Source organism: Mustelus asterias, chromosome 20 (assembly GCF_964213995.1).
Source record: "Mustelus asterias chromosome 20, sMusAst1.hap1.1, whole genome shotgun sequence".
NCBI lineage: Eukaryota > Metazoa > Chordata > Chondrichthyes > Carcharhiniformes > Triakidae > Mustelus > Mustelus asterias.
In genome coordinates, this window is record NC_135820.1 from 66799966 (window position 1) to 66944144 (window position 144179).

Here is a 144179-nt window from a genome sequence, read left to right on the forward strand (position 1 = left end):
AAAGGGAAGGCATATGATTGGATGGAAGGCAGGAGACATTAAATGTCCAACTGTTCCTCAAGCTTATGTCGAGCTTCATTAGAAGTGTTGAAGGTCAAGACCAATAAGGTCAGAGTGGGAAGGGAGCAGAGAATTAAAGTGCCAGGCAACTGGAAGTTCAGGGCTTTGCTCGCACAGTATCTCCTTTCAGGGACTCGGGTTTGATTCCAGACTTGGGTGACTGATATTCTCCTCGTGTCTGCATGGGTTTTCTCTGGGTGCTCTGGTTTCCTCCCACAGTCCAAAGATGTGTAGGTTAGATGGATTAGCCATGGTAAATATGGGGTTACAAGGATAGGCTGGGGGAAGACAGCCTGGGTAAGATACTCAGTGGGCTAAATGGCCTCTTCTGCACTGCAGGGGTTCTGTGATTCTATATGTCAACCTTGTTCAAACCCACCAAAATGATCTGATAGCTGTCTCTTCCTTGAATAGAAGCCCAACCGGTCTCCACCACCCTCCTCAGTTTGGCTAAATTTATTCTCACGTTGAACAACTTCACCTTTAATTCCACTCACTTCCTTCAAAGAAAAAGAGCATATGGTAATGCTTGCCTTTTTTCAGATCAGGGAACATTCTTTGATGCTCCGTCCTACACCTCTTTGTAGGCCCTGTGTCCTACTCTCACCCTGAACTGGAAAATTTCATCAAGTTGCTTTCAATTTCACACACCCCCACCCCGCCCCACCCTTGCCTTCAAAAGGTCCATCTCGGACTTCTTCCCGTCCGTTCCTGGACTTCGCTGCCTCTATAAGTTCTCTCTGATCTCCATACCTACCTTGACTTTACTTCTTTAAACCTAATTTCCTTAAGCTCCCTATTTAATTCTCCCAGTTCAGTTTCTCCATCTTCAAGTCATTTGTTCTGATGAAGAACCTTCTATAATTTTCCAATATGTCTTTCTTTTACCTCAACTAAGGATTCCACATTTCTCCCCAACCCCCCACCCTCCCCTCTCCCCCCACCTTGTGGGGGCTCCATCCTATCTGTTCCATTATCCTCACTTCTCCCTGCCCCTGAACTACGATAGGGTTTCCATTGTTCTCTCCTTTCACTCCAACAAACCACCGCTCCCCCCCCATATTCAACTTATTGTCCTCTGTCATTTCTATCACCTCCAGCATGATGCCACTACCAAACATACCTTCCTCTCCCTGCCCCTTTCAGCATTCTGAAGGGACTACTCTCTCTGCTATGCTCTAGTACACTCCTCTATGACCTGAGCACCACTTCCCCTTCCCACAGTACCTTTGCCTACAAGCACAGAAGATGCAACACCCACCTTCTTGCCTCCTCTCTTTCTGCCCAAAGCCCCAAAACGCTCCATCCAGGTGAAACAGTGGTTTACTTATACTTTCTTCAATTCCATATATTCCTATCGCTGCTCTCGACACAGTCTCCTCCACATTTTGGGGACCAAATGCAAATTGAATGACCACTTTGTAGAACTCCCAATTTCATGTGAAATCATGACCCTGAGCTTCCAGTCCTGTTATTTTAATTCTACACCCATTCCTACTGACATCTCTATCCTTGACCTCCTGCACCACTTTAAGATGGCTTGCTGTTTCTCAAGCTTCAGTTGAGTTTCATTGAAGCTCAACTGAAGCTTGAGAAACAGCAAGCCATCTTAAAGTGGTGCACCTCCACAGACTCAACATCAAATTCAATAATTTCAAATGGTAACCTCTGCACCCGTTATGTTTTTTCTTGTTTTTGGATAACAAGCCTGGCAGCTGTTGATTCTTCCTTTGCCATTTGCAGCTCCTCTAGTCATTATTTTTTAAAATTGTCTCACTAACCTGTTTGGTTTGCACCATCATCCCTTTACTCATCTAATCTATCTTCCACCCTATCATGCCTTCCTTTTTGTTTTTGCCCCCTCTCCCAGCCTCTATACTTGCTTTAAACCTCTTGCTACTTTAATATTTCAAAGTTTCTGGAAAATGTTGACTGTTTCTCTCTCTCCAAAGATGATGCATGGTTTGTGAGTATTTTGCTAAACTAGTTTTGCGGCATATTTCACCATGTAAGAAGTAAGCTTCTATTAATATTTTTGTACGGAGAAAAGGTAAGGAACATATATATTATTTCATGTATTAAGCAGAGTGCCAAGGACGCTGGTTCAATTCTGGCCTTGGGTGACTATCTGTGTGGAGTTTATACATTCTCCCCATGTCTGTGTGGGTTTCCTCCGGGTGCTCTGGTTTCCTCCCACAGTCCAAAGATGTGCAGGTTAGGTGGATTGACTATGCTAAATTGCCGTTTAGTGTGCAGGGATTGGGTGGATTGGCCATGGTAAATGTGCGGGGTATTGGGATTGTTGGGGGCGGGGGGTGGTGGTGGTGTTTGCTGGGGTGAGATGCTCTTTCGGAGGGTCGGAGTAGACTGCAGAGATTCTATAATCGCAAAGTTTATTATTTATATTGTTTGTTGTTCATTTACCTTATGTACATTTAAAAAAACACCTGCTGGTTTAGAGGCCGAGCCTCAGATAGAGTATATACCAAATCAATTTTTCAAGAAGACAATTGTGTAGCAGCATATGATATATTACAGTAGCTGATAGAGTAGAAGGGTTCTTTGTTACAATCATTGGGCCTTGCTTTTTGTTATTTAGGTATTGGGCAGGAAAAGATAAAGACTAATCATAGGTTGACTTACAGGAGTCATTAGTAATATTGTCTAACAGTAATTAAAAATATGTATAATACATAGGCAAAAATAAATTGTGCATAATGAAAGAATAAGAATTTTCAGGCAAAATTACCCATTACTGCATGTTGTGTAATGCTTCTTTGTGATGCTGTAATCATCATTGTTAGTAATTTCTTGTTTATTATCCATGTTAATTGTGACATAATTAGAATTTAGAATGACAGCTGGGGATGGGTTAAAGGTGTTTCAAGAAAGTGAATAACTGATAAGGAACAGTATTATTGCTAAAATAATCCACTAAATTATTCTGGTAAGTACATAACCCATGTATCTATTTGAGCTCCATTTAGTTGCCTGCATAATTTGGCAAGTAAAGTTAATGTCATGTATCTATGACTCAATGTTCATGAGGTGGCCTTAATTTCGCTAATTTGGTCACAAAGTAATTAACCCTTGTATTAATTGTTTAGAATCATACATTACTGACTCCCTGCTTTCCTATTTACCAATGAAATCAACATAATTTTAAATAACAAACAGAAAATGCTGGAAAATCTCAGCAGATCTGACAGCATATGTGAAGAGAGAATACAGTCAACATTTTGAGTCAGGATGACCCTTCATCAAAGCTCAATAATTTAAAATAAATTTTATAGTATCACTTAAGATTGTTTCCTCTAAGTGTTCAAGTCTCCCCTTTTAACTATTGTCTCTCTCTTCTAATATCAGCCTGGTAGGAGGTCTCACAGTAAGTGACATTGCCTCTGAACCAGAAGCTCTGGGTTCACGTCTCACTCCAGGACCTGACGGTTGTGGAAGGTGCATTCTTCATCTGGCCAAACAGGTTGATCATCAAGCTGAAAATCCTTACATTAACAGGAGAGTCTTGTGTTCAGCCAGAACCATTTGGCAGCTACAGCACAACAGCCTCCCCACGTTAAAAGACTCCACATGCAGGTTCTCATCACGTGTCTTCCTTGCTTCGAAGGGCTACCAGATCTTCACCTTAGTAATTCAATGCTGTATATTTGCCATGGCTTTAATGTCTTTTCCATGATGAGGTCCCAAAACTGTGCACAGTATTCTATGGCCTTGGGCAAATTTATTACAGTGCTTCATTTTTTTGGACCTGGTGATCAAACTCAAAATATTATTGGTCTTGTTGTGATTCTAATTGATCTATACTCATACTTACTGAGAATTCTGTATTTGAACTTACTGCTCATCCATATCCTTCTGAGTTTCTTTCCCTCATTCCTGGTTTCTCCCCAGAATGTGTAACTTCATATTTCTCCACATTGTTAAATTTACAATTACATCTGCCATTTGATACCCTTTCCACTAATTTGCCTATGCCCTGTTTCATATAGTGCCTACTAATATCCAAATCCCCTTCATTACACCATCAGCCAGTATCAATATTGTATTCCCAACGCCAAATCATCCATTTAGGCGGAGAACAAAGGTAGGCCACCTCTAACTCTTATTCAAATCAAGCAACATGCATTATCCTATCAATCAGCTTTTTATTCATGTTGCTTCATTTCCTCATTGCCTGAATTTTGGTAAAAGTCTGAGTTAAATTGGCAAATGCTTTCTGAAAATCCATGTTTTATCTATCAATTATGTCACCGTTGCAAAAATGCTATTAACTGTGCCAAATTCATTGCCTTTAATAAATCTATTCTGACACTCCTCCATTAATGCATGAACAAATGCTCACTCATTTTAGCTTTAATTATTGATTCTAAAAGTTTGCACACAACTGATGTTAGATTAACTCGAGTGCAAGTATCTTGCTTCTCTTTCCTGATATTAGCCATCTGCATATTTTTCTTTCATCTAAAATTCTGTTCAGCAGTGTTGTTTGTGTATTTTAGTTTAATGTCTTGCTTTACGAGTTTCATATCATTTCAGTGCACATCCATCTTTCAGTTATTTTCCAGTAAACAATTTTAGAGCAAATTCTTACAAGTTTTCAAATTGAATATTTTATCAAGAATATAATCATTCAATTAGAGTTTCATGACATGAATTTTCATGTTGCAAAAACAGATGGGAATAAAATTATATTGCCCCCAAGAGCTCTAAAGTGCAGCTTAAACATGGTAAGTGATGAGAAATAAATCAATTCTTGGTTCAGATTGATCTGAACTTCTTGAACTAACTGCTTCCTTCTCCAATTTTTTGCAAATGATTTCCAAACGTTTTAGTTATTTTATATTTTCATATATTAAAAAAAGAGGTGATGAATAGCTTGGCCAAAGAAATGGGTTTTAAAGGCATGTTAAAAGCAGAAGATTGAGAAATGGATGAAGGTGGTTAAAAGCACAGCTACAAATTGTGAAATAAAGTAAGGAGGATTGCACAAGAGGTCAGAATTGGAGGAACATAGAATTTTTGGTGGGTTGTAGGGTCAGAGAAGGTTACAGAGATGGGGATGTATGAAGCCACAATGGGATTGGAACAACAGGGTGAGAACACAGGGATGATGAGTGAGCAGGACTCAACAGGTTAGGATACAAGCAAGAGTTTTAGGGAGAGTCGAATGCTGTGTAGCGAGGGAGAAGGGACGCCAGCCAGGAAATCATTGGAATATTCTGGTCTGGCAGCAACAAAAGCATGGATGAGGGTTATGCCAGATGGATTTTTAAATGAATGACTAGTGGCTGCACTCAGTAAAGTAAAATTAAAGTTTATTAGTCATAAGGCTAACATTAACATTGCAATGAAGTTACTGTGAAATTTCCCCAGTCGCCACAGTGCGGTGCCTGTTTGGGTCAATGTACCTAACCAACACGTCTTTCAGATTGTGGGAGGAAACTGGAACACCCGGAGGAAACCCACACAGACACGGGGAGAACGTGCAAACTCCACACAGACAGTGACCCAAGCCGGGAATGGAAACCGGGTCCTTGGCACTGTGAGGCAGTAGTGCTAACCACTGTACTACTGTGCCGCCCTTTGAGTCTGAAGGTTTTAAAATGAAGACCCATTTTAGGACTTCAACATATAATTCAGGGTGATATTTCAGTAGATGGACTACTGAATTATTGGGGGTTCCAAATGTAATGGTAAACTGAGGTGCTCTCTTCACATTCAGATGCAAATGAAAGATCCTATGGCTTTATTTTGAAGGAGTGCTACAATCAATGGTTTATCTATCTCATTTGATCTTTCTGGAATCTTGTAGCGAGCACATTTCTATGGACAAATGAAACAACCAAATTGGTTACGCTACAAAAAAGTGATTCACTAGCTGTAAAACAGTTGGGTAGACTGGGAGATGCTTATTAATTCACATTTTAAAAACAAGTTAGACTTGTATACCTAAAAGAATAGTGCTGGTGTGTAAAAGTTCACATGACATTTTGACTGCACTCATGAAAGATTACAGTAAACTCCATTGAACAAAATGTAGGGACAGAAGCACATGGGAAGCAAAAGTTGCTATTAATAGATTTTTTTTGGGGGGGAATTTGAGGAATATGGTGGTAGTCTGCCTCACCAGTGTTGGAAGTTTTTGTTTTTCATTCCTATAAATGATAAGCAATGGTATTGCATTACTAAGCCATAGCAAATTGCATAAAAATGTGGAAAATTGATTAGTGAAGTGGAACCTAGGCAGCAAGTCTAGTGCATTGAGAAAACAAACACACACCGGAGATATTAACTGGCAAGATTCTAAACTGTGGATGAAAAAAAGTGTTAATTACCACTAGTTTGGATAGCCCTTTATCACCAGAGGCGCAAGTTAATAAATCCCATCTGCCAAAACAGATTAATCTTGCAGTATTTAATATTACATTCCAAGACCTTGTGGGTAAGTGCATCGCGATGAGATATTAAATACAGTTCCAAAGGTTACAGGCTTGATTCCTTTTTGTATGAATGAACTCATCCCATAAAAGGACAGCAGTTGGAATACTGCAATTTATCTTCAATGTCTTACTATTAAACTAGAGGTCCCATCCTACATCCAGTCTCTATGCTGCGATTTCCCCTGGAAACAACATGTGGTGGTCATGCCCAGACTCTGGCATTGTGCCTCCAGTAATCAGACAACTCTCATTAAAAGTTTGTACAGTGGATGTCAGTCAGAGTGAGAAAAATCATCAAGACCGAAATCGGTTATTACATGCCCATAATAAAAGGAAATGTATCAGTTTGTGCTCCACTATTACATAATGCTGTATTATAAATGCAAGACGGATGTGCTGCTATAGATAGCAACCCAGTATTCAGTGTTGAGTGCTCTTTGCAATTAATCAGTTGCAAAAGCCTTTTATTGATTTATAAAATTCAGTAGCATTTGATATTTTATATACCAACATGTCAAAACATCCAAAGTGAATTATTTTTGAAGAACATGATATTAACATGGACAAAGATCAGTATTGTGTTTATATACATGAAGATTCCAGGAATCACCAATGAGGTCCATGATCAGTTGGTTGCAGCTGAAGGTGGAAGGTTGCCATGACAGAATGCCTTGTTCTTTTGCAATCACGTCATGGACATTTCATGTGTGCCTGAATGACAAACAGACAGATGGGACCCCAGTTTAATAGTGTCATGCATGGACAGCATCATTTCAAGCATCAGTTTCAATTGTGCACCTTGGACTCGTTTTGGCATTCAGATCCACAGCCTTCTAACCCAAAGAATACCAGCAGTTGAACCAAACTAACAAAATAGCGTTTGGTGATATGTTTATGAAAGTGTATCCAGCAAACTCACTTGCAAACAAAAATGTGAGCTGTAGCATACAAATGATCCTTTGATTGCATCCCACAGATCTTTTTATTTCTGACGGCTTGTTTGTATCACTGCTTCACAGTTGCCTTGCACAACAATTTCTGGGATGCAAGCATTGTATGAGTACCCGGGACCCAGGCTAGATTCCTCAGCTTGGGCCATTGTCTGTACATTCTTCCTGTGTCCGTACTCCATAGGACAAAAGACATGCTGGTTAGATGCATTAGCTATGCTAAATTCTCCCTCAGTGTACCCAAGCAGATGTTGGCTACTAGAGGATTTTCACAGTAACTTCATTGCAGTGTTAATATGACAATAAATAAACTTTAAAGTAGCTTAAACAGTGTTGCAACAAGTCCCCTTACTTTTAAAAGCTTATTTAAAGTCTTAGACATTAGAATGATTAATGAATAAGTATGCGACTAAGGCACATTTCAAACTACATATCTTTAGTACTCCTTATGGTGCAGTGAGATTATTTTGGGTAATCTGTCAGTTCTGATTTGTGTTGGAACATTTTCTAATCAACTAAATTAGAGTAGGAAGATTAAATTAAGTTGAGATGGGGATTCTCAATTTAAGAGGAAGTTATTTTGTAACAATTAAAGCTCTGCACATCCACAAAGAGAATTTGGAATTTATCATGCGTTTTGTTCTGGAGCCATGCCATCTTGCCTTTTTGGTTGCATGATTGCCATTTTATTTAATGGAGATTTAATAATGGAATGAGAATGAAATAACTCAGTGCAGTTGCACATCTTTAGATGAGCTACAAATCATTGATTTTATAACCATTTAGATGGCATTTGGTTCTCTATTTCACTAGTTCTAGTGAAGTCTAGATTGGTGACTGAGATAGCATGTCATATTCCAAAAAGGTCCATCATACAGCCAACTTTTTGAAGTCAGTTGGATACAGCTTAAACATTATAGGTCCAGTCAAAGCAAAGTCTAAATCTATTAGTTTGAGTTTGGAACTGCTGCTGTTTTGTGATCACATGTTGAATATTTAGGATATAATCTAAAATCCAGATGTTTATTTAATGTACAATTTATGCAAGTAAAAGCATTTGCCAATAGGCATGGAGCAACAGACAAGGTCAAAAAAAAACAGCTCTCCAGGTCTATAGGCAAATCCCAGACAAGAATACAAATGAAATGCCAGAAAAACACAAGATCTGGTAGTATCTGTGGAGAGAGAGAGAGAGAGAAAGGATTATCATTGAGTCTACGATTCTTCCATTAAAGGAATAAGACACCTAATTGAGGTATACAAGAGCATTAGAGCAGACATTTCTCCTTAGACATTCTAGAACAAGAGGCCTTAGTTTTAGACTAAGGGGTGGTAGATTTAAAACAGAAGTGAGGAATTACTTCACTCAAGGAGATTTCTGAAAACCCATTTAACCTTGTGGTTTATATAGCAAGGTTTTCCAACAGCTCAAGAACAAAGTGACAGTATGTTACTATAGTCTGTACTTCCTTTTTATGCCAACTATATTCTTGAATTACATGGAGGAAAATTTCCCACTTCATTGCCTTAAAATGTAGCATGAATTTGAATATTTCATTCGTGTTCTGTATTAGGCAGCCTGATTAAATCTGCATTATCCATGTTGGGCAGAACCTCATTGAACTTTTTCCACAATTAAAATTTTAAAACCTCAAGATTCTATATTTGCTCTTCAAATTATTCACCTACAAGCACTTGACTTAGCAGGAAAAGGGCAGTCAACCCTTATTTTGGGCAGCACGGTGGTAAGCACTGCTGCTCCAGTGCCAAGGATCTGCTTAGATTCCCAACTTGAGTCACTGTCTGTGTGGAGTTTGCATGTTCTTCATGTCTGTGTGCGTTTCCTCCCACATTCCAAAAGATGTGCTGGTTAGGTGCATTGGCCATGCTAAATTCTCCCCCAGTGTACCCAAACAGGTGTGGTGACGTGGGGATTTTCACAGTAACTTCATTTCAATGTTGAGCCTACTTGTGACATAATAAATAAATTTCAGAAATCAACCCCAAAGTACTTTCTAACAATCCTTTTCCAGAAGGAGATCACTCAATTTACAATAACTTGCCAGTAAATTTTACAACTGGCAAGTTTTCTACACAAAAATTCTGAATATTTTTTACAAAAAGATTTTGCTCTCTTGGTGAAAGACCCCAGCTTTAAACTTTGAATAGCTTACCTGGTTTTCTTGATTCCTTTCACAGGGCAATAAACTCACGGATAATGTTTGGTTACAGTTTTGAGGATAAGACTAATTGAGAAGTCGGAAAAGGTTTACAAAACTGTAGAGCTCATTGTGCACAAACCAGGAGGTATCATGTATAGTTGATTGATGGCATTGCAGGTGTTATGAATTGAAGATGCACACAGCAGAATGACAGTGGTTACTTTTATTTTGCAGCAGCTAAGGAATTTCAAATTAACTGGCCAAAATAGCAAATAAAATGTGTCATGGTAACCTTTGGATTGTCAAAAACAAACCCAACCAAAAACCAGTAGCATTGGTTCCCATTTATCCAGGTTGTGAAGGGTTAGCAGCAGCAAGGGAGTGATCTACTAGCATCGTCATGACCTATGGTTCAAGGTGGCAGTTCACCACCACATTCAAGGCAATAAAAGTCCACATTCCATGAATGAATAAAGAAACTAGCTCATCACAATGCTAGTTAATCACTCCTTTGTACCAACCACTTGTGGGAATGTCCATGTAACATGGGAAAAAAGCAGCAAGAGAAAGAACAGATCAAAACCCACCTGCTTCTCCATTATAATTTAAGGAATGGAAATCTAGCCAGTCTGGCCTACATGCAATTCCAGACCCACAACAGCTGTATTCAAGGTGGCAACTCGGTCACCCAAGTTGGGCAAGACCATAAACACCCTGTGAATGAATAACCTCTTACACCTGATGTTGATCAAGCCCCAGTGAACTATAATACATATATGGAAACTTCGCATTTGCAGTGCAAATGTGGGAAATATGTATCTTAATTTCATACTCCCTGACTCATGACTGGATGTGATTTTGTGTTATCTGGTTTTCATGCAACATCACATACCACGTGTAATGCACTAACTATATTCTGATTTTTCACTGAACAGGGTCTACTGATGTCAATATTTTCTCCAAACATTAGCAGCTTTTCACATTTGCCACTATTATTGTGACAATGACTTGGGAGATCCTGTCCAAAGCATCGAGGGGCACCTGTATGGTTGTAAACATCAAGGTAAATTACAACAATTTCCCTTGCTGGATCTTTTGGCCAGTTTTAAGCTGTTTTGCTGGATTAAAACCAAGAGACTGAAATTTCAAGCAACTTGCCAAAAAATCCATGTGCAGTTGTGGGCATGCAAATAAAATCCATTGCATTTCATGTTAGGTTCTGGTCAGCATTGTTTCACAAAAAGGGGTGCACATCCATTTCACTGCCTTGCAGCACCACCACAAGCTCCTTTTTTCTACTTTAATGGCACAATATTCTTGCATTATTTCCACAATGTATTCAACTGCTTAAAATATACTTGACAATAGGAAAATGCATACAGAAAACAGCAACTTTTCACTCAAATTTTCCTTTGGAGCTTTGCTCTTCAATTTGTAAACCATCAATTCTTGGTGTACCTCTTTGTGCACCAACCAATTAAACAATCAAATTAACTTGGGGACAAATCATAAAGGGCAGCTCCCTAAAAGGAGGGGGACCCGTTCAAAACAAAAGACAAAGTAGAAAGGAAACTTAAAACATTAAATCAAAGTTAACTTAATTTCACTTGAACCAATGTTCCCTATTTGCATTTTCTTTATAAGCAAAGTTTTGCAAGTTTTATTTTTTATAGAAAGAAACAAATCTGGAATTCTTGAAGTATTAACACTGAAATGTAGTAAATCATCATTTCGCACAAACATTTTAAACAGGTAGAGGATAGTCAGAAATTAACAATTGCATTCTGCAAGTCTAGCCTATTGTACAAATGAAACCTGTTTAAAAAGGAAAACAAGAATGGGCAGCGTACTGGGTTAGTCACAGCTGGAATCAGATCCAGCCCCAAGCTCCTGGACATCCTAAATAGGCCAATTTGTGGGGAGCAATTCTGAATCATATCAATAACATGAAAATGAATAAGGAAACTTTAGCTAGCCACATTTGATCAAGGGACTGTTTGACACCAAGGAGGGTAGGGGGGCTGTTTGACATTGGAAGGCAAGAGTAGAAATAATGGGCACGTGACCTAATTGGCAGAATGTAACTCGTGGTGTTCCCCAGAAATCTGGGCTGGGTCCTCAACTTTTCAATATATTTATCAATGACTTGGATATATGGATCCTAGTTCATCCAAGTGGTGCATATGAGAAGTGAAAGGGGCATCAATTCAAAGAGTTTGGTTAGACTGCATTTGGAATATGGACTTTAAATTCTGAAAAGCACATAGCAGGTGTTGCAGTACAGTTGCTTAAACCAAGTTTACATTCAGAGTAAAGATTAATAATTCCTGATTACCACCCTTTACAATCCAGGAACAAGAAACCATATTTTCTGGTAGATGGCCAAAGGGTGATAAATCAGAAGCAAGAGAATTCTGAAAATTAAAACAAATAAATGTTAAGAATTTGTCATTAAAGTTAAATGTATGGCAAGTCATGCCACTATAATCTTGCCACTTTTTAAAAACTACACAGGATATACAAATTCAGTGAGCAAAGTTTGGACAGTCATGGAAGGAAGCAATGAAAGTTACTATGGTGAGTAATCTTACTTTCCTCTTTTGGAAGTGTGAAAAAAGTGAACGTGCATTCCACACTTCCCAGGAGACAAATTGTTACACCAATGTTGTGTCAAGCTTTTTGGACAAACACCCTTTACTGCTCATTCAGTTCAATGTTGTTTAGGTCAGTGGTTGCTACATTTGACTACACTGGAGATATTCTACTGGATGATCAATAACAGAAGTTTAACATTAGTATTAACAGCCAAATAAAATCCATTGAGGATGCCTTGTTCTATCCAAGCACATTCAATTATGTAGAACTGTACTAAGCGTTTTTTCAAGCTAGATTTAAGATTATAATAAAGATTAAGGATATCAGTCATCTAAAAAAATGCAATTTCTCTTCTATACTAGCCATCTGCATTAAGCAAAGATTGGGTATAGCACAGCAAAAAATTCCTCTGGCACAATTGGCAAGTTCAAAAAAACTAGGCCAGAATAATTCCATGCAGCCTTAAATTGTATGTGGGATCAGAAATGTTATTTGTTGCACATGGCAAAAATGTTTTAAGAATCTTGCTTTACATTACAGCAAGTTAGTGTATTAAACCACTATGAACAATTTAGAAATATTTGCTCATCTTGAGCATCATAGTGCTAGTGGTTAGCACTGCTGCCTCAGCGCCAGGGACCCGGGTTCAATTCCAGCCTCGGGTCACTGTGTGGAGTTTACACATTCTCCCCATTTCTGGGTGGGTTTCCTCCAGGTGCTCTGGTTTCTTCCCACAGTCCAAATATGTGCGGGTTAGGTTGATTGGCCATGCTAAATTGACCAAGTGTCAGGGGATTAGCAGGGTGAATGTGGGGTTATGGGAACAGGGCCCCAAGTGGGATTGTAGTCAGTGCAGACTTGATGGGCGAATGGCCTTCTTCTGCACTGTAGGGATTCTATGGATTGAGCTGCAATATCAGGAGACAAGAGCCACAAAACATTCAGATTGGGTAAATTGTTCAGCAAACCTCCTAGAGAGAGGGAGAGAGATTAGTTTGTGGCATCCCCAGTTAAAGCATGCAAATTTTAAGTACTTGAATTCATATGGAATGATTAGTTAAGTGAAAGACGAGGAACCCTCCTGAATATAACAGATTAAAGGGATCAAAACAAATGTGTTACAGGATACTAGTATATTTTCCTGCTACTGTAAGTATGATGTGCAGTGGTATTATCTGCAGTACTTGTTATGTTGATCCTTCCCATATCTTACTCTACAAAGAAGAGTTTCTGTTTCCAGAGACATACCAAGTATTGTGGTAACAGAAAAGCTTGGTCAAGGTACTTAAATGACTCCGGTCAAGCTACTCAACCCATCTCAAATAGCCTACCATTTGTTTTTTTTTTAAAGAAAATACAACATTTTAAATAGCATACTACTTTCAAATCTCAAAGTATAATCAACATGGAATACAGGAGATTATAAACAGGACCCATGCACCTCTTGCTTCTGCCCATTAAGGCTTCTCAGACTAAATTTACTGGTACAAATACAGTGAATTTAAAATGGAACAAGAGAATAAAAGGATTGTTTATCTTAGGCTGTTGATTGTTGAGAGGCTGAGTTTAAAGTAGAATTTAAATAATTATAAATCAGATTAAGATCATTTGCACCAAGTAGTTTTATTATGGAATGCATAAACACTTGGATTCAACAACTTTGAAAGTTACACGCATCTGGTGCTCAAAACTCAGGATAAACAGGTTTTAAAAGAAAGCACTAGGTAAAATTAAACATACACTGGACTGATCAGAATGTCAATTAATTTAAAACACAAAATGAACACAGGTACATTTAACACATCAGTTTACTTTTCTATCTTTTCATATTTGCTCAAAGAGGCACATGTAATGCAAAAATAGCTTGAAAAGTTGAAGATAGTGGGAATGTTCCAAGATAATACTTATTTTGGTTTTAAAAACTAACTAGCTAATACAGGCTATAGTGCTCTGCACAAAAACTAGTCAGCAATCATTGAACAGGTTCATAGAAGCAATCAAACTGACATGTAAATAAAAGCAAACTACTGCAGGTGTTGGAGATCCGAAAATAAAAAATGCTAGAAAAACCCTCAGCACAACTGACAGCATCTGTGGAGAAATAACTTGACTTATTTGGAACTGCTTTGTGTCATGGAACAAAAGGCAGAGTGGGAATGATAGCTGTAAAGAAACAAAGTACAGGTCCAGAGCAGATGTTATAGCAGAAGTCAAGAGCTGTCTGAATGCAAAACATGACGAGATACTAGGGAGGAAAAAAAAAAGTGAAACGGAAAACTGTAAATGGTCTGAAGAAGTTTAACTCAATGTAGAATCCAGAAGACTGTATAGTGCCTAACCAGAAAATGAGGTGCTATTCCTCCAGCTTGCACAGGACTTCACTGGAACATTGTAGCAGCAAAGGACAAATGTGAGCATCAGAGCAAGGTGGCGAATTGAAGTGGTGACTGGGAAATCAAGGTTATTGCTGTGCTCTGCAAAGCAGTCACCCAATCTATGAATAGTCTCCCCAGTTTAAAAGGGGACCAAATTGCAAACATTGAACACAGACCCTGTCTACATCAATGGGGGTGAAGTAGAAATGGTCGAGCGCTTCAAGTTTCTAGGTGTCCAGATCACCAACAGCCTGTCCTGGTGGCCATTAAGGACGGTCACCTCAGCACCTCACTGTACCGCAAACCCACGGATAACCTCATGATGCTCCACTTCTCCAGCTTCCACCCTAAACACGTAAAAGAAGCCATCCCCTACGGACAAGCCCTCCGAATACACAGGATCTGCTCGGATGAGGAGGATCACAACAGACACCTCCAGACGCTGAAAGATGCCCTCATAAGAACAGGATATGGTGCTCGACTCATCGATCAACAGTTCCGACGCGCCACAGCAAAAAACCGCACTGACCTCCTCAGAAGACAAACACGGGACACGGTGGACAGAGTACCCTTCGTTGTCCAGTACTTCCCCGGAGCGGAGAAGCTACGGCATCTCCTCCAGGGCCTTCAACATGTCATTGATGAAGACGAACATCTCGCCAAGGCCATCCCCACACCCCCACTTCTTGCCTTCAAACAACCACGCAACCTCAAACAGACCATTGTCCGCAGCAAACTACCCAGCCTTCAGGAGAACAGTGACCATGACACGACACAACCCTGCCACAGCAACCTCTGCAAGACGTGCCGGATCATCGACACGGATGCCATCATCTCACGTGAGAACACCATCTATCAGGTACACGGTACATACTCTTGCAACTCGGCCAACGTTGTCTACCTGATACGCTGCAGGAAATGATGTCCCGAGGCATGGTACATTGGGGAAACCATGCAGACGCTACGACAACGGATGAATGAACACCGCTCGACAATCACCAGGCAAGACTGTTCTCTTCCTGTGGGGGAGCACTTCAGCAGTCACGGGCATTCAGCCTTGGATCTTCAGGTAAGCGTTCTCCAAGGCGGCATTCACAACACACGACAGCGCAGAGTCGCTGAGCAGAAACTGATAGCCAAGTTCCGCACACATGAGGACGGCCTAAACCAGGATGTTGGATTTATGTCACATTATCAGTAACCCCCACAGCTTGCCTCCTGATCTTGCAGAATCTTACTAGCCGTTCTGTCTGGAGACAATACACATCTCTTTAACCTGTGTTTAATGTTCCCTCCACCCACTTTATCTTTAAGACCTGGCTGGCTGTAGAGATTTGCATTCTAATTAGTATTCTGTAACTTGATGTTGTGTCTCTGTGCACTGTTGGAGAACAGATTTTCACTCCATCTGACAAAGGGGCAGCGCTCTGAAAGCTTATGGTATTTGCTACCAAATAAACCTGTTGGACTTTAACCTGGTGTTGTGAGACTTCTTGCTGTGCTTACCCCAGTCCAACGCCGGCATCTCCACATCATGACTGGTCCCTCCATGCCAATGCTATAGTTAAGAAAGTAAGAAGTTTAACAACACCAGGTTAAAGTCCAACAGGTTTATTTGGTAGCAAAAGCCACACAAGCTTTCGAGGCTCTGAGCCCCTTCTTCAGGTGAGTGGGAATTCTGTTCACAAACAGAACTTATAAGACACAGACTCAATTTACATGAATAATGGTTGGAATGCGAATACTTACAACTAATCCAGTCTTTAAGAAACAAAACAATGGGAGTGGAGAGAGCATCAAGACAGGCTAAAAAGATGTGTATTGTCTCCAGACAAGACAGCCAGTGAAACTCTGCAGGTCCACGCAACTGTGGGAGTTACAAATAGTGTGACATAAATTCTGATTCTAGGATCGCATGATAAAGACTCAGGAGGAAAAAAGCAGAAATATTTATGTGAAATAGTGTGACATAAACCCAATATCCCGGTTGAGGCCGTCCTTGTGTGTGCGGAACCTGGCTATCAGTTTCTGCTCAGCGACTCTGCGCTGTCGTGTGTCGCGAAGGCCGCCTTGGAGAACGCTTACCCGAATATCAGAGGCCGAATGCCCGTGACCGCTGAAGTGCTCCCCAACAGGAAGAGAACAGTCTTGCCTGGTGATTGTCGAGCGGTGTTCATTCATCCGTTGTCGCAGCGTCTGCATAGTTTCCCCAATGTACCATGCCTCGGGACATCCTTTCTTGCAGCGTATCAGGTAGACAACGTTGGCCGAGTTGCAAGAGTATGTACCGTGTACCTGGTGGATGGTGTTCTCACGTGAGATGATGGCATCTGTGTCGATGATCCGGCACGTCTTGCAGAGGTTGCTGTGGCAGGGTTGTGTGGTGTCTTGGTCACTGTTCACACTATTTGTAACTCCCACAGTTGCGTGGACCTGCAGAGTTTCACTGGCTGTCTTGTCTGGAGACAATACACATCTTTTTAGCCTGTCTTGATGCTCTCTCCACTCCCATTGTTTTGTTTCTTAAAGACTGGATTAGTTGTAAGTATTCGCATTCCAACCATTATTCATGTAAATTGAGTCTGTGTCTTATAAGTTCTGTTTGTGAACAGAATTCCCACTCACCTGAAGAAGGGGCTCAGAGCCTCGAAAGCTTGTGTGGCTTTTGCTACCAAATAAACCTGTTGGACTTTAACCTGGTGTTGTTAAACTTCTTACTGTGTTTACCCCAGTCCAACGCCGGCATCTCCACATCATAGTTAAGAAACCCCACCAATGCCTCTACTTTCTCAGGAGGCTAAGGAAATTTGGCATGTCTGCTACAACTCTCACCAACTTCTACAGATGTATCATAGTAAGCATTCTTTCTGGTTATATCATAGCTTGGCATGGCTCTGGCTCTGTCCAAGACCGCAATAAACTACAAAGGGTTGTGAATGAAGCCTAGTCCATCACTCAAACCAGCCTCCCATCCATTGACACTGTCTATGCTTCCCGCTGCCTTGGAAAAGCAGGCAGCATAATCAAGGACCCCACGCACCCCAGATATATATCAGCTTCCATCAGGAAAAAAATGGAAAAGTCTGAAGATACGTACCAACCTACTCAAACAGCTTCCTTGCTGCCAGACTTTGAATGGACCTACCTCACATCAAGTTGACCTTTCTCTACACCTTAGCTATGACAGTAAACACTACATTTGGCACTCTCCTTCCCTTCCCTATGTATGGTATGCGCAGTCTGTATAGCACACAAGAAACAATACTTTTCACCGTATACCAATACATGTGAATAATAAATCACATCAAACCAGACCAAGTTGAAAGAATTGTAAGTAACCACTGCTTGAGCATTTGAGGTCAAGAGTCATATTGGACTTGAACATTAACTGTTGCTCTGCAGACCAGCTGGGTTTTTTCCGCACTCATCTAAAAGGCCTGCCATGCATTAGTATTAATTCCGCAACACGGTTAAAGACACACAAATGCATGTAAAGTTAAAATGTATTACAGATCTTCACCTAAAATAATCCTGCAGACTGCACTTCCTCGACAGATTTTATAAAGTACACAAGTACAACATCACAATCACTTGCTACAAAATGTGAAATGTATTTAATACAGAAGTATGGTATCAAATTTTTATGTTCCACTTCCTTTGTGAAAATGATACTTAGCAAGATTATTAAATAAATTGATGCTTTGTAATTTCGAAAAATCCATTAAAATGAATTTTTGATGCCAAGCACAGAATACCAGCCATCCTAATAGTTTCCCAACCAAATGCAATATTTAAATTACAACTGACAATAAAAGCTTAAAAATGATTCAACCCTTTGAAAAAACTTGACCAAAACCACCATTACAGCACTGAAAGTTGTGAAAAGTGATACAAAGCAGTGGGGTGTCAGACAGTGCTTCCAACAACTGAACAGAGCAACTGAATACCAACTTGCTGCACCTGTCAGAGGCCTCAGCCTTCTCTTTTCAAGAGCAAGCTGGTAAAGGTTATTTGACAAGGTTGTAAAGATTACATATACATAACACAAGTTGCCCTCTGACCCAATTTGTGTAATTTAAGGATTGGTAGTACATAAATCAATAACAGAACTCCAACTAATAATCAATGGTAGATATTAAGTTTGCAACTAACTCAGTCCTTGGATACATTCCAATTAGCAGCATTTTCCAACAACTTCTGTAATAATCCAAAGTTACTGCTTGTAAAGCAAAATGAAAAGCCACGGTAGCAATGCTCAATTTAAAAGCACAAGAAACTTTCAGAATTTGGTGTAGAAAAGGATCAGTATTTTAATATTCAATAAGACCATGTGGATAGTCTCAAGATTTCAAAAGAAATTTACAGGATCATCTTAATCCTATATCTAAATAGTGCACATGGATCGCTTTCAGTCTAAATTCATATCCAACATCGTGAACATAGCCCAGTTCATCACACAAACCAGGGTCCCATCCAGTGACTGTCTACACTTCCCACTGCCTCAGAAAAAGCAGCCAGCATAATCAAGGACCACACACACCCCAGACACTCTTCCACCTGCTTCCATCAGGAAAAAGATACAAAAGCCTGAGATCACTTACCAAACGACTCAGCTTTTTCCCTGCTGCCATCAGACTTTTGAATGGTCCTCCCATATATTAACCTGATCTTTCTCTACATCCTAGCTATGATTATTATATTCTGTACCCTCTCCCCTATGTACTGTTTTGTCTGTATAGCACACAAGAAACAATACTTTTCACTATATCCCAATACACGTGACAACAGCAAATCAAAAATGCATCTATGGAGTAACCAGCATCAATTCAACAAATTGGTTAGCTGACCAAGAAGAAAATGATCAGCTTTAAGATTAATTGTTAATTATGCAACAAAACATAACACCTCAAAGCAACTGAAACAATTATCTGGTTTAACTTTAGCTCATTTATGAACTAGGGAGAGAAATATGTCCATTTGAAAATAAAATAAATTGAGTAGGCTGTTCAGTTGTCTCCTCCACCATTGAACACAATAATGGCTCAGTATTTACCTCAGTCTCGATTCCCAAATGCCTTAATGTTTGGTCATTCCCATTAATATATTCAGCTGGAACAGCCATAGACTTCTGATGCAGAGAACGCCAAAGATTCACAACCCTTGAGGGAGGGCATCCTTATCTCAGTCCAAATGGCTCTTATTCAGAGGGTACAACTCTAGTCCCAGACCCAGTCAAGCCACTTCATTCTGAAAAGTATAGGTCTAGTCTACTCAATCACCCCCAGCAGGCCAATCCACTCAACTCTGAAGTTATAGCCCAAGCATTGATCCTAGTCGTACCCAACTTGAAAACACTTGATTTATTGCTAACCCATCTTCAACTTGCACAAACCTATTGCACCCAATCCCATAAACCCCGACCTCAATCCAATTCCAAAGCAAAACAAATGCTAGAAATACTGATATGGCAGCACAATCGGAGAAAAGTTTCATGTCCCTAGCCTTCAGCCGTGACTACTTTCAGTATTGTGTGTAAACACCATCAATACAACAGTTCAAATGCTTTCTGAAAAGTGCACTTCCTTTACTGGTTCCCTTACACACATCTTCAAAAACAACCTTCTCTTCAAAATCCTTACACGTTCTATTTCTCAAAGCTTAAAGCAGAATGATCAACTTTAGACTCCAATCATAACATAACTAAGTTGTTTGGAAGAATAGTTTAAACTAGATAATTGAAAGGATACTGAGTAAATACCCACTCATCCTTTATACACAGATCTAATTCTGTGAAATACTACAGCATTCCTAAGTCTTAGGATACTACTTTTACACTTACTAGATATTCAAAATTTAGTAGAATAGTAAGCATTAACAAATAAAGTTACTTATCTTTCAAGCATATGGCATCTTCAAACACCTGCAACAGTTATTAGCTAAACTGTTTACTTTTACTGAAAAAAGTATTTACAGAAGTACCTATACTTGTACTTATTTACACGAAATCCAAAATAGGATACGGAGTATCTATGCTTGTATGTTAAAAAGGGAGGGAGAGAATTTCTCAAGTACTGTTTACACAAAATCCATATAGGATACGGAAGAGTACCTATGTTTGTATATTTGAGGGGGGAGTGGGGCGGAAAGAGAGGGGAGAAACTTCTCAAGCACTTATACTTTTATATATTCTTGTAGCAACCCTGAACATTGTGCAAGAACATCCAATCTCAAATCGAAATCGAGCAAGTTATACAACATCCCAATAGCATATAAACTTGCTGTCTCACGCAACAACAAAAAAATCAACTTCAAAGCTACACTGAGTTCAGTTGGAACAACAACACTCGAATGTGGTGCCAACTAGTTCCCCACTCCAGGCTGCGTACGTACATACATATCCCCGCAAAGAGTTAGTAGGTTTAACATGTCCGCTGAGATGAAGCTCTCTGAGGATGTGAGACAAGTTGCTGCTGTTTCCACACATCACCACCAGGTGTGGCGCCCTTTAGCATCCGAAGCCAGGGAGCCATCTTGCGCGCAATCGTGTACAAAGATAAATTCGGAAAATCCACAGAAAACGGTCGCTTTTGAGGCGAGTCGGGTCGGGGGCGTCGAGACGGTCGGAGGAGCGGGGCGGCCGGGCGGAATCGGTGCGGGTTAAAGGGAGGGGGCTGGCTTCGTGTTTGTTCCCTCGCCGTCGCCTCTCGAGCCCGCTCGGCGCCCCCCATATTCCACAGCCCAATAAGGCGGCCCGTCATTGGCCGGCGCTTTAAACCGGGAGCCGGCCAATGGCGGCGGCCCACTGCTGACGTCACCCCCAACAACACGGCTCGGTGCGCGTGCGCGGTCCCAGTCAAACAAGAGTTCTGCCTTAAGATGGCGGCGGGGGCTCCAGATCTGCTGGACGATGTGTTCTTCTCAGACGTGGACGAGAAAGTGGTGAGCGACCTAGTCGGCTCCCTGGAGTCCCAGCTGGCGGCGGCGGGCCACAACGCGGCGGAGCCGGGCGCAATACGGGCGCCGGCGGTGAACAATCACGTGGAAAACACACCCGGGATGGTGAGCAATAATGTTGAGCTGCAAGCGGCAGAGAACAAAATGGGACTGGCAGGGGCTGAGGTCTCCACCGCAGCCAAAATCAAAGTGGAGGAGAGCTCCGAGGGCAAAAACGCACAGATCAATTCGCAGAACGCATTCGGCGGCGGGGTCCTGCCCTGCACGACCACGGCGGGGAGTGGGGCACAGCAAAGTGTTGTTATCAATAATGCAAGGTCCCAGGCTCCAGGAGTGGAACAGGAGCAGAGTACAGCGGCGGCGGCAGCAGTGACAGGATCGTCGGAAACATCAGCTGCAGGCAGCATCGGTCAAGGGAAGTCGGTGGTAATAAGTGCAATGGCAACCCCAGTGTCCAACCATGTGAAAACTGTCACCTCCAACATACAAACTCTTAATGGGAATAATGGGATGGCGATAAACTCTCACAATGCAGGAAATGCCACCACTTTCACTTGTTCAGCAGCTGCAACTACCTTGCCAGCTGTTACGGTGGTCAATAATGGACCTGGATCTGTTGTCAAAAACACAATTAATACAGGGTTGCCAGCCGTGTCTTTGCCAGCCTCTAGTTCTGCCTACACTGTTATTCAGACGTCTTTTGTCAGTACGCAGAATGTTCCTTCAACTGTTGTTTCTTCACAGGCAGCAGGACCCACAGTGACATTAGTGAGACCACCACCTCACAGTGGCCCAGCTCTGTCAGTTGCATCAACGCCGAATGGTAGTAGTACTATATTGAACTCAACAGTTAGTGTAACTAACTTGCCAGCTCCTGGTGGCACCGGGGCTCCCCATCAGACTTCACTTCTGACTTTAAACAGTCAGCCTTCTAGTTTGTCAAGTAACGTTTCTTTGTCTGCTGGTGGACAGGTTATCAAATCCGATTTACAGCCCAAAACAATTATACAGACACCACAACAGACTCTCAGTGCAGGAATATTGACATCAACAACTGGTAGTGCGGTGACCAGTGTAAACAATCAATCAAATACAAGTACTATGGTAATAGGTCAGACGATACAAAGTGGGCTTCAGAATGTGGCATCCAATCCTGGTGGAATTTCCACTCAGTCAATTGGTACAGCAGCAGGAATGGGCAAAGGAACCATAAACACAGTTGCCCAAACTCTGGCAAGGACAGCAGCAGTGAACACTGGGCCAAGGACAACTATAACACCACAAGTTATAGCTCCCCGTCTCCCTCAACCCTCACAGCATCAGCCAAACATTCAAAATATTCAGATTCCCCCAGGTGAGAACCAGATCATATTGTTCGGTGGCATGTATTTTCTTGTATTGTTAAGACTTTTGAAACATTGCTTATTTTCTTATACAGCTCAGTGCCAGAGATGTAATTTAGGTTTCGTTGGAGGCAATTAAACCAAAGTGAAAATAGTTAATGTGCGATGGATTGTCAATAATCCAAACATAGATTATACTGACAGAAAAATTGGCAGTAAAAAAAATTCTGGTCATATTTTCCAAATGTTAATATAATAGAATTTGATTACTTAAATTAACAGTTCTGACTTGCAAATTATAAAAGGCTATTGTCACATAAAAGGTAATTTAGCGTAAAACTACTAAACTTGTGTATATATGTTTGTATATTAATATTTATATATTAATGCCATTACGTTTAATAGTTATAATATTGCTCAGTACCATGTGATCTGAGTGAAACCACTTGCAGATCCAGTCCTTCTTTCACTTTTCACTTATGACAGGCTTGGATAGAAAGGATAGTCAGTCTTTTTCCCAGGGTCGAAAGGTCAATTACTCGGGGGCATAGGTTGAGAGTGAGAGGGGGAAAGTTTAAAAGAGATGTAAGGGGCAAGTTTTTCACAGAGTGTGGTGAATGCCTGGAACATGCTGCCCGAGGAGGTGGTGGAAGCAGATTCTATAACAGCGTTCAAGAGGCATCTGGATGGATGTATGAATAGGCCGGGAATAGAGGGATATGGACCATGTAGAGGCAGGAAAATATTAGATTAAAGAGGCATCTGTGTTGGCAGAGACTTGATGGACCGAAGGGCCTGTTCCTGTGCTGTACTGTTCTTTGTAAACCATTGATTGTGCTAGTGATTGTACAGAATGGCTGTAGTAGAAACTTGTATTCTATCTCATACAATTGTGTAGCTTTGTCGATGGATGTGACTAAGTAATCTATTAAAACAATTGGTAAAGTTAGAATTTTAAAAAAGTCAGGAGAGTTCTGCACAACTTCTAATTATTGTAACTTTAATATAATTCAATATATATGTATTCACCAGCAACCTTTGTGCCCCCCCAGAAATTAAACAAAACCATGAAAAACAATTTTTCAAATCCATTCAAAGTAATAAATGCTGCTTATTGAAAGAGAACTTATCAGCTGATTCATTGTCTGTTTATTATCAAATTTTTGCAATGAAATCAGCTGAGTACAACATTGATTAGAGCCAATGCTGCTTCTGTCGTATTCGTTCTTCTGCTTCTTTCATTATTTCTCCTCTTTCCCAAACTAAATTTACCAGACAAGGAATCATCTAAACGTAATATTATTTAGCACTTTAGCGTTTTCTTCAGAAATCAAAAAAAATTTATCAACATCATACGAAGTATAGGATCAAGCATATGCTGAATGATGCATGCATCAAATTTTGTACTTTGTTCAGAAATAGTTTTTTTTGCAACAAATGATCAACATTTAAAATTGCAAAATTTCCTTTTTTTTTAAACCAAAAATGATCAAGAACGTGTGTTCATGCTTAAAACCTAACATTGCGGAATTGTGATTAATGTCTACAAAATTGTAGCTTGTAATTGTGCTTGCTACTGCATTGCCTAACTGCAATCAATGTCAAGCTATTCACACATGATTATTACCATTCTGGTTTTAATAAACTGGAATGATGGGTGCATGAAATTTTCTTACCATATCCACTTGAACTGAGAGCTGCCAGCAAGAGAATTAGAAAGGAAGTTTAAATTTTGCTTTTCCAAAGTTTTGAGTTGCATCTGGACTATTTTGAGCCACTATAGTGAAGTTTAGTTTGCTGCAGGAAATCTGTTGGGAACAATTTGAAATTATGAATTACATTGCACAAAATCATATTAACATAATATTAGAGGCTGTTGCCTTAAAGGGAAAGGAAAATCTGGTTGAGTACTTTCTTCAAAGTACTCCTTGAGTTTGTGAGGGAAAATAATTAAGAAAAGTCAAAATAAACTTTTGCTTCAACAACAGCAACTTGTATTTATATAGCACTTGTAATGTATAAGACGTCCCAGGGCACTTCTCAGAAGCATTATAAGAAAAAAATGGACAGAGCCACACAAAAGGACACATCAGAGCAGATAACCATAAGCTTGCTCAAAGAGATGAGATTTAATGACCATCTTAAAGGAGAATAGAGGGTTGGGGAGGGAATTCCAGAGTTTAAGTCTTAACAGGTGTAAAAGCACTGTCACCAGTGGTGAAGCGAATAAAATAGGAGATGTTCAAGAGACCAGATCTAACAGAGTACAAATATCTTGGAGAGGCTGGAGATACAGATGTATGTAGGGGCAAGACCACGGAGTGATTTGAAAATGAGGATGAGAATTTTGGAATGGAGGTGCTGCTTAACTAGGGGCCACTCTAGGTCCAGAAGCATAGGAGTAAAACAGGTGAACGGGATCTGGATGCAGAAACAAATCATTTCTTTAAAATATAAAATTTTATTCCAGCGTCGGAATTCTTTAGTCAAATCTTCTTGCTAAACCATCCTGGTGTCATCGCCAATGGTGAACATCCTCGTGCAGCTTAGAAAAAAGTGGAGGTCAGAACTTCAAACAGGCCATTTCTATAAAATGGGAGTAGTGATTTGATCTAAAGATATTCCTAGAATTTCTTCCCCTTTTATGTGCAGTGAAGCATACACTAGAAGCCCAGTGAGATCACTGAATAGGTACTTTGATTTAATCCACTGCCAATTTTGCTTTTGCATAAATGGAAAGATAGAAGCATCCATCAATCCAATGTGTCCCTCATACTATATCTTTAAGAGGTGGCACATTAATAAATGTGGTGAAGACGTTGTTTAATATTAGACCAACAATTCCAGAAAATCCAACACATAGGGGGAAAAAAAACTATAGAATAAAGGGAAGGATGACACTTAACCACAAAATCTCAGTTTAGAATGCATAACATCCAACACTTTTTCACTCTGCTTTGTTATTTTCAGAGATTTTTTTTGGGTTGCATTCGATGAAGTTGTGTCCCAACAATATTTCCTAATATTTAAGCTGAACAGTTGGAAACCAAAGAAAATGTTCAGTTTTTGAGGAGATTGCTAAGTCTACTATCGCAATATGATTGTTATGGTTTCATAAGTGTGAATGTGTAAGTTTTTTGAATGTCAATCATCTTAAATTTTGTGTTAATATTTGACATGCTGTCAAATAAACAAACAATCTACACAGAAAACTCCTAGATTCAAACTTCATCTTTTCAGTATTTGGTGCAGACTAAAGTTGATAAGAAAAGCCTTTCAATTACTCCAACTTTACTTATATTCTTCATCCCTTGAGGGACGTAAGATTGCACGCCAACTTTAAGACTTATTTTTATTTAGAAAATAGAAGTTATGAAATTGAGAAGTATATTGAGAATGTTCCATGCATGAAAGCAGTTTACATACTAACAGTTTTTATTCAGTACTGTTACGCAGATGCTAATTTTCTGTTCTTATGCAGATCCTTGTACATTGCTTTATGATCTAACTTGAGTTAAACTAGCTGAGAAGTTGAAGAATTTGCTAGGAATCTGACAATGTAAAATCGAGTGAAGAATTAGAGACAAAACTTAAATGTTATAGTCAAAGTCAGGACTGAAAAGTAGAATAATAACATATGTCAAAATGTTATGGCCAGCTTGGGTTAGTTGGATGCAAAGTGAATTTAAAGAGTATGTGCTCTTTGATCACAGTTAATTTGTTAACTTTCTGTTGTTGTGTCCTTAGCAATTCTGAATTTGTAGGGGGAAGAGAAGGGAAATCTGGTCCTGAATCTGGTTGCTAGTCCTGATCACTTTTCAGTAACTACTGTTTAGATGCACATACATGTGTCAGGATGGCAAGGTCAAACTCAGTTGTGACAGTCCTGTGGGTGAATTAAGTGTTGGCATTCACTACCAAGCCCACACATTAAGAATTTTAGCCACCTTGGACCAGATATTGGAATGTGACCAGTGGAGCTGTCCCATGCAGGATATAAACACCATTTGGGAGATAAATTAAGTAAGTTGACAAGCAAATGAAACATGCATTTAGCTTCAGTTTGAGACAAGTCAGTCAGAGGCCACAGGAGGAAAACAAGGGTAAAATTATTCCATGTTCTCTTATTGTCCCAGTTGAAGTGAGATATTTGAACCAGACAAACATATTCATAGAAAGAAATCATAGAAACCCTACAGTACAGAAAGAGGCCATTCGGCCCATCGAGTCTGCACCGACCACAATCCCACCCAGGCCCTACCCCCATATCCCTACATATTTTACCCACTAATTCCTCTAACCTACGCATCTCAGGGCACTAAGGGGCAATTTTAGCATGGCCAATCAACCTAACCCGCACATCTTTGGACTGTGGGAGGAAACCGGATGCACCCGGAGGAAACCCACACAGACACGAGGAGAATGTGCAAACTCCACACAGACAGTGACCCAAGCCGGGAATCGAACCCAGGTCCCTGGAGCTATGAAGCAGCAGTGCTAACCACTGTGCTACCGTGCCGCCCGGTGAAGTGAATGTACAGGAGAACATTCATGCTTATCACTTTGGCTTTTCATGGAATAAACAATACATTGAAATTAAGTCATGATAAATCCAATTGCATAACTGAGTCTCCCAATCTTGCACAACAATCTGTTGTGTTTGGATGTGCACCGTTATGTTTTTGTATGCTAAATTTCACTACAGAAATTATATTATCTTTTGTACAAGTTAGATTCTGCATTTGCCCCCAAAATAACATGAGTAAATCAGAAGTAATATAATGCTGGAAAACCCAGCACGTCAGGCAGCATCTACAAAGAGAGAAGTTAAGTTAACATTTTTCCCTTTGATGCACTTTCATCAAAAAAGTAAATAACTGTTTTGGACTTCCCAATGATGAGGAAGGTGCTTATATCAAGGAAAGTTGTTTTTGAGAAAATAAACAACTTGTAGTACTGTAGTTAAAATTTATATTTTTAGATAAAGGATTTTATCCAATAATTGAATTGAAATTTAGTTCAGTCATTAATCTGTTTTGCATATCTGTGACCACAATGTGGAACAGTGAGCTGAAAATTCCCTATATTTTAATAAGTTTAATGAAAATCAAAATACTAGTCTTTGTAGAAAAACAGCTTTGCATTTATATAGTACTTTTCATGATTACCGGGCATTTCGTTATGCTTTGCAGCCAATTAAGTACTTGTGAAGTGTAGTTAATGTTTTAATGTCGGAAACGCAGCACTCAGTTTGTGCACATAAAGCTCCCACCAGCAATGTGACAGTAATCAGATAATCCTGTTTTTGTGATGTTGATTGAGCGATGGACATTGACCAGGATAATGGGTATAACTCCCCTGCTCATCTTCAAAATAGTGCCATGGGACCTTTTACATCCACTTGAACAGACAGGTGTGGCCTTGGTTTAACATCTCATCCAAAAGACAGCACCTCCGACAGCTCAGCACTCCCACTGGAGTGCATAATTTTAGCGGAAGAAAATATATAATCCATAATTGTGTGTGAAAGTAAACTGGCAAAGTCTTTTTAAAAATTATAACTAAATGCCAAATAAATGTCACCCTGCCAGCTCCGGATATCCTACCTTAGAAGTCTTGATTTGAAAGTTAGTTTGACTTCTCTGAAAATCAGTATTCTAATTGTCAATGACCAGGGTTCAACTATCAGTATTCTAATTGTTGGAATTCAGGGTTCAACTTTGGCAATAAAGTAGCTTCCAAATTTCACTTGTTAACAAAATTATTAATTAACTTGATGTCACTAATATATTTGGTTATACAATAAAACATGCAGCATTTATATAATTTATCTGTAAATACCATTCTACAATTATATTTAAAATAAGCATTTTAAAGATGAACAACTGTAGTAAAGTCAATTTAAGAAAAGTAACACCTGCTTGCCAAAATAATTAAGTTGCTTGGAAGTATTTGGACAATTCCTCTGAAACTCAGACCTCATTACTGAATTGCAGAATGCTATTAATCTAGCTAGTGCAGAGAGTAAACCTCAGTTTTTAAGTGAAAACAACCAGTTTAGATCTTACGGTGTCCTTATAATTTTTCTCCAGATTCAAAAATTATGCTGTGACCAAAACTAATTTGCCAATATTTTGGTAATACCCGCTGCTGCCCACCTTGGGGTAATACCCCACCCCCCGCCAATTGGTGGATGCATCCTGGCCCGCCCGCCTTGCCAAGATGTGGGGGCCAACACGAGAACTTTTTTCCCTCTCTTTCTTTCTTCTCTCTCCTTCGCTGTCTGTCTCTCTCTCTCTTTCTTTTCTCTGCTCGCTAGTTTATAGCCTGGGCTGTTTGGGCACTCAGTTGGTTCTCCAGTGGCGTTCCTCTGCCTTTTTTGTTTTTATATTGTCACCGTCATTCCTGGTGCAATTAGACGGGACTCGGGCGGAGCGGATGCTGGGGGTACCCAGGAGCTTGATCCCTGGCCACTGGGAGTCCTGAGCCTAGTCAAATTGGAATATACGCGCGAGCACTGTGTGGATCCGTATTTGTTTGCTATGTAAAATATATGAAAATCTTCAATAAACATATAAAAAAAACACGTGGCATTCAAGCCACGTTAAAATATATATGTGGTAGTATTATGACAATTGATGAGGGTGGCACAGTGATTAGGGAGGAGGAGAGGGCCTGGGTGGGATGCTCTTTCAGAGAATCAACACAGACTCGATGGGCCGGGTTATATGGAGATTAAGTATTTTTGTTGTAACCTGAATGAACTGTATGTAACAAGTGACAGTGGAAGAAACTCTAAAGAGGAAGTACAATGGGAATATGAAAAATTGACATATGAATCATAGAATCCCTACAGTGCAGAAGGAGGCCATTCGGCCCATCGAGTCTGCACCGACCACAATCCCACCCAGGCCCTACCCCCATCTGTGCTAATTAGCATACATTCAAGAAAATGCACTTAAGACAATTTGTAGTTTCAGAAGTAATTAGATAAAAACTAAAATTTGGTCGTGTTTTCCATTTCATGCGAGAGGTTTTTTTTTGTTAAAGAAAACTTTGGTTTACTTAGTTAACACATTGACAGCCATCTGACAAGGTCATTGGCCAGAAACTTAGTCTGGTGTTATCAGGATTATTGGATTTTTGGTAGGAAACTGGGTTGTATCGACTGCTAGATTTTCTGCTTCTGCAATGATGCATCTTGTTGATGTTCATACTGTGGAAGAATTAATTTAGTTAAATACACAGGTATGTAAAACAATGACACTTCTGCTTAAAGGGTGCATACATGTAGGAAAAGAGTTATTTAACTTTGACAAGTTTTATATTGCATTAAAACTTGAAGCATATTTTACTTACCTGGTTATTGCAACTAGACTACGATAATCTTTAAGAACCAGACAAGTGTAGCAGTTGGTACTGTTTGTTTTTAAGTGCCCCCGCACTACTAGAAATCTCCAATTATATTTTTATTTAACCTATGCAAGGGGAGAGACATGCACTTTTTCTCTTCATCTTGAGTCTTCCATTATATCATACAGGGAGCAACTTGCTCCTGAAGTTTCAGCGATATTCCTTAGAAGCTGGCCATTAGATTGTACGCAAATGAGATGGGGCACTAGCCCTCTCCAAACTATAGGGAAAACACTTGGTACACCCTGCATACTTCCACTTTGGGGATGTCTGATTTTTAAAGAGAAGTATCTGCTCCAATATGAGGTCTTAAGTTATTTTGAACAGTTAAATAAATGCCTTTCCCTTTATAGAACATAGAACAGTACAGCACAGAACAGGCCCTTCGGCCCACGATGTTGTGCCGAGCTTTATCTGAAACCAAGATCAAGCTATCCCACTCCCTATCATCCTGGTGTGCTCCATGTGCCTATCCAATAACCGCTTAAATGTTCCTAAAGTGTCTGACTCCACTATCACTGCAGGCAGCCCATTCCACACCCCAACCACTCTCTGCGTAAAGAACGTACCTCTGATATCCTTAGAAATCATAGAAACCCTACAGTGCAGAAGGAGGCCATTCGGCCCATCGAGTCTGCACCGACCACAATCCCACCCAGGCCCTACCTCCACATATTTACCCGCTAATCCCTCTAACCTACGCATTTTAGGATTCTAAGGGGCAATTTTTAACCTGGCCAATCAACCTAACCCGCACATCTTTGGACTGTGGGAGGAAACCGGAGCACCCGGAGGAAACCCACGCAGACACGAGGAGAATGTGCAAACTCCACACAGAGAGTGACCCGAGCCGGGAATCGAACCCGGGACCCTGGAGCTGTGAAGCAGCAGTGCTAACCACTGCGCTACCGTGCCACCCTTCCTGTCTCTCCCACCACGAACCCTATAGTTATGCCCCCTTGTAATAGCTCCATCCACCCGAGGAAATAGTCTTTGAATGTTCACTCTATCTATCCCCTTCATCATTTTATAAACCTCTATTAAGTCTCCCCTCAGCCTCCTCCGCTCCAGAGAGAACAGCCCTCGCTCCCTCAACCTTTCCTCATAAGACCTACCCTCAAACCAGGCAGCATCCTGGTAAATCGCCTCTGCACTCTTTCCAGCGCTTCCACATCCTTCTTATAGTGAGGTGACCAGAACTGCACACAATATTCCAAATGTAAAAGATATATAGATCAATAATTTTCCCCCAAAAAGTATATATTTGTTTCAGATATCAAATCTAATTATACAGTCTGTGAGCCTTAATATCTGCTATTGTTATGTTATGGAAACATTTAATCTATCTAAGTGACATAACTGAAACAGTATTTTTTGAAGAAAAGCTGCATTTATTCCTGAATTTGATGGGGTCCTATGAAACTTGCCAATAAATTTTAGCATCTTGAATTAACAGGATTTTGTGCAACTTCAGTTTCTATACAATAAAGATAGTCCTGCCACGTGTTGCATCAACAATTGTGATATTTATAAATGTATAGACCAACACATGAACATTCTGGAGTAACTTTGGTAAATGACTACTGGAAGTGATGGGTCTGGAAGAGAAGAAAATAACAAAGAAGCGTTACACTTGTGTAGATTACTGAATATGCAAGTGTATACGCATCATTATTGTGGCCAAGCTTCTACATCAACCTTTATGAATTGAATCCATCTCTCTTGTGCTGAGGGCATGACACTTGGTGAGTCATTCATTGCCGTTAAAATAATTTGGATGTGAATGCTTAAAATAAATATCTTTATGAATTAAATTTTAATAGTATACTGAAACTTTTGCCCATTTATATAGTACTTGATATGCAGGAACCATCTTCAGAACCCAAAATCAAAGTAACAGTATTTAATTTTTAGGGTATTCCTCAAAGATCTAGTTCTTGCAGGGGTCTGAAGACCTATTATTTAGATCTCGGAACAGTCACCCTTTTTCTCTGAGGTCAAATGGACACACAATTTGCCTCCATGAATATATTTTGATCTACACGTTAACTCCAAATCTCCATTCAAGCTCAGCATCAGCATCATTTTTATTGACTTGGAAACTTCTTTAAACTATTTTAAAATGCTCTCCAAAATATGCCTCTCTATTTAAAAGTAATAAATAAATACATATATACAAGTATTGGCATGGTATATTACTATGAATTGGCATTTACAATAAGCCCTTATTCATATGCCAAGGAATGCAAGAGTACAAATTGATTCTAATACTGATGAAAAAGAGGTTAGTGTGATTGGAACTATCACCCCATCTGTAATAGACTTTTCTCTCCAAAGTGCTTGAACATGTTGTTGCCTCAAAAATCCATTCCCGTCTTTCCAAGAACTATGTTCGAATTTCTCCAGTCAGGTTCTTGCCCCTGCCACAATACTGAAATGGCTTTTATCAAAATCACAAGTGTAATCCAATTGACTGTGACAATAAGTAAACTTTCCCTCCTTCAGTGCCACTTCACTGTCATCAGCTGGTTCAGACTGCTCTCGCCCGGTTCCATTTGTGTCTATCTAATTGTAGCTGTGAAACACTTGCTGTGACTTTTCTTCTGGTTCCTTCGCCATTACCTCTGGTGTCATACATAGAAATCCATAGCCTCTTATGCAGTTGTACTTTTCTGGGCGTTTTCAAAGTACAACCGTTGCCAGAAAATGTTCTGAAAATTGTGTCCCTTAAAGGTTTATCAATGGCCTACTCCTATTTCTCATGCTACCTCTCGTCAACATAATCTGAAAGCACAGCCTTTGTTTCTACATGTATGCCTTCATTACAGAGTCCCAACTCATCATCACCTTTTTCGACTCCTCAATTGTGAGTTATTTATTGGACTGCTTATTCAACATTCAATGTTGGATGAACAGAAATTTCCTCCAGCTAAATATTGGTAAGACTGAAGCTATTGTTTTTAGGCCCCACTCCAAACTCTATTTCCTAGCTACTGAATCCATCCCTCTCTGTGACAACAGTGTGGGATTAAGCCAGTCTGTTTGCAACCTTGACCCCAAAATGAGCTTCTGACTTCATATTCATGCTGTCACTAAGACTGCCTGTTTTCACTTTTGCCCTGTCTCATGTATGCCTTCATTACCTCTAGACTTGACTTTTCCAATGCACTCCTGGCTCTTTTCCTGCATTCTAACCTCAACCCATTGTCAAACCTGAGGTCTTCCAAAAGTCTTGCCCAGGTCTTAATTGGCACCAAGTTCAAATCACCCCAGTGCTTTCTAATTAACATTAGCTCCTGATCAAGCTACATTTTGATTTTAACATTCTCATCCTTGTTTTCAAATCCTTCCATGAACTCATCCCTCCCTATCTCTACAGTCACCTCACAACCCTCCAAGATATCTGTGCTCCTCTAATTCAAGCGTCTTGAGCATCCTCGATTTTAATTGCGACTTCAGTGGCCTAGACCCTCTGCAATACTTTTATTACAATTTTATATCTTGCTTTCCATCTTTAGGACACTTCTTAAAACCACCTTGACTAAGCTTTTGGTCATCTGACCTAATACCTCCATGTGTGGCGCTGTGTCATGTTTTATAATGCTCCTATGAAGCACTTTGGGACGTTTTATTACAATAAGATGTATTACATTTTTTATTGGGAGTAAAATATAGTTTTTCAATAGAAGCATCAAGTTTACAAGATCTGGAAACAATTAAGAGGACAAGGTTAGGCTAGAGAAAATGCTATGGTGCCACTTAAAGTGTGGCAGATGACATAGGAAGAGAACATAGATATTTTTGTTCTGTTCTCAATTAACTTTTAGTTGCGCATACTTGATAATCCTTGATTGCTGCTTGAACAAACCTTTACAGTGTAAAACATTTTAAGATTATCTTTGTGTGCTGCTTAAAAAATATTTCATGATTTGTCGGCATCACTGGTTAGGTGATGGGGAACTGCCTTCTCGAACTGCTGCAGTCCATGTGGTGCAGGTACTTCCAGTGCTACTGCTATTTTGATCCAACAATAGTGGAGGTACCGGGATATAGTTCCAAGTCGGGAAGATGTATGGCATGGAGGGTAACTTGCAGGTGGTGGTGTTCCTATGCACCTGCTTTTGTTGTTCTAGTTGATGGAGCTCACTGGTTTGGAAGGTGCTGGCAGAGGAGCTTTGGTGGTGAGTTGCTGCAGAGCATTGCGTAATGTATATGGTGTGGAGATGCCGGCGTTGGACTGGGGTAAACACAGTAAGAAGTTTAACAACACCAGGTTAAAGATAACCTGATGTTGTTAAACTTCTTATAATGTATATGGTAACATAGCTGCTATTGTGTGTTGGAGGTGATTGGATGGTATTGAGCTTCTTGAGTGTTGTTGGAGATGCATTCATGCATTCCATCACCCTCTGACCTGTGCATTGTAAATGGTGGACAGGCTTCAGGAAGTCAGGAGGACTTGCTGCACAATTCCCAAACTCTGACTATGTTGATGGCAGGGGAAATTCAGTGCTGGTAATGCTGTTGAATGTCATGGGGAGATGGTTAGATTCTTTGTTGGAGATGGTCATTGACTGGCATTTGTGTGGCACGTCTGTTACTTGCCATTTACTTACCAGCTCAAACCCGAATATTGTCCAGGTATTGCTGCAAGTAACGTCTGAAATGTTGAGTGAATTTGCAGAGTCTTATCAAAATTTAAGAAAAGAGAAACATCATTGTATTGATATTAGAAAGTTAACATGGGAACTTCCATAAAAGATGTTTAAAGGTGGTGGAAACATGTTACATCATTGAACTTTCACATTAAGTGAGATGGCACAACCCCCCATGTGATCAGCTTTTAAACTTGCTGACCTGTTCGAGGGATGCAAGTAAGCCCAGCTAGTTCCGTTAGGAACAGGGGGAAAGTTAAAAAGCAGCTCTGTTTGCCTGGAAGCTCTCCCATGAAGTGTCATGGTACTTTTCTTTTTATTTATTCATGGAATTTGGATGTCACTGGCAAGGCCTGCATTTATTGTTCACCCTGATTTGCACTTCAGAAGGTTACTATGAGCCACCTTCTGAACCACTGCAGAATTTATGGCGTAGGTACTCCCACGGTACTGCCAGGTAGGAAGTTCCAGAAGTTTGATCCTGTGAAGATGAATGAGCAGTGATATATTGCCAAGCCAGGTTGATGTGTGACTTGGAAGGAACTCGGAGATAGTGGTGTTCCTTGTCATGCAGGGTAGTAGATGTCATGAGATTGGGAGGGGATATTGAAGGAGCTTTGACGAGTTGCTGCAATGCATCTTATAGATAGTATGCAGTGCAAACATGGCCTTGCCCACATGGTGATAAGGTGATGGATGGGTTGCTAATCGAGCTCACTGCTGTGCCTTTGATGGAGTGAAGCTTCTTGAGTGCAATTGGGGCTGCGCTCACCCTGACAAGTGGGAAGTCTATTGCATTTTTGATTTTTGTCTTGTAAATGGTGGAAATGTTTTGGGAGTAAGGAGGTGAGTAAGTTGTCACAGAATGCCCAGCCTTTGACCTGTGCTTATTGCCACAATATATGTGATTGCTCCAGTTAAATTCCTGGTCAGTGGTGACTTCCAGGATGGCAAATTCAACAATAGTATGCAATTGAACATCCAGGGGAGGTAGTTAGACTTTCCCTTATTGGAGGTGGTCATTGCCTAGCACTTGTGTGACTTGATTGCTGCTTGCTCGCTCCTTAACAGACCAAGCCTGAATGTTGACCAGGTCTTGCTGCATGCAGGCATGGACTGCTTCATTATCTGGGGAGTTGTGAACAGAACCCAATACTGCAATCATCTCCAAACATCCCCATGATGAACTTGCGATAGGAGGCCATTGATGAAACAGCTGGTTATAGGTACTACTATGGGGAACTCCTGCAATTCACCATATTTGATATGCCATACCGGGCAGGACGGTAGCACAGTGGTTAGCATTGCTGCTTCACGGTGCCAGTGACCCGGGTTCAATTCCCAGCTTGGCTCACTGTCTGTGTGGAGATTGCACATTCTCCTTGTGTCTGCATGGGTTTCCTCCGGATGCTCCGGTTTCCTCCCATATTCTGAAAGACTTGCTGGTTAGGTGCATTGACCCGAACAGGCACCAGACTGGTGACTAGGGGAATTTCACAGTAACTTCATTGCAGTGTTAATCTAAGCCTTACTTGTGACTAATAAATAAACTTAAAAAAAACTGTAGGCCAGAGTTTTCCAGTAGGTGGAAGGGAAAACTAATTGCACACTTCCCAGGTCTTTTCAACAAATCTTGCTGCTGCTAATTGCAGAGGTCCAGGAACAAACCACTTCAAATTACATTTCCTGGGAAAGGGGTGGTTGAGAGAATACACTAAAAGAAAAGAAAGTAATTTAATGATCGGATGATTTCAACTTTTCACTCTACAACAAAATGTGAGAAATTCAATATGTATTGATGTATGTTAATACTACAAATATACAAGACCCCAGTGAATTTTTACATTACCCATTACAATTTCAACAATCCTGAAAAGGTCAATAGTTAATTCTGTAAGCATCCCAAGGAGTGAACAGGATACATATTTATGCAGCTTGTTTCAGTTAGATATGTACACTGCAGACCTTGTGTGGATTGTACAGTGTAATATATGTGTACATTTTGTTCACTCAGTAGAAAGACTGTTCCAACTACTTCCAGTAAATTATAAACTTAACCTTAAATTTATTAGAACACAGATGTTGAAATTGTAGTCACATCTGTCTGCCAACTGTCATGACAACACCCTGATAAACAGTTACAGACTTTAGCAGAGATCTTCTACACCAACCTCTTTAAATTAGATATGTTGGGGTAAATGGAGAGACTCCCAAGTTAGAATTTGGGCTATAATAATAAAGAGCAATTTCTGTGACCCATGGTCCTGTTGAGGGAGACTGTGAGCAGAATTTTCCAGCCTCTCTGCTGCGCTTTTTCCGGCGGGGAGGCAGCTTGCCATTGACTGTTGGCAGGATCTTCCAGTCTTGCTAATGTATCTTGCATGGCTTGCCTATCCTGCGCTGGGGAACCCGCCACAGGGGATATGTCACCTTTGATGGGACTGGAAGATCCCACCAGTGGGAAGGGCCAGAAAATCCCTCCCTCTGTCTGGTGCTGTGCAATATTACAGATAGTTCTCTACCAAATACATTTTAAACCCTCGGCCAACTTCTTATCCATGCTGCTACTGTACCTCTCTATTAAAACCATTTGGAAAAAAATCTTACCTGATTTGTCCTTTACAAGAGGCAATGTTTTGGTCCACCATGACCTATTCAGCCTTTTGTTTCTAGGCCTGATCTGCTCGATTACTGTCTACTCCTACCCATTTCATTGCCCCACCACCCTTTTGTAAATGGCTGCCTTAACATTTATACATGGCAGTATGACTGTCATTTAAGGATTTGCAGGTGAACTATTCACTTTTAAATGTAGTCGAATCTCAAATCATCAACTCACCCACCTTGACTAGGAATTTTAGTTGAGGGCCCAATGGTAATTGCAGCAGCGAGCAGTTATTTTAGAAGACAGACAAAATTAATAACACCCGTTGATGGAAGTTTTGAGAACGTTGTTGTCTGACAGATTCATTCACTGTGAGCCTGTGTTCTGTCTATGAAAAATGGTATTTTCCTGCAAGTTACAATTTTACCTGTTTTTCATACTGAGTAACTACAGCACATTTCTATAACAAATATCCAGAATTTGAAGCAAATGCACCAAATAACTTAAAGTTGAAAGGGGTTTATTTATTCTCATATTCAGAGGAAGCTTGCACAATACAGTATGTAAAAAAAGGCAAAATACTGCCGATGCTAGAACTCTGAAATAAAAACAGAAAGTGCTGGAAAAATTCAGCAGGTTTGACAGCATCTGTGGAGAGAGAAACAGAGTTAACGTTTCTGGTCCATATGACTTCAGAGATAAAAAGAGGGATGTTATTGTATGAGAGCAGGTGGATCAAAATAGGTCAGTGAGCTAGGAGAGATTGCACAAAGATGTTTAGGGCATAAGACTAAAGGAAGTGTTAATGGCAATGTTAAGGACAAAAGAAGGTATTGATAGTGGCATAAAGGGAAGATAGCAGAATGTGTTAATAAGAGAACAAAGGTCAGTGCTCAGCGAAAGCAAAATTTAAAGGACAAGTGACAGATTGGGCGGCACGGTTGCAGTGGTTAGCGCTGCTGCTTCACAGCTTCAGGGACCTGGGTTCGATTCCTGGCTTGGGTCGCTGTCTGTGTGGAGTTTGCACATTCTCCCCGTGTCTGCGTGGGTTTCCTCCGGGTGCTCCGGTTTCCTCCCACAGTCCAAAGATGTGTGGGTTAGGTTGATTGGCCATGCTAAATTGCCCCTTAGTGTCCTGAGATGCGTCGGTTAGAGGGATTAGCGGGTAAATGTGTAGGGATATTGGGGTAGGGCCCGAGTGGGATTGTGGTCAGTGCAGACCCGATGGGCCCAATGGCCTCTTTCTGCACTGTAGGGTTTCTAGGATTCTATGATGACCCTGTGGGGGAGGGAAAAGGTTGTATTGGGACAAAAATTGCAAGAGATTCAAGACGTAGGAGAAAGTTCACAGTCGAAAGTGGCAAGGTATGCTCCTTATTCAGCAGTTATTTAGATGCCATTGATTCAAAATTGTAAGAATGTGACAAGCCCTGGTTCTATTAAGATGGTAAGAAGTCTCACAACACCAGGTTAAAGTCCAACAGGTTTATTTGGCCATTCAGGGTGTAGGGTACATCCCAGATACGCCAGGGATCCCATTAAATAACAAGATAATTTTTCACTCTACTGATTGATTGTGAAGAATTAACAATTAATATGGTGAAATTAGAGATGGATAATTGGTTGTAATCAACAATTGCATTTGGAGGAAAGATGACAGCAGAAAATGCATTAATAATTGAACAAAGAAAATTACAGCACAGGAACAGGCCCTTCGGCCTCCAAGCCTGCACCGACCATGCTGCCCGGCTGAACTAAAACCCCCTACCCTTCCAGGGACCATATCCCTCTATTCCCATCCTACTTATGTATTTGTCCATACGCCCCTTAAAAGTCACTATCGTATCGGCTTCCACTATCTCCCCCAACAGCAAGTTCTTGGCACCCACCACCCTCTAAAATAAAACTTGCCTCATACACCCCCTTTGAACCTTGCCCCTCGCACCTTAAACTTATGCCCCCTAGTAATTGAGTCTTCCACACTGGGAAAAAGCTTCTGACTATCCACTTTGTCCATGCCCCTCATAATCTTGTAGGCTTCCTATCAGGTCGCCCCTCAACCTCTGTCGTTCCAGTGAGAACAAACCAAATTTCTCCAACCTCTCCTCATAGCTAATGCCCTTTTTGAGGAAGATGGAAATTGTGTCCAAATTGAGAGAGAATTGGAAAATTGGTTCAGAGCTCACTTGTTGTGATTGAGGAATGCTTAAGCTAGAAGCAGAGAGAAGAAAGCAATGAGGGAAAAGGAAAGTATTTATCATAATGAAAATGATACGGAGAAATAAAAAGCTAATAAATATGTTTGTGGCATTATATTGGGGATCATTGTAAGTATTGAAACTCAAGTGATTTTACACTAACAGAAATAACGAAGTGACTTGCATTTTTGAAAAGGCTTTCACTTCCTTGGGATATCCCAAAATATTATTTGTAACCAATGAATTAGAGTGAAACTTAGTGGGCAAACAATGCAGTTATTTTGCGCACAAAAACTCTTAAACAGCAATGAGATAAGTGAATTTGTTTTGATGGTATTGATTGAGGGATAAATGTTGGCTGGGACACCCAGAAGCTCACTTGTTCTTCATTGAAAAGTGCATTGGGATTTTTTAATGCCTAACTTAAATAGTCACATGATGCCTTGGTTTAACCTCCCATTCAGGAAACAGATTTTCCAACAATACTCCCAAGTACTGCACTAAAGTACCAGCCTAGATTATTTGCTCAAATTGTAGAATGGGGCCTAAACCCACAATATTCTAGCTGAAGTAAGAATGCTGTCAATTATAGACAAAAGTGCTTGGAGATTATGTATAAACAAGAGGATGGATGCAGACGTTTTAATGGATGGAGCTGCCACGAGTTTCAAAAAATAGATTTGTACTTGATAGGCACTTTTTATTTGTAGGAAGGTTTGAAATGGAGGTGGGAAAAGAGAAAGATCCATGGTGGTCAAGGATTAGAAAATATCTGTGCCTGCTTAAGTGGCTGTCACCAAGAACAAAAAAAACTCTGAAAATTGTTGTACAGTTGGTAGTAAAAAGAGCCTAAAATTGAACAATGTAAAATCAGTAAGCAGCAAAACCGGAGGAATGTAGAGTATTAGTTATGTGCACTTTTAATTTTACTGTATTTGCTGAACTTCCAATAAAAGTTGGAATAGGGAGCCATTTGGGAAGGGTGCTGGTGATGTGGCACCAGCTGCCCCTTATAAGATTTGTGCATTATATTTATACAATACTTTGACGTGAACTGCATTCTCGGTTTTCTGTTGAGCGGGATTCTCCAATCTCCTTCGTCACTGTCCTGCTGCAAAGTGAGGACAGAGAATGTGGCATTCCAGCCAAAACTCCTTTTACTTTCAGCAGCACAGTAGAATCCCAGCTGCGAAAGGAGGACGGAGATTTGCGATGGTTGACCCAACAATTTTGCCGTTATCTTTACACAGAAAAATAAAAGTTGTGCTAAATGAATTTTTGTTTACACCAATTAAGCACCTCTTTTTTTAATTAAGTTTTAAAGATGTATTTAATTTGAGCAACATGCTGGTTTTACTTAAACATGATGTGGAGATGTCGGCGTTGGACTGGGGTAAACACAGTAAGAAGTCCAACAACACCAGGTTAAAGTCCAACAGGTTTATTTGGTAGCAAAAGCCACTAGCGTTCGGAACAGGCTGTCCCTTCGTCAGGTGGGTGGGAGTTCTGATGGGACAGGGACTTTAAACAGGGACAGCCTGTTCCGAAAGCTAGTGGCTTTTGCTACCAAATAAACCTGTTGGACTTTAACCTGGTGTCGTAAGACTTCTTACTTTACTTAAATAGACAACTTTGGTCAGTATCCATATGCCATGCATCGAATATCAACTTGCTGAGACCTTGGGCTTGATTTTCCACTCCCCCATGGCATGTTTCACGGCAGCAGAGGTGACCCGCCATTGTCTGGTGGTGGGGTCAACAGGACCCCACCCCGCCGCCAGCAATCCTGTAGTAGGGGTTTGCCGTTTCTGGGCAGGATGATCCAGCTCGCAAGAAAAGCCAGAAAATTCTGGCCTTTACCTTTATAAATTTTGTTCAGTTCAGTCTCAGCATTAAGTTGGTCCTAATCTTTTCAAGGGTAACTAGGGATGAGCAATAAATGCTGGCCAGCCTGTGATGCCCATGTCCCACGAATGAATAAAAAAAAGTTATGGTTTTGAATGAACACCCAAAATGATTAAAAGCTTTCATTTACACCTTTCATTTAGAGCAAGGAATTGCAGTGTACCAAGTTAAAATGCTAAACAATGTGTGGGCAGTTTTAAGCATACATGTTTTCCACACATTTTAGGAGTATAAAGTCAAGGTGAAAGATTGTACATGAGAAATTAAGCATCATTCCAATTTTGGCAAGCATACTCTCGGACTTACTTGTGCGAAAAGTTTGAGAGACATTTTCATCACATCTGAATTTAAAGTTAACTGTAATTTGTTTAACAGTGCAACAAATTAAAAACTTAAAACATGCTGTCACTGAAATTTTTCTTTTTCTTAAATATGTCAATTTAAACACCTTAATCCCAATGCAGATGGCAAATTGGAAACATTCATATTTATCACAATAGTTTGGGAATTTTCAAAAGTCCTTTGGACTTTCTACATCATGTGCCTGATTTTTTCACTTTACATCTAATTGTTTAAAATTATTCCAGAGTTTTGTCTTTCTTTACTCTTGCACTTTGGTTGGGAAAACATCATGACATTAGTCCTAAATTTGCCCTTTACAATTCTGAACCTGTAACCTCTTGTCCTTCACTTGCAACTTAATTTAAAGTAGATTTTCATTTATCTGTAGCTTAAAACAGAAGACTCTTTAAAGATGTTCAGGAATGTGTCAGGTTTACTTGTAAACCAATCTGCAGTTAAACTTTCAGAATGTTCATATTCCTGTTCTATTTTTAAAAAAAACATTTTTCTTTGGTCAACCACCCCCCACCACGGAATCCCCAGGGCCAGAGGGTGCGAAAAACAAGTGACCCTGTTGACAGCCACAAGACCAGAAGATTCTGCTGCCAATGGAAAGTGCACTATAATGATATTAGGTCCAACATTGCAAGTATCAGGAAAGATTGAATAGGCACTGTCTCTTTTCCTCGAGAGGAAAGTAAGCTGAGGAATGACCTGATTGAGGACTTTAAGATAATGGAAGGTTTTGATAGGGTAGAAATGGAGGAAATGTTTTTACTTCTGGGGAAGACCAAAACTAGAGGCCATAAATAAGATTGTCACTAATCGATCTAAAGGGAATCCAAGAGAAACCTATTTACCCAAAGTGTGATAAGAATGTGGAATGCAAGGCCAGAAGGAGTGATTGAAGCAAATAGATTAGATGCATTTAAGGAGAAGCTAGATTAGCACGAGTGAGAAAGAATAGAAGGATATGCTGATTGAGTTAGATAAAGGTGGCGGCACCTGTGTGGAACTGTAACTTTGGTGCAGACCATGGCCTACCTCTATGCTGTCGACTTAATGTAAGTCAGTGCTTCCCAAGCTTTTTCCTGATGTGACCCAATTTTAATGCCTCAGACTTCATGCAACCCCAGAGTGATAATCTGGGCCATACAAGGGTCGTTGAGGGGTGGTTGGAGTTTCAGCTATTGAGTGTGGGGGTTAGAAAGTTCCGACTGTTGGTGGAAAGAAGGCTCGAGCTGGTGGGCAGAGGCTTTAGCTGTCGGTCTACGAGACTATAACCGCCATTGCTGATCTGAGTCACCACCCAAAAACCTCATCTTGCAACCCAAAGTTTGGGAAGCTCTAAAGTAAGTATTGAATAGAGGACAGCAGGGCAGTTGCAAAAGTAAATTTAATCTAGGATTATATGCATAGTTCTATAAAACAGCAGTGGAAAATTGTGCCACAATATGGTGCAACAAATATACCTAAATTACTCATTATATTTTTACAGATTAGTGTAAGTTAAAGACTGACCTGTTGTGAAATCAGCCAGTGCAATTTATTTTCTGTGCACATCTTTTATGAGTTAGATCAGCATACAGCATCCTAAAGTTCCTTAAAAATAATACAGTCTGTTAAACTGTTTATATGCAAATACAGATCTGGAAATTTGAGTAAAGTCCCAGTGATTTGCGTGCAAGTGGATCTACTCAATTACATTTACAAATTTAGTGCAGCATATCACACCGCATGTGCCTTTGAACGTGCATGTTCAAACTGGCAGCAGGTTAGCTTTATGTTGGTGAATTTATAAGTTGACTATATTTATAGCCATGTTTTTTAAGTGCAAATATTTTAAATTTATTATTGCAATGAATATTCTAATTTTTTTTCAGATTGACCATTTTCACTTCATCCAATATTGTTGTGTTAATAATGCATTTTCTTTTTAAGTTAAATAGTGCAGATATTGGGGGACAGAACTAGAATTGTCGGGTCAGGTATAACATTTCATGTGTGAAATACAGTCACAGTATGCTGGCACCCCAACCCTGCTACTCCAGCTGGTCTCCAACATCAAACTCCATGCCAGCCATCCGTTTTCACACTCATATCCTTCTGCACTCACACATACAGCAGTTATACTTCACTTTGAAGCATGCATTAGGACACTGGATTCTTCCAACTCAGAACATTTCTGGTGATATTCTCCATTGATTTTGATCTGGGGTGCAATTTTTATTGTCTTGCTACTTTCTAACTTCTTCTTCTCCCCGTTCTCACAACCCAAAGGAATTAACAGTTTGTGGACTAGGGTTCCTCAGCCAAGCACCTGGATTTGAGTCTCAAAATTGAGTGTCAGCCATCTATTTGGGCGTTATTGGATGGGGGCCAAACTTAATGAGATCCAAAAGGTTTTTTAAAAAAATTCTAAACTAACCCAAGCCCAAATACACCCATTTTCACCAGGTCACTGGGTGGTGATCATACATGGGAAGACTTGGTGATTTTCCTCTCCTTAATATTAGGGGAATGGAGGCCAACATCACTGCTGCGATTGATAATTTGGAGGTCACTAAGATGGAGACTTAACCAGAAGGTTTTATAGATATTGTATTGTGGATTTTTTTTTTCAGTTAATGAATTCACGTGACAATCCTACAGGAGATTCCATATTTAAGTTAAATGTCATTACATCTTCAGAATTAGGCCCCCAGATGGGGGTCAGTTTAGCTCAGTTGGCTGGACAGCTGATTAGCGACGCCAACAGCATGGGTTCAATTCCCATATTGGCTGAGGTTATTCATGAAGGCCCCTGTCTTCTCAACCTTACCACTGGCCTGAGGTGTGGTGATTCTCAGGTTATATCACCACCAGTCAATGCCTATGGTGATCTGGGACTATGGCATCTTTACTTTCTTACTAGCGGACTGCAAGCTGACAAAAAGTACACCAGTGCAGCACACTTAGCCACTGGACTTGTAAACGTGGATCGGCAGGGGAGGAATCTATCTTGGGATATGGGAGGTAGGGACTCAGATGAGGGATGCCACAACCGCAGTGACAGACTGCTATTCTATGATAAACTTCTGACAGTGTGGCTAAGGAAAATGTTGCTTTATGGCAGTATTCTAAAGTGATTGAGCTCTAGGAGAATACTTGATTCAGCCAGGACCTTTAAGGGTGTGAACCTCTGTCTTGGCTGTGTTCAGCTGATGCAATTTTCTTTAAATTGGAATATACTCCAGCATCGATAGATTTCCTAGTGCAAAATAGTGTACTTTGTGTTGTAAGAGTTGCAGTTAAGATGTCCATGTGGTTGGTAGAATTATTATATGGAGTGGATTAAAAACACCTTTAGGTTGAGGTTGTAAACTAACAGACCATTAAGGCAACGGACTACTTCAGACAGATCATAGAAAACTCAGGAAATTGTGATACTTAAACTGTAATAATGTTCTGATTTTAGTTTGAAATTATTTAACTGTTAATTATGCCATTCTCTTGACACTTGTGTGAGCTCACTTTTCAATGTAATTGTTGGTGGGTGGGCACAGTGGTTCAATTCCCAGTTTGGGGCATTGTCTGCACCTTCTCCATGTCTGTACTGGTTTCCTCTGGGTGCTCCAGTTTCCTCCCACAGTCTAAAAGAAGTGCTGGTTAGGTGTATTGGCTATGCTAAATTCTCCCTCAGGTGTACAGTGATAGACACCAGAACGTGGAGGCTAGGGGATTTTCACAGTAACTTCATTGCTGTGTTAGCGTAACCCTAATAAATGAACTAAACTTATTTTAAAATAAGCATTTTTCAAATAGGCATAAGATGTTAGACTAGTTACTACAGAATGTATGTTCAGCTAATTTCAGTTTTAGAAAAGACAATGTATTTACAACAACAAGCAAGAGGATTAATATTTTTGTTTCAACCAGTAGGGAACTTCCGAAAATTGTTGGCTACCATTCAGCTCAACAGGAACAAAAATTGGCAGCTTGTCGGACTGACTGTGATTGACAATCAGTAATATGCTTTGTTTTGTCAGTGATTGTCTTATTAGTGGATTGATAGCTTTCTTGGAAGAAATTTATAGAAGTTGTCATTCTCACTAGATTCATTGTGACATTGTAATAATGTTGTAACATTGGTTTTAGAAGTAATATCTGATATTTTTAGCACTTTGGGAATAAAACAAGTTCTGTACAACAAACCCAGTGTATCATCCACATTTCTTTTTTGGCCAGAAGGATAGACTGCACATTTGCCTTCAGACTTGCATTAGTATCACTAAGTAACCAACTAGTGGGTAATCTAAACAAATTCTGCAGTGGCTGACCCATCTTACCTTTCTTTTCTGTAGGTAATTAGATGGGAATACCATTTTACTGCCCTGTACAAAAACAGGGGCTAGAATTCTACTGGATCTGGAGTCTGGTGGACCAGATAAAAATGACCCCATTTCTTGGTATCCTACTTATGTATACTTGGAGGAAAACCTCAAATAAATGGAGTATTTGCTGTAATTTTTTTTATACTTGTTTAATGTTCTCCAAATCAAATGGTCATATTGATGGTGCTGTAATATTGCATCATGGTTTTAGTGCCTCTGGTGACAGTAGCATTTCACCTAATGCTTCAAGTCAAATGAAGCAGCCTTTAAAAACAAACAGCATGAGGATTTAATACAAGATTTACTTAAATGGCAATATTACACAAGTCTGCCTCCTCCCTAACCAATATGTAGTGTCCCAGAAATGTGTTGAAGTTACTTAATCAAAGCCATTCACTGGTGTATCCTTAGTATTAATAATGTAATTAATATACAATTAACAGATTCCCTTCTTTCTAAATTGGAACTTTGTAATGAATCAAAAGGAAAGAAAAATATTTTCTATATTCTGTGCACCACATAATACAAGATGTTCCTCTAGGACCTCCAAAAGTTTATTTGTGCAAACATTACTTCATAAATCAATCAATCTGACAATTGATGACTTGCATCAACCCATTTTATCTTGACAATTTCCTTGGTGTCTCACATCTAACACTAGCAAGGTCAATCCCCAACCTTTTCTCAGTCATACTTTGTCCAATGTACATTTTCCCCACAGGGAACAATTATCCATACCATTCAATGTGTAAACTATTCTCAATGCCCCTTGTGTAGAATATTTAAGTAAAATTCCATATTGCTTCTACAAGTGTTCACAATTTCCAATTTCACCCACCAAGAATATTATAAAACTAACTACATAACCCCTCTAGAAGATTGGCATGAGAAGTGTCTCTGAAAAAGACTTATGTCTTTTGGATACCTTAAGATGTGAATGTTTACTTCCCTCCATAATTTTATTAATGTTTCACTTTCCCTCAAAACATCCTCAGCTGTAGCCTATTTCATCTTTTTACATGTTGCCAAACTAGTCATTAGTAAATTCCACCCACACTCCCACATTGTCAGTCAGGAATTTAGTTGATGTTTCCAGTCTGGTACCTGTCCATTTTTCTAGGATTTTGCCCACAAATCGCTTTTTTGCCCTTGCCATGTAATACTGTGGAAAGATGGACTCCACTTGTTATGCCGATAAAATGAAAATATCCCTGTCTTTGAGCCAGGGAAGACTTGCAATGGGACGTGACAGTATCCTCAAATACTTTTTAACCAATCTCATTGACCATGTCTGCATTCTTTAGTAGGATTTTTAATCTGGTGACAAGAAGAGTGAGCCATTGTTTGTGCAACTTCAAGAAAATTTGCTTCCCTCATTCTAATCACCTGATGCCATTAATGCTTCTTTAACATTGAAGAGATGTTAGTTTTTCCTTTAAAGGGGGTACAATAATGTTGCGACTAGATAAACTGCACATCTGTTGACTTCCAAAATAATTGCTTTATCATATTCCATACTCAATTTTATATTTGTGCCTTTTTCATGGAAGACATGTCCACAACAAGGGTATTTCACTACATCTGCATGAATAAAATGGCTTACTCCAGCTTTTTTTGCATGGAACCACCACTTTTCAGCAATTTTAATGCATTGTCATCACTGTATCTGAAATACCTGAAACAAGTAGAATTTTCTTACTCACTGACCTTACTTTGATCCTTACTACGGAGGGAATCTAAATAACAATTTAACTAATCTGTTCCACACACTCAAGATGCAATCACTATCTAACATGTTACAATTAAATTAATCCACAACTAATACACTCATTACTAAAGCTTCTTGCGACAAGTATAATTCCCTCAGACTGATCATCATCATCAACTTCTGAATTCTGTTCGAAAACTCATCTGTTCCACTTTAGGCAGTTCATTGCATAATGAAATAAAAACAGAAAAACTCAGCAGGTCTGGCAGCATCTGGAGAGAGAAACAGTTAACATTTCAATCATTAACTTGGTTTCTGCACAGATGCTGCCAGATCTGCTGAGTTTATTTCAGGTTTTCTGCATCTAGAGTATTTTGCTTTTATATCATTGCATAAATGATATTAAATCACATCAGAAGTACCCGTTAACTATTCTTGGGGTACTCCTGAGGCACATTTGTCTATTACTATTTCCATTTTGTCATCTGCCAGTGAAAAACGTTTGTTCACCTTTGTTCCTTCTGTTATACCCTTATCTGAACAATCTTGAAATTCAATCATTGTGCCCTCCATCTGATGCCACAGAATGTCCCATTTGCACCATGTTGGAGCAGACTAGCTTCCTCAGGAATTTAAAAAGCAACAGACATTTGATCTAAAGGGTTGTCATTTTCTGAGAACCCAATTCCAGGTGGTTTATTAATTAGTGTCACAAGTAGGCTTACATTGGCCTAATTCTGCTCCTTTGTCTTATGGTCACTCACTCAACAAGTCTGCTCCACCATTCAATCATGGCTGATATTTTTCTCATCCCCATTACCCCTGATCCCCTTATCAATCAAGAACCTATCTTAAAGACACTCAATGATCTGGCCTCCACAGCCTTCTGCAGCAAAGAGTTCCACAGACTCACCACTAGCTGAAGAAATTCCTCCTCATCTGTTTTAAAGGATCATCCCTTTAGCCTGAGGTTGTGCCCTCTAGTTTTTCCTACTAGTGGAAGCCTCCTCTCCACTCTATCCAGGCCTCAGTATCCTGCAAGTTTCAATAAGATCTTCATCCTTCTAAACTCCAACGAGTACAGACCCAGAGTCCTCAACTTTTCCTCATACAACAAGCTCTTCATTCCAGGGATCATTCTTGTGAACCTCCTCTGGACACTCTCCAAGGCCAGCACATCCTTCCTTAGATACAGCATCCAAAACTGCTCAATACTCCAAATATCCCTGCTCTTGTATTCTAGCCCTCTCGACATGAATGCCAACATTGTATTTGCCTTCCTAACTGCTGACTGAACCTGCACGTTAACCTTGAGAATCTTGAACAAGAACTCCCAAATCCCTTTGCGTTCGATTTCCTAAGCATTTCCCCTGACATGCATTTCCCCAAACACTGCAAAGAACTTACTGTGAAAATCCCCTAAAATCGGGAACCTATCTCTGTGACAGCTTAGCAAAATCTAGCAATTTAAATGCAAGCATAAAAGCAAAATACTGCAGATGCTGAAAACCTGAAAGAAAAAGCTAAAAATGCTGGTCTGACAGCCATTTCAAGCAGGGTTTACAACAGCTCCCCACTCGTGGCCCAACCCCACAGGAGTGAAGGGGGTGCAATTGAAGTCCCTAGAGGGTTGGGCACTGGGGAGAGTACCCCTGGACATTGCCACCTTGATGTGAGATGCCAGTGTTGGACTGGGGTAAGCACAGTAAGAAGTCTCACAGCAAACACCAGGTTCAAGTCCAACAGGTTTATTTGGCAGCACTAGCTTTCAGAATCTCAAGCTCCATCAGGTGAGTGAGGACTTGTGTTCACAAACACCTTGGCAGTGCCAATGGCATCTCACTGCCACACTGCATTTTGGCTGTGTGACAGAGGGAGGCAGGCCAATAACTGGGGCTGGCCCAGGCATGTTCAGAGGACTAGCGATCAGGTAAGAGGGGGGTGGTTGCACAGCCGACAATGCAGGGGTGACCAGCAGATGGGCCACTGCACGTGCACTGATCTCAGCACTGACAGATCAGCACATGTGCAGTGGCCCACTCAGCACTATGCTGCCACCTCTCCAGCAGGAATAGGCACTGCCCCCTGGTTTCTGGAGTGAATCACACTAGTGGAGATTTGTTTTGAAATGCCCACTGCAAAAAAAAGCATGACCTACTCCAGTTTTTACACGACTTCGACACTTAGAATCACTCCTTTAAATGTTTCAAGTCCTTTAACCCCTTGCAGAACAGAAAAAGGATAGATTTATTACAAACCTCCGACTCAGCTACCTTGACTACAGCTCCTCATCAGTCCTGTAAGGAATCCATCCCATTTTCCCAGTTACTCCACCCGTCACATTTATACCAGCTTCACAAACAATGCTTCAGACATGACTGCCTTTTCCTCAGCCCCAACAACTGTGGTTAACAGGGTACTCAACTGTGTCCAACCCATCTCCTGTCCCTCCCAGAACCATGCCACAGTTCTCTCTCCTCTCTTCCTTCCCCCACAATCATCCTCCCACCAACCAACACATCTTCCCCCTCAATCAGCATTCCACAGGAATCACTCCCTTGGTGACACCCTGGTCTACTCCTCAATCATCCCCAACCCTTTCCCCACAGCACCATCCTATGCCACAGAAGGTAGAATGCCTGCCTTTTTATCTCCTCCCACCCCACTGTCCAAGGGCCCAAACATTCCTTTTTGGCCAAGCAGCTTTTCACCTGCACCTCCTCCAATTTGGTCTACTGTATTCATGGCTTCCAATCTGTTCTTGGCGACATTGGAGACTAAATGCAGACGGGTGACCACTTTGTTGAACACCTTGACTTTGACTGCAAGCAAGACCCCAACCTTCGTCATTTACCATTTTAGCTCAGCATCTTATTCATGCTCACATGTCGGTGCTTGGCCTGCTGCAATGCTCCAGTGAAGCCCAACACAAACTAGAAGAACACCACTTCACCTTACGATTAGGTGCATTACAGCCTTCTAGACGCGAGGCAGGCACGCTGACATCGTTTAAGACTTACCTGGATAGTCACATGAGCAGCCTGGGAATGGAGGGATACAAACGATTGGTCTAGTTGGACCAAGGAGCGGCACAGGCTTGGAGGGCCAAAGGGCCTGTTTCCTGTGCTGTGCTGTACTGTTCTTTGTTCTTTGTTCGAGTTCAACAACTTTAGGTTGTGAAATTTTCTATCCATCGCGACTCATTTTTGCTTGGTTATTCAATTTCCCTGGCTTGTTCCAACACTACCCACCCTTTTCCCCACATGGCCACTGTCCCTTATTCAGTTTTGCTCCTGACACTGATCTGTTCTCCTATCCTACCATTAACACTCTTCAGTCCCAAATGGCACCTTTAGCAGCTCCTTTGCCTCATGTCCATAACGTCTTTGTCAATCTCTCCCAAGCTACAACCCATCATTGACTCTCTATTGTGCCCCACCTCACTTATATAATTCATTTTGATCCCTTTTCAGTTCTATAGAATTGTCAATGGACTTGAACCTCCCTCCACAGACTGCCAGACCTGTGGAGTTTATCCAGCATATACTGCTGTTCATTTAAATGCAAGCACTGAATAAGGAATCTTCAAGTTGAAATTGTGCAATCTTTTGTCCAGTCAGAGTCTGTGATATATTTCTCCATGGAATGATCATCCATTTTTCAAAATCTTTCAAAGTCTGATTATGTCTCCTATGCATCTAAAGCAATCATTTTTCTTGCAAGTTTCATCAGAAACCTTGATGAAAATCCACACCTTCATCAATATCCAACTGATGGGCACCCAACTCAAACAATTTGCATCTCATTTTACCTTTGTTAGGAGGCAACATTGTCAAAGTTGTATCTTGTTTTCTCTTCGGTAAAGGATATAATCCAGGACTACATCACCACTTTGCCTTTCCTCTAGTTATAAGGTTCAGATTTAGATGACAAATGGCTAACCATACCCTGACAATTTGCATTTGCTTTCAACCATTCTTCACAAAAATAACTCTGATTGCAATCCTCTGTCTGAAAAAAAAATCTTAGTTTCCAACCTTCACCATCACACAATCATTTTCTGCTACCATGCTAATTGATTTTGAATCCAGATTAAGTAGGAAACCATACACCACTTTTAAAAAAAATTTACACTGGATTTATTTACAGATCACAACATTACCTACACCTACCTTCTCCCTAAGCAACACTCAGTGTCCCAGAGAGCCTCCCTTTATATTTGCTCGTACTTAATCAATGCCTTTCACCTGTGGATCCTTAATCTTCATGATCCAATTAAAATACAATTAACATGAGAACTGAGCAGTTAGTCATCACAGACCTGGAATGCATTACTTTTCTTTCTTATGGCTAGATAATGGCCTGGATAAACAATGCGAATAATGGTGAGGCTATCGATGCTCAACATTATAATGGACAAAATATGACAGCAACCTCAGGTGTGCGCACATGCACAGTTCAGTGAGGAAATCGACATGTTGCTGTCAGAGATGGCCAGCTCTTACACAGGGGGTACACTGTTGCAATCCTCAGTGATAGACTCAGCATTGAAATAACTAGAATGATTTGAAGATGCTGCATTTTCCAACTGTTTATATATTGAAAATGGCTGAAGAAGTTAGAGACGATGTATTCATGAGTAAATCAGTTGCGACCCGCCACAGTGAAAAACCGTACCGACCTCCTCAGAAGACAAACACAGGACACGGCGGACAGAGTACCCTTCATTGTCCAGTACTTCCCCGGAGCGGAGAAGCTACAACATCTTCTCCGGAGGCCTTCAACGTGTCATCGATGAAGACGAAGATCTCGCAAGGCCATCCCCACTACTTGCCTTCAAACAACCGTGCGACCTCAAACAGACCATTGTATGCAGCAAATTACCCAGCCTTCAGGAGAACAGTGACCACGACACTGCACAACCCTGCCACAGCAACCTTTGCAAGACGTGCTGGATCATCGACACGGATGCCATCATCTTACGTGAGAACATCGTCCACCAGGTACATGGTACATACTCTTGCAACTCTGCCAACATTGTCTACCTGATACGCCGCAGGAGAGGATGTCCTGAGGCATGGTACATTGGCGAGACCATGCAGACGCTACGACAACGGATGAATGGACACTGACAATCACCAGCCGGAGTGTTCCCTTGCTGTCAGAGAACACTTCAGCAATCAAGAGCATTCAGCCTCTGATCTTCGGATAAGCGTTTTCCAAGGCGGCCTTCAAGACACACGACAGCGTAGAACCACCGAGCAGAAACTGATAGCCAAGTTCCGCACACATGAGGACGGCCTCAACCGGAATCTTGGGTTTGTGTCACACTACCTGTAACCCCCACGACTTGCCTGGGCTTGTAAAATCTCATTAACTGTCCTGGCTTGAGACAATTCACACCTCTTTAACCTGTGCTTAACCCTCTCTCCACTCACATTGTCTGCACCTGTAAAGACTTGATTACCTGTTAAGACTCGCATTCCAACCATTATCTTGGAATTGAGTTTGTGTCTATATATGCCCTGTTTGTGAAACAAATCCTGCACTCACCTGATGAAGGAGCAGCTCTCCGAAAGCTCATGCTACCAGATAAACTTATTGGACTTTAACCTAGTGTTGTGAGACCACTTACTGTGCCTACCCCAGTCCAACCCCAGCAACTCCACATCATAATCAAGCAGAGTCATCATGGCTTCATGGAGGGGAAATCATGCCTGACAAATTTATGAGAATTCTTTGAAGTGGCAAAGAGCGGGATAAATTAAGGAGAACCAGTAGATGTAATATACTTAGATATCCAAAAAGCATTTGATAAGGTACCACACAAAATTAATAAGAGCCCATGGTGTTGGGGGTAGTATCTTCGCATGGATAGAGGATAGCCGACAGAGAGTTGGGATAAGAGGGGCATTTTCAGGGTGACAAATGTAACGAGTGAAATGCCACAGCGATCAGGCAAATGGAATGTTGGACTTTATTTCAAAGGGAATGGAGTATAAAATAGGGAAGTCTTGCTAAAACTATACAAGGTACTAGTTAGATCATACCTGGAATACTGTGAACAGTTTTGGCCCCATTATCTAAGGAACGATATACTGGCATTGGGTGCAGGTTCAGTAGGTTGATCCCAGGTATGCAAGGATTTTCTTACAAGGGGAGGTTAAGTAGGTTGGACCTATACCCGTTAGAGTTCAGAAGAATGATCAATGACATTATTGAGAAATATAGGATCCTCAGGGAGTTTGACAGGGTAGATGCTGAGAGGTTGTTTTCCCTTGAGGCAGAGTCTAGGACCAGAGGGCATAATCTCAGAGTAAGGGGTCATCCATTTAAGACAGAGATGAAGATCAATTTCTTCTCTCAGAGGGTAGTGAGTCTGTAGAATACTTCACCACAAAGAGCTGTAGAGGCTGTCTTTAAATATGTTAAAGGGTGAGATAAGCAGATTTTTAATCATTAAGCAAATTAAGGGTTATGGGGATATGGTTGTAAAATGAAGTTGAGGATTAGCAGATCAGTCATGATCTTAATGAATGGTGAAGCAGACTCGATGGGCTGAATGGCCTACTTCTGCTCCTACATCTTATGGTGAAGAAGAATCAGATAAAGATCTATAAAGGATATTAAAAATTACAAGGAGAGGTCAGTAGATTGGACTAAGGAAAATTGTTCCAATTTGAGAGCATGGTATCCGCACAAGCCTGATGAGCTGAATGTTTTTTTTGTGTGATTGAGTTCCTATGATGCTATGACTATACTGCTGAGATAAACCTAGTTACAGGCAGAAAATCCTTCTTTCACTGGATCTTTTTGAAGTATTGTCACTGTTGTAATGCTGCCAATTTGCCCACATTAAGATCTAACAAACAGCAATGAGATAAATAACATATAATCAATTTTATTAGCCTTTGATACACAGATCACCAGGATTCCAGAAAAACTTGCCTTAATTCCTTTACATAGCGCTTTGGAATCTTTTATGCCCATCTATACAGGACGTTGGGTTTAGCATCTTTTTTGAAAATCAGCACCTTCAACAGTATTGCCCTAGTATTGCATTGAGGAGAATTTAGTGCATATGTTTGTTGAAAGGACGAGGCCAACTGCAAATTTTAGAGATAGAAAATTTACTTCAAAGTCTAATTATGTAACTCTGGACCGTGTATACTTGACTGTAAAAGTATAACTCAACTAAATGAAGGGGGGGGATCTTTTTTAAAATTTGTATTGTTGGAGTGCTTTATTACATTGTGGAACATATTTCAAGATATTCCGATTAATTACTTTTGGAGCACAGTGGCTTGCATGTACATAAGTATGAGCAAAATCCAGTGTTCCCTCTATACACTAGAGCTTGATTTTCTTGCCTCATTAAAATCAGATTAGGGTGAGTAACCTGCTCCAGCTTCTAGTGAAATTGGGATCAATTCAAATTTATACAGGCAGTAAATATGGTAGGGCATCTGCTGTAATTGTCATTGCACACTAGTCAGCTTTCCTCAAAAGTTCCCACTAATGGGTTAGAAGTTCAAATGCGAGTCCAAAACTAGAACACAATCTAGGCTGTGCTAAGGACACGGCTGATGGTAAATGCTAAGTTGTTCCAATCCCAGAAGGGAAACTTGAAACAACTGTCCTTGTATTTGTGTTTGCAATTTGTATAGTATGAGGAGAGGTTTTGAAATCCAGAAATGATGTCCCTGAGTGTTGTGCAGGTCTTGCTGCATATGATCTCAGGCTGCTTCAGTATCTGACAAGTTGCAAATGGTACTAAACGTTGTGCAATCATCAGTGAACATCCTCACTTCAGACCTTATGGTGACAGGAAGGTATTGAAGCAGTTGAAGATGGTTGAGCCTAGGACAATTACCCTGAGGAACTCCTGCAGCGATGTCCTGGGACTAAGATGATGTGCTTCCAACAACCACAACATCTTCCTTTGTGTTACGTATGACTCCGAGGTTTTCAAGGTGATTCCAAGAAGAGTTTTCTCCCAGATTCCCGCCCTCGGCTCACTGTCCGTGTGGAGTTTGCACATTCTCCCCGTGTCTGTGTGGGTTTCCTCTGGGTGCTCCGGTTTTCTCCCACAGTCCAACGATGTGCGGGATATGTGGATTGGCAATGATAAATTGCCCTTAGTGTCAGGGGGATAACAGGGTAAATACTGGGATTATGGGGATAGGGCCTGGATGGGATTGTTGTTGGTGCAGGCTCGTTGGGCTGAATGGCCTCCTTCTGCACTGTAGGATTCCTATGATTCTATGATTCCCATTGACATCATTTTTCTAGGGTTCCTTGGTGCCATCCAATGCTGTCTTGGTGTCTGCATACAAAGTGACAATGATTATGCTTCAGAAGCAATTAATTGACCACTAAGTGCTTTTGGATGCCCTAGAATTCAAAAGCTGTTGTCTAAAATGCATACATTTCAAATACTGCAATTTCTTACAATTGAACAAATATCAATTTAGTATTTCATAGAAATCATAGAAATCCTACAGTGCAGAAGGAGACCATTCAGCCCATCAAGTCTGCACCAACAATTCCACCTCGGCCCTCTGCCCGTAACCCCACATATTAACCCTGTCAATCCCCTTGACACTAAGGGCAATTTACCATGGCCAGTCCAACTAACCCGCACATCTTTGGACTGTGGGAGGAAACTGGAGCACCCAGAGGAAACCCACGCAAACATGGGGAGAACATGCAAACTCCACACTGATAGCGACCCAAGCCAGGTACTGAACCCAGGTCTCTGGAGCTGTGAGGCAGCAGTGCTAGCCACTGCCACCGTGTCACCCTTAATTTCCTTTATATCAGAGCTGTTTTCTGATTCTGATGGAGAGCATTTGATTAATATAATCACAACTGAACTGTACCAATCTGTGCTCAGATTATCAAATTCATAAACCGTTCTTTTGATGGGGACATAAAGTTAAAGAAAGTATTGCTTATCAGAATCTAAGTGAACGAGAATGCTAAATGAATTGTTTTTTATATCTAGGGATGGTTCTTGTGCGGAGTGACAGTGGACAGTTGATGCTGATTCCTCAGCAAGCTCTACAACAGATGCAGTCGCAAGCTCAGTCTCAAGGGGCGCTCACTTCACGATCTGCCACACCTACCAGTGGTCCTCCAGTTCAGATCTCAACTGTACAGGTAAGGGGAAGGCTTATCCGCAACAGTCTAAAATTGAATTTGCCAAGTATTTTAATACAATCTCATTTTAATTGCATTGCGGAGAGGTGGCTGCAGGGTACCCAGGCTGGGGACTAAATATTCAAGGATATCAGATATTTAGGAAGGACAGGTAAAAAGGAAAAGGAGGTGAGATAGCTCTGATAATGAGGGATAATATCAGTACATTAGTGAGAGAGGATCTTAGGTCAGATGAACAAGGTGTAGAATCAAAAACAGAAAATGCTGGAAAACCTCAACAAATCTGACAGCATTTGTGGAGAGAGAACAGAGGTAATGTTTCGAGTCTGGATGACTCTTTGTCAGAGCAGTTTGCTGAGAAACAGCAAAACAGCAGTAGTAGTTTACAGGCCATTAAACAATAGAGGTAATTATAGGGCATGGTACACATCAGTAACTAGAGGTGCATATAACAAGTATAATATAGTAATCATGGGAGACTTCTATCTACATATAGATTGGGTAAATCTAACGAGCACTAATACTCTGGAGGACAAATTCCTGAAATGTGCAAGATTTGATTTGATTTGCTTTATTATTGTCACATGTATTGGGATACAGTGAAAAGTATTGTTTCTTGCATACTATACAGGCAAAATATACCGTTCATAAAATACGTAGGCAGAAAGGAAAAGGGGAGGGTGCAGAATATAGTGTTGCAGTTACAGGTAGGGTGAAGAGAAAGATCAGCTTAATATATGATAGGACCATTCAAAAGTCTGGTGACAACCGGGAAGAAGCTGTTCTTGAATATGTTGGTAGTGTTTTCAGACTTTTGTATCTTTTTCCCAATTGAAGAAGGTGGAAGAGAGTCCAAATATGTGTTTGTTCGGTGCATTGGCCATGCTAAAATGCCCCTTGGTGTCCCGGGATGCGCAGGTTAGAGGGATTAGTGGGGTAAATATGTGGGATTATGGGAATAGGGCCTGGGTGGGATTGTTGTTGGCTCAGACTCGATGTGCCGAATGGCCCCCTTCTGCACTGTAGGATTTCTATGATTTCTATGAGAGTACATCCGGGGTGCGTGGGTCCTTGATTATACTGGCTGCTTTTCCGAGGCAGCGGGAAGTGTAGATAGAACATAGAACATTACAGCGCAGTATTAGGCCCTTCGGCCCTCGATGTTGCGCCGACCAGTGAAACCAATCTAAAGCCCATTGAACCTACACTATTCCAATATCATCCATATGTTTATCCAATGATCATTTAAATGCCCTTAATGTTGGCGAGTCCACTACTGCTGCAGGCTGGGCATTCCACGCCCTTACTACTCTCTGAGTGAAGAACCTACCTTTGACATCTGTCCTATATCTATCACCCCTCAATTTAAAGCTATGTCCCCTCGTGCTAGCTATCACCATCCGAGGAAAAAGGCTCTCACTATCCACCCTATCTAATCCTCTGATCATCTTGTATGCCTCTATTAAGTCACCTCTTAACCTTCTTCTTTCTAACGAAAACAACCTCAATTCCCTCAGCCTTTCCTCATAAGACCTTCCCACCATACCAGGCAACATCCTAGTAAATCTCGCCTGCACCCTTTCCAATGCTTCCACATCCTTCCTATAATGCGGTGACCAGAACTGTACGCAATACTCCCAAGTGCGGCCGCACCAGAGTTTTGTACAGCTGCAACATGACCTCCTGGCTCCGAAACTCAATCCCTTTACCAATAAAAGCTAACACTCCATACGCCTTCTTAACAACCCTATCAACCTGGGTGCCAACTTTCAGGGATCTATGCACATGGACACCGAGATCTCTCTGTTCATCACACTACCAAGTATCTTACCATTAGCCCAGTCCTCTGTAATCCTGTTACTCCTTCCAAAGTGAATCACCTCGCACTTTTCCGCATTTAACTCCATTTGCCATCTCTCAGCCCAGCACTGCAGCTTATCTATGTCCCTCTGTAACCTGCAACAACTTTCCGCACTGTCCACAACTCCATCGACTTTAGTGTCATCCGCAAATTTACTAACCCATCCTTCTACGCCCTCATCCAGGTCATTTATAAAAATGACAAACAGCGGTGGCCCCAAAACAGACCCTTGGGGTACACCATTAGTAACTGAACTCCAGGATGAACATTTCCCATCAACCACCACCCTCTGTCTTCAATTCCTGATCCAAACCGCTAAATCACCCTCAATCCCATGCCTCCGTATCTCCTGCAATAGCTTACCATGGAGAACCTTATCAAATGCTTTACTGAAATCCATATACACCACATCAACTGCTTTACCCTCATCCACCTCTTTGGTCACCTTCTCAAAGAACTCAGTAAGGTTTGTGAGGCACGACCTACCCTTCACAAAACCGTGTTGACTATCCCTAATCAAATTATTCCTTTCTAGATGATTATAAATCCTATCTCTTATAATCCTTTCCAAACCTTTGCCCACAACAGAAGTAAGGCTCACTGGTCTATAATTACCAGGGTTGTCTCTACTCCCCTTCTTGAACAAGATGGAGTCTATGGATGGGAGGCTGGTGAGATGGTTCCTCAACATAATGCTCTAGAAAACTAGCTAGAGAACAAGCTATTTTAGATCTAGTATTATGCAATGAGAGAGAGCTAATTAGTAATTTGTTGTAAAAGAACTCTTTGGGAGGAGTGACCACAATATGCTAAAATTTTCCATTAAGTTTGGAAACAATGTAGCTCAATCCAAAACAAAGGTCTTAAATCTAAACAAAGGAAACTATGGAAGTATGAGGGCCAAGCTGGCTGTTGTGGATTTAAAAAGTATGATGGTAGTCAGAAAATGGCTAGTATTTAAAGAACTAATACATGGTTTACAACAAATATACATTCCTTTAGACACAAAGAAACAGGAAAGGTGAGTCAACTGTGGCTAACAAATGAATTAAAGATTGTATTGTAAAGGGAGAGACTTATAAAGTTGTCAAAAAGCAGTAAGCCTGAGGATTGGGAACATTTTAGAATTAAGCAAAGGAGGACCAAGAAACTGATAAAGAAAGGCAGCACCAGATATGAACGTAAACTAGCGAAAAAAATTAAAATTGATTGTTAAAGCTTCTATAGTTATGTAAAAAGGAAAAGATTAGCAAGGACAAATGTGGGTCCATTACAGGCGGAGACAATCGTAAATATAATGGAGAATAAGAAAATAGTAAAGAAGCTTACTACTTAGTGTCTGTCTTCACAGATACAGGAAATCTGCCGGAAATAGTAGAGAACCAAGGGACCAATAGGAATGAGGAACTAAAGGAATTTAGTACTAGTTTTTAAAAAAGTAGTATTGGAGAAATTAACGGGGTTAGAAGTTCATAAATCCTCAGGACCCAATGATCTACATCCCAGAATGTTGATAAAGGTGGCTATAGAGATATTGGATGCATTGGTGGTTAGCTTGCAAAACTCCACAAATTCTGGAATGGTACTTGAGGATTGAAAGTGCCATTAGCTTTACTAATTGTTTGATTTTCCTGCAAGATAACTTTATTCTTTCTTGTATAGCTATGTCCTCATCTCCCTGAAGTTTAGAAGTTTCATGTCTTTTTAAAAATATTCTTTTTTTTCTATCCTTACTATCAAAGTGAATAAATAACCTCACTATTAAAATCCCTGTAAGACCTTTTATAAAGATATTCAAACAAGATTTCAAATTGTAAGACTATTATTGTGCTAAACAAACTAAAAACAGCATTGATTAAATACTATTTCAGTTGGCAACCCATACTCTTAACTGCAGAAAGATATTTAATCTTCATTTAACTTTTAAAACAACCAAACATCCCCTTCCATAGTTATTCTTTTCTCTGTCCCTTGAGTGGATACTTCATTCTCCAGGCTTCTTTCTCTCTTCCTACGAACTTTTCGCTCCTAATACCAATCCCTATGACAATATAAATCACATGGGTCTTGTATCTAGGTAGAAATGCTAATTAGCTACCCTTTGGATTCTCAACTCCATTCTATTTTGAAATTAAATAGTTTGAATTATAACCTTTTATAAAATTGAATTCCTAATACCTCCCTCAATGCTTGCAGTCTACTCATAGTTAGCACCAATGCCCTTGCCATTGTCCATCAACTATGAACATCTTGTATCATCTTCCCAGTAAAACACCGTCCACGTTTCCTACATTATTTTACTCCATCTGCCACCATGGTGCCCTGTCATTTAACTTGTCTTATCTCTTTGCAGCCTCTTTGTGTCTTCCTCACAGCTTACATTCCCACCTAGCTATGTATCATCCTTTCCTTTCCCTCTATGTACTCAATAAATTGTATACTTCGTCTGTATGGCCTGCAAGAAACAATACTTTTCACTGTATACCAGTGACAATAATAAATCAAATCATTAAACATGGATACACTAATCAGTCTCCTCATTAAAATCATTACTAAAGATTGTAAATGGCTCAGGCCCCAGCACTGATCCTTGCAATTCTTCATTAGTTATAGCTTGGCAACTTGAAATTTCAAATGTCCCACTTATCCCTACTCACTGCTTTCTGTTCATTACTAATCTTCCTGCCTTAATAAATTATGTTATGAGTTGAATTGCTAATAGCAATCCAAAGTTGTGATAAACATCAGTGATCATAATTGGGACCTTAGAACTACCATGGTTCCCTTGTGAAGATTCTAAATCCTCACCCCATCCGAAATTTGATTAACACACTTAAGTAGAATGTAAATTGACAGATGACAATGCTGGCAAGCCTTATAGAAAACCTTTTTGAGAGACTAGTGGAAGTCTCGAAAATTTGACCACAGTAACCTGCATAAGGTCTTTCAGAGTTTAAAAAAATCACTTGACAAAGGGGGAGAAATTGGCAGTTTGCTGGCTTGACAGGTGATTAGGAAGTGGCGTTTCATACTGTGAAATGCCAGTATATTAATATTAGTGCCAAAATGGCAAATACAACTTAATAAGGCAGGACAATTTTTAAAAAAAAAACTGATTGTCATATCAAGGCTATTGTAAAACAGGTATAATTAATTTGCGTGCATTGATGGATTGGATTTTTAAAATTGCACTGTATGTTGCTGATTTAAGAGCAAAGAGCACCGCTTTAAATGGAAAACTGCTCTTTGAGCGGAATATGGGGATTTGCAACCCATGGAGTGCTGAAATTCAGAGGGTGCAACACACTTGTACCACACTTAGACACAGACAAATACTCTAACTGCTCCTTTATCTTTGTACTTCACATCCCTAGGCTGACTGCTACATTCTGATTTTCTTATGGAGCCCCTGTTGTACTACATGGTGTCAGAAAGAAGCCTTCATTATTAGCTCCACAAGTCAATTCCTTGTTTAGAAAGGTTATTTTCTTCATTTCCCTGACAATTGTAACCGTCTCCCCACTGCCCTCCCCCCGTAATTATTATATTTTCTTTCCCTGGCGTCTTCACTTGTTCTGATAACTGCATGTTCCTAGCAGGCCTGTTAGCATTATTGCAATTCCCAGTTATCATCTTGCCATTGACTGCAATACCCAGGTATTCAGTCAAATGATCCTCAAGTTGACAACATAAATGTCAGGATAGAAAGACTGCAATCAGTACGATGCTATTTCCAAGGGTGTGGTATAATGGTAGTTGCTAAAATAATATTTATTTACGGCTCTTTTATGGAAGGGATTAGTCATATTTTTTGAAACCACTAATTTCCCCAGAGGCCGCTGGGCCCATCACTTTCTATCACCCCCTCGAGGTTTTTTTCTTGCAGAGGCGGCCCATTATTAGTTTTCCGTATCCTGCACCCTCCACCACCGATGAATGCACCACGGGGGTTTGTCATTGGCGGTACCAGAAGATTCCTGCCAAGGGTTGGAAAATTGCAGCAAGCGAGTCCAGAAAGCTGCAAAGGCATGGAAAGATGAGGTGCTGCTCCTCAAGCTTACACTAAGTAGCACGGGAACAATGCAGCAGGCCAAGGAGAGCAATGTCTGCATGAGAGCAAGGCGGAGAATTAAAATGACAGGCCACTGGAAGCTCCGGGTCATGCTCGCAGACTGAACAGAGGTATTATAATAGAATAGAATCCCAACAGTGCAGAAGGAGGCTGTTCAGCCCATTGAGTCTGCACTGTATCTCTGACAGAGTATCTTACCCAGGCCTTCTCCCCTGCCCTATCCCTGTAACCCCACACATTTACCATGACTGATCCATCTAATCTATACACCTTAGGACGCTAAGGGGCAATTTAGCGTGGCCAATCCACCTAACCTGCACAACTTCGGACTGTGAGAGGAAACCGGAGCACCTGGAGGAAACCCACACCGAGACAGGGAGAATGTGCAAACTCCGCAGAGATAGTCGCCCAAGGCTAGAATTTAACCCAGGTCCCTGGCGCTGTGAGGAACCAGTGCGAGCCACCGTGTCGCCCCACAAAGTGGTCACCCAATCTGCATTTGGTCTTCCCAATGTAGAGACCACATTGTGATAAGCAAATACAGTATATTAAATTGAAAGAAGTACACATAAATTGCTGCTTCACCTGGAAGAAATCTTTGGGTCTTGGACATTGAGAAGAGAGAAGTTAACAGGGAAGGTATTACATCTCCTGTATTTGCATGGGAAGATGCTGTAAGATGGGATGAGTATGGAATGGACCAAGATATCACAGATAGAATTCAATAAATTTAGTAATTTGTAGTTTAGCTTTAGAAAAAAAATGACTGGATGGTCATAAAAACCTAATTGGTTCACTATATTCTTCAGGGAACGGAACCTGCCACCATTTTGCCCACATCTGTCCACATCAGCATTTCCCAGATATTGGGGCAGTAGAATATAGAAAAACTTGGGCCATCATGTCTCTGTTCACATAAAAGTAATTTAGTGACTTAATAGTTACTTAATTTAGTTTAGTACCGACAGGAAAATGTGCTCTTGGATCATACCTTAACATTAAGTTGTTCACTAAGTAATTAGAGAAAGATATTTTGGCTACAGCCCACAGGACATTTCATATCTGATGCCTGGGCTTTGCAACTGATTACTAGCTTCAAAATTTATTGAAGATTATCAAGACCATCAGATTTTTTTTGGTATAACATTTAACATTTGGTAGCAATTTAATATTTCAGTGCAATGACATAAGGTAGTGGGAATAGAATGGGAGTTGGGATGCCATGGGAGATATGGGATGGAGACCAGACGGTATTGGAAGGATGGAATAGGGGGTGGGAATAGGATAATGTAGGTGTGATGGGAAGGGGATGAAATTAGAAGGATTAAAGGAATGGAATAGATATGGCATGAGCGGGATTGTATGGGAAGGATAAAATAACGTGGGTTGGGGATCTGAAGAAGTTTTCTCTTATTCTTTCACGGGACGTGGACGTCGCTGGCTAGGTCAGCATTTATTGCCCAGCCCTAATTTTCCTTGAACTGAGGCCATTCCAGAGGGCATTTGAGGGTCAACCACATTGCTGTGGATCTGGAGTCACATTTAGGCCAGACTAGATAAGGACGACAGATTTTCTTCCTTGGGAATGAGATGGGTTTTTACAGCAATTGAATCTCTACTGGTGTTATGTAAACCCTGAAAAGTTAAGTCTAGCAGTGAAAGTCATAGAATTCCTACAGTGCAGAAAAAAGGCATTTCGGGTCTTCACCGACTCTCCAACAGAGCATCTTACCTAGGCCCACCCCCATCTATGTAATCCCACACATTTACCTTGCTAATCTCCCTAACCTACACATCTTTGGACACTAAGCGGCAATTTAGCATGGCCTGTCCACCTAACTTGTGGACTGTGGGAGGAAACCAGAGCACCCGGAGAAAAGCCACACAGACATGGGGAGAACGTGCAAACTCCGCACAGTCACCCACAGCTGGAATGGAACCCGGGTTCCTGGCGCTGTGAGGCAGCAGTGCTGACCACTGTGCCATTGCTTGTATTTGTTTTGTTAGAGTTTGCTTGTATTTGTTTTGTTAGAGTTTGCTGATTTACGCATCTTATTTACTTGTATATTTTTTGAAGAACACTACATGTAGAAATGGCCCAAAACCTGAAAGTGAAACCATTTTCTACATTGCTTTGTTTTCCACTTCTTAAGTTAAAGTTAATAATTTATCACGGGGGTTTTACCACTCTCCAAGGTGCTGAAAGCTATCACTTCATAATTCTATCCTTTCATCTTGAGCTTTATAGACATTTCCAGAAATGGATATTTATTTACTAATCTAGTTAATACCTTCAGTTACATTTAAATGGTTTTAGATTATTTCTTCAAAAAATACATTTTTCAACAATGATACCACACAAACTGGCCTCAACTTTTTTACCTTTTCAATGTCATTTTTAGGCACCTGGAACACAAATAATTGCACGACAAGTGACACCTACAATCATCAAGCCAGTATCTCAGCCACAGACGACAGTACAAGTGACAACTGCACTGCAGCGACCTCCAACCGTACAGGTAATGTTACGAATTAGGTTATGTTTCCCAAAGAGAAAATTGAGCAATGAGTTTAATTTAGTTGGAGACCAATGGGATTGCAGTTTTCAAAATTTGGCAAGAAATGTCTGCGGGAAGAAGGGTAGTTATAAAGTAAGATCCAAGTTAAAACCACAAAGTATATGTAAAAATCATATTGTGCAAGGTCTTGGAGGTTGATTTTATATTATCAGTAGTAAGTGTGCTACGGATATTTTAATACATGGGAAACATTCTGATGTTAATATACGTTTTGTCCTTTTGCTATCTCAGCCTTGGATCAGTGGTGTCACTGAATTAATAGGTCGTGGTTTTGGACCCCATTTTAGAGGCAGAAAGACATAATTTAATTTGACACTTCAATGCAGGTCTGAGGGAGCATTGTACTGTCAGAAATGCCCATCTTTCAGATGAGGTTCCATCTCCCCTTTTGGGTGGAAGTAAAAGATCCATGGTATTATTTGAAGAAGAGCAAGGAAGTTCTCCAAGTCTGTCAATACTTCCCTATCATCCAATGTCACAAAAACTGATTTTTTTGGTAATGAATTTCATTGCTGTTTGTGGGAGTTGTGTGCAGACTGATAGTCAGGTTTCCCTACCTGAAAACAGTGACTACACTTCAAAGGTGCTTCATTGACTGCGAAGCACTTGCGACATCCTGAGGCCATGAATGGCATAAGATGAAGGCAATTTCTTTATTTATCTTCCAGTCTCAGATCGTAATAAGTGGAGCAACATCTGCAGCTTCAATAGGGACCGCAACGACAGTCCAACCAGGAACACCTCAGAGAACTGTACAGACATTGGCAGCAGCTGGTGGAGGTCCTACGTCGCAAATACTGCAACCCACTGCCTCAGCGGTAAGAATCAGCTGTCGATGCATGGCATATATGTAATCTGCCTAAATGTGGCGTAATCACAAAACCCGGTGCAAACAGCTTTTCAAAATAGCATTTGTGAGAAACACTTGCAGCTTTTACCTGTGAGAAATAAAATTCACAAATAAATATTTCATATGTTCTAAACTCAACAAAACATACATTGACCAATGGGGAGAATCAAACATTTTCCCTTGTGTGCTACTATCTGAAATGCAAATTCACATCCATGAAAAATATCTGATTAAAAACATCTTCCTCTCCATTGTAATGCAGTAGAACAAAAATATCCATCATAAAATATGCTGCCGTTGTCATGATCATAACATTTGGCTAGATTTTAGATATGGTTGCAATTATATACTTAATGAAGTTTCACAAATTAAGTGCAGTCAACAGATCATTTTCACAAAACTGCATTTCCAAAAAAATGAAAGGCTGCAAAATAATTTTAATTATTTTGGTTCAATGTAGTTGATGCTCTTTCTTTTCCAAGTCCAAAGATGTGCAGATTAGGTGGATTGGCCATGCTAAATTGCTCCATAGTGTCCCAATATGTATAGGTTAGGGGAATTAGTTGGGGATAGGGTGGGCCTAGCTAGGATTCTCTGTCGAAGAGTCGGAGCAGACCCGATGGGCCAAATGGCCTTTTTCTACGCTGTAGGCATTCTATGATTCTGTGATCTAGGAGGACACTTGAAATTACAGAACCTGAATAAACCAATATCTCCATTCACAATGCACCAATGTCGAGATGCTGAACTTCCACAAGCCTCAGACTTTATTCATAAGAGAGCCCACACTTAACTCTATATCTGTCTTTGGTTGTGCTCCTCTCCTTAGCTTAACTTTTATTTAAAATTCTTTCATGTTTATTACCCGCCATCTCAGTACTCAACCTGTCAATAAAGAAATATCAAATCCATTAAAGCAAATAGATTTATATTGCAACAAAAGTCCTCAATTTTGTCTTCAGTTATGACTAATAAAGATAATCTTGGTCTCAATTTTCCACATTTGAGCGCGTAAAGCTTTTGAGCCTTTTTTAAATGTAGAAATTTAATCAGTATTTATCTCTGAAACAGCTGTGTCATTTTTTAATATATTAGGTTTACTTTGTTAAAGTGCAATATTGTAAGAATCCAGAAGCAATATTTTGAGTACACTCAGCTCACTCCAAAGTTCGGGTACTTAACAAGAATAAGTTTTGATCAACAGCTGGCACCATGTCATAGCCCCACCCGCACTTAGGCCATACCTCCTTGGTGGCAAGTGTGCACTGCCAGGCTGGCAGTGCCTAATGGGTACTGTCTGGCCATGCCCCCAACCACCCGGGGGCTTCAATGGCCTCCGATCTCCCAAGTGTGGCCATGGCATCTGGTCCCGCTTGCCGACGAGGGGGGAAGCATCCAGGAGGGCAGAAGCAACCATCCTAGACTTGCTAATGGGATGCAAATAAAGTCGGTCCTATGCTAATAGGCTTCACGCCCTTTCTGGGCACGAAGCCATTCTCACCGGCAAAACAGGCGCGAGTTGGTATTTTTAGCCTTGCCTGCTAACTTCCCAGCTTGCCATGCTGATCGACCGACGCAACGAGCCAGTAAGATCGCGCCCAGCATTTTTGAAGTTAGGGCAGGAGATTATTGGCTGAAAGGCAGCTGTTTGCAGATCCATTGATATGGTTGCTAAGTTCATTCAGTGTATAAAACATTGGATATCTGTTTTTGAAATTCAATCGGTGATGAACTTTTAAGACAAAGTTTGTCGCATCAATTATATAAAAAAATTAAAAGCCACATGTTCTTCAAATGTAATTAAAAATTTAAGAGTTATGGGTGGTAACTATGATGTGGAAGAACTGTTGCTATTTACGTCTTGTAATTAAAACTCTACTATTTTATTTCATTTTGCTGTTGTATTTAAATACTTTTTTGCTTTAAAAGCTAATCCACCATTTACTTTCATAGTTGATGCTGGACAAATTGAAAAGTAATTTACAAGCTAACACCAGAAGTTACGTTATGTATCTGTAAGATCCATTGCTTCCGTGGTAGAGTTACATGAATAAGACTACCCTTTCACGATTAATGTAGGTCAGTATGTCAGCCAAGTCCATTCAGCACTGGAAACCCAAAACTGATTAATGGTTGATGAGCTAAAGACATACAGCCATCTGCTGGCAGGCACTCAAATTGCATAAAAGGAAAAAGATCCAAATTTGTGTCAACTGCAACTGCGTACAAGCTGTGGTTAGAAAGACATTCCACCTGGAATAAGTAGTTGTGAATTCCAATGTTAGTATTTGGATGAGTACTGTCGTCATGCTTGCATATGCAAGCCAAAAACTACACAGCACAAGTTGGCTTCTGTTAACACCAAAATGAATAACGGGTGCGTAAATTCTGTTCCAGAGAGCAGTGGAAGTCTTCCCTGATGTTCTTATTCTGATAAGCCACCCAAATGTTTCTGATTTAGAATAACATGAGCCACTGATGGAAAATTCACTGCAACAGCGGTTATCTTTAGAACATGTCATTACATTGTATATGCTTTGGAATATGCAATTATTTTTAGTACAGCCCGGTACTTTTTTTGCATTCACTGTCCAGAGTGGGGCATAAAGCACATTCGTTTGAGCAGGTACTTCAATACAAACTGGATTGTCTTCACTCGAGCTTTCACATGTTTCCTGGCCATAACCTAAAGAGGGGGCAGGGAACAAAATTGAAGGCAGCAAATGCTCATAATTCTTTTTTAAAAAATAAGTCAGTTTTGGACCTTGAATTAAAAAATATAAATATTCTATTACTTTTTTTTATTGGTACCTTTCGGTACTTTGTTTCTAATCAAAAAAGCCAATTCAAATTAAGACCAATCATGGTCCCCACATGAGGGACAAACCAGACCCAAGCTGACAAGACGAGAGAGACATTGCATCCCATCTTGGGCTCGATCAAAAAAGATCCAAGGCGACAGGATGAGGCATTGCACCCTGTCCCAGGCTTGATCTAAGGCTTCATCTTAGCCAAAAAGCCAAGATGACTTTGAAAAATTGTATCAGGTAAAGCCTCGGTCTAACCTCTTTGTCTACCCTGACCCTTTAATCTACTGTAGTTTAGGCAAACCACGATCACTAGCGTCAGCACACCCCAAGTGCGATGGACTAGCCTCGTCCTATTCTCAATTTACTGAGCGAATGTAGCTCTATTGTGGTTAATGGATAGATTGTTATTAAAAGCGAGTGATCAAATGATCCCAATTACATCTAAATCAACCATATAATTACAAGTTAATCTGGTACCACAATGTACCTTCAGGTTACTGAAAGAATCTGATATCCTATGTTTTATTAAAGGATTAGAGAACATCCAGCACTGTCAGTACCTGAAGATTAGTCACTGCTGTTATACGGGCCCCAACTCAGCAAATCTAGCAGTACAGCAATCTCATGGCTGCGCAAATGAATGTGGGACTTATTTTCTTTCCCACACCCTCCATTTTGCAAATTTCTGCTTAATTAATTCTGATAAATAATCAAAATTGTGAGCCTGAGCAAGAGATAATAAAATTTCCATTGAAAACCTTTTACAAAGTTATTTGGAAGAAAATGACTCTATGACTCTAAAACTGTAATAGGTTAGTAGAATGATGGCAGCCTTATTTAAAGTTTCAGGTCCATACCAGTAAACCGATGGATAAGAAGGAGGGCCTTAAATTTAACAACATTCGCAGTTGTTTGGAGGACAAAAATCATCCAGGTTCCCACCCGAATGATTTCAGCGCATTCCTCCTCCCCGTCTCAGATTTTCCTCTGTATGCTTCTATGAATCCTCCATCCTCCATAGATCTGAATTCATCTAAAGCTTATTCTATTCTCTAACCTACACCATGTCCCACTCCCCCATCACCTTTGTGCTCACTGCCCTATGTTGTTTAATGATTCACCAAAATCATAAATTTAGAAGTTTTATTCTTGGGTTGAAATTCCTCCAAAGTCCTTCCACATTATACTTCAGTAACCTTCTCCATTTCGACAACTCTCCCAGAACTAAGCTTTACTCTAACACTCACTTCTTACCAATCTGTCACTTCCTTCACCCCACCATTGGCAGCTGTACTTTCAGCTGTCTAGGCTCCAAGCTCTGGATTTCCCTGCATAATCCTCATTTCATTTCCATACTTTAAGACCCTTCTTAAAATCTGCTCTTTCACCAAGCTTTTAGTCACCCCTAGAGTCTTCTTCATTGACAGTGCCAATTCTTGTGATGTTTCTTGGGATGTTTTTCTACTGCACAGTGGCACAGTAGTTAGCACTGCTGCTTCATAGCTCCAGGGATCTGGGTTTGATTCCCGGCTTGGGTCACTGTCTGTGTGGAGTTTGCATGTTCTCCCCGTGTCTGCGTGGGTTTCCTCCGGGTGCTCTGGTTCCCTCCCACAGTCCAAAGATGTGTGGATTAGGTTGATTGGCCATGCTAAATTGCCCCTTAGTATCCCGGGATGTGTAGGTTAGAGGGATTAGCGGGGTAAATGTGGGGATAGGACCTGGGGTGGGATTGTTGTTGGTGCAGACTTGATGGGCCGAATGGCTTCCTTCTGCACTGTAGGCTTTCTATGATGATTCTATGATTACAGGTGTTATATAAATGCAAGTGGGTGTTTGGTGATGTTTGTGAAGAATAGCTCATTGTGTAAAGTTGCTAATAAAAAATGCCAATGACTGGAGTTATACCTGCATGGATTAGTATCTTCAAATAAGGAAAATAAACAAAAGAGTTGCACAGTTACTTGATTTACCCAGCAAATGAGTGAACTCCTGGTTTTGAAGCAAAATTCAAAATGTGTGAAAGTTATATTAGAACTGAAGTTTCCCTTCTACCACAGCAATGATTTATAGCAAGGCATTAACTCCTGTACGGGTAAAGTAAACTTTGAATAGGGAAAGCTTTTAACTTTATGCACTGTACCTTTCTCTCTGTTAAATGCTTATAATGTTCCACAGGAAACAATGGAAAATGTGAAGAAATGCAAGAACTTTCTGTCTACGCTGATCAAACTAGCTTCAAGCGGTAAACAGTCAACTGAAACGGCTGCCAATGTCAAAGAACTGGTGCAAAATCTATTGGTGAGAAAGTGTAATATAAACGTTTCTCCATTAGTTTACCGTAATTAAAAAAACAATCTCAACCAAACTATATTTGTTCTTGAATTGGGGGAGAGCAAATAACAGGTGAAACAAAACAGAAGGTATTTATGTAGAGAGTTGTTGGAGAAGAAAATTGAAGCAGAGACCACAACATCTTTAAAGGCAAGAGTAAATAAATATATTTTGAATAGAAAGTGACACTAAATAACGGGGAAAGAGCAAGGCATTGGAATTAATTTTGAATTATTCTAGTAAAGAATGGCACAAACACTATTGGACAGTTGGCTTCTGTTCTGTAAACTCCTGTGCTTTTATGAGGATGATATCGAAGCTACAGTTCTCTAATTTCGAGAATGTCACATGAACCAATGTATCATATAAGTAATGGCTGTACCAAACTTTTGATTAAATATTCAGGTGAGACATTGAATCACTGATTTCACCTGAAGTTTAGAAGCATCTCATCCTTTAAAAAAAAATGTTGGAGCCCTAATTATCAATACTGTATCAGGAACTTGTCCGTAATGTGCACAAAACAGAATCCATCTGAGAATTTCTCCATCACAGTGCATGGTTCAAATGTAACATGTCAAACAGTGTTTAAAAGTTGCAGTATTAACACTTGAAATTCATGCATTTCACTTTACTATGTGGTCACTCTCCAATCTTAAAGAATAAGTGTAAGTTTGTGAGCAAATCCCCTTTAAAGGTTTCCAATTAACCCTAATCTTAAAAGTCCTGCTTGGAGAGTATGTTCAGAGTACAGTTTATGGCAGAAGCTTTTTTACAAAAGGTTGGTGGAGCAAGTGCATGTTTTTTTATTCATTAGTGGGACATGGGCGTTTCTGGCTGGCCAGCATTTATTGCCTATCCCTCGTTGTCCTTGTTTAGGGGGTCAACCACATCACTGAGGCCCTGGAGTCATATGTAGGCCAGACCGGGTAAGGATGGCAGATTTCCTTCCCAAAAGGACATTAGTGAACCAGATGGGTTTTTCCGACAATCAACAGTGGTTTCATGGTCATCAGTAGATTCTTAATTCCAGGTTTTTATTGAATTCAAATTCCACCACCTGCGGGATTCGAACCCAGGTCCCCAGAACATTAGCTGAGTTCTGGATTAATAGTCTAGCGATAATACCACTAGGCCATCACCTCCCCATGTATAGGTATAAAGCTGTTGCACTAATAGAGGAGTCACATGTATAGTATTGTCTAGCTGAAGAATATTCTTACCATTACATTTTCAAAGTTGCAGTGCTAGATCTTTACCAGTGGGTGCTAAATAAGAGCTGGCCATTGTGCTTCTAGTCTTTTCCCTCCAGAGTACAAGTTATCCACTGAAGGTTGAAAAGCTCTTAATCATGTTGAAAGTGACTCAAGTTTTGTTTTTTCATCTCAACAGGATGGGAAAATTGAAGCAGAAGACTTCACTAGCCGGTTATATAGGGAGCTCAACTCCTCACCTCAACCTTATCTTGTGCCTTTCCTGAAGGTAATTAATCATTTGTCTTGGCACGGTACATAAATATTTTTCAAATTAGGAGGCGATAGTTGTGATGTGTATTTCTTTTCTGTATGGTAAATGATCCTTGTGTGGCAAAAAAATCAGTTTGAAAATACAACGATTATGCTGGAAATGTGTTCACTTTTGTGAAATGTATTATCAGGTTTAGCTTACATTCTACAAAAAAACATTGTTTGATATTAGGCTCACTCAGTTGTTATTTGGAACAGAATCTTTCCCACCCCACCCTCTTGGACAATGAGGCTGTGTGTTATATTGAAAATAATGTATTTTACTGTTTTTAGTTGGATTCCTTTCAACAATCAGGGTTAAAATCCTCCTGCTAATTTCACTGAAATGATTGTCTAAACTTGCAAGCCTAAAATGGTAACTTGGTCGATTTGACTGACAACGAAAGTACAACCATTTTGCGTGTGTAGTATACATGTCAGAAGAGTTTCTTTTAAAAGTTTATTTCATTCCCAGAATGTTTTCAGAGTACCAGGAATCTGTAAATAATTAAATTCATCTCAACAAAATATCCAGAAATTTAGAAGCATTTTGGAATGGGTGATCCAATTAGGACAACTCAATGACACAAAGCAATTAGTAATTTTGCGATAAGATTAGCACAAATGTTTAAGCATTCTGTGTTTTTCCAGCGGAGTTTGCCAGCCTTGCGCCAACTCACTCAAGACTCGCAAGCTTTTATTCAGCAAAGTCAACAACAATCCTCAACTCAGACTACAACAGCGTTGACAGCAGTGGTATTAGGAAACACTGTTCAACAGCGACCTGTAGTGCGGACAACCACTGCTACAGCTACAGTAACTAGCACCCTCCAACATCCTGTGCTAAGTTTAGCGCAACCTGGACAGTCAGTGCAAGCTGGCAAGGTAAGATGAATCAACACAGCTGCCATATATGGTGTAACTGTGGCATCAATACGCTTAGCATATTTCAGGCATTATTATTACCACATTTTGTTTAGAATTGCTGGTGAGGGGCAGCCTCAGACAGATTTTCTGAATAAACTCTTTTATCATTTGAGGAAAGGTTGGACAGACAAGGCTTGTTTCCACTGGATTTTAGAAATGCGAGGGTGGCAAGGGATGACAAGGTGGGTGTGGATAGGGGCCAGGATTCTCCGATCTCATTTGCCCCACCACTGCTGCCAGTGAGAACAGAGAATTTGGCACTCAGCCAGAACTTCATTCACTGCAGCGGGACCGGAGAATCCCAGCTGCGGGCGAGATTGGAGAATTGTTTCCTCTTGTGGGTGAGTCCAGAACTATGGGGAACTGTTATAAAATTGGGCATCTCCCTTTCAGAGCAGAGATGAGAATTTTTTTCTGAGGGTTGTGCGACTTTGGAACTCTCTGCCTCAGAAAGTGGTGGAGACAGAGGGCCCGATTTTACCATTTTCGTTCTAAGTGCTGAATCTGGGCGCAATTCAGATCCGACTTGGAAATCTGCTTTCAGGCACCCCCATATGCACTCAGCCTGAAAAAAAAATCGTAGGTCTGAATTGTGCTGTGGGCGGGGCTTAGCACGCCCGAAACGATCGGAGCTCTGAACTGCGCATGCGCAGTGAGGAAAAAAATTTGAAAATCGCACCCCTGTCACATTGATCCCGGGCCGCAAAAAGTGGATAAAGCGGCCCGGGAACGATGGCCCCCACAGACATCGCCCCACCCCCACAACATAACTGTCCCCCTTATCTACCTCCCCACCCCCCGCTACCCAGACCGATCGCGACCTTCTGCCCACCCCCTGCCCCCCCCCCCCCCACTGCCGATTGCTCGCAGAGTGGCAGCTGACCCCCCCCACCAGAGATCCATCTGGCCTCCCTCCCACCCCCCTCCACCAGAGATACATCTGATCCTCCTCTCCTCCTCCACCAACGCCAGACAACGATCTGCCCCCCCCCGCCGATCTGATCTGAGTCAGAGAGCCGTTGGAAGCTCTGAACATACCCCTTCAGCAGCTGGAGCGCCCAAAACAGACCTTTGCCGAGCAGGTCTGTTTCGCGCCGAATCTGGACGCGTGACTGCGATGGTAAAGGGGGAAGTGATGATAAAGTTGGGCGGGCAGTTCATTAATTCAATTTAAATGCATGTAAATGCATGTAAATGCATTTAAATTGCTGTTGTGCCCGTTTCGAACACGAATCGGATCGTGGCCATTTTTGGGCCTTGGTAAAGTGGGCATCTGCACGGACGCAGGCACTGATCACGTTAATGGCCTCACACCCGACTTTACCATATTTTCATGCCCGTTTATGAGCACGACGCAATGGTAAAATCAGGCCCAGAGTGAGTGAATATTTTAAGACAGAGTAAAATAGATTCTTGTTAGGTATGAGAACCAAAGGTTATCAGGAGTAGATGGGAATGTAGAATTCAGACAGATCAGCCATAAATGGTGGAACAGGCTCGAGTGATCTGGAGTCATATATTTGTCAGATCAGGTAAAGATTTCCTTCCTCAAGGACCTACGTGGATTTTTATGGTAGTTTATATCACTGATTCTAGCTTTTTATTCCAGAGTTATTCAATTGAATTTAAATTTCCCAGCTGCCGTGCTGGGATTTGAGTTCACGGATAGAATTTAGCTACATCCACCGGGGCTGGGGGGAGAGATGCCGCAGTGGGGTTGTAAAATCCTGCCCTTGGTGTGCAAGACAGGCTGTTACCACATAGTGCAGAAATTAAGCATTTTCTGCTCTGGAACTGCTAATGTAGGTATTGTGCCGCTTTGTTCCTGGTCACCTCGGTAACTATTTGATGGAATTAGAAGAGATGTTTTGATACTGCTGCATACTGCACTTAACAAGACATTGTCGTTTTTTTATTCGTAATGTGGCAGTGTAGTAACTCACTTCGCAAAATAGTCAGTGTGTCTGAATATTAGTTTGCTGAATTTCATACTTCTACTATTATTGAACAGACTTGAGATGTGCCAGCTCCATCTCAAGTCAGATGGCATAAATTGCAAAGAATAAAGAAGTACAGCACAGGAACAAGTCCTTCAGCCCTCCAAGCCCGTGCCGATTATGGTGCCCTCACTAAACTAAAAAAAAACCCTTCTGCCCTTACTCGGTCCGTATCCCTCTATTTCCTCCCTATTCATGTAACCATCCATATGCCTCTTAAATGTTGCTAATGTGCCTGCTTCCACCACCTCCTCTGGCAGCGCATTCCAGACACCCACCACCCTCTGTGTGAAAAACTTCCCCGCACACATCTCCCTTAAACTTTCCCCCTCTCACCTTGAACATGTGCCCCCTTGTAATTGACACTTCCACCCTGGGAAAAAGCCTCTGACTGTCCACCCTGTCTGTGCCTCTCAATTTTGTACACCTCTATCAGGTCTCCCCTCAGCCTCCAACTTTCTAGTACTTGTCTTTTGTGTTTGTAGTATTTCACATTAAAACTATGTTGAAAAAAAGTTTAAAAAACAGTTCGAACTAGAATGATCCCTTTAGCTGTTATGAGAATACAGTCTCATTACTGTATGTTATGAGACTTCTTACTGTGCTTACCTGAGTCCAACACCGGCATCTCCACAACATGGGAATACAGAACATAGATGCAATAGTAGAAATTGTTCAGAAAGAAATCAAATTCATTCAGAATGTCACTCCAAATATTCATGTAAGCTAAAAATATTCATAACTGTATTCTTTGTACCCGTTTTTGTAAACCTGGTTTTATTAACATTGGGATTGCATCTATTCAAAAATGGTGATATTTCGAGTAGTTGCTGGAGACTGATGATCATTACTGTCCAAGATTTATAAAACAACTTACTTAGACTGCAGTTTAAATAATGAGTACATTTGCCTTCAGGTTGTTCAACAGCAGCAAGGAACGCTGGTCAGACCGCAGGTAACGCTGACACAAACACCGATGGTGACACTTCGGCAACCTCAGAACCGCATCATGCTAACTAGTCCTTCACAGGTGCAATTGAAGCAACTTCAGACGGGTAAATATGAATGTTCTTAAACCTCCTTAAAATAGCACAAGTAAACATCAAAGCTGCAGAATTTAAACTTGCTTGCTTTAGCTATCCGAGTTCGAAAAGCGTGCAGGTTAGGTGGATTGGCCGTGCTAAATTGCCCCCCTGGGGTGGAGAATTCCAAAGCAGCTTCATTCTCACTCGGCAATGACTGGCTTATATACATACTTTGATCATAATTACGAGCAAAATGAATGGAGCAGCCATCAAACCCAAATTTGTCTATTTCATCCCCAACCCATCTATTTTGGGGAAATTTGGATTCTTGTAGCATTCATCTGTAGTAATGATCCAAAGTACATTTTTGATATTTATAAAATTTATGCTGTTCTTAAAACCTATATTTAGGAAGATGAATCAGCTGCCTTTATCAGACAAATTGATTGAATAAAATCTTACATTATATACATATTTTATAAAAATTATGTACATATGGATATGTAATGAAATAATACATTTCATTTTAAGTTAAGCCCCTACAGATAGTAAATCCTAAAACATAAATGATTTCATTAAAAAAAATAGCTTTGATCTTTCAGACAAAAATATTGGAATGCTCCAGAATCTTCAAAACACCACTTTTATTTATCGGAGTGTTTTTTTTTGATTTGGGTATGGAGTGATGCAGAGAGAAATTTAGTATGAATATGTTAAATATTCTGACAAGAACAGTTCCAGTTGGAAATGTATCCTAATTATTGCATAACACTAAAATTTATACTGCAAGTAAAAACATTTTGAGTGCAAAATTGATGACATTTTTCTGAGTCTGATAAAAGGAGACATTCTTCTGTAATCTTCCCCGTTTACATAAACATTTTTGGTAATGTGGCAATTTTTTTTAAGGTGTGAATTCTGAGCACACAATCTGCAAAGTGAAGCATCTTATCCACTTCCTTTTATAATGTCTGATCTTAGTCAGAGCTCTGACTTCCCTTCCTACAGCTACACAATTTACTCATGGAAGTCCAAGAACAAGGATCTATCCTGGGCCCTCAAATTTTCTTCTTTACAAGTTTCCCCTTGGTAATATCATCATAGAAATAGGATCAACTTTCACGTTTACTTTGACAGCCAGGTTTCAAAAACACTCTCTTCTCCAATACCTCAGTACTGTTGATTAACCAATGTCCAATCTTTGGATAGGCCTTAGTTTTCTCCAGCTAACTATTGAGAAGACTGAAACCACCATTGTGTTAAACCAGACTTTTAGCGATCGATTTGATTCTATGGGGGCGATTCTCCCCAAAAAAACAGAAGTGTCGAATTTGTGTGAAAACTGGAGTAAATCACGCTGGATTTTCAGTGGGAGTTCAGAGAAAAATCTCCCACACTCTGTGCACTACAGTGTGCTCTAGGGTAAATTGCACAAAAAATCAGTGGGTGGGGCCTATTCCCGCTGGAGAGGCCGGCAGCATAGCGCTGAGCAGGTCACTACGCATGCGCCAATCTGTCAGTGCCGAGATCGGCCCCCGTCTGCTGGCCTCCCGAATGCTCACCAGGTCGATTGCAGTTGAACTTACCCAGCCCGTCCCCCGACCCTCTGCCCCACCCATCCCCCTGCCCCTCTGGGGGGTTCCAATTGGCCCCCCTCACTCCAGCTGGGTCAGGGAGCTACTGTAAACCACGCTGGAGTGAAACACTCCTGGCGTGGTGGCAGAGGCTATTTATTTATGTTAGATTTGCACGCTCCTTTTCAATGCCTAATGTGGCTCCGCGTCTATTTCTGGCGAGGAGCTGACAGCGCCAGAAATCCACGCTGGGAGACACTTGGGGCCGGATACCCAGCGCAGTTAGCGCTAAACTGGCCCCACTGAAATCTCCCGGCCCGCTGCGCTAAGAAATGGGAGAATTCTACCCCGCCCCCCAATATCTTTCTCATCACAAACCCCTACCTAGTTCCATTTCTGTAAGATCGCCTCCATTTGCTTCTCAACTTAGCCGTTGCAAAAATTCTCATCAATGCCTTTGTTACCTTCACAATCATTCTAATAACACTATCTGAAGATACTTCATCTTCTGTAAACTTCACCTCATCCAAAACTCTTCCGCCCAAATCCTGTCCTCTACCAAGGTTTGCCAAGCATGTCAAAGCTAACTGTGAATAAGGTGTCATCTTGATCCTAGATACTGTCATAAATCATAGATATTCCACATTGAAGTATATCCAACTGTATAGCAGTAAATCTGATTAAGTGAATGACATACAAATATTTTACCAACACATTCAGTTACTTTTTTTTTGCAAATATCTTTGGAGATCCTTCTTTACCTAAAATAACTGAGGATGTTGAGAAGCTTCTGTTATTAACACAAAATAAGAGTTAGGAGATGTACTGCCTTCCTTCTGGGGAGGTGATGGCCTCGTGGTATTATCGCCAGACTATTAATCCAGAAACTCAGCTAACCTGGGTTCAAATCCCGCCATGGCAGATGGAATTTGAATTCAATAAAAAATATCTGGAATTAAGAATCTACTGATGACCACAAAACCATTATCGATTGTTGGGAAAACCCATCTGGTTCACTAATGTCCTTTGGAGAAGGACATTTTCTGTCCTTACCTGGTCTGGCCTCCATGTGACTCCAGAGCCACAGCAATGTGGTTAACTCTCAACTGCCCTCCAAGGGCAACTTGGGATGGGCAATAAATGCTGACCAGCCAGTGGCGCCCGCGTCTCAAGAATGAATTTTAAAAAATAGTGAGTGGTCTTTTCCTGCTAGAAAAAAAGATTCTACTGTCATCTTCCTCAAATTGACAGAGCTTATAGCCGGAATTCTCCAGTCTCACACGACCTGCTACCACCACCAACGAGAATGGAGAATTTGGCGCTCAGCCAAATCACCGTTCACAGCAGTGGGACTGGAAAATCCCCGCCATGTGTTGAGGTTGGAGAATTCCAGCCTATGTATAATATATATATATATATATATATATATATAGTTTGTTGTGCAGAGTGATGTAAGTGTGCATTTGTATCTGCAAGTTAAATAAACCTGGCCCAAAAATAGCTGTTCCAAATAAAATACTGTAACCAATTGAGCTGGAGAAACTTGCTGGACACAAGTGTTTTAACAAAATTTTCTCCATAATTTTACAGTTCCTGTTATGAAACAGACAGTGGTGCCAGGAAATAAAGCTGGTTTGACTTATTCTGTCCAGACTTCTGTTGTTCAGAAAAACAAACTTAAAGAAGCAGCTGCAGCCAGTGGTTCTTTCAGGTGAGATGTTTGAGCAAAAGCCCAGGAAGGAATGAATGTTAGATTTTTTTGATTTGATTTGATTTATTATTGTCACATATATTAGCATACAGTGAAAAGTATTGTTTCTTGCGTGCTATGCAGACAAAGCATACCATTCATGGAGAAGGAAATGAGAGTGCAGAATGTAGTGTTACAACAATAGCTAGGGTGTAGAGAAAGATCAACTTAATGCAAGGTAGGTCCATTCAAAAGTCTGCTGGCAGCAGGGAAGAAACTGTTCTTGGCATGTGACTTCAGACTTTTCTATCTTTTTCCCGACGGAAGAAGGTAGAAGAGAGAATGTCCGCGGTGCGTGGAGTCCTTAATTATGCTGGCTGCTTTGCCGAGGCAGCGGGAAGTGTAGACAGAGTCAATGGACGAGAAGCTGGATTGCATGATGGATTAATATGGAAAAGATTCTTATTAAAATCTTCAGTTTTTATTCCAAAGAAATGATTGATCTGTGCAGCATTTAATTGGTAGTAAGTAAATATTTATCTATCGTTAAAATTGATCTAACAAAGTTCATTTTAAAAACAATAGCCCATCACTAATTCTTTATAGTAAACTTGACTTTTATTTCTCGGGGAGTGAGTTAGTTCTGTTGGCTGGATGGCTGCTTCGTGATGCAGAGTGACACCAACAGTGCAGGTTCAATTCCTGTACCAGCTGAGGTTATTTATGAAGGCCCCACCTTCTCAAGCTTGCCCCTCACCTGAGGTGTGGTGATCTCAGGTTAAGTCCTCTCAACGGGGAGAGCAGCGTATGGTCATCTGGGACTATGGCGACTCTACCTTTTAACATTTATAGTAAACTTTACTTATATTTCTGCTTCCCCGGCCTTAATCAGGTTACTTAATTAGAAATTGAACTTAATTTAAACAGTATTCTGTATCTGGATGCTCGATGTGTGTTGTGCTCCATGGTGGATCAGTACATTACAACTAAAACAATCTCAAAGGAAGAGTAGAGGATGCCAAGAAAGTGGCAGAAAGATCTTCCCATTAGGAAGACAAAAGCTGATTTAACTTATTTTCTTGGGATGTGGGCAATGCTGGCAGAGCCACCTTCATATCCTGACCCTGATTATACTGAGAAGCTGAATTGGTCCTTCTCCTTGAACCATTATTGTCTCTGGGATGATGGTACTCCACATGTTAGAAGGGAAGGAATTATCCGGCATACATCTTGATCTAGTAGCGGAACCCACTACTGAAAGCAGGTTGCCAGCACTGTTAACCAAAGAAAGTCTAAATGGGAAACTTTTTCTTCTGAACAAGATAAATGTGGTTCTAATGTATCTTTTCTTTCCCTGCATCGTCTTATAATGACATTAATGTGTGGATGTAAATTTTTCCAGGGATGACGATGATATTAATGATGTGGCATCTATGGCTGGAGTTAATCTTTCTGAAGAAAGTGCACGCATTTTGGCAACAAATTCGGAACTGGTGGGCACTCTGACGAGATCATGTAAAGATGAAGCATTCCTGTTTGCTGCACCGTTGCACAGAAGAATGTTAGAAATAGGTAAAGAGATGTCTACCCATTTTCACAGTATGGTTATCTTCTGAAAACTTTGTGAAGGGACCAGTGCAGTAGGAAGTCTTTTCAAGACATCTGCTTTCAGACTTTAAAAAAAATTAATTTACAGGAAATGGGTCTCCCTGGCAAGGCCAGTGTTTATTGCCCATCCCTAATTCGCCTTGTGAAGGTGAGCTGCCTTCTTGGACTACTGCAATCTGGATACAGTTAGCTCTTAGGGAGGGAGTTCCATGTGATTAATTATTCCCCACAGTGCCAGTAGGTGGGGAGTTGCAGGTTTTTGACCCAGCAATATTGAAGGAATGGTGATACATTTCCAAGTGAAGACAGAATGCGACTTGGCAGTGGTGGTATTCCCATGTGCTTGCTGCTCTTGTATTTAGGTAGTAAAGGTCACAGATTTGGGAGGTGCTATTGAAGAAATATTTCAAAGTATCCCTAAGGAAAGTTTTTTACGTAACAAGCAAGAAGAAACTAAAAATGCCAAAGTCAATAAGCGGAACCTTAAGCAAGGTTAGATCTTAATCAGCCAACAGAAATTGCTAATTAGCCACAGTTGTGGCCATGGCAACACAGTTTTAGCTATATGCACTATTTTTAATAGATGCACTCACAATACAGATAATTCAAATCTGTATGTTTACTTAACAAACATTTACCATCATTCAGTAACCAAAGAAATATAGCACTCAATTATCACAAAAAACATAGGCACTGATTTTCACCTCATCATTTTACCAACAAACGCACAAAAAGGCTCAAGCACATCTATGTACAGTGTGAATGAGCATTGAAATCTGATCCCCAATAATGGTGACTTGCTTATTTTTTTAAATGTGCTGATGTGAAATGTAATTAGCCACATGTGGACTCCCAGATAGCCACATGCGGCTAGTGGTTGTCATATTGGACAACCACTGTGTTAAAAGCACAATTTGCATCAGTAAAGGGGGAATGCTATATTGATCCAACTAGGAGTACTTAACCTATCTAAAAAGTATTTTAACTTCCTTTTGGGAACAGGTAAAAAACATGGAATTACTGACGTTCATCCTGATGTAGTAAATTTTGTGTCACATGCCACCCAACAGAGATTACAAACACTTGTAGAAAAAATATCTGAAGTTGCACAGCAGAGAAACATCTCATACAAGGTGAGTTACTGTTTATTTTCAATTTGATCTCGCATTTTGAAAATATTTGAGTTGCGTCATCAATCCTACCAGCAAAAGATTCATAAGCTCAATGAAGTTGTATCCCCTTTTAAATTACACTGATCAGTTACAGGCATTTGCTGTAATCTTAAAACCGCTATAAACTGCTCCCTCCACCCTTCTCCAGAATATTGATTGACATTGGGATATAGATCCAGGGGCACCAGTGACTCTTGCCCCACCCCACCCGCCAATCCCAGGTACATCATGATCAGAGTAGAATGACTCCAATCGTAAAACTGGGCAGTGAGTGGTACCAGGAATCTGAAAATGGGGGAGAATTAGAACCTCGCCTGATTCTCTCCTCAATTAACATTCATTTGAGTTTCTTGTCAGCAAGCGTTACTGATTTGCTATCAGAAGCAGAAACTCTAGCTAACTCCATCATTCCCTTCCCCAGCCTGAGACACTGAGCCCACGCTTAGTATCTTTGCAGTCACCTCAACTAACTCAGTATAAACAGGAACTAAAAGTTTTTAATGGAAGTACTGCAGAACAGTACATCTTTGAAGATTTATTGACAGAATGTTAACATTTTTACTTAGTTCACACTAGCCACAGCTATGTTATAAACGTACTTTTAAAAATGATAAATCAGCACTATATTGCTTTACGTAAAGCCGTTGCATTTAAAACGAAACAGAAAACATGTGAATGATGGTTTTAAAAAATAGTTTTGTGTTAGTTGTACACAGAATTATTTCTCATTTTCAGCAATTTATTTTTGCTATTTCATTTATTATCAGCAAACAAAGCACTGTTCCATGGGGCAATGAGCAGAACATTCTTCCCTCACCCAACACGACTGACTGTATATCAGAGGTTTTAATCAAGATGTTTATAGGTTGAAACGCTACTCTTCAGAAACCTGCATAAAACGATAAACTAGTGATGGGACGGTCTGTTTGTCAAGGTTTCTAGATAGGAATTACTTTACTACTCCTGCAAACAATAAATAATTTCCGATTACCTTTTGATTTCAGGAGGACGATAGGTATGAGCAGTTAAATGATGTGAGGTCACAGCTCAAGTTCTTTGAGCAACTTGATCAAATAGAAAAGCAGAGGAAAGACGAACAAGAAAGGGAAATTTTAATGCGAGCAGCAAAGGTAAGCAACATTAAGTGGAATTTATGTGAAGTCAAACAGAAGGGGATGTTGTAATGAATTAAACTCTCCGTTCCATTGAACATGTAGTGATGGCTTGCTAAAATTTAATGTAGCACCAACATTACATGTTGGATGCGGAGCTAAAGTCAACACTGATACAGATATCATATGCACATACTCAATCTGGGTACTTGTACACTTCATATGTTCTTAGCCAGTGGTGTTAAACAAATTGTAGGTTCTCTGTCACCAGCTTCACCATTTCTGCTGTAAAATCGCAGCTCTTACAGTAGACATATTCACCTGTTTTCAAATATATGTTTAACAAGTTGAAACTAAGACCAGCATAAGCATGTATAATGCAAGAGGAGACTGAATTAGCAAGTGTGTGCTACTGAAAATTTCTTATTATTTTCTGATTGGATACGTGGTTCTTGTGGTTTTACCATCCACCCGATATAGCCAGCAAATTGCATTGACTCCAATGCACCAGCTATAAGCAATGGAGACTGTTATTTTGACTGCCATTACTTGACACATTGTAATCAACCAGAAAAAGAAAATTCCTTTGTTTTGCTTCACTCAATCCACAAACCTGCACTTTATTGGGCTAGGTAAGTTATTGCGGGTTTTAGTTAGTTGAGTTGAACTTGCACACAGCACACTTTCATTACATAATCACTATATTGGTGCTGATGCATTATTTGAGTTAAGAATGTCACAGTAAATCATCGGTCAGTGAGACAACATCTGTGGAGAGAAACAGCGTTAATGTTTCAGGTCGATGACCTTTCATCGGAATTGAAGAAAGAAATGTAAGAGTTTTTGAGACAATGGAAAAGAAGAGACATGCGAGAATAGGAACTAAATACTGCAGATGCTGCAAATCTGAAATAAAAGCAGATGACCTAACAAAAGATCTCATGGCGCCAATGCCAACGAGAGTGGTAATATGCTATATAGCCATTCATTGCCTCATCTGGATTTTGTTTCTTTAAAAGCAAATTTAAAAGAAAAAAATGACAGTTACCACTCACTGGCTTTTGCATCGTGAAATCCGTTATTTGTTAATGGCTTCTGCCTTCCACCCTTTACAGACCTTTCCTTTTGAACTTCCTGCCCCCCTCCTCCTTCCACTAGATTAAAAACTCTTACGTTTCCATCTTTCTTCAGTTGTGATGAAAAGTTATCGACCCAAAACCTTCATTCTGTTTCTATAAACACACCTGACCTGCTGAGTATTTCCAGCACTTTTTGTTTTTATTTCAGGTTTCCAGCATCTGCAATATTTTGCTTTTGTAACAGTAAAATCATTGCAGCTTAGAATATAAAATCGAAAAGACATTGTCATGAAGTTTGTCTCGAACGATGTAGTGAGTTGCAAGACAGAACCTTTGCAGGAAATTTGAATGATCAATCTCAACCCCAGTATGCTGGAAAACAAGTGCTGTACTCTTTTACAATTACCATCTTATTCCATTTCACCATCAGTCTCGATCCAGACAAGAGGACCCCGAGCAACTTAGGCTAAAACAGAAGGCCAAAGAGGTAAGGTTAATCCTTTATTCCCCCTCCCCACAGCAAAATGGCGTATGTACTGATTTTGTAGTTGTACAAAAGACAATTCTCGGAATGCACTGGAAAAGCGATACCTACAACAACATAAGTGGAACACCTAGTTATGTTAGTTGATCTGAGATCAAACTTAATCATAGATACAAATAACACAGTAAAAAATGTGCAGAGGGCAAGCATTTGCAGGAAGATTCCACAAACTTTTTTATTGACCAAAGTGAGTAAGCGATGGCCCAGTGATATTATCGCTAGACTATTTATTCAGAAACTCAGATAATGTTCTGGGGATGTGGGTTCGAATACCGCCACGGCAGATGGTGGAATTTAAATTAAATGTTTTTAAAAATCTGGAATTAAGAATCTACTGATGATCATGGGACCATTTTCGATTGTCGGAAAAAACTCATCTGGTTCAATCCTTCAGGGAAGGAAATCTGCCGTCCTTGCCCGGTCTAGCCTACATGTGACTCCAGAGCCACAGCAATGTGGTTGATTCTCAACTGGTCTCCAAGGGCAACGAGGGATGGGCATGTCCCGCAAATGAATAAACAAAAGTAACATGCACATCACTGTAATAGATGTCTTTGTACAAAGATTAACTAAATGGTTACTTTATATAGTATTGTGTCAGAATAGATTTACTCTTAATTTCAAACTCCCTAAGGAACACACTTCAAAACCATACTTGGTGACACTGGTTAGTTGACTGGTTCAAGTGGTTGCAGGCTTTAGAAAAAATAATGGCCTCCAATATATTGAAAAAGTCTTGAATTTAAATATAACACTCACCTCACAAATATCTGTATATGGGATTTTACTGCTCTAGCAAGTTATTTCATTTATTTTACAAGCGCAAAATGAGCAAACTACAAAGTAACTAGGAGATCTAACAAGGCATGAGCTCATAAACCCAGACCAACACTTAGATTCAGTACTGAGAGTGGGGCAACGTTGTTCAAAGGGCTGACTTTTCAGTGGCATGTTAGAGTTTAATTGTTCAAGCAAATGCGAGAACTGTTGGGAGGGAGTTCTTCTGCTGCCTTGGCCAATATTCCTCCTTCAAACATCTAATAAATTGCCTGTCAGTCTTCTCTCCCATGGAGGACAACCCCAGCTTCTCCAATCTATCCAAGTAACTGAAGTTCCTCATTTTTGGAACCATTCTTGTGAACTTTTTCTGCCACCTGTTTTTAACATCCAGCCTAAAGCATGGTGCCCAGAATTGGACACACACACAGTTGAGGCCAACCCAATATGTTTCAGAAAGGTTAATCATAACGTCCTTGTTTTTATATTCTGCCCTATTGATAAAGCTCAGGATTTATAGAATCATAGAATCCCTATGAAGGAGGCCATTCAGCCCATTGAGCCTGCACCGACAGCAATTCCACCCAGGCCTATCCCCAAAACCTCACATATTTACCCTGCTAATCCCCCGACACTAAAGCGCAATTTAGCATGGCCAATCAACCTAACCCCCACATTTTTGGACTATGGGAGGAAACTGGCACACCCGGAAGAAATTACACAGATGCGGGGAGAAGATGCAAACTCCACACAATCGCCTGAGACCGGAATTAAGGCAGCAGCGCTAGCCACTGTGCCCCCCAATGCTATATTAACCATTTTCTCAACTTGTCCTGCCGCCTTCAACGATCCATACACATATCACCCCAACTGTCTCCGATTCCTTTTAGAATTGTATCTTTCATTTTATATTGCTTCTCCTTGCTCTTCCTACTAAAATGAAACACTTCACATTTTGCATTACATTCATCTACCACCTGTCCACCCTTTCCACTTTAAGTTTATCACTGTCCTTGTCACTGTTCACAATACTTACAAGTTGTGTCATCTGCAAATTTTGAACACATAAGGACATATTTAACAACTTCTAGAAGCTAAAATGTTAAGCTAGATAAGATGGTGAGATGGTGGCTAGCATCCCCCCCCCCCCCCCCACCCCCCAAAACCCCGCAGTGTGTTTTCTGTCAGTGGAGGAGACTTACCATTGGCCATTGGCAGGATCTCCCAGTCCTGCTGAAGTCTCAGAATTCTTGTGTGGCTTAGGCACTGCCAGGGAACAACCCACAGTGGGTGTTCGCCTTCAGCGGGACAGGAAGTTCCTACCGGCGGGACAGGCTGGAAAATCCCACCCTGTGTTTACTTATCCAGCATTTATTGACATTGAACCACTTATCAAATTGTAATGCTAGAACTTCATTCAGAACGTTAATTATTTTCATATGAATAATTGAACATCTCTTTGATTCCCAGATGCAACAACAGGAATTGGCTCAGATGAGACAGAGAGAAGCCAATTTAACTGCATTAGCTGCCATTGGCCCCAGAAAGAAGCGGAAGGTTGATTCACCAGGACCTGGGATTGGAGCTGGGGCAGAGGTACTGTATAAAAATTGATCATTAATCATGCAACACAAGGTTCAAAGGGAGATGATTTATTTTGGTCCCATTTAAGTTATGAGAAAAAAATATATTTTTCACCAATACTATTAGACATTTAAGTCAAGGATTTCGTACATAAATATCTATAACAGTACTCGGCTTTTGGCTGTCCAGACTGTTTTGGTTAGTTTAAGGGACGCATTTGTTGGTTGGTTTATTTGGTGGGTGGTGCCTGCTGCACACAGAGGCACAGAAGTCATGCTGGGGACAAGAGCACATATTGCATAAGCGACTGCCAACAGTTGGTGTCGGGCGAGGCAGCTGCTGGTGAAGAAAAAGTGTTGAAGGTAAGAGGAGCCCAACAATAAACTTACCCTGCCTGGAGAGAGTGTTTCCATGAGGGGATGGGGCTGATCAGAGGGATGGTTTGGCACAGGATGTAAGGAATGGAATGAGGATGGGAGGGTGGGTGAAATGATGGTATTAGTTACGTGTGGTAAAATGGTGAGGATATTTGTTTGATACAATTTATTATTTTAAAACGTCTTTGTTAAAAATAGAGATTCACTGGATTTGAATGAAAGGTTTTAGTAAAAGGTTTTACGGTGGCACAGTTGTTAGCACTGCTGCCTCACAGCGCCAGGGACCCAGGTTCAATTCCAGCCTCAGGTCACTGTCTGTGTGGAGTTTGCACTTTTTCCCCATAGCTGCGTGGGTTTCCTCCGGGTGCTCCGGTTTCCTCTCACAGCCCAAAGATGTGCGGGTTAGGTTGATTGGCCATGCTAAATTAACCCTAATGTCAGGGGGATTAGCAGAGTAAATGAAGGTTACGGGAATAGGGCCTGGGTGGGATTGTGGTCATTACAGACTTGATGGGCCTAATGGCCTCCTTCTGTACTGTAGGGATTCTATGATTCTATGAAAGCAGTGGTGTGAATTAAAAGACTACATCAGCATTGATGATGAAGTTGATAACAGTCTTTAGCCTCCAGAGTTTCTACACAGTCAAACTCTACACAAACGTAGAATCAAGGAAGGAACAATTATAATGTTGCTATAAAACTTGAAACCTAAACAAGGGCCTGGATTTTTAACTCCGAGGCAGGAATTGGAAGGCAGGGTTTTCCAGTAGCCGTGGCCTTAGTTGGCCTGGAGAGAGGTCTGTTCCTTGTTCACGCATCCATGCAGCTGATGTAAAACCTAACAGCTTCTAAAGTCTGGCTGCCTCCATGCAAATATAAAAAGTATCTTAATAAGCCCATAACAATGTTAAGTGGGACATTAATGTGCACAAGTCTGGGTTCTATCCCATGTTCTTTCCCACGCTGCACAAAATGGCGCTAGGTGGAAACAGAGGCAAGATTTCTGGCTGCCCACTTGGCAACCAATTTGTTTTAAGCCATCCTGTCTTTGTTTTGTCCAATTTCAGGACCACAAAATCTGGCCCAGGGATTTTGTCGTGGAACAAGATTTGTAATTAGGAAGCTGTTTTCTTCAGCGATAAATGCGGAAATTATACCAGGCTGGGTTCAGGAAAATATTGTTTATTCACTGAAATATATTGAACTCCCTCAAAAGTAAACTTGCTTTTTCAACTCAGGAGAAGAGAGTTCCCAAACAGACTTTCATACAAACCAGTCATGGGGTCAGACTGTTGACTAAATTTGTATTTATATTCCTGGGTCTGTTTTGACACAGACGCAACTTTATGTACCTTTTCCCAGATTGAGAAATTTTGATACTGTCTTTGGTGAACGAATAACTAGAAATCATGTATTTAAAGAGGTACAGTTGCAATGAAGATACTAACTTGACCGCCAATGTTAGCGGATCTCATTAACTCCGGCTTAAAACTATTTCAAATCCCTTTCTCTCCACTATCTCCTGCATGTTACATTCGGACGAAATTCAGGCATCTCTGTCAGCTCCACAAACTTGTGGCCAAAGGGATATCCTCTTACAGGCAAATGGAAGGACACAACTCCAACTCCTTACACCGACTACATTTTCATAGAAATCATAGAAACCCTACAGTCCAGAAAGAGGCCATTCAGCCCATCGAGTCTGCACCGACCACAATCCCACCCAGGCCCTACCCCCATATCCCTACATATTTTACCCACTAATCCCTCTAATCCACGCATCCCAGGACACTAAGGGGCAATTTTAGCATGGCCAATCAACCTAACCCGCACATCTTTGGACTGTGGGAGGAAACCGGAGCACATGGAGGAAACCCACGCAGACACGAGGAGAATGTGCAAACTCCACACAGACAGTGACCCAAGCCGGGAATCGAACCCAGGTCCCTGGAGCTGTGAAGCAGCAGTGCTAATCACTGTGCTACCGTGCCGCCCAATTTTATTCATATTGACTTACATATTCAGCTATTTAATATGAAATCTGTAGCGAGTATTAGTTCGAGTTCAGGTTTTAATCGACGGTAACTCACTTTAACATCTTGCACAAAGAAACTGAAACTGCAGTAATCCTGAAGAATTTTCTGTTTTAAAAAAAAACCCTAAATAAGCAATAACTTCATGGGGAAAAGGTTGTTTCTCATTTGTTAACCAAACAAATCCACAAAGTTAACCAAACAAGTAACTCTAAATATATTATGCCACAAATATGCAAGCTTGAATATACAATTGGCAGTATGAAGTATCTCACTTGCAAAGCATATTTCAGATTGTCCTAGATATAGTCCTAGATAAAGTTGGTGAAATTTCAATTGGTGTATATTTCAGTCCCTTCCACCACTTGCTACGAATCTTTGAGTTTACAATTGAAGGTAATATGTTATCCATTATTTTCCTCTGCTTTAGGGGCCCAGTACGGGCGGAACACCAGGTGCCTCTGGAGTTGGAACAGCGAGGCAGTTCACACGGCAACGAATAACAAGAGTCAACCTCAGGGACCTTATCTTCTGCTTGGAGAATGAGCGTGAGACAAGCCATTCACTAATGCTGTACCGTGCATTCCTTAAATAAACGTCCTGGGTTGATTTGTTTTTTTTTGACTGAGACAACCTTCTGCCATTTCTTTTTCTTTGCTTTTTTTTCGGGGGGGAGGCGGTGGGGAAACGGAGGTAAGAAAAGAGAGAGGTGGAGGGAGAACAGCTGGAATCTGTGAGTGGGAGAATGTTTTAATGTTCAGCTTTACATTAACTCTTATGTTCTTAAACTTTTGAATTTTAGTTAGAAAAATGAATACAGCGAGACCTGTGGATACTTTATTTATAAAATAAGAAAGTCTGATCACTTCTTGTCTCCTGACTGAGTGGCCTTCTTGCCAAACAAGCCATATTTAAAAACTGATTCTGATTTCACCAGTGTATAATTTGCCAACTTTTTGGCAGATTAGTAGCAACTTGAGACATTTAAGTATTCTGTTTTTGAATCATTTGGCTTAAAAGACTTTGAATTATATGGGTCTGAAGCTAGCAACCTTGGATCATTTTACCTTCAAGGACATGGAGCAAAAAACCATTTTCATTATTGTACTTTTTATCCACTTTTCATTGTTTCCATTCTTTTTGCTGTATTTTTTTCTCAATTTAGCCTTTGTAAATGTATGGTTTGTGAAGAGTTAGGAGAGTTTGTTCAGCGGTAACTCTGCGGTTCTCACCATGTGATTTGCATGTCAAGAGGCTTCCCTCGGAAGCCTTTAAGAAGGGTTTATTTTGTGAATGTTGTAGGGCATTTGTAAAAAGAAAAAAGATGCTTTTTTTTATTTGATACAATACATGATGCCGTAAAGGATTTTAAAAAAAACTTTTCTGCATAAATATACATTACTTGCACTGTGTTGGCTACCTAGCTAATGTAAAACTTTAGTTAAAAAATCTAAGAAATGGTGAATTGTGAAAGGATTGTTTCTTGGTATGAATCACGTGTAGAAAAACAATTTGCTGGTGTCTATCAGTGAGCTAATAATTTGTACATAATTTTGGCACATAACATAAATTGCTATGTAAACCGTAATTATTTTGGTAAAAAGACTGTATGCAAGCTATGGGCCTACTTAATGGTAACCAGAGCAATGTCCCTTCTTTGTATCTATTTTTTTATAAAAAAATACTAAATTTTTCTTTATATTTTCAGAGGTTATTGTATTAAATGATTGTCTATCGATAGGACATTATGATTGTAAATATTTTTGCTTTCTTTGTGTGTAATTTTATGTTGTTAAAAGAAACATTTAAGATGCTATTAAGCTGATGAGTTCTGTCTGTAAACTGAAAACTAATCAGTATTTTTACCAATGCCTGAAAACTGTTACACCCTTGGTCTTTTACAAATCCTGTCTTTCCATTTTTCATGTAAATTTTGCACAGTTACTTGTTAATATGTAAATATTTTACTTTCAAAAAAGGAAGTTTTTAATTACTATTGTTTTATATAGGATTGAAAGAGAATTAACTCCTTTATTAAAACAATGAATTTATCTGTATTTTGCTTACTGTCTTTATTGGGGCATGAATTCACTTTGCTAAGTTTAAGGTTGTTCATTTAGGTTATATGTTTCTGTCAGACTCCTGTGAGCGATTGGACAAGCTGAGAAAAATATGTGAATTCCTCAGTTTAAAATAAATAAGCAACTCTGTAGTGAAGATGTTTTGCAAGCGCTTGTTTAAGTTTATTAATTAGTGTCACAAGCAGGCTTACATTAACAATGCAACACGCGATGCACTCCAAGGGATTAAAATAATGCAGTCAAATGCGATGAAAATCTCCTTTGCGAAGAAATGAGGGGTCGGGAGGATCGAACTTGTTTTCAAAAGCTGTTGTTTCTTTTTCAAAACTCTGCAGTAACTGGTCTGTAGTAGCAATGAAGTTACTACGAAAATCCCCCAGTCACCACACTCCGGCACCTGAGGGAGAGTTTAGCATGGCCAATACACCTAACCAGCACGCCTTTCGGACTGTGGGGTGAAACCCACACAGACACTGGGAGAACGTGCAGACTCCGCACAGTCAGTAACCCAAGCCGGGAATCGAACCTAATTCCCTGGCGCTGTGAGGTAGCAACGCTAACCACTGTGCCACCGTGCTGTCCGAGTCAAAACAGGATTGGGCTTTATTCTATTGTTGAGCATCATTTTTGAAATCTAGTTTCTTACTGTAATGTTAAAAATCTTGAGAAAAGTAGAAAGACTAAGCAGCAGCTTAGCAGTTAACTGCATTATTCATAGTGGCCCAAAGTCAGCATTGGAAAGGGGATTAAGGAAATTTATTCATCAATCTTGATAACAAACTCTCACTATCTGATAGATGGTTAGACCATCTCATTTTATTAGATGTCTGGCAAATTATTCAGTATTATTTTAATTAGCGTGATTGTTATCTAGTTGGTAATGATGTCTCGGTGATTCAAATTTCTTTATAATTTTTAAGTAATGTAATGAATGATCAGTTTTTTGTTCTTGCCATTGGTGCTTTCTGTACACATTCAAAAGAAAATTGCCAAGATCCAAATTAATATTCCATCTTTTCACCGAAAAAGATCAGAATCCAAAGCTAATGTGAGAGTAAGTTTCAAAAATAGATTGCTGGTCACAAATGGAGGAAAAAAATTGTAATACTGAAGGAAATCCTGATAGCGAATGATGTGGTATGTTACCTGTTATGTTGTTCATCTTCTGTGGGTGTAAAAGAAATCAAAAGCAAATCAGTTCTGTACCTATGAACTGTTTTACAATTCAAAACTGAATTTGACCATTGTGTAGAAATTAATTTTAGAAAGCTTTAAGAAATGTTCTTTTTACCTTTGCCTTTGATATCCAGCCAGATAATTGCCACCAGGACGATCCTCCCAAAATGTATTATTTACATTGAGTCATGGTTAATTTCATTTATCTAGATTATGCTCTGGGAGTTACAACCTTTGATGAATAGAATTTTACATTGCATGGACTCGCAGTCTCCTGTGACCCCACGTAAAACTTGCTCATCTCCATGCTAAAGCAACCTCCAAGAAACTCAGTTCACTAGATTGATTCCAGAGGTGGGGTTTGTCATACGAAGAGAGATTGAACAGGTTTAGGCCTACACTCTCTGGAATTTAGAAGAATGAGGGGAGATCAAATTGAGGTATACAAGATGATAAAAGGTATGGATAAAGTAGACATGGAGCGGATGCTTCCTCTTGTGGGTCATTCTAGGACGAGAGGTAGCAAATTTAAAACAGAGTTGAGAGAAACTACTCCCAAAGGGTTGTGAATCTGGAATTCGCTACCCCAAAGTGCGGTGGATGCTGGGACAGTGAGTAAATTTAAGGAGGAGTTAGACAGATTTTTAATTGGTAATGGGTTGAAGGGTTATGGGGAGAAGGTAGGAAAATGGGGATGAGGAACATATCAGCCATGATCGAATGGCGGAGCGGGCTCGATGGGCCGAATGGCCTAATTCTGCTCCTATATCTTATGAACTTGTGCCGAATCGTTCCCCCCCCCCCCCCCACCTTGCCAACTTCCAAAAATTCCAAATTTGTTCAAGATTTCAACACTGCTCCCAATCATTGGGAACCGTTCTTTCACTCTTGAACAAAATACAGCTGAAGTTTGTCTACTGATAGGAAACTCCTGTGTCACATTTATCATTTAGACTTCCCTCTATCACAGTCTTTTCCTGCGAACTAAGTCAGCATTCACTCCTGCTTCCTGCCTGCATTGAAATTGAGCTTTGGCACTGCCTCATTCACACTCTTTGGCAATATCTCTAAACTGTGAAATTACTGATCTTCCTCAATCTTTCTCAGACAATCCTTGTGTTTTTAAAATGTAAACTCTAGTGGCAAAGCTAAGTTATTATCTGTTAGTATTATCTGTTTGCTACCTCTCGTCCTAGAATGCCCCACAAGAGGAAGCATCCGCTCCACGTCTACTCTAATAAGTAACTTGAATTACACAGCATCTGAAAGTTTAGATTAGTTGAGATGGACAGTCATCTGAACTGATTTGGTTTGATTTATTATTGTCACATGTATTAGAATAAAGTGAAAAGTATTGTTTCTTGTGCACTATACAGATAAAGCATAAATAGAGAAAAGAAACCTCTACTTTAATCAAAACGGGAGATGGGAAACAGCAGATCAAAAGGATAAGAGTACAGAGCCCCTGCATTATTACAAAGATGGTGACATTGGGGAAAAAACCTTACCAAAAAACCGGTGTGTTTCTCTCCGGATCTTACGACACTGTCAAAAATAATCAAGGGGGGTGGCGTGTTTCACACCAGCATATAGGGGCGGGGCCTCAACATGCCAGCAAAACCCGGCTGCTCAGAGATCGGGGTGCCATCTTTAAAGGGTGCTCCGATCAGAACCTGAGTAAACCGCCCCACCGCAGAGGTCTCCAGCCCAATTGGAGTCAGCATTCATTCCAACCCCTGATCGTCAGCTCCTTCTCGTCGTCCCACCCCCAGCCAATGGCCATCGCCAGCATTCTCTTCTCTGTCTGCTTCTGGCCACAAGCACAACTGAATGAATCTGCCCCCTCGCCCCACCCACCCCCATGAGGCTCCTATGGGGGCCCGCCCCTTGGCACAGATTGACACTGCCAAATTGGCATAGCAATGGTGCCAACCTAACAATGCCAACCTCTGCCAAGGGCAGTGCCAGGGACCATTGCCAGGCCACTGCCTGGCCATGTCCCTCTCCCTCGGGGCTATACTTATCTTTACGACCCAGGGAGACCCCCCCCCCCCACCTCCCCTGACAGGTTCACATCGAGACTAACCTGTTGTAAATAGCTCAGGAATGAAATCACGCCAACACCTGCTGAATGTGGGGGGAATCCTGGGGAGAGTGCCCACTAATGACATGCGAATGTATTAAAATAAGCTTTCTCTGGTCCTGCGGTGTGTTTCACACCACTCCACCGGTGAGGGGCCAGTAAGATCGGAACTCGGCAACTCGCTGGCGTGAATTGCACACTCCGCATTTTCACCTCGTGCCACTGTTCCCACAGACGGAGAGCGTGGGCTCAAAATCGTCCCCAATGGGTTTGTTGAGACTGAACAGATTTTTGTGAAAGGTGATGATTATACCCTAGCTAAAAACAAAGGTAATTTTAATTAAGCTGTAAAAGGGCATTCAAAAAGATGAAAGCTAAATGTGACAACTCTAAAATGGAAGTGAACAGAGTTGTGTTTTAATAGGAGGAAAGCGAGAGCATGTTCCTGAAACATGCTTTGAATTTGATACAAGAACTCCATGGCAGACAAAGATGGAATGTTTGCTGTAAGGTTGAGAATGGAATTGACCTAACTTGCTACAGGGGAAAAAAAACATTTAGCAAAGTCCTTAACACATTACTGTGTAGCCCCAATACAGAGATCACAATATGAACAGCAAAAACAATAATAATTTGGAGGAAGTAAATTGCGATCTCATAGGGAGAATTTTGTGGTGAAAGGAAAATGAATGAATGAATGAATCGCAATTTATGCATTCCAAGCATGTTTCGAGGGGTCCCTGTTAAAAGTTATGGATTGCGATTGACCTGGGAGTAATAATTAACAACTTAAGGATGCTACTTGGGGTAGCATGTAGAGAAGGGTAATATAATTTTAGAGTATTGCTGAAACTCTCAACTTTCAAAGCAGAATTGGAAAAATCTAGGATGGTTGCAACACAAAAGGAGGCAGTTCAGACTATTGTGTCCGTGCTGGCTCTGTGCATAGTCACATAGTCTCTCACTCCCACCTTTTCCCCATGGCCCTACAATTGCTTTCTCTTCAGATAATTATCTAACTGTCTCTTGAAGGCTTTCATTGACTCTGCCTCCATCAGACTCTCAGGCAGGGCATTTCAGAACCTAACCACTCGCTGTTTCAAAACATTTGTCCCCCTTTCACCATTTCTTTTGCCAAACACCTTAAATCGATGTCATCTGGTTCTTGATCCTTTTGCCAATGGGAAGGTTTTCCCGTCCACTCTGGCCAGACTCTCGAGCACCCCCTATCAAACCTTCACTAAGTCCTCCCTCCTCCAAGGCTAACAGCTCCAGAATCTAACCATGTGGTTGATGTTTATCATCCCTGGAACCATTCGAATGAATCTCTATACACCCTCTCTAATGCACTCACCTCCTCTCTAAAGTGTGGTGCCCAGTTGAGATTGAACCAGTGTTATATACCAGGTTTATCACAATTTTCTTGCTTTTGTAATTCATATCCCTATGACCTGGATCCCAAATACTTTACTCGCTGCTTTTTCAAGCTGCCTTGCCATCTCCAATAATTTGTGCACACATTCCCCCAGGTCTTTCTGCTCCTGCATCCCTTTAGAATTGTACACTTTATTTTATATTGTCTCCCTTCATGCTTCCTGCCGAAATGCTTCTCTGCATTAAATTTCACTTGTCTGCCCTGTCCACTCAGCCTGTCCTTCCTTTTAAAGTTTGAAGGGAGTAAGGACTGCAGGAAAAGAGCGGAGATTAATTGGATAGCTCTCTCAAAAGCCTAGCTCAGACATGATGGACTAAATGACCTAATTCTGTGGTTTCTATGATAACACAAAGAACACTAATCTTGGGTTTTAGGAGACTTGGTATATTCACACTTAGAAGTATTATGCTCAGTTCCCACACGTGGCAAAAGATAAAGGCTTTTGGAGAAGGGGCAGAGGGTCAAATTGACCTTGGCTATAAACTATTTACTTCACAGAACCACAGGCTTTCACTGGGCATGATTGAGGTTTTCAAGATACTTCAGGGGTTGGATTTAGTCCAGTACACTGGGTTATTTGGAAACAGTAAAAGAGAAATCTACTTGAATGCACTTGAAATCCTTTGGCATGTGGTTAAGTTTAAATAATCTGTTTCAGAAGGTATGGTAGGGTGGAGGGTATGGTGTCCTTTTAAAAAGCTGTACAAGTTCCTGAGTAATGAAGACTATCCCAGTTAGAGGATGTTATTAGTTTATCAGTAAATGATTAGTAACGGACTATCACAGCTCCATGCATCCTCGATTTGTTGTCTCAAGAAATACCTTAAGAGAAGAGTCAGATTGTTTGGTCCCTTTGTGGCTAAGGCTTCACTGGATCTGAATGGGGAGGATTTGATGAGTCTCAGGGTCTTTTCTTGGCCACGTGTTATTATTTGGCAAAATACCACAGAAAGAGTACTTAGTAACAGAGATAATAAAACAGTAAGTGAGGCTGTCAAAGAACCACCGTTTACTCCAGATAGCAAATAAGGGAAGAGAATTGAGAATGGAGCATCCATTTCTAAAAATGTTTAATTTTACAGCTAACCTGTCAACCCACATTGAACAAATAGGATACTTTTCAGAAATTCTTGTATGAAATATAACTTATTTATTGGAAAACACAAATAGTTTCCCTCTGTTGTCTCTTAGGAAACCAGGGTCTCATATATTTGCAAACCCATAAGATAAACTCTTCATTGTACAAGTCACCGACTTTCTAAAATGGAACTGCATCATTTAGTAATTTTCGCAAAGCTTCAGCTTCCAATTTGCACAGTTAAAAATGACAGTTCCTTGCAGTCACTCAAATTCACTATTAAATCTGTTTATTAACTTGCCGATTACTTAAAAACTGCAATCATTCTGGGCTGATTACTTGAATTCCTTTTTACTGTTAGGATACAGCTATAAGAAGTTTAACCCAAGACTAAAAGTTGGCCAACTTTACCAACAATTAATCTACAAGTGGGTTAAGGATTGGTAATTGGACAAAACCCAATTAAGTGGAAAATTACATTAAGATTCTTGGGTGATGAAATGGATCCAATTGTAATATATTTCTCCACTTCCGAAACTATTCTTGCCAATTTAGTTGGCAGCGCAAATATACATTTCTTGGAGACGGAGCATAAGCATTTCAGCAAGTGTTTATGTTGAGGTACATTTTTTTTTAGTGTTCCGCTAAATTCATGAAATGGTTACAGCACTCAGCTTGTCAGACCACTGTCATCTCTGTGTAAGAACAATTTAGCTAGTTCTACTCCGTAGCCCTTCTCCTATAGTTCTGCATTTATTTCTCCCATTAGTTGTTTATCCAATTCCCTTTTGAAAGCCACAATTGACATAATCTCCACTCAGGCAGTATGTTCCAACTTGTAACCAATCTGCTTTTTTGTCACTAATCTTTGTCCTCATGTCATGTTGTAGCAGCAGACATGCTGAATTTCCTTAGCCTCCCGAGAAGGTGGAGGGGTTGGTGAGCTCCCTTAACTATCACATTGGCATGGAGGGACCAGGTCAGATTGTTGGTGATCTGGACACTTAGGAACATGGAGCTATCGACCACTTCTGCTTTATCCCCTTTGATGTAGACGGGGCATGAGCTCCACGACACTTCCCTAAGTCGATGACTTTCTCCTCCGTTTAATTTCCTTTGATTTGATTTATTATTGTCACGTGTACTAGTATGCAGTGAAAAGTTTCTTGCGCGCTATACAGACAAAGCATACCATTCATAGAAAAGGAAAGGAGTGCAGAATGTAGTGTTACAGTCATAGCTAGGGTGCGGAGAAAGATCAACTTAATGCAAGGTAAATCCATTCAAAAGTCTGACAGCAGTAGGGAAGAAGCTGTTCTTGAGTCGGTTGATATGTGTCCTCAGACATTTGTCTCTTTTTTCTGACAGAAGAAGGTGGAAGAGTGTCCAGGGTGCGTGGGGTTGTTAATTATGCTGGCTGCTTTGCCAAGGCAGTGGGAAATGTAAGCAGAGTCAATGGATGGGAGGCTGGCTTGCGTGATGGATTGGGCTACATTCATGACCGTTTGTAGTTTCTTACGATCTTGGGTAGAGCAGGAGCCATACCAAGCTATGATACAACCAGAAAGAATGCTTTCTATTGTGCATCTGTAAGAGTTGGTGAGAGTCGTAGCTGACATGCCAAATTTCCTTAGTCTTCTGAGAAAGTAGAGGTTTTGGTGGGCTTTCTTAACTATAGTATTGGCATGAGGGGGGGGGGACAGGTTGTTGGTGATCTAGACACCTGAAAACTTGAAACTCTTGACCATTTCTACTTCATCCCCGTTGACGTAGACAGGGGCATGTTCTCCACTACGCTTCCTGATGTCGATGACCATCTCCTTCATTTTGTTGACATTGAGGGAGAGATTATTGTTGCCACACCAGTTCACCGGATTCTCTATCTCATTCCTGTACTCTGTCTCGTCATTGTTTGAGATCCGACCCACTACGGGGGTGTCGTCAGCAAACTTGAAAATCGAGTTGGAGGGGAATTTGGCCACACAGTCATAGGTGTATAAGGAGTATAGTAAAGAGTTAAGGACATAACCTTGCATAGGACCGGAGTTGAAGATGATCATGGAGGAGGTATCGTTGCCTATCCTTACGGGTTGCGATCTGTGGGTTAGGAAGTCTTGGATCCAGTCACAGAGGGAGGAGTCGAGACCTAGGCCACAAGGTTTGGATGGGTTTTGTAGCGTTAATGGTGTTGAAGGCTGAGCTGTAGTCAATAAATAGGAGTCTGACATATTGCTATCCAATATTCCAGGGTTGAGTGTAGGGCCAGGTTGGGGATGGACAGGAAGGCAACATACTAGGGGGCGGCACAATGGCACAGTGGTTAGCACTGCTGCCTCACAGCGCCAGGGACCCGGGTTCAATTCTGGCCTTGGGTCATTGTCTGTGTGGAGTTTGTAAGTTCTCCTCATGTCTGCGTGGGTTTCCTCCAGGTGCTCCGGTTTCCTCCCACAGTCCAAAGATGTGCGGGTTAGGTTGATTAGCTATGTTAAATTGCCCCATAGCGTGAGGGGGAATAGTCGGGCAAATAGGGTTAAGCGGACAGGGCCTGGATGGGATTATAGTCGGTGCAGACTTGATGGGCTAAATGGCCTCCTTTTGCACTGTAGGGATTCTATGATGATGATGATGATTTACAAAGGCCTCCCCCATGTTCCTTTACCAGAGATACCAAGTCACTGCATGGAGTGGACAGAGCAAGCCCCCATTCCATTTCCTGCTTCAAAAACAAATTTAATAAATAGCCTCTAGACAAGGGGAAGCATCCAACACCTTCTCAAAATGTTACACTTGATTTTAGCCAAAAGGTCGAGAAGCGATAACATGCTGGCAGAGGGCCATAAAATCCAGCTTAATATGTGGCCGATGTTGCCAGTCAGCCACACCAGCATTGCTTCAGTGAGACTTGATAGCTTTCATAAGGCAGGATATTATGTTGCACAGGACAAAATAAAGTCAGTTTTAAAATCAACTTAAATATGTCAGTCTACCAGGAATATATAATGTTTGAAGTTGTATAATGTTTGAAATTTTTCACATATGGATATTATGAGATTTAAATTTTTTTTTAAATGATTCATTTGAATTTCACTGTCATATCCTACAACGCTTTGGTTTGTGCTGGTCCAAATATAATCATAGATGAGAGTGTTTCCGGTAATTATTCAAACACAAGCTCCTACCGCGATCTCTCAGTAAGACTGTTGGGTATAAGGAACGGTTGAGGACTCTGGGGTCTGTACTTGTTGGAGTTTGGAAGGATGGGGGGGGGGGGGGGGATCTTATTGCAACTTACAAGATACTGCGAGTCCTGGATAGAGTGGATGTGGAGAGGATGTTTCCAATAGTAGGAAAAACTAGAACCAGAGGGCACAACCTCAGGCTAAAGGGACGATCCTTTAAAACCGAGATGAGGAGGAATTTCTTCAGCCAGAGAGTGGTGAATCTGTGGAACTCTTTGCTGCAGAAGGCTGTGGAGGCCAGGTCATTGATTTGATTTATTATTGTCACATGTATTAACATTGCTTCTTGGAAGTGCAGCAGAGAGGGAGAGATTCGCGAGAGGAGTGCTGCGGATAAGCGCTGTTATTTTTTAACTTACTTTTTCGCGGGTTTTTTCTTTAAAAATATCTAAACCCGGAAGTGGTCGCGCAGGGAGGTCTGGGAGAGAGAGATTTTTTTTTTTCCCCAATAAATTGGAACAGAGAGGAATCCCGATACTCTACACTTGTAGAGTATCCCACCCTCCCTCCTCCTCTAACTTAAAAAAAAAGACCCAGTGAGAGCAGGGCTTTGGAGAAAACAGGAGGAGGAAAGGTAAGTTTAAAATTTTCATTCACTTTTTTTTTCCCTGTGTGTTTAAAGGGGCAATTATGAGTGTGAGGCCAGTATGTTGTTCCCAATGTAGGATGTGGGAGGTCCTGGAGGCTCCTAGCCTCCCGGACGACCATATCTGTGCTGGGTGTGTTGAGCTGCGGTTCCTAAGGGACCATGTTAGGGAACTGGAATTGCAGCTCGAGGACCTTCGCCGGGTTAGGGATAGTGAGGAGGTCATTGACAGGAGCTATCGGCAGGTGGTCACACCGGGACCACGGGAGGAGGGTAACTGGGTAACAGTGAGGAAGGAGAAAGCTCGGTTGATGGTGAGCACCCCGGTGGGTGTGCCCCTTAATAATAAGTACTCCTGTCTGAGTACTACTGGGGTGGACAGCCCACCTGGGGGAAGCAGCGGTGGCAGTGTCTCTGGAGCTGAGCCTGGCCCAGTAGTGCAAAAGGGTAAGGAAAGGAGGGTAGTGCTAATTGGGGACTCTACGGTGAGGGGGTCAGATAGGCGTTTTTGCGGACACAGACGGGACTCTCGGATGGTGGTTTGCCTCCCTGGTGCAGGGGTCCGGGATGTCTCTGGTCGAGTCCCAGAAATCCTGAAGGGGGAGAGAGAGGAGCCGAAGGTCGTGATGCATATAGGTACTGCTGACATAGGTAGGAAGAGGGAAGGGGTCATGAAAAGAGAATATAGGGAGTTAGGTAGACAGCTGAGAAAGAGGAATGCAAAGGTAGTAATCTCGGGATTGCTGCCTGTGCCGCGGGAGAGTGAGAACAGGAATCGGTGGAGAATGAATGCGTGGCTGAGGGACTGGAGCAAGGGACAAGGATTTGGGTACTTGGATCATTGGGACCTCTTTAGGGGCAGGTGTGACCTGTTTAAAAAAGACGGGTGGCACTTGAATCCCAGGGGGACCAATATCCTGGCGGGAAGGTTGGCTAAGGCTACTGGAGAGACTTTAAACTAGAAAGGTTGGGGGGAGGGAATCGAAATGAGGGGACTGAGAGCGAGGAGGTTAGCTCGCAAATAGATAAGGAATGTAAACAGGGTAAGAGGGAGGTTGGACGAGTGATGGAGAAGGGAAGTGCTCAGGCTGAAGGTCTGAGATGTGTCTATTTTAATGCCAGGAGTGTAGTGAATAAAGTGGATGAGCTTAGAGCGTGGATTGCTGCTTCGAATTGTGATGTGGTGGCCATTACGGAGACTTGGATGTCTCAGGGACAGGACTGGGTGCTTCAGGTGCCGGGTTTTAGATGTTTCAGGAAGGACAGGGAGGGAGGCAAGAGAGGGAGGGAGTGGCACTGTTGATCAGGGATAGTGTCACGGCTGTAGAGAAGGTGGACGCCGTGGAGGGATTGACTACGGAGTCTCTGTGGGTGGAGGTTAGGAACAGGAAGGGGTCGGTAACGTTGCTGGGTGTTTTCTACAGACCGCCCAATAGTAACAGAGATGTTGAGGAGCAGATGGGGAAACAGATCCTGGAGAGATGTAGGAATAACAGAGTTGTCGTGATGGGAGATTTTAATTTCCCAAACATAGATTGGAATATCCCTAGGGCTAGGGGTTTGGATGGAGAGGAGTTTGTTAGGTGTGTCCAGGAGAGTTTCCTGACACAGTATGTGGATAAGCCTACTAGAGGAGAGGCTGTACTTGATCTGGTGCTGGCTAATGAACCTGGACAGGTGGAGGATCTCTCGGTGGGTGAGCATCTTGGGGATAGCGATCATAATTCTATCTCCTTCACGATAGCATTGGAAAGAGATAGGATCAGGCAGGATAGGAAAGTGTTTCTCTGGAGTAAAGGGAAATACAGTGTCATCAGGGAGGAAATTAAACGGGTAAATTGGAAGGAGGCATTCTTGGGGAAAAGTACCGAAGGAAAGTGGAGGATTTTCAAGGAATGTTTGTCTGGAGCTCTGCATGACAACGTTCCGATGAGACAGGGGGGTGTTGGTAGGGTACGGGAACCGTGGTGCACGAAGGTTGTGATGAACCTGGTGAATAAGAAAAGAGAGGCGTACAGAAGGTTGAGAGAGCTAGGAGGTGTTAAGGATTTAGAGGAGTATACGGGATGTAGGAAGGAGCTTAAGAAGGAAATTAGGAGAGCGAGAAGGGGTCATGAGAAGGCCTTGGCGGGTAAGATTAAGGAGAATCCCAAGGCTTTCTACAAATATGTCAAGAGTAAAAGGATGAGATGTGAAGGCATAGGACCCTTAAAAGGTGAAGGGGGAAAAGTTTGTGCGGAACCGTTAGAAATGGCGGAGGTGCTTAATGAATACTTTACCTCGGTATTCACGGTGGAAAGGGATCTGGGTGGTTGTACTGCTGGTTTGCGGTGGACAGAAAGGATCGAGCATGTGGACATAAAGAAAGAGGATGTGTTGGAACTATTGAATGGCATCAAGGTTGGTAAGTCGCCGGGACCGGATGGGATGTACCCCAGGTTACTGTGGGAGGCGAGGGAGGAGATTGCGGAGCCTTTGGCGATGATCTTTGCATCGTCGATGGAGACGGGAGAGGTTCCGGAGGATTGGAGGAGTGCAGATGTGGTCCCTATATTCAAGAAAGGGAACAGGGACAGCCCGGGAAATTACCGACCGGTGAGTCTAACCTCAGTGGTTGGTAAGTTGATGGAGAGGATCCTGAGAGACAGGATTTATGATCATCTAGAGAAGTTTAGTATGATCAAAAGTAGTCAGCACGGCTTTGTCAAGGGCAGGTCGTGCCTTACGAGCCTGGTTGAGTTCTTTGAAAATGTGACCAAACACATTGACGAAGGAAGAGCGGTGGATGTGGTCTATATGGACTTCAGCAAGGCGTTCGATAAGGTCCCCCATGCAAGACTTCTTGAGAAAGTGAGAGGGCATGGGATCCAAGGGGCTGTTGCCTTGTGGATCCAGAACTGGCTTGCCTGCAGAAGGCAGAGAGTGGCTGTGGAGGGGTCTTTCTCTGCATGGAGGTCAGTGACCAGTGGAGTGCCCCAGGGATCTGTTCTGGGACCCTTGCGGTTTGTCATTTTCATAAATGACCTGGATGAGGAAGTGGAGGGTTGGGTTGGTAAGTTTGCTGACGACACCAAGGTAGGTGGTGTTGTGGATAGTTTGGAGGGATGTCAGAAGTTGCAGCGAGACATAGATAGAATGCAAGACTGGGCGGAGAAGTGGCAGATGGACTTCAACCCGGATAAGTGTGTGGTGATCCATTTTGGCAGATCCAATGGGATGAAGCAGCAGTATAATATGAAGGGTACCATTCTTAGCAGTGTAGAGGATCAGAAGGACCTTGGGGTCCGGGTCCATAGGACTCTTAAATCGGCCTCGCAGGTGGAGGATGCGGTCAAGAAGGCGTACGGCGTACTCGCCTTCATTAATCGAGGGATTGAGTTTAGGAGTCGGGAGATAATGCTGCAGCTTTATAGGACCCTGGTTAGACCCCACTTGGAGTACTGCGCGCAGTTCTGGTCACCTCATTACAGGAAAGATGTTGAAGCCATTGAAAGGGTGCAGAGGAGATTTACAAGGATGTTGCCTGGATTGGGGGGCATGCCTTATGAGGATAGGTTGAGGGAGCTTGGTCTCTTCTCCCTGGAGAGACGAAGGATGAGAGGTGACCTGATAGAGGTTTACAAGATGTTGAGAGGTCTGGATAGGGTAGACTCTCAGAGGCTATTTCCAAGGGCTGAAATGGTTGCTACGAGAGGACACAGGTTTAAGGTGCTGGGGGGTAGGTACAGAGGAGATGTCAGGGGTAAGTTTTTCACTCAGAGGGTGGTGGGTGAGTGGAATCGGCTGACGTCGGTGGTGGTGGAGGCAAACTCGTTGGGGTCTTTTAAGAGACTTCTGGATGAGTACATGGGATTTAATGGGATTGAGGGCTATAGATAGGACTAGAGGTGGGGATGTGATCGGCGCAACTTGTGGGCCGAAGGGCCTGTTTGTGCTGTGGCTTTCTATACAGTGAAAAGTATTGTTTCTTGCGTGCTATACAAAGCATACCATTCATTGAGAAGGAAACGAGAGAGTGCAGAATGTAGTGTTACAGTCATAGCTAGGGTGCAGAGAAAGATCAACTTAATGCAAGGTAAGTCCATTCAAAAGTCTGACAGCAGCAGGGAAGAAGCTGTTCTTGAGTCGGTTGGTACGTGACCTCAGACTTTTGTATCTTTTTCCCGACAGAAGAAGGTGGAAGAGAAAATGTCCAGGATGCACGGGGTCCTTGATTATGCTGGCTGCTTTGTCTACACTTCCTGCTGCCTCGGCAGAGACAATGGATGGGAGGCTGGTTTGCGTGATGGATTGCGCTACATTCACGACCTTTAGTAGTATCTTTAAGACAGAGAAAGATAGGTTCTTGATTAATAAGGGGGTCAGGGTTTATGGGGAAAAGGCAGAAGACTGGGGATGAGAAAAATATCAGCCATGATTGAATGGTGGAGCAGACTCAATGGGCCGAGTGGCCTAATTCTGCTCCTATGTCTTACGGTGTGAGAACTCAGTCTAACAAAAGTTTTCCTTATGCAGTAAGGAAATGAATTTCACTACTTTTAAAACAATCGCAAATGCTATGAAACTTCAAGAAAAGAATACATTAATGACCAAATTAATTTCAAAAATTTAAAAACCTTTATATCTTTGTACTGATGATAAATTAATTGACTTCTTCCATTGGATATTAGTATTAACTAATGTAATTAAAGACAATTCTAACTGTACATTTTTTACACTGGGTTGAAAATAACATCTTTACAAATTTCAAAGATTCCAAAACTTAACATTTATAATCTAATTTGTTCTAAAATAATTTTAGCACAAAATGTTTAATTCTATGGAATGCCATTTTTAAAAAGTGTCAGTTACACACTATGCAGTCTTGTTTTAATTTGTGTAAGTGTAAAGGTAAAATACTGTGGAAGTTGGAAATCTGTAACATTTCGAGTCCGTATGACTCTTTTTCAGAGCTAAAGGGAGAAATGTGATGAATTTATAGAATCCCTACAGTGCAGAAGGAGGCCATTCAGCCCATCAAAACTGCCCCAACAACAATCCCACCCAGGCCCTATCCCCATAACCAACCCCATGTATTTACTCTGACATTAAGGGGCAATTTACCATGGCCAATCAACCTAACCTGCACATGTTTGGACTGCAGGAAGAAACCGGATCACCCAGAGGAAACTCACGCAGACATGGGGAGAATGTGCAAAGTCCATGTAGACAGTCACCCGAGGCCAGAATTGAATCCAGGTCCCTGGCCCTGTGAGGCAGCAGAGCTAACCACAGCACCACCATGCTGCTCCAAATGTATATTGTACAAGAGGGGGTGGAGCATAATAGGTCAGAGACAGACATAGAGCACAAGACAAAGCAAGTGTTAATGAAGGCATTAAGGACAAGAGAAGGTGCTGGTAGTGGCATTAGGATAAGATAGTAGAGTCCATACGGCTCTTCTTCACAGTAAGTATAATTGGCTAACACTTTTCACACAATTTGGCAAAATACATGGGCAGATTCAAGTTATGTTAACTTTTAATAATGTAAATCATTAACTGTACAAAAACAAAACACGCACACACAAAGATTTTACTAAAGGTAATGGCATCCTCAACATATTACTCCACTTTGCCCCGCCAGCAAACATATCTTCCTAGAATGAACAAAATTGGAGTGGAACAATTGTGATCCTTCTGTAATTTACAAATGGAGTGAAACCAAAATTACACAATACATGTTAACAAATGTGCTAACACAATTGTTGAGAGTTAATATCTGAACTAAATTAGGAAAATCCTTCACGCAATCTCACCCACAGAACTGATTACCCTCACCATGGACAGAGCAATCAAGACAAGGCTGAATATCAACTAAATTCGTTCATATGAAATGCAGATGGAAACGTACAAACTTATATGGCCTTATATGGTTCAGATATTTAAATGATGAAATTTATCTGTACTTCAATGCCTGTTATGTAGGAATAGTGTGTTGATTTGTACCTCCTTTGATATCCTTGTCCACTGCGCCCATTATCTGCTGAATGTCAATTTTTGTTATTACCTGGTTGTTACATGTTTGCACACTTTTAACCTGGTCAGTTTGTATATGAATTTTTCAAAATTAGTCACATTGCAATTCAGCTTTTGGACTTCAGGCATGTTTATTGAAGAAAATACAAGGAGTTGTGACGTTAGTGTACCTTTAAGAAAGGTTCGTTTTAACTCATGATCTCTGCTGTTCTCAGCTTCAGTGTTTCTCAGCTCACAGCCTTATCTAATGTCATTGTGGCACTTTGTCTGGTGGAATCTTTTTATTGCTGCTTAAACAGGGGTTTGTTTATTTTTTACTGCGATGTTTGTGACTACATTGTTGGGAGAAAAATTGGTTGGCAGGTCAGGTGACAGTTGTTTCATTTTCAGTTTAAGCTGCTGTTAGTTGAGTTTTAGAAAGGACAGCAGGCTGCAAATAAGTGTTTTTCCTCTCTCTCTTGTTTTGGAAATTCTGCTGGTGATCTGAAAGCAAGGTCTTGCCATTCTGGAAGGGGAAATCTGCTATGGTGGCTTGCCTAGAATCCCAGGTGTTTTGGAAAGATGTTCTGACTTCAAACTGTTCTGAGTCTATCCAGAGAACTGTAGACTTCATCCAAAGGACTCAATTCCAGTATCACGTGAGCATTAGTCTATGCTGTACTAAACCTGTTTGAGGGGTATTGTTTATGGGATTAGTTTAAATGGGACAGCACCTATATTCATTAAGGGTTATGCATCATAGCAATTACAAACATGAAACAAAGCAACCGCTAAGAGTTCTTGCTAATTTTCTTACTGTACATATTAACTAACCATATTAAGAATATATTCTTAAATAAACTTTGATAAAAGCTCCCTAGTGGGTCATTTGAATCATACCTGAAGTGAAACATATCATGCTTATCCTAGCCAAATTCAAGATGCAAAATTTATGATCCAGGTGGGCTTCATAAAGCACTTTGGAGTTTCTGACCTGAACCATAACCAAGCATGCAGGAACAAGGGATTAGAACAAAGAACATTACAGCACAGGAACAGGCCCTTCAGCCCTCCAAGCCTGCATCGACCATGCTGCCCGACTGAACTAAAACCCTCTACCCTTCCGGGGACCATATCCCTCTATTCCCATCCTATTCATGTATTTGTCAAGACACACCTTAAAACTCACTATCGTATCTGCTTCCACTACCTCCCCTGGCTAGCTCCAGGCACCCACACCCTCTGTGTAAAAAAAACTTGCCTCGTACATCTCCTTTAAACCTTGCCCCTCGCACCTTAAACCTATGCCCCCTAGTAAGTGACTCATCCACCCTGGGAAAAAAAGCTTCTGACTATCCACTCTGTCCATGCCTCTCATAATCTTGTAGACTTCTATTAGGTCGCCCCTCAATCTCCATCGTTCCAGTGAAAACAAACCAAGTTTTTCCAACCTCCCCTCATAGCTAATGCCCTCCATACCAGGCAACATCTTGGTAAATCTTTTCTGTACCCTCTTCAAAGCCTCCACATCCTTCTGTTACTGTGGCGACCAGAATTGAACACTGTATTCCAAGTGCGGCCTAACTAAGGTTCTATAAACCTGCAATGATTTGCCAATTTTTAAACTCAATGCCCCGGCCAATGAAGGCAAGCATGCCGTATGCCTTCTTGACTACCTTCTCCACCTGTGTTGCCACTTTCAGTGACCTGTGTACCTGTACACCCAGATCCCTCTGCCTATTAATATTCTTAAGGGTTCTGCCATTTACTGTGTATTTCCTATCTGTGATTAGACCTTCCAAAATGATTACCTCACATTAGGAAGGCAAATGGAATGTTGTCACTTAGTACAAGAAGTTAGTTTTAAGTTTATTAATGTCACAAGTAGGTTTACATTAATACCACAATGAGATTACTGTGAAAATCCCATAATCGCCACACTCCGGCGCCTGTTTGGCTGCACTGAGGGACAATTTAGCATGGCCAATGCACCAACCAGCACACCTTTCGGACTGCGGGAGGAAACCCACACAAACAGGGGGAGAACGTGCAAACTCTGCACAGACAGCAACCCAAGCTAGGTCAAACCCGTGTCCCTGGCACTGTGAGGCAGCAGTGCTAACCACTGTGCCACTGTGAGGTGGTTCTCATACAAGGACATGTTGGAGTTTCGAAGAATAAGGCAATCTTATTGAAACATTAAAGATCCTGAGGGGACTTAACAGGGTGGATGCTGAAAGGACGTTTCCCTTTATGGGAGAGACTAAAACTAGGGGACAGTAAAAATAAGTGAGCATCCATTTAAGGTGGAGATGAAGAGAAGTGTTTTCTTGGAGGGATGTGTCTTTGCCAGAGCAGCGGAGGCAGAGTCATTGAATATTTTTAAGGCTGAGTTAGATTCTCAATTTGATAAAGGAGTCAAAATATCCATGGGGTAGGAAGAGGAGCAAGGCCACAATCAGATTAGCCATGATCTTATTGAACAGCAGAGCTGGCATGAAGGGCCAAATGATCTATCCCTGCTTCTAATTCATATTCCATTATTTTTATCCACAAAAGTCCCACCATTGTTCTAAAGAAGCACTGGAGCAGTTGATATGGTCACATATGCTTGCTTGTTATTAGTATTACACAATTTCATCCCAAAAGCAAACTTGCAGAACTCAAATACCTCATGGACAGCTGTCCAGGAGACAGGGGAACAATGGGCTGCTTACATTCTATTTACTGAATAGGTAATAACCAATTTCTTGGTATTGCAATGAATAGGATAATGAGAAACAAAATGTCTTTTTTTTTAAAAAATCTGTAAAACTTGAAACCTATTCTACTTTTTACACTGACAAATAGTCGAAATAATACAAATTAGGTCCAAAACATGATTCAGATATTGTTTGCAACAGATGAAAAGATTCACCCAATGACTTAATACATTGGCCAAATGACCTGCAAATTGCCATCAGGAAAACTACTCAACAGACAACTGCAAAACATACTAAGAAAGATATCCTGTCTAGTTATTGGAGGAGAGTCAGAGTTGATCACAGAATTAGTAGCTCGTAGAAAGGAATATCTTCAATTATTTAATTGAGCCAGGAGGGCTTCAAACCAGACATTACAGTACATAGAACAGTGAAATACATTATTGAGAACACTACATTTTTCTTGCAAAACAGATAAGAGTTTACTAAAAAAAAACTGAAGGGATACTGAATTGATATTTTTGGGGTGGACTTTGACTGCAAGGCAGGTAACTTGAGTGAGGAAATTTTCTAACTCGCTGGATTCCACCTCAGTGAGAAGAGCTCCAAATTCTAAGATCTTCTCTCCAGAGGATAGTATAGATGAAGTCGGACCTGCTGACCTCAGAAGCAGATGCTAGGACGGCAGGTGACTGTCGACTGAGCTGATTAGAAAACCCGCCTCGCTTTGTATTATAAGATTTTAGCCCTCCAGTCTTCATCCCTTCTCACCCCCATGGCCCTCCATTCCCATTCTCTCCCCCGTGCAAACTCACCCAGTATCCACCATGGGTAGACCTCAGGAGCTATGTGGAGATTTTAAAACTCAAAATAGTTAATTTTTTATATAACAAAATTCCATTAGTTCCTTAAACCTTTAATAGCCTCAAGTCTTGAAACTGTGAACTCAGAATCCCCTGCTGAGATAATTCTAGCATTTGAAAATCGGTCAGCTGCTCATAATAAATAGCTCTTAGTAAAATGGCAAAGAACTATCAAAGTTTCTCAAAAAGATGTTAACCAGCTAGTCTGTCAATCAAAATAGTCCAGCAGGAGTTTTTTTTAAACTGACAGCTGAGGCCAGTTTTCTTTTTAAATTTCAGATCATGGCAGCTAAACAGACCTTCTTTCACCTTTCCAGAACTTTTACTTCTACTCCATAAATTTGTGACTCGCACACTGCAGGTTAAAGCCTTTGCAACTGCAAAAATTGGTCAGTTTGAACTCAGCACCAAGTTCGATTGGCTGAATTGAGTTTCCCTCCTGAGTGAATCACATCCCACCTTTTTCCCCCCAACTGGCAAAAATGGGATCTGCTGGAAATGAGAGTGGAACATCCGCCTGACTCTTTTATTGGTCAGTGGAGTCTTCCCAACTGCACAAAACTTCTGCCCTTTGTCTCCAATAAATAAGCATCAAGTCCCCAAACAATACAGGAAGCTCTTCAGAGAGAGAGGGTACTGAGTTGATACAGAACAACAAAGCAAAGAGTGAAGAAAAAGGAGTAAATAAATAGGATTACATTTGTATGCATGTTGGAGGGAAGGAGGTGAAAGGGAAGGCTGAAGAGGCAGGAGAGGAGCAGCAGCACTGGGATAAAAATCATGCATTTATAGATTTTTATGATTACATACTTAACATGATTTGGAACCCTTTTTCATGTCTTTGACTCACTCGTTTCAAACAACTTCAAGTTAGTAGTTTGTGGAAGGTACGGGCATAGAGGACTTAGTTAGAACCCAAAACATTTAATGCCTATCATTTTATTTTTAATCAACTTGATCAGTTATTAAGCATTCCCTCCCTGCCTTTGCATACTTGAGCACTGAGTTGATATTTGACACCTGGAAGGCCATAGTAGTACAGTTCAGAACTTCATGCATTGTTCAGCAAAGCACAATTAATGGATGCAAACAACTGGGAGCGAACTGTGACAATGTACGATAGATGAGCCATCTTGACTCATCTGACCAACAATATCTTTCTCCAATTTTAACTAGGTATTAAGAAAGAAGTTTTTCTATGATGACCATTTCAAATTTCTCCAGGTTAACTTTACATCACAAAGCCTTATATTTATCAGTTGTGCATGCTTTGGTATTGAAGTTACTAATTTTAGGATTCAAAACGATCAGATGTCAATTCTTTGATGGTAACACATGCCAATGATATAGGACAGAGAGATCCCTAAGCAACATGATGTCTCTGTTAGTATTTTTAACAAATGCTTTGTTAATGTCATAGAACATCTGTACTCATTTATATTTTGTTATTTGAAAAATCATAATTATCTTTGACAGACTTGGGAGGATAAATCAGTGACGACAAAATACTTTGCAGAAGGCCAATTAACTTATTTTGGAAGCAGACTGTCTTCTATAATTGTTAAGACGAGCAAGTAGTATAGTATTTGCCTGCTTAATCCCGGTGAAAACATTCTTCAGCTTTTAACACTGCACATCTTTCACCATATAGGAGTTGTAAAATGAGAATTTTTGCAAACTTTTAAGAAGCAAACTAATGAATTTTACACTCCTGATTTTGGTATTGAAACCTTACTGCGAGAAGCAGTAAACACAGCATGTCTTCAATCTGAAGAGTTCTTAGAAACAAGGTTACAATGACAAAAGTAATAAGACATTAGGAGAATCCTTTTCAATGACTTTGCAACGTCAAGCATAATTTCGCCTGTGCAGTGATTGTTCAACAATAAAGCTTTCCAGTGAGAGTTATCGGGGTTAACATTAAGAAAAAGGCTACAACAACCAGTCACTTTCTTAAGATATGAAGCTTCCCAACCAATGATGGTGCGCGCAAACTGGAGTCATGAAACTGTCTGTCGCTGGAACAATATTTCTCCCCACAATGATGAGATACTATCCTGATTCAAATTATGACTGGAACATCAAGGTTTTACAGATCCACCATTTTTGCTTTAGTTCCTGAAGGTAATTCTTTCCATGGAAGATTCATCCAGATAGAATGTACAAGTCTGTCCAACACCACGTTATAAAATTAAAGTCCTAGAGGTGTGAGTCGTTTTGCAAGCATTTAAGTACTTCCTGGCTTTCTCAGTCATTATAAGTTGATCCTTTGTTCTTCCACATGCTACTGCTTCCCAAGCACTGCTCATCTGCAGAAAGAAATCAAAGGAAAAAATATTTTTGAATGTCACATGTACTATGCCATTGCGGCAGCATGGTGGCACAATGGTTAGCACTGCTGCCTCACGGCGCCAGTGTCACGGGTTCAATTCCGGCCTCGGGTCACTGTGTGAGGAGTTTGCACGTTCTTGGCGTGTCTGCGTGGGTTTCTTCCCACAGTCCAAAGTTGTGCAGGGTAGGTTGATTGGCCATGCTAAATTGACCTAGTGTCAGGGGATTAGCAGGGTAAATATGTGGGGTTACAGGAATAGGGTGGGATTGCGGTTGGTGCAGACTTGATGGGCCGAATGGCCCCCTTCTGCACTGTAGGGATTCAGAGTAATTTTCAAATACATTACTCTTGTTAAACAGCTTCAAAATATTGGAGAGTCAAATACACCATAGATTGCAGCATATAAGACAACCCCTAATTTTCCTGGCACCAAAATGCCCGTTTAGGCCTGTAATCAGCATACAGGTCAACCCCCCCATTTTTGAGCTAATAAACGCACAATTAGGGGTATGCTCACATTAGGAGTTGGTCTCAATTTGTCAGTTCTGAAATATATGGTTAGGGCCATACTCATCTTCTAAGTTGTCACTAGGGATCAAGCAGGCGATACAGGCCACATTGCAATGAAGATGCATACAAGTTCAACGTGGCTACATATTTCAAAATGGCGACCACCTACACAAAAGCCAGCAGTTCACATTGACAAGATAACAGAAAAGATTTTGAATGCCGTTCATCTCATCATGCGGCCATTAGAAGCAGAATGTCTCAGTCATTTGATTGAGCCACCAATTATGTTGCAAAGCAGATGTTTTATGGAGAGAGAGGCAACAAAGACATTCAAAGATCTGAAATCCTACGTGCGATGATGTAGTAGGACAGAAGCAATTGCAAGATAAAAAGGCCATGTTAAATTGTGAATTCTACACATTGTAGTAAGGCAGAAATTTAGGGGCTATGTCTGCCATTTCTATAGATAATACTTAAAAACTATTTCCAATTAATAATGCTACTTACCCACATCGGAGCTTCTGGTTTAGAGTGTTTGGAGGAAAAACTAGTCTCTTTATGAGGTATAATAAAACCTCTGTTCAGAGTATCATTTTTACTTGATGAAGAGCTATTCAAAGATCTTGATAAAAAGTCTTCTGTCTGCTTCTAAGAGAAAATAAAAATAATATAGGATCTTGATGAGATCACACACTGAGTATTGAGTGCAATTCTAGTCTTCTTACCTAAGAAAAGATAAACTTGCCTTAGCATGCATGCCAAAATGATTGATATTTATAAGAAAGCTAAACTAGGAGATGTGATGATAAATATTAGAGTTTAGAAGCATGTTGAAGATCATCGTTTACCCTTATCCCTCTCAAAAAAATAATCACCCATCTATTTTCATCTGGATATAGCAGCAAGTGAAAGCTATGGCTAAGTGGGTCTGATGATTTCATCTCTATGGAAAGCCAACGGCTCAAACATTGGCTGGAATTCTCTGGCTATTCACACCACGGAGATCTTCTGGTCCCGCTGACAATACACCCCCGCTGTGGGTATCCAGGTGGCATGGGGTGGATTCAATGGGAAATCCCATTGACAGCAGAGGGACTGCTATGGGCTGGCCAGAGAATTCTACCTCCCGCCTCCTCCTCCCACCCCCTGGGAGGGCCAAACTCTTATCTTTTTTTTCTGAAATCTGTTTTGCATTGCTCCGATATCTGAAAACAGCACGGTTAACACAAATACTTCAACTAGTTATTGAAGAATAGCCCTTTGCCTCTGGATTATTATTTCATATAGATAATAAGTCCAGCAGTGAAAACAAAGAAATATTTCAACTATCTTCAAACTCAAAAAAGTCAAACATTACAGTCTACAGGATTCTTAGTGCAGATAAATAGCGTTGGCAGCTATACTTGTGGGTGAGTTACCTGCTTCTGTGTGCTGAAACCAGCACGATTTGTATTACCACCATCCTTTTCCACAATGTCCAAAGCAAGAGACTTCCGCACTTTCTTCATAAGAGGTCTGTGTAGCTATGCAAACAAGAGCATTGAGGTCTTACTAAACAGATGCTGCTTTGTAGAATTTTAAACAGATTGCAAAACGTTTCACACATTACAAATAGATAACACGTTGCAAGGTATTGTGTGATAAGGTCAAGAAATGGAACTCCTGAGCCTTGTCCTTTGAGACTTTACAGAGAAAACCCCAACAGGACCCATACATTAGCTTCAGCTTTTTCCTACAAATCACCTTAACACAGGATAAACTATTAAAACAGGTTTCAAATTACTTTCACACAACAGAAGTCAAACTTGTGACAAATACCATTATTTTATTGATAAATTAGCTTCTTATTGTATTAATAAATTAGCCTCTCCAAAGATGTGCGGGTTAGGTGCATTGGCCTTGCTATATTGCCCCTTGGTGTCTCAGGATGCATAGGTTAGAGGGATTAGCGGGGTAAATGTGGGGTTACGGGGATAGGGCCTGGGTGGGATTGTCGATGCAGACTCGATGGGCCGAATGGCGTCTTTCTGCACTGTAGGGATTCAATGTTAATACAAGCTCTTCTATAGACAGTAAAAGAAAATGAAATAACAGCTTCACAGAATAACTAGTAATAAATATACATCTACATGTAAAAGAGCTTCAGAAAATGTGAAGCTATACTGGAGAATCATAGACAGAAGCTTTAGGGATACAGTGGCCATAGACAGAAGCTTTAGGGATACAGTTACTCCGAGGAATGAAAATAGATGGGTGACGGTGAGAGGGGCTGGGAGGAAGCAGTCAGTGCAGGGATCCCCTGTGGTCGTTCCCCTTTGGATACGGTTGAGGGGGACGACATACCAGTGGTGAGCCGCAGTGAGAGGATCTCCAGCACTGTGTCCGTCTCTGTGGCTCGGGAGGGTAAGGGGGAGAGCGGGAGGGCAATAGTTATTGGGGACTCGTTAGTTAGAGGGATAGATAGGAGGTTCTGTGGCAGCAAAAGAGACTCGAGGATGGTATGTTGCCTACCGGATGCCAGGGTCCGTGGCCTCTCCGACCGTGTCTTTCGGATTCTGAAGGGGGAGGGGAAACAGTCACAAGTCGTGGTACACATTGGTACCAACGACATAGGTAAGAGAAGGGACGGGGATTTAAAACAGGAATTTCGGGAGCTGGGCTGGAAGCTGAGAGCCAAGACAAAACATGTGGTCATCTCTGGTACGTTACCGGTGCCACGTGATAGCGAGTTGAGGAACAGGGAGAGTGTGCAGTTAAACATGTGGTTGCAGGGATGGTGTAGGAGGGAGGGTTTCAGATATGTGGATAATTGGAACACATTCTGGGGAAGGTGGGACCTGTACAAACAGGACGGGGTGCACCTGAACCAGAGGGGCACCAATATCCTGGGAGGAAAATTTGCTACAACTCTTCAGGGGGGTTTAAACTAATTTGTCAGGGGAGTGGGAAAAGGAGTTGTAGTCCAGAAGTCAGTGTTGAGGGTGGTGAGGTACTGGGGAAGGTATCAAGGTCAAGGGTGGGTACCGGTAGACAGGAAGGTGGGTTGAAGTGTGTCTACTTCAATGCAAGGAGCATCCGGAACAAAGTAGATGAACTTGGGGCGTGGATTGGTACTTGGGACTACGATGTTGTGGCCATTACGGAGACGTGGGTAGAACAAGGACAGGAATGGTTGTTGGACGTTCCGGGGTATAGATGTTTCAGTAAGTGTAGGGAAGCTGGTAAAAGAGGTGGAGGAGTGGCATTGTTAATCAAGGATAGTCTAACGGCTGCGGAAAGGCACTTCGAGGGGGATCTGCACACTGAGGTAATATGGGCTGAAGTTAGAAATAGGGACGAGGCGGTCACGTTGTTAGGAGTTTACTATAGGCCCTCAAATAGTAATAGAGATGTGGAAGAAGAAATTGCTAAGCAGATTATGGATATGTGTGGGGGTCACAGGGTAGTTGTCATGGGGGACTTTAACTTTCCAAATATTGATTGGAACCTTTGTAGGTCAAATAGTTCGGATGGGGCAGTTTTTGTGCAGTGTGTGCAGGAGGGTTTCCTGACACAATATGTGGATAGGCCGACAAGAGGTGAGGCCACATTGGATTTGGTACTGGGAAATGAACCGGGCCAAGTGTTAGATTTGGTTGTGGGAGAGCACTTTGGAGATAGTGACCACAATTCGGTGTCTTTTGTTATTGCAATGGAGAGGGATAGGGCCGTATGGCAGGGCAAGGTTTACAATTGGGGGAGAGGTAATTATGATGCGATTAGGCAAGAATTAGGGGGCATAAGATGGGAACAGAAACTGTCAGGGAAAGGCACTAATGAAAAGTGGAACTTTTCAAGGAACAAATACTGGGTGTCCTTGATAGGTATGTCCCTGTCAGGCAGGGAGGAAATGGCCGAGCGAGGGAACCATGGTTCACGAAAGAGGTGGAATGTCTTGTGAAAAGGAAGAGGGAAGCTTATGTAGGGATGAGGAAACAAGGTTTAGATGGCTCGATCGAGGGTTACAAGTTAGCAAGGAATGAGCTGAAAAAGGGGCTTAGGAGAGCTAGGAGGGGACATGAGAAGTCCTTGGCGGGTCGGATCAAGGAAAACCCCACGGCTTTTTACTCTTATGTGAGGAATAAAAGAATGACCAGGGTGAGGTTAGGGCCGGTCAAGGACAGTAGTGGGAACTTGTGTATGGAGTCAGTAGAGATAGGCGAGGTGATGAATGAATACTTTTCTTCAGTGTTCACCAAAGAGAGGGGCCATGTTTTTGAGGAAGAGAAGGTGTTACAGGCTAATAGGCTGGAGGAAATAGTTGTTCGGAGGGAGGATGTACTGGCAGTTTTGAATAAACTGAAGGTCGATAAGTTCCCTGGGCCTGATGAAATATATCCTAGGATTCTTTGGGAGGCAAGGGATGAGATTGCAGAGCCTTTGATCTTTGGGTCCTCACTGTCCATGGGGATGGTGCCAGAGGACTGGAGAGTGGCGAATGTTGTTCCTCTGTTTAAGAAATGGAATAGAAATGACCCTGGTAATTATAGACCGGATAGTCTTCCTTCGGTGGTTGGTAAATTGATGGAAAAGGTCCTTAGGGATGGGATTTACGACCATTTAGAAAGATGCGGATTAATCCGGGATAGTCAGCACGGATTCGTGAAGGGCAAGTCGTGCCTCACAAATTTGATTGAGTTTTTTGAGGAGGTAACTCAGTGTGTTGATGAAGGTAGGGCAGTTGGTGTCATATACATGGATTTTAGTAAGGCGTTTGATAAGGTCCCCCATGGTCGGCTTATGATGAAAGTAAGGAGGTGTGGGATAGAGGGAAAGTTGGCAGATTGGATAGGTAACTGGCTATCTGATCGAAGACAGAGGGTGGTGGTGGACGGAAAATTTTCGGACTGGAGGCAGGTTGCTAGTGGAGTGCCACAGGGATCAGTGCTTGGTCCTCTGCTCTTTGTGATTTTTATAAATGACTTAGAGGAGGGGGCTGAAGGGTGGATCAGTAAATTTGCTGATGACACCAAGATTGGTGGAGTAGTGGATGAGGTGGAGGGCTGTTGTAGGCTGCAAAGAGACATAGATAGGATGCAAAGCTGGGCTGAAAAATGGCAAATGGAGTTTAACCCTGATAAATGTGAGGTGATTCATTTTGGTAGGACTAATTTAAATGTGGATTACAGGGTCAAAGGTAGGGTTCTGAAGACTGTGGAGGAACAGAGAGATCTTGGGGTCCATATCCACAGATCTCTAAAGGTTGCCACTCAAGTGGATAGAGCTGTGAAGAAGGCCTATAGTGCGTTAGCTTTTATTAACAGGGGGTTGGAGTTTAAGAGCCGTGGGGTTATGCTGCAACTGTACAGGACCTTGGTGAGACCACATTTGGAATATTGTGTGCAGTTCTGGTCACCTCACTATAAGAAGGATGTGGAAGCGCTGGAAAGAGTGCAGAGAAGATTTACCAGGATGCTGCCTGGTTTGGAGGGTAGGTCTTATGAGGAAAGAACATAGAACATAGAAAGCCACAGCACAAACAGGCCCTTCGGCCCACAAGTTGCGCCGATCACATCCCCACCTCTAGGCCTATCTATAGCCCTCAATCCCATTAAATCCCATGTACTCATCCAGAAGTCTCTTAAAAGACCCCAACGAGTTTGCCTCTACCACCACCGACGTCAGCCGATTCCACTCACCCACCACCCTCTGAGTGAAAAACTTACCCCTGACATCTCCTCTGTACCTACCCCCCAGCACCTTAAACCTGTGTCCTCTCGTAGCAACCATTTCAGCCCTTGGAAATAGCCTCTGAGAGTCTACCCTATCCAGACCTCTCAACATCTTGTAAACCTCTATCAGGTCACCTCTCATCCTTCGTCTCTCCAGGGAGAAGAGACCAAGCTCCCTCAACCTATCCTCATAAGGCATGCCCCCCAATCCAGGCAACATCCTTGTAAATCTCCTCTGCACCCTTTCAATGGCTTCAACATCTTTCCTGTAATGAGGTGACCAGAACTGCGCGCAGTACTCCAAGTGGGGTCTAATCAGGGTCCTATAAAGCTGCAGCATTATCTCCCGACTCCTAAACTCAATCCCTCGATTAATGAAGGCCAGTACGCCGTACGCCTTCTTGACCGCATCCTCCACCTGCGAGGCCGATTTAAGAGTCCTATGGACCCGGACCCCAAGGTCCTTCTGATCCTCTACACTGCTAAGAATGGTACCCTTTATATTATACTGCTGCTTCATCCCATTGGATCTGCCAAAATGGATCACCACACACTTATCCGGGTTGAAGTCCATCTGCCACTTCTCCGCCCAGTCTTGCATTCTATCTATGTCTCGCTGCAACTTCTGACATCCCTCCAAACTATCCACAACACCACCTACCTTGGTGTCGTCAGCAAACTTACCAACCCATCCCTCCACTTCCTCATCCAGGTCATTTATGAAAATGACAAACAGCAAGGGTCCCAGAACAGATCCCTGGGGCACTCCACTGGTCACTGACCTCCATGCAGAGAAAGACCCCTCCACAGCCACTCTCTGCCTTCTGCAGGCAAGCCAGTTCTGGATCCACAAGGCAACAGCCCCTTGGATCCCATGCCCTCTCACTTTCTCAAGAAGTCTTGCATGGGGGACCTTATCGAACGCCTTGCTGAAGGTTGAGGGAGCTAGGACTGTTCTCTCTGGAGCGGAGGAGGCTGAGGGGAGACTTAATGGAGGTTTATAAAATGATGAAGGGGATAGATAGAGTGAACGTTCAAAGACTATTTCCTCGGGTGGATGGAGCTATTACAAGGGGGTATAACTATAGGGTTCGTGGTGGGAGATATAGGAAGGATATCAGAGGTAGGTTGTTTACGCAGAGAGTGGTTGGGGTGTGGAATGGACTGCCTGCAGTGATAGTGGAGTCAGACACTTTAGGAACATTTAAGCAGTTATTGGATAGGCACATGGAGCACACCAGGATGATAGGGAGTGGGATAGCTTGATCTTGGTTTCAGGTAAAGCTCGGCACAACATCGTGGGCCGAAGGGCCTGTTCTATGTTGTACTGTTCTATGTTCTATGTAATCGAGGCAAAACTTTGAATTTAAAAGTGACTTAATAGAGTAAAAAAAATTGTGTCGAACACATGCACATACTAACCCCATGATGCTTCCTTTTTACTAAATTCGCTTCTTCTTCCTGCAAAATGCTCCTCAAACCATCTTTTAGCTCCTCATCAAAATGAGAGATTGGGTACTAGATTTAAGCCAGAGGAAGAAAAATAAATATGCAATTAAAACATTTTCAGAAATACATGCAACTGGAAATTAATCATTTTCACAATATAGTCAGTAAGTACCCGAGGTTTCACTGCTCCATATTTTTCCAGCCCATTTTTGAAAGGAGTAGGTGTTCTTGGTGTACTGTCCAAAAGAGATCTGCGACTTCTGGGTGTTCGAAACCTGAAAAGATAAAAAGAAACAACTCACACCAAATTTCATATTCTTACAACTACAAGCATCACAATTTAATACACGACTGAAGCAGGACAGAAACATCTGATAAAAGGTACTCTTTCAAGTTAGTTTAAATAATATGTAGCTGCATTTAGTCAAATTACAACAGAACACAAATGTTTAATAAAACCAAAATTTATCATTGCACACTTTAAAATCTAATATCTCATATGAAAAATGACTATCCTAGCAATCAAACCTTTTAAGAAAAGCCAAGAACACAAGTGTACTGAACACTGCCAACCAAATGCCAAACATCATCTTTATTTGAAGTTAGTGGATATACACAGCAGGCTGGTAATTATGATCTGCAAGTAGATATAAAGCTTACAACTCTTGTGAGGCCATCACACCTGTCAAATAAACAGTGCTCGATATTCTCAGTTTACTGTTTTTCTGAACCTGCTTTACGCAGCTAAAAAAGAAATTGAATTTTTATTTTGGATTGGAGCCTTCTCAATCTATTACAGTGATTCTTTTTGACACATGGTGCTAACAGCACCAACCCAAAATGTAATTAAGCTCTTCTCATGGAGTTCCTGGACACATTACCAGCTGTTTAGCTGAACATGATGCAGAGCACGTCAATGTTTTGGGGGCAGGGGGGAGGGAGGCAGAGTAATGGCTTGCTAAATCAATTTTTATCAAATTCCTTTAAAATTTTATTACTGTAAATAATGAAAAAGGACGGCAACAGTGCAGAAAAAAAACAGACAGTTCAACAGAAAATGGAGGAATTGATACTTCACTGAAAGAAACTGAACACATATGAGAACGTTTCTCAAGCAGCTTAATGTACAAAATAAATAGCAGCAATTTATTTATTTTATTGACATGCTTCATTCAAACATTATACATGTTATCTACATATAGGTTGGCTAAGCAATATCAGAACTGATGAAAGATAAAAATATACCATAGATGTCAGCATACAAGTTGACCTTTGAAGCCTTGAGAAATCCCTCCAAAATGAGGGTAGACCTATACGCAGAGTATAAAAGTGAACAGCCAGTATCACCTTTGTTGTTCGTCATGTTGGGTCTGTCATGTGGGTGTCTTAGACTGTGAAGATGCATGTGAGTTTATGTCGCATCATCTAGTCATCTAGACTCAAAACGGGGCCCCAGCTCCTTGCTCATGGCCCATGGTCATCTTTTTCACTTTGCTTTCTAAATCCATGTCTCCAGCCTGGCTGTCCGGGGAACTGGCCGCTGCTCACAGTATTAACACGATTGTTATTGGATAGGCACATGGAGCACACCAGGATGATAGGGAGTGGGATAGCTTGATCTTGGTTTCAGATAAAGCTCGGCACAACGTCGTGGGCCGAAGGGCCTGTTCTGTTCTATGTTAAAACGTTGGCTCTATTCTCTCCCCACAGATGCTGTCAGATCTGCTGAGATTTTCCAGCATTTTCTGTTTCAGATTCCAGCATCTGCAGTATTTTGCTTTTAGTCAATATCGCACGCTCCCTTTGTATCCAGTTTTAAGGTACCAATAAGTAAAACATTTATTTGTGGGGTGAAAAAAATTGAGGCTGACTACGAATGCATCTATAGCCCATTGTAGTTGAAAACTCTGCAAGTGTATGTGTGGTGGGCTCTGCGTTAGGTTGGAGGGCAGGAGAGATTAAAATATTGAAAAGGTTTCCTGGTACAAAAACAAAGAGTGGCATTGAGTAAAGTAAATGAAAAGATGTGCCTAGATGAGGGGTGAATTACTGGATCTAAGTGCAGTACAAAGGAATAAAGAAAGAAATCTAGAGCGGCATAGTGGCTAGCACTGCTGCTTCACAGCGCCAGGGACCCGGGTTCGATTCCCGGCTTGGGTCACTGTCTGTGCGGAGTTTGCACATTGTCCCCGTGTCTGCGTGGGTTTCCTCCGGGTGCTCTGGTTTCCTCCCACAGTCCATAGATGTGTGGGTTAGATTGATTGGCTATGCTAAATTGACCCTAGTGTCAGGGGATTGGCAGATAAAATATCTGGGGTTATGGGAATAGGGCTTGGGTAGGATTGTGGTCAGTGCAGACTCGATGGGCCGAATGGCCTCCTTCTGCACTGTAGGGATTCTATGAAACCGGAAAAAACAACAAACCAGCAAAAAAAAATGAAATCAAAATGGAGGCAGAGGTTATGATCTAAAATTGTGGAACTAATTTTTGAGTCCAGAAGGCTGTAGAGTGCCAGGCCTTTATGCAGCGCAAATTAGAAGCACCACTCCATATATTGGGAGGAGTTTCTTCATCAAAACTGATTGAACAATTGAATCAGTAAATCCTTCTTACTGTTGCTTTGTCAGAGAAACTAAATAAAGGTTTTGCATTAACATATGCTGGATACAATAAATGAGTAGGTCCACCGATTCCGCCCGTTATTCGTGAAAAAAAGGAAACAGGGCTTTTCTCTGTCCCTATTTTTCTTTTGCACGGCAGCTGTCAGTAATGATTCTGCTTTCCCATTTGCACATCTTCTAAACCCACCTTTTATTTCTTTACTTGACCATTACCATCTCCTTTTGCTTTCCACCGTCACCTCTTTTCTCATTAAGCTCTCCTGCTTTCCACCCCACCACAGACCTTCCCTATTTGTACGGTCCCCACCCGCTTCCTGCTCTGTACTTGATTAAAACCCATTAAATCACTAGCCTTTTCCCAGCTCTGATGAAAGGTCACTGCCCCAAAACATTAACTCTCCTTTTCCTCTCCACAGATGCTGCCTGGCCTGCTAATTTCAACATTTTCTGTTTTTATTTCAGGTTACCAGCATCCACAGTGTTTTGTTTTTGTACTGAAATGTCTGCTAACTTAGCTACTTACACAGAATTCTCCTTTTGTACTTTGGGTGTATAGTCTCGCTGGAGTGGGGCTGTAACTATGATTTTCTGGCTACAAACTGGGGTCGAGGTAAGAGACGGATTCTCTAGATCAAGGTTATCTTGTTTGGTCCAGAAATTCAAAAACTATTAAGGGGAGAAAAGAGAAAAACATTACAAATTTGTATTTTTAACAATTCCAACCTACCAATATACTTGACACACAAACACAAGACAAGTGCTAAACGTTAAGGTTATCCCTGAGGGGTGACCTTATAGAAGTCTTTAAATTAATGAGGGGCATAGATAAGGTAGATAGTCAATATCTTTTCCCAAAGGTAGGGGAGTCTAAAACTAGAGGGCGTAGGTTTAAGGTGAGAGGGGAGAGATACAAAAGTGTCCAGAGGGGCAATTGTTTCACACAGCGGGTGGAGTGTGTCTGGAACAAACTGCCAGAGCTAGTAGTAGAGGCAGGTACAATTTTGTCTTTTAAAAAGCATTTGGACAGTTACATGGATAAGATGGGTATAGAGGGATATGGGCCAAATGCGAGCAATTGGGATTAGCTTAGGGGTTTTTAAAAAAAATGGCAGCATGGGAAAGCTGGGCCGAAGGGCCTGTTCCCATGCTGTAAACCTTTATGACTCTATTTAGCTCCAGAAGAAAACCATTAAACTTGAATCATTTATTCAAGACTGAAAAGTCAGCTTTGCCCAGCCACTCGTCACTATCACAGACAGTGCTGATCAGCACCTCTGACTACTCAGTAAATAAACGCTTCCTCTGAAACAATCCCACGGAAAAACAAAATCAGAACGAGAAGAGCTTCGAGTGGTGTAGCAGGCAGGGGCTGGAATAGATAAACGTAGCTAAACATAGCATAACTAGTCTTAAACTTTGGTTAATTCAACACATTATAGAAATCTCTGGAAAGTAGCATGTTGGATTTTTTAAATAAAAGTAGTAATTGTCAACTGAGAGCTTTGGACAAAATCCAATGAGTCTCTTATTAAAATTATGGGGAGGATCTGGGCAACCGCATGTAAACCTGTCCCTTAACCCCAGTTCAAATACATTTTTGATACAGACTATGACTATTTGCCTCTTTTGAATTCAAACTACTTTCCAGAGGAAAAGAAGCAGATGCAACACAGACAATATTAGCATATTGTCTAATGCTGGAAGAACTTAAGGGAAGTGGGCTGACAGGCTATGGACTTGACCTAGCTGTTTGTGAATAGCAAAAGATGTAGAAAATGACGTGTTATAGAGGAATTTTTTCTCCCTAGGGAATCTTGCCTTCGGTCGACTTTCTCATTGAGAATTCCTACCACAACAAAAATCATCCATTATCTCGAATAATAAGTTTCTGGTCTCACACTTGGTGTCACGAGGAAGCACTGAGTGAAGAAAAAGTGCTTTCTTGCAGAAAGGGTTAAATTAGAGCATGGAGCTTGAAATATCGCTTTCAAAAGGGACATTGGCAGAGGCCCAGTAGCTGATACTTTTCTCTTAGCTATTGAGAAAGTGTGATAGAGGTTGAAAAAGGGCAAAAGGATAGCAGACAAAAAGGGATAGGGGGAATGCATCATAGTAAATAAAATTACAGGTCATTTAAATCATTAGTCTTTATCAACATTATACAATTAATTAGTAGTGGTTTATAGCTGAACAGGCCAGGTGACCCAAGGTCAAGAAAACATTCTATTTTTCTACAAGTCAACCTGGACAGCAGAAAAAGTGTTCTGTACCGCAATATTACCTGTGATGGTGAAAAGGGCAAGGTCTTTACTGGAGTACTTTTTGGAGTCATGCTGCTACTGGTACTGCTTTCAAAGAATGCAAAACTATTACCACAGCTGCTATCATTAACCGGTGACAGAGAAATCTTTGTTTTCTTCTTGCGCCTCAGGATTGTTGGCGGTGTACTGAAGCTTCCTGCAATTGGAGAGGTAATCATGGGGATGAGTTCACCCTTCTTTGCACTTCTGCTCAGGTCAGAGATGGTATTCGCATCAATGCGGTATTCTGTCAAAGTCGACTGTGTGGTCTTATCGGGAGTCTGTTTGATGAGATCCTCCGGTAAATCAAAGCATGACAGATCAGACCATGCATCTGGATCCTTAAGTATGGAGAACAGGCACAATTAGTAAGGCCATTTCAGTTGAATCTAGAGATTGTCTACAGTATCCTTAGATAATCACCCTGCCACCAGAATCACTCTTTCAACTTCCATTAAGATTAGAACTGGATGTATAATTTACACTGAAATAAAGGTACATTTACAGCACAGGTGACAGCCATTCAGGCCCTCATGTACATAACTCTAAGGACGGAGGTAGAAAGCCAGTGTTAGACATCAAAACCCAACCAAAAGATGTAGGAGAGGAAGTGACCACTAGACTTGGCGTGTGATAGTGTGAGAAAGACAAATCAGTAACACCACTTTTAATCAGGCAGGTTTTTACCCAATATCAGATGGAAGATGTTTTATATTGTGATACTCGTTCTTCCATACTAGCCCAATGCAGATGTCACAGATGTTTAAATATTTATGGGTGTGAATAAATTAATTTGGTGGCTTATATACTTTAAATTCAAAATAATGAGTCATTATTGAAACTTTGAACACAATGAATTTGAAATATATTGGGGAAATGCCTATTCAAAAGAGCATTCTTGTATTATTATCCAGTGGTGCAGATAATTTTTAACCATTGCTTCGTACCATGTGCCCAAAGTATTTCAACTTCTATCTGTCCACCACTGATAACACTGAGAAACAATAATTGCAATCAAAAAAACTTGTGCATTTTTCCATGCAATTTCTTCTTAATCATCTTCATCACCAGAAATGGTTAAGTAAAATACTATCAGAACTGAACTACATTTAAATTATTTCCCCAAGGTAAAATAATTGTAACTTCTCAAGCTTGCAGGTATAATTTGGTTTGGACAAAACTGCTACTCTTTTGTTTAATCTTTTGATTTTTTTTTATACAAGAGGTTTAGCCTTCTTATCTCAAACAAGCAAGTGAAATAGAAGCAATTACTTTGTCAGAAGCAGCAATAAAATTGTCAATGAAATAATAAGAAACAAACTGATACGAATATCTGGAACTCAATACACGGGACTAATCAAATACTACTAGGAATAATCCAAGATGTTTGAAATGTAATTCGTGCAGAGCAATTCATGATCCACATTGCATACCCTCACCAGTTGCTCTGACAACAGTCAGCCCTAGATGGCCCCAGATCTCCGATGTCAACACACCGCACTAACTTAAATGTCAGTGAGGGAGTGCCTGCCATTGCGTTTAATGCACTACAGTTGAAGGAACTCTGCAAAATGTTGGACCTTTGAAGTCCCTGGAATGTTGAATTTCTTTAGTTAATTTTCTTCAATGCAAGCTGATAGAGGTGTTATCCAACATCTTTTCTCCACCACCACCACACCCCTCCCCCAACTCAAAACAAAATGATTTTTGCAGCCTGAGGGAGAGAAGGGTAAAGTTTGACATCGGACCCCAGCCCCCAGAAAGAGGTCTTGGGGACTCAATAGAGGGAAGGGGAAGTCAACACTATTTCCACTCAGAAGATTTCTAGACCCTAAGCTGACAGGGCTATCCTGTTTCTCGATCATTAACGGAGCTAGTAAGTTGCAAAGTCAAGTACCCAAAACCCTCCGATATGGAAGCAAACATTTGCTCATAAGGGCGGGGCTGTGGTTAAGATCAATAGCTCCCCATCTTCTTTTTAATTTAAATATTTCAAGGGTCTTCTAGAGGGAAGATGTGAAGTGTGTCCATCCTCTCCTGCTGAATTAAATGATTTTCTGGGTCCTTCTTCCAACTCAGATGGAAATCTCAAATCTGAAGATGGCAGATACCCCAGTCCTCAGGTAAGCTATTATTCACTGTGTCTCAGAGAGAGCTTCACCTTGCTATTCAACCACGGGGACCATTACAAATACACTTTTGAATACATAAGAGCTCCAGGAACGGCCAGCATTCATGGATGTTTTGGTTGAATCAGATGTGATAGAGAAAGATTAATTATGATGAAATAAACTGTTAGAAATTCAAAAAGAGGTCACTACACAACTTTAACAACACACAGCATCTATTTAATAGCCGGAGGTTGGGCTTGTATACATTGGAGTTTAGAAGAATGAGTGGCGATCTTATTGATGCATAGAAGATCATGAAGGGACTTGACACGGTGGATGCCGAGAGGATGCTTCCACTTGTAGAAGATACTGAAACTCTGAGACACAGTTTAAAAATAATGGGTTGCCCATTTAAGATGGCGACGTGAATTTTTTTTGTCTGGAGTGTCATTATTAAATGGAATTCTCTTCCCAAAGAGCAGTGGACGTTGGGTCATTGAACATTTTTAAAGGTTTAAGTTAGAAGATTCTTGATTAACAAGGGAACCAAAGGGTGTAGGGGTAGACAGGAAGTTGAGTTGAGGCCAGTCAGATCAGCAACGATTTTATCAAATGGTGGAGGGGGCTCATGTGGCCAAATGGTCCTAATTCATATGTTTGTAGAAGGGCCTTTATGCAATTGCAATGAAAATTAACTGAGCCTGATAGGAATGTTTCCCCTCAAATCCATATGTTGAAAACTGCAAGACATGTAGAGGGGCACATGTTTTCATATCTCCTAACACACAATACAAGAGTGGCTGCTTTCACAGCATGTTACAGGACTTACACATTTGATTAGTTCCAGGGGCTCAGAGAATTCAGGGGTCGACTGCGGAGAAAATCTTGTCCCAGAATCTACAATCAGGAACATGCTGCCAGAAGCCTCTTCTGTAGACTGGTTAGATTCCTGGGATTAATCAGAAATACATTGTTCTTGCTGAGTTTCAGAAGTACCCGAAAGCCCCTGATCACCAGGCAGAGTGTTATCTGTGAGGAGATTGCCTAACCAACTGGCAATACTGTCCTCCTGCTGTCAATAGGAAAAAGGTCAATGCTCAAAAGGAATTACCAAGGATTTGCAAGTCAAAGACATGATTTTGGGTGAAGTGCACAATGAATTAAATAAGCCATTTAAACTCGAGGAATCACTGAAAAATGGCCAACCAAAACATATTCTCTGGCAATATTTATTTTGATGTGGAGATGCCAGCGTTGGACTGGGGTGAACACAGTAAGAAGTCTCACAACACCAGGTTAAAGTCCAACAGGTTTATTTGGTAGCAAATACCATAAGCTTTCGGAGCACTGCTCCTTCGTCAGATGGAGTGGAAATCGATTACCAAATAAACCTGTTGGACTTTAACCTGGTGTTGTGAGACTTCTTACTATATTTATTTTCCCATCAAGATTTTCTGCGATTTTCACATATAAATGCAGAAGATGACCTTGCAGGTCTTCCTTTCCAGATTGAAAAGCCCAGGTTTTTCTAATCCTTCGCTCAAGCCTTTGATACGCGGGATGACCCTCATAGCTCGTCCTTGCTTGAATGCTGCACTACACTGGGATAGTGCAGAGAAGTGCCATCAGGCTAATCCAAGTGTCAAGGCTATGAGAAAAGACAGAAAAACTTGGACTTGCAAAGGAAGCGACTGCAGGATCATTCTATATTGAATAGTTAAGGAAACATAAAGGCAATGCAGAGTGCTAAGTTTCAGAATCCAGAGTTTCTCTCTCCACGGGTATTGGACTTGAAATGTTAACTCTGTCTCTCGCTCCACAAATGCAGCCAGACCTGCTGAGTTTTTCCAACTTAAAGATTTCAAATCTTCAGTGTCTGCAGTATCTTGCTTCTATTTCAGTGTTCAATCCACTGCCACTTCTCTTCTCCCTGATTGGAATTGCGTTTGTCCCTTTCACCTGGTTTGTATTCTTTGCTATCCATTTCCCTTCTGATATTGGATAAGACATTTATTAAAACTTGTTTTCACAGCCACATTTCCTCCTTCAAAGTTGTCTTGGTCCCCAGTTTAATTTCATTCTTCATCTCTTCCTTTCAGGTATTAAGGAATGCTAGTTCCAACAACTATGGGGTACTGATGCCCTTCCAAATCCTTCCACCCCATCCTTCCCCTCTGACCTCATCCCTTATTCTAATCCCAATTCTCATTATGTTTTCACTATACCCTCTGACCTTTCTGAAGCTGAACAATCTGCGCTCAGCAAAGGACTCATTTCCATTATGTCTGCACCTCAAAGAATTTGGGTCTTGGCATGACATTGAACTCCTCTTCCACTGCCTTCACCTCCATGCTCACACTGTGGTTGACAGGGCCCTCAACAGTCCCCGACCCACTTCTTGCATTTCTGCCCTCACTGCTCTTCCTTCCTTGCAGAACATGATAGGGTTCCCCTTGTCCTCACTTTCCACTCTATTAGCCTCCATATTGAAAGATTTTTCCTCTGCCATTTCTGCCACCTTCAGCATACATATTATCCCATCCCCACCAGCATTCTGAAGTGACCATTTGCTCAGCAACATGCTGGTCAATATCCCCAATACCTCATCCACTTCCCAAGGCACCTTCCTATGTAATTGCAGATGTAACACCTGCTCCTTTACCACCTCTCTCCTCACTGCCCAAGACCCTAAACAGTCCTTCCAGATAAAGCAACGATTTATTTTTACTTCTTTCAATTAGCTCTACTGTACTTGCTGCTCAATGCAGTCTCATCACTGGGGAGACCAAAACAGACTGGGTTGAACAGAGGTTCCATCCACAAGCATGATTCCAACCTTCGTCACTCATCATTTCAATTCACCACCTTGCTCTCAAACTCTCATTCCTATCCTCGACCTGCCACAAAGTTCCAGCGAAGTCAAATGCAAAGTGGTGGAACAGCATCTCAACTGTAGATTAGGCACTTTATAGTTTTCTGGATTCAACATAGAGTTCAGCAACTTCAGACCATGAACTCTGCCCCCTTTTTGAATTTTCTTTTGCTAAGTACCACTCTTTGCTTTCAGACTGAGTAGACCTTTATTCTGCTTTTAACACCTGCTCTTGGCCAATACAAAAGCTGGGTGGTCTGCTAAGTTCTCCAGCACTATCCACCATCTAATCCAGAGTTCGGGTTGGAGAGTGAGACAAGGGCACACAGTTTCAAACTAATAAATGGCAAATTTAGGATGGATACCAGGAAAATCTTCACACAAAAAGTGATCGACAAATTGAAATCTTCTAAGCAACACGTGTGTGTGTGTGCGCAGATTTTTCTGAATGAATCTATCAGCTGTCTTCCATTCTGCAACTATCTTGCGATTGTTGTAATTGAATAGTTAAACTGGCAAAAATATTAAACATAACATGGAAACATCAAAGAACTAGATTACTAGTTGCTCATTAAGTTGTTCAGCACTTTTTGGCAAATATTTACCATATTTCTTAAACAAGATATGAGAGTTTTAAATGCAATTTTGAATTATTTTAAAATAAGCATTTGTGCGGTTTCTGGAACACTGAACAAGATGAGGGCCTGTCATAATTGTAAAACATAAAATTTGTTTTAAACATTGAAGGTGGCAGGACAAGTGAAGAGAGCAGTTAATAAAGCTTATAAAACTTTTACTAATTAAGCTTTATTAATAAAGATTATTCTGAACTTTATTAGTAGGGCAAAGAGTACAAGAGCAAGGAGGTTACGCTGAACTTATACAAGACACTAGTTAGACCTCAGCTGGAACATTGTGTACAGTTCTGGGTGCCATACTATAGGAAGGATGTGAATGCATTGGAAAGAGTGTAGAAGGAGTTTACAAGAATGGTTCCAGGGATGAGAAACTTCATTTATGAGGCTAGATTGGAACGGTTGGCACTGTTTTCCTTGGAGAGGCTAAGAGGAGATTTGATACAGATGTTCAAACTCATGAGGGCACTGGATAGAGTAATAAGGAGAAACTGATCCCACTTGTCAAAGGATCAAGAACGCGAGGGCATAGATTTAAAGTGATTCGCAAAAGAAGATGTGAGAAAAAAACCTTTCCCACACAGTGAGTGGTTCATGTTTAGAATGCTCTGCCTGAAAGTGTGGTGGAGACAGGATCAATGGAAGTATTCAAGAGGGCATTAGATGATTATTTGAATAGAAACAATGTGCAAGGATACCCGGAAAAGGCTGGGGAATGGCACTAGGTCATGATGCAGGCACAATGGGCTAAATGGTCGTCTTCTATGCTGTAACAATTCTGTGATTCTGTAAACAGTCTGCATATAAAATGTGTTTACACATGTAACAAGAGAACAAGTTTAATAACAATCTTCATGAGTTCATACTATATGGTAGCTAGCAGGAGCTAGGATTGACACTGTAAAATGTAGATTATAGACCAGAAAACCTGTTTGAAATTTTATGTATGAAATAGGTACTGCAGAGATGTGAAAGCAAACGTAGGCAATGTGGATAGGTGTCACAGAGATGACACTGGCACTTATTGGGATTAAAGAATGATTTAACAAAATTATATATGGATCCTTCAGATAGATAAAGTGCATTCAAACTATCCAGGGTCAGCAAGTGATCAACTGTTTGAGTTCTGTATAAAAAAAGGTGACAGGGATCAAATGACAACAACATGCAACTGGAGTTCCATCAATGCAATGTGCAATACAACAGTGCCAGGTCAGTCCATAGTTCTGCACTAGTAACTCAGAAAACTCAAAGACACAGATAAATGCCAGATTTAAGAAAAACACAGATTTCAGAGTACTGGACTTCCCTTATCACTCACAAAAATGTAATTGAGAATGCTATAATTGTGCCTTTTTGCATTGTTGCAAAGCAGTTTTAGACATACAGTGACATGAAATCTAGCGGTGGAACTCAAAATTGTCATCTCACAGCTAAATGTTCTAAATTACATGTAGTGAAAGACCCCTTCTCCAAAAGTCGACACTGGTTGCTGTGCAGATGAGAGTGAAGCTGAAATTTTTTTAAAAACCCATGTGGCTTACGGAATCTCCTGATAAAATAAAAAGAATTCAATTCAAAGTTAGGAGCACACCCTCCTAATCTGATCCCCTATCATTAAAATGTTGCCGCTAGAGAATAGTGGTACTAGCATGCTTCAACTGTATTCAGAGCTACTGTTGCCACAGCTGAATGCCTAGGAAATTCAATCACTGAACATTATAATAGAGATTGGTTGCCTATGGATTGTGGCTTATGAATATTGGTTTCAAGTACCTGTAGCATAACTGGAGCTTTACTTTGTGAACTCCTGACGCTATTGTAAACTAGAATTAAACACATGAAACATAAGAACATAGATGCACAAAGTATTTACCAAATAAAATTGTAGCCAAAATGCTTAAGTGTACAAATAAAACCCACAAAATTGTATTATATTTTAAAGGCTAGTAGGTGTTAAGATTGCAATAAATTGTAAAATCTATTTTTTAAAAATGTGAATATTATTTTCTAACCTGCTTTATAGCAACAGATGGCGGCTGTGGAACTGCTTCGACAGCAACAGGTTCAGGTTTTGAAGAAGGCTGAAAGAAAAAAAGCAAGATCATATTACAGTTTTGTTTTGAATGCATTCAAATAATCCAGATAAACACTTTTTAAAAAAGTAGTTTCCAGTCCTATAGGAACAAAGCTCTCAAGCTGAAAGCTTGCACTGAATATTCTTAACTGAAAACAGTTCAGAGGTTAGCAATATGGTACTGTTTTCAGTCAACCTAGAATCATAGAAACCCTACAGTGCAGAAAGAGGCCATTTGGCCCATCGAGTCTGCACCGACCACAATCCCACCCAGGCCCTACCCCCATATCCCTACATATTTACCCACTAATCCCTCTAACCTACGCATCTCAGGACACTACGGGGCAATGTTGGCATGGCCAATCAACGTAACCCGCACATCTTTGGACTGTGGGAGGAAACCAGAGCACCGAGAGGAAACCCACGCAGACACGAGGAGAATGTGCAAACTCCACACAGACAGTGACCCAAGCCGGGAATCAAACCCAGGTCCCTGGAGCTGTGAAGCAGCAGTGCTAACCACTGCGCTACTGTGCTAGGAGGACAGGCCAAGGAAATTAAATCCAATCTTACTGGAAAAATGTTTTTTGGCGGGATCATGATAAGCAAGATAAATTTACCCATATTTGCTAAAAAAAAAGAAACATCCTATTGAATTTTTTCCCATTGACGTTTTTTTGAGTTCCTTGCTGCTGCACTTTGTTAAATGCTGCATTGACATCAAGGGCAGTCATACACACCTCACCTCTGGATCATTTTGCTGATGATCGAGAGTAGAATGCTGGGGTTATAATTGGCTTGATTCAATTGTCCTGCTTTTTGTGGTCAGGACAAAACGTGAACATTCTTCCACAGTGTCAGGTTGGCTGTACTGGAACAGCTTGGCTAGGGATTTGGCTCATGTTGAAACACGTCTGCAGCTGGATGTTGCTGTAGGCCATACACTTTGCTAAGGTGAATGCAAAAGCTATTACGGTACCATCTGACGAAAAGCAGTGCAGTTCTCCCCGTGACCTGGCTAATACTTATGTCTCAACTAATATCACCAAAACAGTAAAGGTGTAAAGCACTTTGGCCCATCCTGGGATCATGAGAGTAGCTATAAAATGGTCTTGAAACACTGCATTTCACTACCTTCAAGATGAGCAACTGAAGAGTATCTACTAGAGGATAGCAAAAATGCGCAAATAAGTTAAAGAAAAACAACTTAAACATTTTACAAACAACTCTGATTTCTAATTTATTCTAATATTGAAAATATCAATTTATTTTTCCAAAATAATTAGTTTCCTGGTTAAGTAGAACTTCTGATATCACCGGCTTTTATCTTGCACAGGGAGCACCTCTTGCAAAATCAATAAAACTTTAATCCAGTACGAATTCCTGAATGAACATTTAAAAGAAAACAAACCTGAGTCATTTTGGTCCTGAAACACTGGATTTCACCATCCTCTGAATGAGTGAATAAAAACATAGGCATCTTCTGGTTACCATCTTGCAAGTACCCTTCCACTTCCACCTTCCTTTTCAGAGTTGAATTCCAGTGGTTCTTTACAGCATTGTCCGTTCTATCATTTCAAAAAAAGTCACTGCTTAGTGATTGGGTTGCATTAAATCGCGAAGCAACAGTTATCTTGGAGTGCTTGAAATCTGATCAAACTTTTAAATAATGCCAAACTTCAGAGATGTACTTGGGAATATGGGAATAGAAGCCTGTTTTTTGTGGAAATCACAAGGAGATACATTGCCATTAGGAAAGTGGCAACAGAGCAACTGTGGGTCCATTCTTTTACCACAAAACCTTTTCATAACAGCCTGTACAACTGATACAGAAATGCTCAAATTTTCTGGGGTTCCCACAGAAAGAATACACAGAGCAAAAAAATCAGTAAATAGTGTGGACCCCTGTCCTTTTATACTGATGATCCATCCTCGTGTGCTGGGATGGATTAACACTGTCAGATTGCTAGTCATTCTATCTGTCTGACCACACTTGCAGTGGCAGGAATTTCTAAGAATTTCAGGTCTAATGTCTCCCAATAAAACCAAAGTACAAGTTTTTTAAAAAACCAACCTCAATGGGAACTCTTGGATCATAGACTTTTCTAGACAATATTCGTTAAAGCTTTACAAGCTGAAATACATACTTGTACCTGTAGCAGGAGCTCACAATCACTGGGACTGGATGACAGCCAGAAAATCCTGCCCTGTGAGTCAATGGTGGAGGGAGTGAACGTGTCAAGTCGGGAATGGAGGGCTGATCAAGCGAGCTGCTTTGTCTTGGATGATGTCGAGCTTCTGGAGTCTCGATGAAGCCATGCTCATCCAGGAGAGTGGAGAATATTCCACATTCCTGACTTGTGCCTAGAAGATGGTAGACAGGCTTTGGGGATTCAGAGGAGTCAGAATTTCCACTCTCTGACCTGCTCCTATTGCCGCAGTATTTATTCAGTTTAGTTTCTAGTCAATGGCAACTCCCAGGATGTTGCTAGTGGGGGGATTCAGTGATAATAATTCCACTGAATATCACGAAAAAGTGGTTAAATTCTCCCATGTCGGAGATATGTCCGGCAGTTGTCTAGTACAAACATTACTAATGTTACTTGCACTTTATCAGCCCAGGCCTTAATGTTGTACGGGTCTTGCATATGAACACAGTCTGTTTCAGTACCTGAGGAGTGACACATGTTGCTGAGCCTTGAGCACATCATAAGCAATCATCCACACTTCTGCCTTTACGATGGAGGCGAGGTCATTGATGAAGCATTAGGTGATTGGGCCGAGGACACTTCCCTGAGGAACTCCTACAGCAATGTCCTGGGACTGAGAGACTGCCTCCAATAATCACTTTTCTTTGTGCTCGGTATGACCCCAACCAGTAAATAGTTTTTCTCCCAATTCCTATTGACTTAAATCTTACCAGAACTCCTTGATTCCATACTCAGTCAAATGCTACCTTGATGTCAAGGGCAGTCATCCTTACCTCCCTTCTGGAGTTCAACTTTTTGTCCAAGTTTGGACCAAGGCTGTAATGAGGTCAGGCACCTCGTGGCACTGGCTGAACCCAAACTGAGTATCAGGAAACAGTTTATTGCTCTGACAACACCTTCCTTCACTTTGCTAATGCAGAGAGATGGGGCAGCAATTGACCAGATTGGGTTTGCGCTGCTTTTGTGGACAGGACATAACTGAGCAGTGTTCCACATTGTCAGGTAGAAGACAGCCTGGCTAGAGCACTGCTAGTTCTGGAGCACAAGTCTTCAGGCCCTTTGCAGCATCCAGTGCCTTCAGCTGTTTCTTTATATCATGTGGAGTGAATCTAACTGGCTGAAGATTGGCATCTGTGATGCTGGGGGCCATAAGAGAAGGCTGAGCTGGATCATCACCCCGCACTTCTGGCTGAAGATGGTTGCAAATTCTTCAGCCTTGACTTTTGCACCGTAACATAGTGTGAATTTATTGGTTGGATAAAAGTTATTGCTATTTTCTTCTTTCTTCCCCAATCCATGCTTCTGGGCATTCCTTTCCCTCTGTTGTATTTCTTTACTCACTTCCTTCCAATAAGCCACCTTCCTCTGGTCTCTAATCCAATGAAAATGATACTTTCAAAGCCTATGGGAAACTAGAGGCCAATATTTCTACAGTATTCTTTAAAAGTGTTCGTCTGCACAACAGTTACAGCATGTAGGAGCAGAACTATTAAACAAACAAACATCAGGCAACAAAGTGTAGATGAACAGCTTTGCAAAAATCCAGGTATTCATTGTCTGGATGTTTCAGCTACTGCCAATTTCAAATCCAGCAGAAAACAAACTAAAAAGAAATGCTCATTCCGAGCACACTGTTGACAAGATCAAATGGAACACTTGCCTCCCTGGGAGCAGTTTTGCAATCTCTGCCCAGCGGTTGCCAAGGACCTTGTGTGCTTCATAAATAATTTTGTCCTCCTCTTCAATCCAAGATGACTTCTTAACCTCAGGATTGAGATGATTGTGCCAACGCTCACGACACTGTTTGCCAAGTCTACCTTTTAGATGTCTAGCAATCAACGACCAACGTTTTGGCCCATGCTTCTGAACTAATTCAATTACCTAAATTAAAGAAAAGGAGTCAAAGATCAGTTCATTCACCCTGCTCTCTGTTTAATGTGCTATGTAACTCAGTAAATGTGTATATTTCTTTTAAATGTTCTCTGTACATCGTGCCAAAGAATACAAATTACGAGGTTAACAACCTGATCTCAGCCCTCTTGTCAATATAGTTGCAGTTAGGCACAGCAATCAGGAAGGAAAGCCAGGTGATTTTTCTCTCCAATGTTCCCATTCCTCACCCCACTGCATAACCCAGTACATAACCTATGCTTAGCATTTTACATAATTTACTGAAAGAAAAAGGGAGACTGGCACCATATAAGGAATCAGTTATAAATCCAAGTCTTCAGTGGCACGGAGTTTCTGTTTTATATAAAACCATTATAAACAGATTACAATGACATTTTAAACATATTAAAATAAACTTTATACTCAAGGACTTACAAATATCCATTACCATATCACTACCACAGAATGCAGTTGAGGCCAAAACATTGTCTGATTTCAAGAAGAAATTAGATACAGCTCTGGGTGTGTGTGTGTGTGTTAAGGGATCAGGATATTGAATTCGATGATCTGCCATGATCAAAATGAATGGCAGTGCAGGCTTGAAGGACCACATCGCCTACTCCTGCTTCTAGTTTCAATGTTTCTATAAGTTTTACAATTTCATCAATTTGTACATTATTACCTTCTGATCTTCTTCCTTCGTCCACGGCCCCTTCACAAGCTCTGGGTTCAGAACCTTCAGCCACCGATGCTGGCACTGAAGATCAGTTCGGTTCTGCAGTAGAATCATGACAAAAAATACAAATTACACAGAGGACAGGAAGTTTAGCTTTGTTGAGTTTCATTTTGCAATATCTTCCTACACCTCCAAAATTCCATCCTTGGCCTCTTCCTATTCCATTTATTTGTTGCCTCTCAATTATTGTTGAGCACGGGGCCAGTTTCTGCATGTACACTGACAACACCCAGTTCTGTCTCTCTCTCAAAGCCATTGATGACTTCACCACCACCACTATGCAGTCAAATTACTTCTCTCATATCAAGCTACAGATAAGTCATAACTTTCTGCAACTTAACACAAAGACCAAATCCATTCTGTTCAGCTTTTACCAGAAATTCCACACTCTTAACCTCTCCAGTGACTCCATCATTCTACCCGCTTGCCTGCTCTAGTTGAATTTATACTATGCACACAATCGCAGCCTGTTCAACATTGAGCTGAACTTCAAACCCCATATGCTGCTCTTGCCAAAACTGCTTTGTTCCATCGTAAAAGCAGCTACCTCTACCATTCACTTGCCATACTCATGCTGAAATACTCAGCCATTCTTTTGTTACTTCAGGCTTGACTTCCACAAAGTTTTTCTCACTGGTCTCCAAGTTCCACTCTACAAAAATTTTAACTTGCCAAAAACTCAGATGCTATTATTCCATCTTGCATTATGTTGCATTTACCCATCAACTCATCTTTGTGGAGTATAGGAACATAGGAATTAGGAGAAGTAGGCAAATTCAGCTCTTCAAACCTGCTCCACCATTCAATCAGATCACAGCTGATCTCTCCCTGGACTCAAATTCACCCCCCACCTGTTCCCCATATCCCTTTATTAGAAATATATCCATCAACTTCTTGAAACCATTCAACGATTCAGACTCCACTGCGCTATAGGGCAGCAAGTTCCCACAAATTCACCACCCTCTGCAAGAAGTAGTCCCTCCTCATCTCAGTGCTAAATCTACCGCCTCTCAACTTATACCTGTGACCTCTTGTTCTCGATTTCCCTGTAACAGGAAACATTTGGCCTACATTTACTTCATCAATCCCTTTTAAAATTTTATATACCTCGATCAGATCCCCTCTTATCCTTCTAAACTCCACAGAGTATTAACCCAAATGGTTTAATCTCTCCTCACACTTCAACCCTTTCATCCCAGACTGGACACAATACTCCAGATGTGGTCTCACCAACACCCCATACAATTGCAACAATATTTCTCGACTCTTATACTCATGTACTAGCCTCTAATTAACCAATGTATTAAATTTATATCTTCACTCTGGATTACAAATTCTGCATGGCATCATAATGGTGTTCTTTTAGAAACATAGAAAAACAACAGCACAATACAGGCCCTTCAGCCCACAAAGTTGTGCCGAACATGTCCCTACCTTAGCGATTACTAGGCTTACCTATAACCCTCTATCTGATTAAGTTCCATGTACTTATCTAAAAGTCTCTTAAAAGACCCTATCGAATCCGCCTCCACCACCGTTGCTGGCAGCCCATTCCATGCACCCACCACCCTCTGAGTGAAAAACTTACCCCTGGCATCTCCTCTAAACCTACTCCCCAGCACTTTAAACCTGTGTCCTCTTGTGGCAACCATTTCAGCCCTGGGAAAAAGCCTCTGACTATCCACTCGATCAATACCTCTCAACATCTCATACACTTCTATCAGGTCACCCCTCATCCTTCGTCTCTCCAAGGAGACAAGGCCGAGCTCACTCAACCTATCCTCATAAGGCATGCCCCCCAACCTAGGCAACATCCTTGCAAATCTCCTCTGCACCCTTTCTATGGCTTCCACATTCTTCCTGTAATGAGGCGAGCAGAACTGAGCACAGTACTCCAAGTGGGGTCTGACCAGGGTCTTATATAGCTGCAACATTATCTCACGACTCCTAAACTCAATTCCTTGATTGATGAAGGCCAGTACACCATTCGCCTTCTTAACCACAGCCTCAACCTGCACAGCTGCTTTGAGCGTCCTATGAACTCAGACCCCAAGATCCTTCTGATCTTCCACTCTGCCAAGAGTCCTACCATTAGTATTATATTCCGCTATCCTATTTGACCTGCCAAAATGAACCACCTCACACTTATCTGGGTTGAACTCCATCTGCCACTTCTCCGCCCAGTCTTGCATCCTATCAATGTCTCGCTGCAACTTCTGACATCCCTCCACACTATCCACAACACCTCCAACCTTTGTGTCATCAGCAAACTTACCAAACCATCCCTCCTCTTCCTCATCCAGGTCATTTATAAAAATCACAAAGCGTAAGGGTCCCAGAACAGATCCCTGGGGCACTCCACTGGTGACCGACCTCCAGGCAGAATATGACCCATCTATAACCACTCTTTGCCTTCTGTGGGCAAGCCAGTTCTGGATCCACAAAGCAATGTCCCCTTGGATCCCATGCCCCCTCACTTTCTCAATAAGCCTTGCATGGGGCACTTTATCAAATGCCTTGCTGAAGTCCATATATACTACATCTAGAATCATAGAAAACCTACAGTGCAGAAGGAGGCCATTCGGCCCATCGAGTCTGCACTGACCACAATCCCACCCAGGCCCTTCCCCCACATATTTTACCTGCTAATCCCTCTAACCTACGCATCTCAGGACTCTAAGGGGCAATTTTTAACCTGGCCAATCAACCTAACCCGCACATCTTTGGACTATGGGAGGAAACCGGAGCACCCGGAGGAAACCCATGCAGACACGAGGAGAATGTGCAAACTCCACACAGACAGTGACCCGAGCCGGGAATCGAACCCAGGACCCTGGAGCTGTGAAGCAGCAGTGCTAACCACTGTGCTACCGTGCCGCCCCACATCTACATCTACTGCTCTTCCTTCATCAATGTGTTTAGTCACATCCTCAAAAAATTCAATCAGGCTCGTAAGGCATGATCTGCCTTTGACAAAGCCATGCTGACTATTCTTAATCATACTATACCTCTCCAAAGGTTCATAAATCCTGCCTCTCAGGATCTTCTCCATCAACTTACCAACCACTGAGGTTAGACTCACTGGTCTATAATTTCCAGGGCTATCTCTACTCCCTTTCTTGAATAAAGGAACAACATCCGCAATCCTACGGAACCTCTCCCGTCTCCATTGATGAAGCAAAGATCATCGCCAGAGGCTCAGCAATCTCCTCCCTCGCCTCCCACAGTAGCCTGGGGTACATCTCATCCGGTCCCGGCGACCTATCTAACTTGATGCTTTTCAAAAGCTCCAACACATCCTCTTTCTTAATATCTACATGCTCAAGCTTTTCAGTCCGCTGCAAGTCTGCACTACAACCACCAAGATCCTTTCCCATAGTGAATACTGAAGTAAAGTATTCATTAAGTACCTCTGCTATTTCTTCCAGTTCCATACAAACTTTCCCACCGTCACACTTGATAGGTCCTATTCTTTCACGTCTTATCCTCTTGCCCTTTACATACTTGTAGGATGCCTTGGGGTTTTCCTTAATCCTGCCTGCCAAGGCCTTCTCATGACCCCTTCCGGCTCTCCTAATTTCCTTCTTAAGATCCTTCCTATTAGCCGTGTACTCTTCAAGATCTCTAACATTATCTAGCTCCCTGAACCTTTTGTAAGCTTTTCTTTTCTTCTTGACTAGATTCATTACAGCCTTTGTACACCACGGTTCCTGTAACCTACCATACTTTCCCTGTCTCATTGGAACATTGCTATGCAGAACTCCAGACAAATATTCCCTGAAAATTTGCCACATTTCTTCCGTACATTTCCCTGAGAAAAACTCTTTCCAATTTAAGCCTCCAATTTCCTGCCTGATAGCCTCATAATTCCCCTTACTCCAATTAAACACTTTTCTAACTTGTCTGATCCTATCTCTCTCCAATGCTATTGTAAAGGAGATAGAATTATGATCACCATCTCCAAAATGCTCTCCCACTGAGAGATCTGACACCTGCCCAGGTTCATTTCCCAATACCAAATCAAGTACAGCCTCTCCTCTTGTAGGCTTATCTACATACTGTGTCAAGAAACCCTCCTGAACACACCTCACAAACTCCTCCCCATCTACACCCCTTACTCTAGGGAGATTCCAATCAATAACAAAAACAGTACTACAAATTTTCTTTGGTCACCTGTGCATCATCGTCCTTCAAATACACAGCAACTATCGCTGTCTTACTCTGAAATTCTCCACCCAACATATTATCCTTCTTACCCATGAAAGCTCTCTCAAAACCACTCTCCACTATTTAACCTCAGCTACCTTCATTCTTATTCTTTACCATCAGTTTCAGCTCTGTGAACTATTTTGGTAAGCTCAAAAGAAATTGTTAAAAAGAAATTGAAAGCCATTTACATCCTAAAAATGAGATAAACTTAAATTTTATATTGAACCTAAAGTAAGAAATATCAAGTACAATCCACCACCAATTCAAAGTCATTTTTTCATTTAAATTTGAACTAAGCAAGACAAACAAGATTTAAGAGAAAACTGAAAAAACATAATTCAAGTTTAGAATGCATTAAATTATCACATTTTTCTCAGAGAAATAACACATTTACATGAAGAAAACCTACTTCTGCTATTCTGAGTCTTTAATAGTTTTCCATTTTTAGCTTTGCTTATTCATTGCACTCAAATATGGGTTCAGTGTGGGTGCACACAAGTGTGTCTGGGTG

At 41.2% G+C, this 144179-nt stretch overlaps 2 protein-coding genes and 1 pseudogene across 2 annotated transcripts in view; 1 reads left to right on the plus strand and 2 right to left on the minus strand.

Moving 5' to 3' along the window:
* The first annotated feature begins 21451 nt into the window (after nucleotides 1-21451).
* taf4a (TAF4A RNA polymerase II, TATA box binding protein (TBP)-associated factor) lies at nucleotides 21452-92821 on the plus strand. Its single transcript, XM_078236739.1, has 15 exons — nucleotides 21452-22908; nucleotides 57104-57258; nucleotides 65594-65710; nucleotides 66439-66588; nucleotides 71606-71728; nucleotides 73154-73243; nucleotides 73918-74151; nucleotides 77107-77245; nucleotides 80380-80500; nucleotides 81882-82051; nucleotides 83090-83220; nucleotides 84264-84389; nucleotides 85881-85937; nucleotides 88242-88367; nucleotides 91196-92821. Exons 1-15 carry the CDS (start codon nucleotides 21477-21479, stop codon nucleotides 91358-91360), a joined length of 3336 nt encoding a protein of 1111 aa, XP_078092865.1. The 5' UTR covers nucleotides 21452-21476; the 3' UTR covers nucleotides 91361-92821.
* Nucleotides 92822-101277: 8456 nt separating this feature from the next.
* Nucleotides 101278-101435, minus strand: LOC144508762 (U2 spliceosomal RNA; annotated as a pseudogene).
* A 10081-nt stretch (nucleotides 101436-111516) lies between these two features.
* The window catches only part of mybl2b (v-myb avian myeloblastosis viral oncogene homolog-like 2b), a 38793-nt gene continuing 6130 nt past the window's right edge, over nucleotides 111517-144179 (minus strand). Inside the window, exons 4-15 of the mRNA XM_078236076.1 lie at nucleotides 139406-139498; nucleotides 138494-138714; nucleotides 136035-136191; nucleotides 134562-134630; nucleotides 129869-129988; nucleotides 126910-127269; nucleotides 125152-125294; nucleotides 122179-122281; nucleotides 121980-122075; nucleotides 116265-116369; nucleotides 115354-115494; nucleotides 111517-114313 (exon numbers count right to left, since the gene is read on the minus strand). Coding sequence (XP_078092202.1) covers nucleotides 114188-114313; nucleotides 115354-115494; nucleotides 116265-116369; nucleotides 121980-122075; nucleotides 122179-122281; nucleotides 125152-125294; nucleotides 126910-127269; nucleotides 129869-129988; nucleotides 134562-134630; nucleotides 136035-136191; nucleotides 138494-138714; nucleotides 139406-139498 — 1734 coding nt within the window. The 3' untranslated portion in view covers nucleotides 111517-114187. The remainder of the gene's footprint in view (nucleotides 114314-115353; nucleotides 115495-116264; nucleotides 116370-121979; nucleotides 122076-122178; nucleotides 122282-125151; nucleotides 125295-126909; nucleotides 127270-129868; nucleotides 129989-134561; nucleotides 134631-136034; nucleotides 136192-138493; nucleotides 138715-139405; nucleotides 139499-144179) is intronic.

Coding starts and splice junctions, on each gene's coding strand:
- taf4a (XM_078236739.1), top strand. CDS start 21,477: ATGGCGGCGGGGGCTCCAGATCTGCTGGACGATGTGTTCTTCTCAGAC. Junction 65,711..66,438: donor AGCGACCTCCAACCGTACAG/GTAATGTTACGA, acceptor TTTATCTTCCAG/TCTCAGATCGTAATAAGTGG. Junction 73,244..73,917: donor ATCTTGTGCCTTTCCTGAAG/GTAATTAATCAT, acceptor GTGTTTTTCCAG/CGGAGTTTGCCAGCCTTGCG.